This window comes from Phalacrocorax carbo, chromosome 7 (assembly GCF_963921805.1).
Source record: "Phalacrocorax carbo chromosome 7, bPhaCar2.1, whole genome shotgun sequence".
Classification (NCBI taxonomy): domain Eukaryota; kingdom Metazoa; phylum Chordata; class Aves; order Suliformes; family Phalacrocoracidae; genus Phalacrocorax; species Phalacrocorax carbo.
The window spans coordinates 16,191,280-16,335,458 of NC_087519.1; the positions used below are offsets into that span (position 1 = coordinate 16,191,280).

Below are 144,179 nucleotides of genomic sequence, written 5' to 3' on the forward strand. Positions count from 1 at the left end.
CAATGTAATTGTAAAAATACTTTAAACTTAAGTTGCTGGGAGCTTCCATTACTCCCACAAAGGCATCTACTGAAGAGGACAAATTTGAGGCTTACAGACTTGGTTAAGACAAAAGTCCTGACAATGGCAGTATCCATTTCATACAATTATATGAAACGAAAACTTCTGCCTGCGGGATTGGAAATATATTAATGCATAGCAGATTACAGATTCTTTTGACATGTAATTCCCTTCAACTTGATTTTGATGGTTTGAGATATATGGGAAATAATACGAACAGTGTAGTTGTAATGCTGTTTCTAAATCTTGTATATCTTTTCAAGTAGCATATGTCATGTAATTGTGTTTGCAGTATTAGCTTTACTATTTTGACAAAATAGAAAACAGCCTTTCCTCCAAGAAGATTTGCACTATACTGTACTGACAATCATTGTATAAACTGCTGTGATTTATTTTTTATTGTTTCATTTGCCTGTTAACTTTCAACAACTGATTCCAATCTCCAGTATGTTGTCCTAATGTTTATAGATGACTATTATTTCAAACCACTGGAAGAAAATCACTTAATATTGCATCTACCTCCAGTTATGCTAACTTGTAAAAGAAAATTTCGCTTAAAAAATCAGCTCTGTCAGTTCTACTTTTTGTGTGCACATAGCTCGATATGACAGTTGAATTTCATATGGAAGATGCTTGTGTTTAAAATATAACATGAAAATAATTATCTGAGAAATACTGATGCTGTAAGCAAGTTTCTGTACTTTCTTCTTTTTGGATAGCTACTTTCTTTGTACCTGGTAAAGCAGGTGGCAGGTGTAATATTTAGAAGACTCCTTTTATCATTTGAACTTAAAATAAGTTAGAAGGAGGGAGATGCATTGTTGGACTCCTAGTGGGAGAGATACTGCTTATTAGATCTCCCCCCCCGTCTTCATAAAAAGAGCTGGAGTTTAGTTTGTTCATTTAGACTTGGAAATGACATTTCATCTTTAGAGTTCTCAAATGATCCAGCTAAAATGAAAGAAAATCTTAAAATGTTGAAAAGGGTATTTCAACTCATCCATAAAACAGTTGGTAGCTGTTTCTCAGTCTAGATCTTGATTGCCACAAAACCCCACTGATAATAGTTTAAGGACATCTGATTTGTTCACTTCATCTCATGGCAGTTTTTGATCAAAACTCATCCTAAGGATTAGTTTAGAAAAATTTTCTGATATTTCCACGCAATCTATTTTTAAAATAATTTCAGAAGACGCTCTTGACCTGTAAAAGGAAGCAAGAGGGAGAATATGTGAGGAAACATGGTTGTGAGACATCTAGTCCCTAGAAGTTTGTATAAACATCAGAGTTTCTGGTGTATTATAGAGTCATAGCCTGAATTCTGAGCTGTAGAGGCCTTCAGTTTTCTTTGATGATACCATAATATCTCATAAACAAACAGACCCAAGCTAAATCACTTCTGATATAAGCCTAACCTCATGACTTACACTGAGAGAGAAGCATCCACTATGTAAGTAATCGATGACTTCTTGTCCTCTCTGGGATTAATGACCTTTCATATACCACTAAGTTTTTATCTGCTTTTATGTGGTGAGAGATTTTCTATAATAACAATATTTCTTTCCATTAAAATTCTATTCTGTCTAAAAATACATGTTCTTCAAACAGTTGCATAAAACTAAGATTGCCATATTAAATTCCTGACAGCTTGTGCCTTAAGAACACTTGTATGGTCATTTATAATTCCTGGTTTTGAGAATCAAATCCAAGTTGTGTTTTGAGCATTTTCACTAATATGTTACGCTCTGGTAGATTGTCTTGGTTTTCCAAGCCTAATTTTGTAGAGAATACAAATTAACTTCTACAGGAGTGTTTCGATATTTTAAATTGCTAACATTTGGCAAGTGCTCCAAAATCTTTCAATGGCAATCACTACACAATGCAAAACATATAAATGTAAAACAAACAAGTGAACAAAATCCTCCTGTTCTCCATAGTAAAGTAAAGATATTCATCATGTATAGTTGATTTTAATGCCTTTGGGTTTGGAATGCATCTCTTTTCATAAAAGCATTAAGGTCTTTAGGTCTTTCAGACATCACCTATTCAGTGCACAGAGAAAGAAAAAGGCAAAGTCATTGTCATCTTGCTGTCCCCTGTACCTGCTTCCCTGCGCTGCACTTTATTTAAGGAAAACCCTATACTATGCAAATACTTTCTTAGTTCAGCATTGTCAGTTGCTTTTTATTGTTCAATCACCAGGCAGGTTTCCCCTTCATAATGTAGTCTCTTGGTGATTAGACTAACTTGTGATTAATCTGCGTATTAATCTCATTTGTCCTCATCTCAACTCAATTCTTTCCTTTTTCCTGATTAAATAGTCTGTTCTGATTTATAACTGATTTTCTAAACTATTCCAGAAGCCATGTGCATTTCTCTCTCTCTCTCTCTCTTTTTTTTTTTTAACAGACCAGCTGTGTGCTTTGCTGAGTGAGCTACACTGTGCATTAGCTTCAACTTTTAGGCCTTTTCTGGATCACACAGCATATTTCAGTAATTAAATGTTGATGCTTTTAGCTTACTGGAGCTTCCTGTCCTGTGAGTAGAGCTACACGTTTCAGCTGCTTAATTTCTGCCATCTGCAGTTATCAAGTAACATTGCAAAATGTTCGAACACTTTGCTGAAAGAGCAACATTGTTTAGAGATTGCCAGGGTTTATAACACATTTAATTTTTCTTTTTTGCATAAGATGCTGATAGGGTCAGAAGGTTAAACATGTGACCTTACTATGTTATAGCAGGGAAAATTTAATTGTTATTGAAAATTTATTTGTGAGCACTGGGCTATTGAGGAAAAAATATAGAAATGAATAGAAAGGGGGTTTTGTATTATAGGTTTTTCTTTTAACATGTAAGGAAGAAAAGAAGAAGGGGAGTAAAGTTCAACAGACAAAGTCAAGTGCAGTAGTGAAATAGGCTCCCCTACCTCAGTAGTTATGTGACAGTCCTGGAATGGTTAGTACCAGTGAACCTCATGTGAGGTCAGCAGAGAATGTATGTTTTATGTAAGAAGGAACATTTGGTCTCTTCTTCACATTTAATAACAATTTGCTGTTTTATTCAGAACCTGAAGCTTCATGCTATTAGCAGCAGAAGAGGCAATAAGAAAATGTACTTAAATTCTGATCACAGGTGGATGATGATGAAAGTTGAAGCTCTCCGAGTTGCCGAATGGAAAACTGTAGGATCACTTCTATGTGAGTGCAGAGAAGGGACTTGATACAGGTGACTTGAGGTTTTCTGTGCTTTCTGTGTACTACTTCTTCAGCAGAATGGGCTTTCTGAATGCTTTATATATTAGGTTACAAAGCTATTTTCACTATTTTCAGGCAGTCCTTTTATTTTGGTTGCATGCAATCTGGCTAGGATGAAACCTACCAGTGGCATAATGTGAAGTAAGGGAGAAAACAATAGACTGTAAGAAAGATCAACAGAGGATCCAGTTCTGATTAATTTGATTTTGACCTTCACTTCACTCCTCTTAAAGAGCCTGACCCTGAATGTTGCTAAAGCCATCTTAAACTACAGATACCTAACTTGGGCTGGTATGGATGTATGGTTTTATTTCCAGGGAAAGACTGTAAAGGTTCAAGATCAGGATGGTAGGGAGCATGCTGAAGTAGTGGTAGGAAGTGCCCATTTCCTGTATGCATGTGCAGCAAAGATTCTCAAGAGAGTCCAGCTGAGACAGTAGTGCTGAAAAAGGAGCAGCATGTTTCTGATATTCCTATGGGCTGATTAGCTGCATACCCCTCTGCAGCACAGGTAGTTGTTTTGCAGAAATGCTTTCAGTATCTTCAAACCTTGGATACCTAAGTACCTGCCAGTATCAGAAGCATCTATTTTGTGTGACTCACTTTTTTACCTTACCCTTTTTCCAGAAAGAAACTGTGCGTGTAGTTCTGAGTTTTCCTTGAATTTGGCTTTTTGTCAAAGATGTGTTTACTTCTGTGGGTTTTTTGTGAGAAAGAAAAGCATTGCTGCCCTTGGAGTGGAGAGACAAGACTGTTTGGGACTTATCCCTGGGAAAACTCAGTCTGTGCCAGAAATGAAATTTACTCTTCTAGAAAGCAGTTCCTCTGTTCATAGGAGAGCTGAGCTGTTTGACTGAAAGTTCACCTCTCCCACCCACAATGCTGGCTACTCTCAGCCCAGCCTGGCCTTTATTTTCCTGGGAGATAAGGACTGAGACCTGGAACTTGACTTGGCTGAGGCTCCCAGCATGTGATTTCTGTACTACAGATGAGATTGAGATTGGTATACTTTTAGTTTTGTTCTTCAAGTCTTTTGGTTAAGGTACAGCAAATGCTGTTTAAGGAAAAAGGACTCATTGGATATTCATGATTAGAGTATGCAAGAGCAAACACAGGTACACACACACGTATGCAAGCTCTGAAGGCAGAGAGGGAGGGGTGTGCGTTGCTGCAAGTGCTGTATCAGCTTATTTGGTGCCTGCCTGAAAACAGAATCCCAACTGTTTAAAGTTGATACACAAATTCAGTGGCTACAGTCACACTGTGATTACTGTAAATCCTTCCCAGCGCAGACTACCTTCATCTGAGTTCTGGCATTTTCTTGGATATCTGCTCTGTAAAAGAGCTGTTTGACAGAGTCCCAAAAATCCTCTTAATTTGTCTTTACCAAAAGGAAAACAAAGGAAAATGAACCATCCAGAGAAGACAGGGTGGTCTAATAGTTGGAAGTAGAGCACTAGGAACTAGGAGGATTCTGGTTTCTAAGCCATTTGAGCTGCTGCTTCAGTCCTTGACCTCATCATACTTTTGTCAACATACCTAGAAAACGGAGCACAAAACTAGACCTTGAAAACTTGATACTGTGTCTGTGTTTAAACTTCCTGGATAAAAATGTTAGGAGGAAATGCCAAGGACCTGATTTTTCAGCGGACTTGGTTTTTCAGCATATCCGCTTTCTGTGCTATGTTTAGCCCCTTGCCCTGCAGTCTGTAATATGCTGCAATGCTTTCCAAGAGGGGAGCTGTTTTACCTGCCACACATCTGAGATTGAAGGTCTTGTGCTGGCTCTGCAGTAACCACTAGGCTCTGTTGAGTGTCTTTGCTGCAGAACAACAGACTTAAGTCTAGATTTCCTTGCTGTAGAGGGAGTTTCAAGTTTGTTTTTCTTCAAATTAGAAAATGGTTTATTGTATAACAGGTAGAATGACTATGAAAGGAGGGAAGGAAAAAATAAAGTCCAATAAAACTATGTAAAAGCTGTAACATCAGCCAACCAAAGCAAGGAAGCTTCCTGAGTCAGGCTATGTTTACTTCAAACACAGCTCACTGTGCCTTGCTATTTCAGTACATATTGTATGTGGTATCCAGCTATTTTAAAGATAAGATGAAATTCACAATTCAGATCAAGATGTCTCTCCCAGCTGTGAGCTTCTTAAGCTTTACTAAGAGTCACAATGGAAGACCATGGTCTGTGTGGTGCTGTATGTGGTACCACATAAGGATAAATATTTGTCAGGACGCCCAAGGGCAGTCTGAGCCTCCTGTAGAGCTCAAGAGAATTAATCTCTTCAGTTTGCCTGGTATCCTATTGCTAGGAAACTTTTTCAGATGCACTGAATTTAATAAGCATTGCAATAAGCAGAGAGGAGAAAAGAATGAGTTAGAAATAGGGCCACTAGAGCTGCTACCTCTATGAAGGGAAAGGTATGCACATGATAAGCCTCCTGTATGCATGTACCACACTTGTACTATTGGTATAGAGTAGGGATGGCAGAGGAAAACTGCAGTCCTCTTAACCTCCTTTCCTCTTCTGCCCTTCTAGCTGTTGCTGGCTTCTCTACTGAGAAAATAAGCTATAGTGGCATTGGGAAACCCCTACTCAGTAAGCTAGAGTCCTTCCTATTGTCTGTAGGAGAAGGGAGGCTGTAGGTTTGTACATATATAACAAACCAAATCAAAATGCTTACAAACTCAACTATTTTTAAAATGAAACAGGTCCCATTTAAAGACATGCAAACATGTATTTGTTGACATATACATTAAGTCCCATGAAAGTATTTTTTCAAAGCCAAAACTGGATTTTCATCAGACCTGTCACCCTGTGACAACTACCGTGAAGCAAGCCCCGGCACCATCCCTGTTGGGCCAGCTACTTACCAAACAGTAGCCCTGCAAAGGTGCAGGTAAGTATCTCAGGACTACCAATTTGTGCTACACTAGTGTCCTTTCTGACATGCTACTTGGCTGACAACGTCTCTTGCACTTCCCAGCTGTGGCCCACCCTTCCTCAGTGACAAGTGCAGACAGGCTGATGGAAGACCCAGTGCATGGCATTAGATGCACCAGGGCAGAGAGGAAGTGAGGAGTCCTGACCACCAGATGTTTGGAAAACACAGAGTTAATATTGGCTTGTTCACAGCAAATACAGGTTCCCAAGTGCTGACAGAAAGGTCTAGATGTTTGATAAGTGGCTGTTGGGACATTTAGCTTTTTTGGGCAAGTTTGGTGTTTCAGGGGTTTTTTTGGTTTTTTTTTTCTTTGTTAATTTTGGTCAGAGGAAAAAAAAAACCAAAACAAAAAACCAAAACTGAGCCTGGGGAGGTTTCTCATCTGGTTTTGTTCTCTAGGTGTCTTGTTCTGCTCTTAATTGGTGGTGAAATCTTGACTACATGTATGGGGTTTTATTTTACTTATATTTTTAACTTACTTTGTGTCCACAAGTAAAGTGAGAGGCAGGCAGTATCTGCCTGGTGATGACTTCACCAGGCGGGTAGTACAGGAAATGCCATGATGTGCTGTGGGCATGACATTAAACACCTATCTTTAAGCTTATTTGAGCAAAATAATGAGCTGCTTGTACTTGTGCAATTACCGCTTACCTAGGAGCCTCTTGTTGCAATGTTTCTATTCACCTGGAGGGCTTTTACTGTAAAGCTTCACAGTGCTGTTTTCAGGAAAGGTAGGTGCTTGTGACTCAAAGTGGGATGACACAAGCTTCAGGAGCCTGTGCTTAAATGGCAGCATCCATAGATGCCAATGTGCAGTCAAAGGAACAATGTTAGCAGTTGCATCTGAAGGGCGGTGCAGGTAGGAGGGAGTCAAATACCTAGAAACTCAGTGTGGTGGGGAGTCTGCCTAGATTTGTTCTAGGTAGTGTCAAGCTTTCTGCCAGTGCAGAGCATGAGTAACTCCTGGATAGAGCAGGTCTCCACACTGAATGATTAAATAGACCTGTACCTCCTATACCTGCCAAGCCTAGAGCACCAGATACCAGGTAATTGAGCTTTGCTTCCACAAACTTTTATAAGTCATGTTATTTTAGCTTTTCTTCTCAAGAACTTGAAGATACCAATCAGCCACAGAGCATACTGGTGATACCGACTGCACAAACTGCAATTACACTTTCCTGAAGCATACATGCAGTGACACGCTACTGACCACAAGCATGAGTACTGTGCATGGCTACCAGAGACCAGCTGTGGGGCCCTTTGCAGCTGAGTGCAGAGAATCAAAGCAGCGTGTTTTAACGTTGATTGGCACTTCATCTAGTCAGTGCAATTGTTCTCATCACCTTTATAATTTTAACAAATTTAGAATTAATATGAAGGGGAAAGGGAGGTTGATACCCATTAACTTTGTGCCCCTCTGAAGCTTTTCTGCACTTAGCAGAGCTTGATATTTCTGGCTTATAAGAAAAATGCAAAAAAATAAAAGAAAAAAGCCCACAAAAAGGGAAGGCTGGTGCAAGTTTTCTAGAGAGAGAGAAGGACTATTTTTTCCACGGAAAATGTTCAAAAGTCTTAAACCTGGGAACTGCAGTCATGACTGAGATGCCTCAGAGAATTCTGGGAAGCCTGGCATACAAGGATAGGCTGGGAGAGCTGGGTTTGTTCAGCCTTAAGAGGAGGCTTAGAGGGGATCTCGTTACCATGTACCAGTACTTAAGGGGTACCGACAAAGAAGATGGAGACTCCCTTTTTACACAAGTCACATGGAGAGGACAAGGGGGAATGGGCACAAGTTGTTCTTGGGGAGATTCTGATTGGACACAAGGAAAGTGGTTGACTTGGCCACTTGGCGACTCAACAGTCGTCTGGAGAGGGTGCTGGGCCATCTTGTCTAGACTGCGCTCTTACTAGAAAGGTTGGACTAGATGATCCCTGAGGTCCCTTCCAACCTGTGATGTCATCACCAAAGGCTCCCGTGGAGCGTGCCCCGCAGGTGGCAGCAGAGAGCGGGTGGTGCTGGTAGCGACAGCCGTGGGGGGTGACCCTGCCTAGTCTCAAAAATCCTCCTGCAAATGTGGGTCTTAATCCCACTTTGCAGGTGTGTTTTAATACATTGTGAATTATGTTTAATGATGCGATGCTCTGTGACTATGCATTTTGCCAAAATACAGGGGTTTGTTGCAAAGAATCCTACGTGTCCATTAATCTCTTACGTCCATGAAGCTGGTGATAAATTACTCAGTGACACTACTGCCTCATTTTGTTGCTGGTATCCTTGAATACAGTGAGGATGGCAAAATTCATCCCTCTGCACTGCTAAGCAGCCAAGCAGTCCTGCTGTAGCTGTCATTGCAGCTGAGGTATTGCACCCTCCCTGTTGACTTGTGTTAGTTTTGCCCTAATAGTGCGCCTTTTGTTTTCCTAGTGTGGAGCCAATTGTGATGCTCCCTCTGCAAAGAGGGTTCATATATAAACCAACCTAAAAGAGAGATTGACAAACTAAAGGGTATCTTGAAGCTTTGGAATCTTGAGATTGAGCTCCTGCCAGAGCACAAATTTCTTGTGAGATGGAGGAAATTATTTAATCCTCCTTGGATATCAATTCTCCAGTGATGAAATATAACACAGAACAGCCAGGTTGCCTTTCAAGAAGTAGTCTGTACAGAAAGTGACCCACTGCTCAACAAAGATCCTTTTCCGTATAGAACCACAGTCTATACTGAAGGTATATGTTAAGGTTCATGAAGTGATTAATGTGAGAGGGGGTGCTTTCTTATAAAAGTGCTGCTGCTGCTGTAAGTACTCAGATACTATTGCATGACTAAAAGAATAGAAAACTGAGTGGTCCTGAGTCTGGACAAATTAATTTATGAAGGACAGAAAGAGCTAATATTTACTCTTCACTGATTTGTAACATTATAACAAGTAGACAATCATCAGAACGGGGCAAGGAGAATCAAAGTTGGTACTTTTTTATACTGCATGATTAGACACGCTGGTGCTGATGGTGGAAATTTAGCAAGAAACAAAAGTTCGTAGCATGTAAGAATACCCATTATTCATGAAAATATGTCAGCAGGAGTTACTAAACCTATAGTTCAGGAAGTAAGCCTAAGCCAGTCTCTAATGATTAGAAATCCAGGGAGATATTTGGAGGAAGTGGGAGGATAATTAACATGTCTCCTGTGAAGTTCTTACATATCTTTCTGAAACAGGAAACCCTGCCCACTAACAGCAGGGTAGATAGACAGCACCTCAGATGCAGTCTGGGCATTTGTACTACTATGCATATTACTGAGTGATGATCCGGGAGGCAATATGAGGTAGGTAGTGACTGTGGCTAGACTATGACTTGATGGAAAGAATTTATCAGAAATCAAGTTGCCTTTTGTCTCAACATTTTAACATATTCTCAGATTATTTTCAATGCTGCTTTAGACCTGGGTTCATTTCATCTAACTTCAAGCACTGACCTAGGAAGGTGTCAGCAGTGTAAGAAAAGTATAAGCAGATATGTTCATGCTTTCATTAGGGGACTGGAGTGTTTACACTTGTTGTGTTGTTTCCCCTTCTTTCTTCTGATTTGATAAGATACTAGTATCTCTCTCTTTCACTGAAAACATGATCTGTTTGATGTTTGATTACTGGAATATGGATCACCACCAGTGGCCAACCCCATTGCAAAGATACTGTTTGTGTTGTGCATAATATGACGTCTGCAGACTAGTGAGTTTGAGCAGTCACCATTTCACAATATGGGCCCTAAGAGTTCCTCCTCCTTGCCAGAATTCACACAGCCAGAATGAACTGTGGTGAAATGTGTGCAGTTTATTTACTGGTGGCCTACACTAGCCCTGTCATCAGGAACATGTAAAATTTTATAGGTTAACAAGACCACAATTTCTACTGGAACAGTCTTCCCACTTTGTATCACCAAGCTCTGTACAAAATCATGGTGTTCTAGCCCAAGTGAAACCTCAGAATTTCTATAGAGGGAAAACCTAATCTTTTTTGAAGGTTTTACATTAAAATGGTCAGATGGTATTTACTAAAAGGCAACTAAAAGTTTAGCCAAAGCAATTGTAAGTGTCAAGGCCATATGGGGCTACAGAAACAGTGGAAATCAAATTACTTCTACATAACAGGGTAAGTCAGTGAATTATAACCTTTGTGTTACTGTTGCAAAGTAGTTGCTGGTACCCAAACATGCTAACTTAAAAGTAGCCAAGGAATCTGACCTCTATACTGCAGCTATTTCTGGTACTGTCAAACAAAGAGTAAGCTAACCACAGGCTGAAAACTTTACAGTGTGTTTGATGGGATCTGTGGAAACTATGCCAAAAACCTGCAGTATTAATAGAAAATTAATAACATCAGCCACAAAAAGTTAAAAAAAAAAGAAGAAATTGTATAGGTTCTGTAGATGGGGGAAACAAATAAAAGACATTTGAACTATGCCAGCAGTGCTGTTTTGGTAATACAGAAGCAGATTCCAAACAATATTAAAGCTATGTGGCTGACAGTGTGCGCTCAAGAAATCTATGGATGCGGGCCAATAGGAAGCATGCAAAAAAACCCCACCTTATTTTACTCATCCTTAATGCGGGTATTCTTCTGTATATGTGTTTGCATGGTTGTCCTGCATTGCAAAAATCCAACGTAGAGATGTGGAAGTTAATGTCGGGTTCCCATCAGGGTCAAAACTTCAGCCAAATATCCAAATACATTTCAACTGATTATTTTTCTAGATCATTCCATTGCCATCAGAGAACAACCTTTATACTGAAATTATTCTAAATCTGAGGGTGAGATCCTGTTTATGATTACAGCAGATTTATGCAGAAAATGCATACCATTAAACAGGAAGATTTGGCCAAGTGGGTAGGACCCAGAAAGTGTTCTAATTATATTAATCTTCCATTGAAATTTATGCCCATGCTGACCACTGTCTGTTGCATAAGCCAAGGAAAGGAAAACAATACTCTATTGAGAAATCTGCTTCAACATTGTCTCCCTAAGCACAGGGACATAAATGCTCAGAAGGAATACAATTCTGGAGGGCACTTCAGTGATTTTTGTCCCATGTTTAATTCTATAGGATCTTTTTGTCCGAGTATTTTCTCTCTTGTTAATTCATCAAAATACTAAACATGTATATCAACACAGAACTCCAAAATTCATAGAGAATTCATAACTCTGATCAAATAAGAAGCGGGAAATGTACCAAAACTCCTCCTTAAGAGCTTGCTAACCTGTCTGCTGTCAAATATTTTGGTATGCTTTTCATTCTAATGCTTTAGCAAAAGTACACTGTGTGTCATAGGACAGGGGATTGAAGATTTCTAAAGTGTTTGTTACTCCCCCAAATGTTTTACTCAAATAAAATGAGCTATAAAATTAACAACTATCAGGTGTTTTCAAGCTATCCAGTGCATGCTATTAATGTATTAATATATTATAGTCTCTGTGCAACATCTGGGAATTTCGCTATTGATTTTAGAGGGAGGAGGATTGGACCTTGTGTTATGATATTAATCGTTTCGTAAATATTTCTCTAAAATGTAGGGATATAGAAATTTCCAGGGGCAGAGCGATGCTCTAACATCCTGTTTTCAACAGTGGCCAATTCCCAGGGCCCTACAGGAAGGCAAATCCCCTCCTTTCCTTCCCCCCATGTCAGTGACAGTTGTGTCACAGGAGACTGCTGTCAGTCTCTCTCTGATCATTGTTAGCTGTGATATAAACCTGACTGATAGCCCTGGCTGATTTCTTGCTAGCTAGCTCACCATTTTGTCTGACCCAAACCTCATCATGTATACATATCTGTATGCTTCTCTTCCTTCAATGCTAGTAACTTCTTTGTTCAGTGACCTGCGGCAGCAGTGGATCTCCAGGTTAATTATAAAAAGCAGTAAAATATTTCCTTTGTACTACTTTAATTCTATTAACCCACATTAATATCCAGAGTGCCTCCATTTATTTCTCAGTTATTATCAGACAGATGCTAGTAAAAATGAGAGCAGAAGTAGGGCAATTGTCTATTAGTGATTTTTTTGTGTGTGTATCTCTTTGTTCTTGTTCTGTAGGACAGACCTCTTCCAGACAGGTCTGTTCTAAGCATTCATTACTATTCATACCCCTCTTATATCTGCTTTGTCTGCTTACGTTAGATTATTGCAGTTCTAAAATCAGCAAGACTTAGTCATACTAACTAAAAGACATTGTTAATCAACTGTCATGCATGTGACTCTGTATGTGTGCATTTAAAAAAATCTTTGGAGTTATACTTAGGCAAAGCTAATGGGAAAAGAACATCCCTTGCAGAAGCTGCATTTTGGAATAAATACAGCAGCCCTATAGCGCTTGCTTTCCATGCTGAAATACTTATGCAAAAAATAAACCTGCAACAGGGAAGAATTTAAATATGTCTCTTGAGATATGCCATTTCTGTTTCCCCCTGCCAGGTGAAGATGAGATGCTGCCCAAGCAAGCAATAGGATATGTGCCCTATTAGGCCAATTCTAGGAGGCCTAATATAATCCCATGTGTTACTCTGTCTGGTAGCTTGTCAAGCTTTCAGGTAACTTCTCTCAAAGGTTTCCACAGGTGAGAATGGTGCTCTATTAACCTATAATAAATAAGCTTCTCGAAGATGTAATTTGTGTAGGCCAGAAGTGCAGCAAAATGCCTAAGCATGATGAGGTGTGCAGGACAACCAGGCGATCAGGCCTAGCCAGTATGGGTTCATGAAAGGGAGGTCCTGCCTGACCAACCTGATCTCCTTCTATGACCACGTGACCTGCCTAGTGGATGAGGGAAAGGCTGTGGGTGTTGTCTACCTGGACTGAAGTGGCCTGAAGGATGACACACGGGAAGTCTGGGGAGTGGCCATCCAGACACACAGATACAGTGTGTGACCGAATATGTAAGTGCTTAGGTGTGTGAATCCATTTCCTTCCTAGGACTAGGTCTGTCGTTAGAGGGGCATTTCCTTAAGTGATAGTTAGTCATCATAGTTGAGCTATTAGTAAGTACTCTTAAGGGTGAAATCCCTACACTCCTTCCTAATGACTTTACTTCAGTTAGGCCAAACAATATATTCTGTATTGATTATAACTTCTTTTTCTATTATTGTGATGACTTTTGCACAGGGGAAATGAGACAATTCTTGGTGACAGGATAAGAAACAGCTCCCTGTTCCAGCTGTGTGGCAATGGGCTGGGAGAGTCATTAAGAACTGCTAAATTCCCATGTGTATCATTCTGAGATGGGGAACATGGAGGCCCTAAACCGGGTCTAAAATGGGGGGAAGCCAGAAAACCAAGAACATCCATGCAGATGTTCTAGACAAATGCCTGGTTGATTTGTTTGTTAGAAAAATGTTCCATCGTCCTCTGCCCTGAGGCAGGGCTGAAGTCCACCACTTACTGTTCCGGCCTTCCTTCATAAAATAGAGCTGGAGCAGAATAGTTTTTCCCCTTTTTCTTCTTCTGTGTTTCCTTTTCTGTGGAGAAATAAAGGTAAAATGTGTCTTGTCTTCCCCTTTGTAAGCTAAAAGAAGTCAGTCAAATACATGTAATGATTTCCTGTCCCTAATGCTCCCACTCCCGGAAATATGTCCATTTCTTACACTTAGAGAAGAACTTGCACTCCATAATTCAGTTTTCTAAAATTTCCTTTTTTCCTGCCACAATGACAATACTGAAATCAGTCTTTTGGAAGAGATCTATCCTTTGATATTACATCCAGGGAGTGGAATATGGTCTTACATGCAACTACCTAACACTGTAAATGTGGTTCTAATGCTGGGGCGTGCCTGTTTTCTCTCTCCTACCTACCCTAACCAGTTGAATTATGTGACCTGGCCAAGTCACACCCCTGTGTGAACAATGCTACTGCTCTTGTGCTGCATTATTTTTACATTACATTTATGCTGAACTGTCCTGCTTGTGTGGACTGACTAAACCAGAATCTACTGCTGAAGAATGAATGACAGGCTTCTGGCACTGCACGTGTGTATCAGGCCACATTGCTATGGGCTGTGACCCAGTTGTTAACTGAATGTGAGACCTACATGAAAGATGAAATGGTGGAGATGAATCAAGAGGTGGTGCTTTTTCTGCTGGATCAGAACTGGATTGATGCCCTATATGCTTCAGCAAAATCTGAAGTGATGCTATCTAAATCCCTAAGAATGACAGTGGTATTTTTTAATTCATATGTGGCCACATATTCATGGTAAATGAAACTGTCCTATATTTGTCTTGTTATATTTCATATCTCTCAGTTGATTTTGGTGAAGTCCAAGCTTTTATTTTTTATTTCATAAAATAAAAGCCATGACTATGACTGTGTAAATATTATGACTTATAGAGATGGTCAATCAAAAGCCCTCCCAAATAAAGCTCAAAGTATCTTTTTCCTGAAAAACATGCCCTTCTATGGCATTGCAGCCATTCTTAAACTCCTAGCAGTAATTTTTATTTCACTATACATTGCTTTTTAACAGTCTGAATCTGCAAATCATACCTACTAGGTGTAATCCACATTTTTTAACTCCTAGGTGCACAAACTGTGTGAAATACACTGAAATACATATATATGCATAAAGGTACATGGCAGAATCCTGTTACTTTTATCATTACCTGATTGGCTTTGATGAACTTGCTCTGTTTTCTTGCCCAGATACGACTTGGAGTGACTAACCCATTCTCTTCTGTCCTTTCTGTCTCTTCCAGAGGAGATGATAGCACAAATTGCCTTGTATTATTTAGTGAGCTATCCAGCATTTTGTGATTTTATTGATATATAATTAAAAAGCACTTTGAGAACCTCATCAGGAAGATGGATTTTAATTAGGAAGTAGGACAATTAAAAGCAGAAAACATCGAAAGAAACATTTGTTGCAATTATAGTCTGACTCTACCTTATTGGTAAAGATGGAATCAAGCTGTTATTGCAGGTAACTCCAGGAACTTTTTTTGTACTCAATTCAACCATAACCATAATCACGTAAAAAGGGTACTGAGGGCTTTGCAAAATAAAATCTATATTCTGCATTTCAAACTCCTGGTGTGGGAATTCCTAATTATAGCTTTGTATCTGTGAGATCAGCAAGGGAGGCTCTGAGTTTCTGTAGTAATGCTGTATTAGCTATGTACCAAGAGTGTTAAGAGACAGCAAACAGTTATATCGATAGGTTTGAGAAGCGATATGATACTTGTAGCTAAACCAAGCTGCACATTGAGATAACTGTATGTGTTATGTCGCTTCAAAAGGGTAACTCTCAACCACAGTAGCTCCAATTGCAGCAAAGATGTATTTGCCAGTGAAAGATGAAGTATTGCTCAAGACAGGAACTATACAATATTATATATCAGTACAATGTATATTGCATATAAGGGGACCTATGACTACTGAATTTTCTGATATGTGTCCCCTAACAAACTCTTTTATGACTGTTAGCAGGCTAAAGTTTTCATGCTAGCTGTAATGCCCAGAAAAGAGAGCTTGAGAGTTACATGATGCTGAGCTAAGTCTGTGTCTGTAGAATACAAGGGTGAAAGCTAGCAGAAAAAAGAAACTGCTCTGAGGAAAAATAGGTGATCAAGCCCACAGGTCTAAACTGAGTCTGGTTCTGAAATATTTTATATGCATCTGTCCATTTGATAATCTCTGCTATAAATGGGTATCATGCCTTAGGGATAATGAAGGCAGAACAGATTTTAATCCCCCCTGGAAAGTGAAGGCTATTAGAAGTTAATTATAACACCTCATTTTTGCAGCAATACAAATGGGATTTTATAACCGTAATGACCACAGGTGTGAGTTCTTTTTCAATTTGTAACTCTGCAATTATTCCCAAATCCCACAGGGTTAATATTCCAGTTGATCAAGTGTTACTGGAACTTTTCTCCTTCCTTTGGACTCTGTCAGCAGTTAGCCTGAAGATGGAGAGAAGATGTTGATAAAAAGAATCAGCCTTTTATCATGCCCATGTTCAGGCAATTTGTTAAGGTAAGACCAGGCTACCCACTCCTGCAGGAATTCTTTTATGATCTGCTCTTCTGTGAGGGCAAACCTACTTCCTATTCCATGTATCTTATGCTCTGCTGCCCATCTTGTGCCTGAGGGTTTTTCATATAAGGGCCTGTTGATTCTGTGATACCCTGTTTCATTTTTCCCACAGCATAAGGATCTTTGGACCTCCTGGCAGAAAAACATTTCAGTAATGCTGGTGGTGGGGAACAATGTAGTCTGCAAAAAAAATGAAGAAGGTGCCTACGCTTTAAATTTCTTGCCACTTCTGTGGAATTACATTAGCTGTTTCACAGGAACTATTGCTCCAGATATTCATACTATAGCGTCATCTTGTAATTAACCTGCTGTGCCTTTGGATCATTGCATTCACAAAGCGCTGGCAGGTTTTGAACTGAAAGCTCAGCATCCTAGTCAGATTATGTTCGGCCACCACACTGTATATTTTCTATGAACAGTCTGTATGACTCTCTATATCTTTTGTGTATTCTGTCCAACTGTAAAAATCAGTAGAATACTGTTGTTTTAGTCAAACTGATTCCAGAGTCATGATTTACTGTCCGTTCCTCCATCCTGTTTCTGTAAGCTAGTGCCACATTCAAACCATGGACAGCATGAGATGCTCACAACAGCATGCTATGATATGACGCTTACAGGGAAAAGGAGCTGTAAACTGTGGTAAATCTTCTTCAGATGGTCCTGGCAAACAAGGACAAGCTGAAACCAAGAAGCATTCCTCCCCAGTCTCTTAGGGAGTGGAAGAAGGAGTAACTCTATGGATTGTCACTTCTTGGCTTAAGTCTCCATTGGGGGTGAGAGAGAATAGCAAATGTGGAATAAGAGCTGAAGCCAGAAATAATGCAGTGCTTTCCCTAGGCAAGGGTAGATGCTGGGCACAAGAGATCCTTTCAGAGCTGAGGAGAACTGTTGTTTGCTAGAAGCCTGTCACTACTACTACTGGTGGGGCATCTGTCATGTCAAGGCTGAAAAGATAGTGGTCAGAGCTCCTGTTGTAGGAGAGAAGCAAACCCACAATTCAAGGACCTCCTGAGTCAGTACTTGTAGACATAATTTCATGTGTTATAGCCCTCATAGCTTGTCTTTCATGGGTTTATCCAGCTGCTTTTTGAGAGCATTTTTACTTTTCAGAATCAGTGTGTCCTCTGCCATAATTTAATTTCGCACATAAATGGTGCCTCGTTTACTTCAAATCCATTGATCCTAAGAGTAGGAAATAATGAATAGCCATTCCCCATTCACTTCTGCATAGCAGTCATGGTCTTCTATGCCTCTGCCCATTCCCCACCATTGTCTTTTGTCCAAACTGAATATCTCAAATCTGTTTATCCTGTCTTAATCCAAAAATAATTATATAACTTTGAGCTTTTTTTTTTTTTTTTTTCAGCCCTTCTGTGTACATCTCATATTGCTGCAACATCTTCTCTTGAGCTTCCTTTTTCCTACCTGGGGGTACCAGGTGTTCACTCAATACTAGTGGCTGCCTCCATAATCCCCATAGTGTATCAGAGCTTTGGGGATGGAGAAAAAGTTACTCTAAATGTTCCTTTCATGCAAAGAGAGGTATTTGTGGATTTGTTGTTGTTTGGTTGGTTGGTTTGTTTTTAGTCTCACTTCTACATATTCATCTCAGCCTTGGCAAAGCTTAGAGATTATAAGGTATTTTCAAATGTTTACTATGCACAGAGGACTACACAGCCTACACAAGGGCTGAAGAGACTGCAGGTGGATGCATGGGGTATGCAGCCAGCTAGCAAGGCAGAAAACAAATCAGACTCCTTATTACACTTGTGCAGCTTGCGGACTGGGGGGAAGGGAAGGAGATAATTCATGGAGTACCCCAAAAAAGCAGACTACTAACCGTGCATGCAGGTTATTCTTTCTTGGAGGATCTTAGTCTGAGGATGTGCCCAAAGGTAGAAGATGCTCCTGTTTAGATAGTAGTAAATCAGGTAGACATGGCCTGCTGCTATTTTCCAAGAAACAGGGAGAACTGCTAATAATGTAGACAAAACTGAGAAAACTATATTTGTGTTATCTGCCTTTGTATTATCCATGGACAAGTCTTTTCCTCATCTGCACCAATAAGATTTCCATCAAAATTACCAGAATTCTCAAAGTTGATGCAGACCTTACAAATTCTCCCAGATCCAAGTATTGTCCCTTACTCTCTCATGCTGTAGTATTTGGGAAGGGAGGTCCTTTCCTGTAGCACGGCACAAGTTTAGTCTCTGTGCCTGTTCTTAGCGAAGCAGTTCTCTTTTGCTTTGCAGCAACTAGACAGCCCTGCATACACATCTTTTCCTAGAGGGGAATGAAGTCCAGAAGGCACAAGTTCTCACTAACCAGGAGAATCTCACACGTATGTGAACTACTTCCCAGCCGAAACCACAAAGGCCACAAGCTGGCTGCTTACCAGAACTTAAATTGAGACATTTCTGCTAACCAGAGTGACCAGCAACAAGTAATGACCACTGCTAAGGGATGGCCCAGTGGGTAGGCAACATACTTGTGAAGGAACATGGTCCTGTTGTTGAAGATAAACATCATGTCCACCTGCAAACCCACTCTGAAAGCAGCATTACAACCAGGAGTTCAGACAGTGGATGATTCATATGGAAATACAATTGTTTGTAGACAAAAGACACCTATGCACAAAAGAAATTGTGTAATGTGCAGCCAGTCTTGAGAAATCCAAATACAAGTGGTTGTTCTATCCAATTGGCTTTGGGCTATATTAGCTTCTTCAGGTGGAGAAGAGAATAGTAGCTGGGAAAAGAACAGAAAGATACTGAATACTAAGTGCAGAGACCCTTCATACATTTCTCTGGGGCTGGGCAATGCTTTCTTCCCCCTCTTCCTCAGATCCTTGTCACATTGATAGCTCAGTATCTTGGCCTGAGGACAGGGAGCTGAGAGGCAGAAGAAGACAGATGCACAGAGAGTGAGGCACCAGTAGTTCAGTGCAGTTTCCTTTTTCCAATGCAAATTACTTCCCTCTCTTCAGCATTCTCCAAATCAGGAACCAGCATATAGCCATAGCAGCGTGATCATTAACTTCGTAACAGACAAGGACATTGCATAACTGTTTTTTCATTGTCTTAATTATTTCAAGGTAAGTACATGGAGGCAGAGGATAATCTATTTCTAAAATGCTGTTATAGGTATTTGTTCTGCAATTTCTTTCAAACAAAAGCATCTCCTTTGGTTGTAACTCCTGCAGCACAAGGCTGCAGTTGAAGGTGCGTGCATGCCTAGGCCTGTGTACAGCAGTGTAGGGTTACAGCATTCCCTTAGCTCAGACCCTGGAAGAGCTGAGCATCTGAAATGCCAAAGTCCACACCTGCAATATGTCTCAAGGCCAGCTAAATCCAGTGCACCAGACTCACCTCTTTGTTGGACCTTTGGCACTAAGGCTTACACCAGCACATTGAACTGCACCAACCTTTTGCCTCTCACCCAAGGCTGCCTGGGATCTGGCTGCTTTCTGATCAGTCTGGCACCCATTCCTGGAGTACAGCTACCAAACTGATGAGCCTGAGTGGCTAATGAATTGCAGCTGTGGGAAGGAGGAGAGGACAGCGTCCAGCTTTCACATGGCACTCTGGTTAGAGCATTCAGACGTGGGTACTGGACAACAGTACTGTGTGGTCTCCAGTGGCTCCTGCGATCCCCAACCCCCGTTTTCCACTCTCTGGGAGGTGGCCGAGTGACACATGGACTTATCTGGCTCTCATCGGAAAGCCCTCTCTCCATGCTGCACCTGCAACACCCAGAATTCCCGGGAGCAGAGGGAATGCCCCCCTGCATTAGGACCTCAGCGTCCCAAGGACAGATTTTTCAGGGGCGGAGTTGGTGTTGCCCAATTTCACCCCACGCGAGGAAATCGGGCACTTGTGCGGCACAGGAGCCATCGCGGGGCGGTGGGTGCCGCGGCGGGGGAAGCGGTGCCTCGCAAGCGTCCTTCGGGAGCCCCGCTCGCCCGTCCCGTCCCGTCCCGCCCCCGCCGGGGCAGCCCGGCCCCTGCGGCCGCCCGCGGCCGTGTGCGGGGGGGCGGAGCGGAGCGGGGCCGCCGGCCAAAGGGAGCCGCAGTGAGCGGCGGCCCGCGGGGATGCTGCGCTACAGCTCGGGGCTCACGGTCACCGCCACCACCCCCCGGAGGCCGCCCGGGGACGGCGGCCGCGCCCGGCGGAAGGTGCGCGGGGCAGCGAGGGAGGGCGACGGGGGGAGGGCCGGGGCGAGGGGCGAAGCGGCGGTTTGACACACACCCGCATACCCCCTTACAGTTTACTCGTAGAGCGCTTTTCTCTTGTTTTTTGTTTACTTTCGATGTTTCGGGTGAAGCGGTGTGCTAGAACATATTTTTTTGCGCGTTCGTAGTAGGTGCTGGGAAATGAAGAGCTTTTGGGGTGTCCTGCAAGGCTTTTGTTAGTGCTAGTCCCTGGCTGTTCTTTTGGAAACCTGCGAGAAAGTGGTGCTTGTGTTGGATGCGCCTTGATATTTACAACTGAGAACTTGCCTATCCAGGCACTATCAATCGTGAGGAAGCTCACCGTAATGAGTCAGATGGCAATAGTAATTTATTATAATCAGTTCCTCAAATACAGAAATGGTATTCACTGATGTACTTTTTTTTGTAATTTTCATAAATGGGATAAGTAATAATGATATATTAATCTGTTGGGAAGTGCTCCTAAAAAGTTGTTAAAACTCTGGCAGATACGACAGGAATGTCTCTACAGCCACCCTGCTTTAAATAGCCCTTTTTTGCTGCTGTAACCACACTGCTACCATTGTGAGTGCACATTCCACACGTGAAGAAATAAATTAAAACAAGTGATGAATTTGTCCTTACAAAGAAAGACAATTGTGTGATCATGATGCTTCTTGACTTAGTGATTGTTTTGACACTCCAAAAATATGAGTTCATAACTCAAACAATGAAGAAAGTCATGTTATCACGTATTACATGATAATATGAGGGTCAGGCTCTTCCAAAAAACTTAAGATGACTTGTAGGGTACGTAACTATGAATTCAATGTCTTCCATGTTCCCACTGAGTTTTCCTGTTCGGGTATTTCTTAAAGAAATTAAAGCTAAGAGAATTTTTGTTTAAGTGGTAATTTTCTTATTTTCATCCCCATTATATATTTGCCAGGGACTGTATAAAACGAACTGTATTTGATACTGTCTCTTAAGGCAACTGGTAAAAACCTAATTTGCAAATAAAACCCACTGGGAAGCTGCTGTTCCTTTTTTCAGGGAAATGTGACTTAACTTACCACCAGTTGTCAATAGAGGGGAGGAAGACAGGCTAACTGCTGAATAAATTAGTGTGTCATATTCCTGTGTGGCTGTGGTCACAGGAAAAATGCCCTTTAATTGTGTGGGGAATCTCATCACAGAGATTTTATAAATGGAGCAGGCTAATCAATAGATAAATGACCGAAGAAAGGGCGGACTTCTTTGCTTTTTAGGGTTGGCTGAAATTAAACACTCTCTCCTTTTCTGCTTTCAGCTTCAAAAGTCTAAAACTAACATTGGGTCTTAGGCGAAGGGAGCCATTTTTGGCCATTGAGATGGTAGGTCAGCAGATAGTTATTCAACAAACATGTTATCCCCAAACCATTTTATTATCAGACATTAGAAAGATCAACAATATTAAATTCTGGTGATGTTAACTCTAAAGTTGATTTGAAGCTAAATCAATGTTGAACCACATCTTCCCTGTGGAGGTACTGTAAAAATCTTAGAATGGGACTGGTTGTTAGTAGAAGAGCCTGTATTTTTCTATTGCTGTCCTAGTAACTTCAGTTATTCTATAAAGACATTCATTATTTTAATGCTAGCTCTGTAATTATTTCAGTACATAGTTAACTATGATCACTGCCTTTGAGTGCTTTGGTTTTTTTGAAGGAGGTAAGAAGAGGCTGAAGAACATTACTCAAACTGAATCTGTCATCTGTATTTGTTTTAAGTTGCACCCTAGTGATTTGAGTAGGATGGTAAACATGAATGTGGATTGTGGATCTGGGCCATGAATCCTTAACATTTTCAACTAACCTAGATGGGCATTTTTTTAAAATGCCATTTTGCAGTAGCTCTCATCTATGATGTACCAATAGGCTCTTAGAATTTTGGTGAAAGAGCATGTCTTCACCTGTTAATTTCCATTGCACCTGGCAAAATTTCACTGTCCAGTGTTATGCCATGCTGAACCTGTCAGTCTTTGTTTTCCAGTCTGCATATTTGTTTCACAAGTTACGTCAGATAAACTTTGGAAATACTGCTCCTGGGATGTTGGTGCCAAAAAGCCAGGGGCGTACAGAAAATATTGTCACAATTAAGATTACTTATATTGTTAGCTTGCTAAAGCTACAGATGCTGCAAATCAAACTAAAATTGATAGTCTAGAAAACCTGATACCTGCTGCTTCTTCTACCTACTATTTGTTTTAAAAAGTTATGCTCACAACAATCTGGTGACATTGTAGTGTCACCTACATAAAGGTAGGGTGGAAGTCATGTCTGTCCTTGGTTTTCCTAACTTGTTCTTACTGTCAGTCAGCAGCTGAAGGAAACTGAATCGCAACTTTTCCCTGCTAGGGGAGTTCTCCTCCTTGCTTTCTCTCTGCATAACCCAATTTGTTTCTGGAAGTTACTCCTTCATCCTCAGTTGCACATTATTCTGCCACTATTTGGCACTGAGTCGAGGCTCTTCCTGTTAGGATTTCACTTCCATTTTGAGGCATCACTGCAACAGTGTTTTGCCATTGGAGGATGGCTTGCTGCAATTTCCACATGAGCAGGCTCATTCATTTGGTCAAGTAAATGTGCCAACAAATGGTAGAGTGTGTTGTTTCTTGAGGAATCCCTGCATAGCAAGAACAGTATAGCTGCAGTATTCATAATTGCTTCTGGAGGTTAGAGGAAAAAGTGGTGCCTGTTGGTTTTCCCTTCCAATTTCTATAGTGTTCTTGAATTTTAACAGGTTGGCCTGTAGTTCTGTCCTTAGGTAGGGTGCATCATCTGTGGCCCAGAAGGAGCAGGCATGAATGTCTACTTTATACATTTGCTGCTGTTTCCCAAGGGATGCTGAGGAAGTCCTATTGTTGTAAACAATAGCAAGAGTAGAGCCTGCGTAAGTTTGTCCTAGCAAGGAATTGGGTGGTATGTTGCTGCTGCCATACAAGCCTCTCTGGGCATGGCTTCAAGGCTGGAATCCTTAGATGATTGCCAATGCCACCCTCTGGCATTTGCATGCAACAGGCTGCAAAGTAAAGCATTCAATCTTATTCAAACTTATTCAAAATTATTTTGTATCAGAAATACTGCCAAAAATATGATACTGATTTGAGATGTTTTAAAAGCAAGAAGCTAGCATGGAAATGAGGAAGTAGGGGGGAGGTGGGGGAAGTGATTTGGGGACTAATAGAGAAGGCAATGTGAAAAGAAAAGGGCAAGAAAAATGGTTTAAATTATAACAACCCTTTGATCGTACAGTATTTTTAGTCCCAGCAAATTATTGTTATTAATTTGTATTTCCAACCTAGTTGTTATGATTTCACTGCCATCTGTACTGGGCTTCTGTGATTTCCTTCACAGTAATTCTGTAACACATCAGTTGCTGTAACATGACAGGCAGTCATGATTCACTAACTGGTATACAGGTATAATTACTCATTTACAATCACTGCACTGTGAATCTATAAGTATGTTGGCTATAATTAGTCCCATCCTGACTAACAGGCAAGCCATTTGCCAGCTTCAGAGACTCATGCACAACTTTGGGTTGCCGGTCACTATCTGTTTCTATTTATTTGAGGTATTTTTCATGTTGTCTCCTAGCAATCCTTTCATTCCTGTTAGTCCAGTTTTCCTTCATTTGAAATCACTGTAAGAAGAAGTTGGCCTCATCTATCACTTCCTGCACAGCACAAATTCACTTCTATTTCCTATTTATGGGTCCGGTCTGTCTTTGTCTACATGGAGGAATACCAGACTTTCCCTTCGTGTTGTAAACAGGCATGTTTTAAGAGGAAAAAGCCTTGCTAAGCTAATGGGAAGAAAGAGCAGGGGGAAGTGGAATTTAAATAGGTAAGAAAAGGTGGTATTAATTACTGTAAGAATCAAAAGCACCAAAATTGAGGAGTTTATTACTGATAAATCTTGATAAATAACTTGTAAGCAGGAATCATCTCCTGCTTCTGCAGTATATGGGGAGAGTCTGATGTTCTCAGAACAAGCATAGCAGTCAATCATGTCAAAAGCCAATGTGCAAGGATTCATAATTTTTAAATGCAGTTCATTCTTTCAGAATTCTTTAGCAAATACAAATCCATAACTTGCTTTTATACTAACTTTTGGGGGTTCTGTGTCACTTTCTCTGGGGTTCTAGATTTGCTAGCAAACAGCTGAATGATGAAGTAGTGGTGAGGAGCCCACTGCACCAAAAGTAGCCTCCACAGATGTTTCTGAAGAGTAGGTTATATTTCACCTTGATCTTATTATAGGTCTGTGTGGTATTTAGTTGTTGACTGGGGCTAAAACACAACAGCCTTTTTATTTTCTTCTTCTTCTTCTTTATAATGCAGACACAGCTCACATATTTTATAGGAACTTTATCTGTATCTCAGGTCACCATTCCTTATTGGTAGAAGGCCTTGCAGAGCTAGAAGACCAAACCGAGAGAGGAAGATACAAAGTTGCATTTTTTAAATAGTTAACAGCCTACCAGTACTCTAAACATTGTTGATGTGTCCTCTCAACAGGTTGAAAGAAAGGCTAGAAGAAAAACAGTGAAGTTGCTGCAGATATTTGCAGATAGTTCTTCTGATTGCTTTTGCTTGGGAAGAAGAAAAAGTTAAAGCTTGTTTGAAAAGTTGAAAAAAAATCCATTGTTTGGAAACAGGGAAAATGGGAGTGCTTGTTGTGATGCTGCATAGTTGTGCTCTGAGGAGGTTGTGTTGTAAAGAGCCTTGAAAGTTAAGTCAAATTAGCTTAACTGATTTGAGAGACAGTTGGAAGAAGTGAATTATAAAATTGTAAAATCTGGCATCTATGAAAAGGACTTTGCTGCTGTGCTCTGAATGCCTGTGAGCAGAATATCATTGCCATTTTCAAGGCAAAAGAAAGTGCTGTAATGACCAAGCCATGAACTGCGAGCTTGGGCAAGTGTAATGGAAAGTTGTATTTCATAGAGAAGGTATGCATTCAGCATGACTGAAGGTAAGTAGTTGGGAGAAACTAGGCAGGTCTAGATCAGATGAGATGGTGGGCTGTAGAAGAACAGTCAGCGGTGATGGCCCACAGTAATCATGAAAGGGATATTTTAGACATTTTGTAAGAGCCCTGTTTGTTGTCAACAGACAGCTGGGATTTCATGGCAAGGTAGTTTGCAGCTTTGAATTTGGACAGACAAATTTCTCATTTCATCATTTATTATGCTCTGTTTAGGACTTATGAGACATTTTTATGGAAAACAACCATGAATAGGACTAAGACTGCAAGTTTTAACCAAGTTTCCTGTATGAAATATAATGCTTTAAAAATATCATTACAGCAAAGATATCTCAGCCAAAAGCAAGGCAAACTGCAATTGGGGATAGATAGGTATCAACCCTATTGGCCTGTTTCCTCAGCAAGAGAATGGCTTTTCTGAAATCAGATAGGAAAGAATACCTCTTAAATTTTCTCTGAAGCATTTTGAAGCTTAGTTTTTACAAACAAGTTGTATGTATCGGATTTCAATAATATTCCTATTCACATTCAGTGGTATCCTTGGATCAAATACTTAGATATATACTGAACAGAAAAGAGCCATTCACCCCAGAATACACTTTGTATTTCTAAATAATCCCTTTTGAAGATTAAAAAGATGCCAAATCTGCAATCAAAACTGTGAAACCAGAAAATTATGTTCGTTGTTCTGTTATCTCAGCTCTCAATGTCATTTATGGTTATGTAGAAACATGTTGATTGAAATGGATTTTTGCTATTTGCGGTGTGTAGTTATGGGGATGACCTTGAATTATTTCTTGCCAGCTAATAAACCCCTCCAACCTTTAAAAAGTAATCTTTTGTCAGCTATGTGGCAGAAGGTAGGAAATAATAAATTAAAACTTGAATGTTAGTACAGTTCATTCTGTGAAGCAAGTTATTAAAATAATTTTTGTAACACTTAAGTCTAAAAGCAAAACTTTATTTTCTTTCAGATGAATGTCTGTAGGTTACGCTTAACAGTACCACCTGATGAAGGCTCACATCCTGAACAGGGAGCAAAGGAACATGAAAGAAAGAAAAATGTAAGTTTTGAGAATCAAAGTTACATTCTGTATAAACAAGGAGTAAATATTGCCATCCAGAAGAGCTAATACTAGTTGTTTTGGGAGTCCAAAGCCCAGTCGTCTTGGAAGAGTGAAGAACATGTAGAAGCTGAGCAAGTCAGCTGTGAGCTTTAAGCCTGAACCTTGAATCTGGGGATAGCAAAACTGGATGTAAAATAGGACAGTAATAGAGGAACAGCACAGAGACTCTAGGTGATTTTTGACTGAGATACCTTTAAGATGTGATTATTTAATATTCATATATTAAAGAGCATGAAACTGCTGTCAAGAGCAGGGTCTTGCATTAAACAAGATCTTGATCCTCACCTAAAGGGGATTTTATATTTCATGTAGGCTTAAGAGTGTACAAAATTTGAGCCTTAATGTATATGGGAGCTGGCTTGCCTGGGACTTAGGTGTTTTGCTGTGTCGGCTAATTTTGGCAACAGGTGGTGTACTAATAAGAAATAAAAAATAAATGATTCAATATTATTCTGAAGTGGAAGTGATTTGAACGTCATGTTCAGAAGGTTCAGAAGGGCTTTTTTCAGTAAAGCAAGTAGCATGCACACAAAAAAAGATGTTATAGCTGCTTTGGTGGATAACTTATTCTCTGAGCTGTTGCAGAGCAATAGATGATGTTTAATTTGTCTTAAGAATGGAGACTGAAAAGGGAAACTTGTCAGGCTCCACAACTTCACCACACTTTGATAAACCAAAATTAAACAAGAAGTTGGTGAAGTTTACCAGACCTAATGTCTGAATAGTAATATGACAATAGGAAGCAAAACAATAGGATTATTTGAAATAATTTCTTAGTGGTGCTCAGAAGCAAAAGTAACTGTAAATTGACTCAAAGACAAACATTTTAAAGCAATAAAAATAAATGAAAGAAAAATGGTCAAAATAAAGATTCCCTATCAGATGTTTCTGGTGCTGGAATCTTGTATACACTCAGCTTTTCGTACGCTGCTCTGGCAGAGTAATAGGTCCTTGAGGATCTATAAATGTAACTTACAGAATGGATTAAAGAGGCCTTAATGCAAACTAAATTTGGGCCACCATTAAATAGTAATAATTCATTTTATACAGAGGCGTTTAGCTGTAGCACTTGCAGTGACTTCCCCCACAACTTACTCTGTCAGTTTGTATCTGATTCCAGAAACCCTCAGACTGGCCTAAGCGTATGGGCCCTTGCCCTAAAAGTAATAGAAGTTTGTTTTTGAAGAGGGTAGATATTGACTCCTGACTTACTTCACTGTGCTGAGTAGTATCAAAATAAGAAAGTGTAAATGATTAGGGCTTGAACAATTTGTAGTGACTTTCTTATGTGACCAATTCTTTTCTCCGTGGAACCTTGTATTTAATGAGAGCTCTATTTCCTCCATAATACAAGTAAAGGCAAGTGCATTTTATATCAGAGAATGTTAAGGAGAGGATACGAAAGGTAATAAATATGTTATTTGGCTCATCTTACATTCCATTATATTGCACGGTGATTTTTAGGAGATGGATCCTTTTTAGCTGAGGCCAAAAAAATGCTGTGTAATTTAATTATTGTATGTTCTGAGTAGGTTTCTAAAGTTCAGTCCTTTTACACAATTTAAAGACTTTTGGAAAGCATATATACAGCCTTCAGAGCTAGATGGGATCTAATTAGTCAATTTCATAGAAATTAAAAAACAGTGTGATTGTGCCATCCACACAGTCTTTGTGTAATTAAAAAATAGCCCTACAGATTGTACAGTCATAGTTTATAGAAGCAGCTATAAAAAAAATCACTCATGAACTGTTTTTTCCTCATGTCTCTAAAACAAGATAGTAATGTATTACCTGTAGATTTTTACTGTGTAATGTATTGCTTTATATATTTGAGTTAGTGCACACAGGACTCTTGACTAGTCATGCTTTTTTAATTAAAAAGTAAAAAGCATCTCCTAAAAGCAGTGATCAGGTATCTCTGCTGATCCACCCACATTCAACTGACTCAATGTTAATGAAACTCTTCAAAGCACTTCGAGAATAACAGATTTTACAAATGTTAGATAGTCCTCACACAGTCCTATGAGAATCGTGCCCGGTTCTTGGAAATAGGGAAAATAGAAATTCAGGAACTGGTGAGTTTTTTGCTGTATACTTCACAATTTAAGGTCAAAAAATACAGCTTCACCCAGAGTAAAATTTAACATCAGGTCATCTGTTGGAATTTAGAGTTCTGTGCTGTCTTTAGATGCAGAGTATTAAGAAAACAGGAACATGCAGAATGTTTTTAGTATTTAAAATATATTAGTGTGACTTATGGAAATGAACTGCAGGGTTAGTCTTTGGGATTGTACAGTTTTTGCTGGAGCACTCAGGCAGATCAGGCAGTCTGAACCTGGCTGCCAGGTGCTCTCCTGTTTGGGTAGGGCAAGTCTGGGGGGTCTGCCTGCTGCTGGTGAGGGAGGAGAGCAGAGACCTTGCTGTGTCAAAGGGAATGCCAGAAAACTATAAATATACCATGGCGTAACATTTGGTTGTAATCTCCTCTTTCAAATCTTTCATTAGCAGGAGGTGATTTTGAGCTGCCCTAATGTGACATTGTGATGGCTTACTGATTATTTGTTACTTTTTCTGTATCTTTCTGGGGCTTAATACCTTTAAGAGGTGTTTCAGCTGCAAAATCAGCTAGTGAACTGCACAGGAGCTCTTGCTAGTGCTGATCATGACAATAACTTGTTTTGGAGCTTGATATCAGGTCAGAACTGATTCTTTTATTGGTTATGTCAGTAGCTGTTAGGTTAGCCTTTTTCATTGTAGTCCAAGTTTAGCAGAAAATGTATGCTGTATTTCATTAAATCTGTATCAGTGCATTAAGTTTCTAGATTGACTTTTTTTATTGCTATACATCCATGAAATAAAAATGAACTAGTGTAAGAGATTAAAGCAAAGTGATGGAGCTGGGCAGTTTTATTGCAACAAAATTGCTGCAGGCTTTACCACATTAGGATGGCCTCTCCCTGTCTTTTGTGAAAGGCTGGCAGATGGCGCATAGTTAGAAATTGATCTCAAAACCTGAAGGAGGGGAGTGAGCTTATGCTCTAGTTTGTCAGGTTGGATTTTTATATTCATATTTAGGCTATGATACCTTGAAAGAAGCATAAGAGAACTGAAGACACAAGTAGAGGCTAGCTGGTTTGTTTGTTTGCTTTTTACAGGCTAAAAGCCTACCGCTAAATATCTCTGAATTGTTAGCACTTTAGGTACAGAGAATCTGAAACTATCCTGATTTTGTTCCATTTCTTCTGTCAATGATAGACTGTGGATGACAGTAGTGTGAGGCTGTTTACTTCACCGTGAAGTACAAAGGAATATTGTGTTTGTCAGATTATACGCAAAATCTGCATGTCCTGGAGCCTGCCTTGTCTTGTATAATAAAGGGCTACCAGACTATTGTATTGTCCCTGTTTGGGAATGGGCTTATTTTTATCCATCAATCCCTTTCTTCACTGTCATGGCTAAATTTGGAAGTGTCATTGGAAGTTGCACCTAGGCATTTGAGGGTAGAATATGGAGATATGTATAGACAGATTTTTCTTTTTCATTTGGACACATGGCCAAGAGAATGAAAATGAGATAACACCCTAGAAATTTGTGTCACTTTCCTGGCTTTGTGTCTTTGAACAGACTTTGAGCATTATTTAGTCTTAAACTCTGTTTGGTACTTCGGCTGTATATATCCTCAAACTCTTCAATTTTCTTATGTTTTTAAAGCATCCAACCAAGAGGTGAAGCTCTTTTTGCTTCCTAAGCAGGAACACAGAAGCATAGCAAACACGTTTTTTCCCAGAAAAAAAGTAGGCTGTAAAGAAGCCATAAGGGGAATTTGCTCCTGTATGTGATGGAGAGAATCAAGCAGAAACTTGTGTCAGGCCTGGATCAAAGAATATGAATGCAGTGAACATGGGGCTGTTGTGAACGTTGAATCTAGGACAGTACCTATTTTCTCTGCTGATCTGCTGCTGCCAGCCCACTCCCATCAGCACAACAGAAGTTGTGCCATAACAAATGTGGTTCACCTGCTACAGGTGGCTGATGTCATTGTTTCTTAGCCTCTTCAGCACTGATTGCTTGGTTTTTTTGGTGTGTACTAATTAAGCAACACCTTCATTAAAAACAGCACTACGTGAAAACCACAAAAAGAATTCTACTGTCTTCTGTGGTTACTGCTGTATTTTGTTGTGTTGTATTTTCTTACACCAGTATAAATACTGGTGTTATGTGTATGGATTTCATTGATTAGATATAACTTTGTATAATGCCTGTCACTTCTATTTTTTTGAGATAGGAACCTAAATTCTACATTTCAAGGAGCTTAAAAGTTGGAATGTGTTAAATGATGCTTCTTACTTAGTGTCATGAATTTAAGAGCACTCATGTCTATGTCTTGGCATATTTTCCCTATTTTAATACTATTTATATATGAAACATCCCTAAATATAACACAAGTTTCATGGGCTGTAGAAGAATGTGATAATACATTAAAACATAGTTACCTTTTGTTAGAGCACAGTAACTTTCCTTGGTGAGCTCAATGTTATAATATTGTCATTTTACTGAACAGGAAATACGTAACCTAAGTAACAATGTGAATGGTCTTGTTCCTTGTATAACTAGTGAACAAGCAAAAGATAACTGGGTATTTCAGAAACCTCTGGAATATGGCAGTTGAGTGAAAGATAAAACTTTGCTTAACTGATACAGTTCTGGTTTAAAAGAAGAGTTTTTACATAGTGTAGCTGAACAGAAGATCATGATTTAGCAAAATTTTAATGCCATATGAGTACTAACGCCCAAATTGTGCTAATCATTGCATTATATGTCCTTTTTCCTCAAAACAAGATACCTGCTTCCAATTTTGGGGCAGGGAGAAAAACAAACATAGCTGGGTGGGAGTAGCTTAAGAGAGAAGGCAAACTGGCAGAAGGTATACTTGATGCATACTTAGTGATGCAGTTCTATGGAGCAGTTTGAGTCATTCAGCAAGGCCTCCTTTAGAGGCAAAGGTGTATTAAAAATAGTCAACAAGCAAAGCAACCCATCCACCTCTCAGCCCCGCATTGAGCAAAGTTTTCTGATTGTAACCCTTCCTCTAAGAGGAGACTGCATCAGGTTCGCCCTTTTTTGTCAGGGCATACACTGAATCATGAAACAAGTGGTCACTGAGTAGAAATTAAGAGTTACCAACCAGAGAAAATGGGGACTAGAAGGTAAGCATAGCTGGCACAGAACAGAAAGGAAAAAGGCTAAAGAAATATGAGAGCAGTGATTTGTATAGCTGTTGGTTCACACAGTTTTAATTCAAGTAAGAACTGTACTGAAATTTTTAACAGGTGCTTGCCTGGTGATTGTGTTATGAAGGAGGAATAAGGAGGGGGTGAAAGCAGTATCTGCATTTTAAGTAGTACATAGAACTGGAACACTCAACAGATAATGGAGATTCTTTTAATCTTCTGAAAGAGAAGTAATAAAAGCATCTTGGGAGGCTTGTGCAAATATAGACAACAGGCAGGTTTAGCATAGTTGCAAGAGACATGTAACCAGTCTGGCTTTGCGCCTACTTAATCCTGCATGTACTGCCCATTATGATGTAAATTTAAGTCTGTTCGTTTGTGAAATATGTAAATGCCATGGGTGACTCTCTAGCTGCAAACCCATTGGTCTGAATTTGTAGGTCTTTCTTAGAGAAGAAAAAGTCCTTCAAAGCATTGCTTAGGAATGTGTTTACAATATTCCAAAAATAAGGAACTTGGTCATAATTTTCATACAGAAATCTGCAAATAGCACTTTAAACAATTCTGCTAATGTTTCAGCAGCACAAAGGATCTTGGTAGTTGCTGGTATTCAGCTGTTCACCTCATAAAAAATGAATTATCATGGGTAGAGGGTATGGATTTATGAATTCAGCGTCTGGTGCCTTAGCAACCTCTAAACAATCAAAGTGATTATTCATTTGGTTATCAGGAAGATGGAAACTTGTGTGTAATCCCTTTATCCAGATGCAGGGGAGGGGCTGTGATGAAACTATCAAAGAAACTGTACAACCCTGGAAGCAAACAAACACAAAGTTTTGAGTGCGTCCCCATATAGTTTCTGTATTTTCCCTACTCAAAAAAATCAGGCGTGGCGTTTATGTTTGTATGCATCCAAACAGCAAAACAAAAAACCCCAATAACACATAATTATGAAACTTCTGATTATCAGGCTATGAAGCTTTGTATATAATGTTTTCAAAGTGCAAAATGATATCATGTATAGGTAGGGCTGGTTGTCTGATGTTTTTCCATTAAGTGGCTTTAAGGTTTCTTTCTAAATGATTGCTTATAGCTTTATTGTTCCTTGCCTGAAACATTCTTTATCAGGTGTCCACTCAGGCATTGTTCTCCTCCCAGCCCTGCGCCCCCCCACCCCCAGGGTTTCAGCAGAATGGTTAAGCTATTAATGATACGGTAAAGGAAAATGCGTAGGATTTACAATGTTGAGAAAATCTGTCAGTACCCTGCGGGAAGGACACAATATAAAACAAATGTCTGTCTTTACCGATTCTTCTTAATGCAAGTAGATTTTCCTGTTTGTTTTTCCTTAACCCAAAGAAGTATTTATTCTTCCATTGCCACCACAGTTGTGTTAATTTGGCTGCTAAAAACTGAAAGTGCTACCTCTTTAGACTGCAGATGATATTAGCACCGTCTGTCATAGTAAGAACTGGAGCCTCTCTAGGATGCAGCTGCAGATGGATATAATATAAGATGCTGAGCTTCATGTCTTCCAGCCTCTGCTTGGTATCAAAGAGAGTATTTAGGCACTGCTTAGACTCTTAATTTAGTAAAGAATCTCAAACTTTGTTGGTTTTCATACGACGTCATTACTGAACAACAAAACCAAACCAAACATATTCTAAGGTCTGTGTAGTAAATATTCTCAAATTTTCCCATATCCTGGTATACCTAGCATAAGAAAGAAAATTCAGTAAAATTACTTATAATTGATTTGTTCCCAGTACTGGCCTTTCAAAAACATGCAAAGCTAATCAGTTACAGCTGTGTTTCCAAGAGTGTGTCTTTCTAACACAGAATCTGTCCTAGTTTGCAAATATTCAGTTGGGTAAGAATATTTTTTCCCTTCTTTTTAGAAAGCTGTAATGTGGATGTCTTTATCTAAGCTAGTTGTTTATATTCTTTGTGATCACAAAGAGAAATCAATACTTCTGGAGACTGACTCATTTCATTTGATTGCTACAGAAGGATCTTTCTCTGGGTTGATTAGAAGGGTGAGTAGCCAGGTCAGGTGGTTACATCTGTCCTTGCAGGTATTTATTTACATGCTGAGGGAAATGATTCCTACTGTTTGCATTAATATTTTTCTTACTAAGTGTACTGATAAGATGAATAAGAGAAGTCTGTTTCAAAGAGTGCCTTGAAGTAAGATATACAATTATTACAAGTATGTTTTACAAATTTATGTAGATAATTAAAATAACAAATGTAGACACTTAAAAACAGCCTTTCTATTTATCTATCAAGACCTGATTTCAAAGTTTTGTGCTTCTACAATAGTTAATAATACTGGAATACTGACATGAATGCTGTTTCATAGCTTTGCTTTGGCTTTTACAATGTCAGTTCTACAGCTTCTGTAAGAGAAATGCAGCCCTGAAGTGAATGGTTGACTGCCTTGAAGGTCCTTTGTTAGCTTTAAATGTGAACTGAAATTCTACTTTATCTCTGACATAAACAGATTATTTTTTTCCTGAGCTCTATGTAAGGAATCTTGCCTAAAATGTTTTCATTTCAGTTTCTTCTGAGAACTTTCTAAAATTTTTTATTAAACTTGTGAATTTTTATATTTCCCCAGCAGGGAGTTTGGGGAGTGAGGGGCAATTCTGTGGCTGCGAGTCTAAAGGGGACTGTGAGAGCTGACAATGCTCTGGAAGAATGCAGAAAAGTAGCACATGTTGGTGAATGAAAATAAGCTGGGATAACTCTTTCTCTCACAAGCCTCTACCTCTCCTTGTACAAATGCAATGTGTTGTCCCTAGCTGTATCACTTCCATTAAAGCCAGTGGAAATTAGACGTCTCTATCAATTACAAACTGGTCATTGATCTTCCCAAAAACATGAATGTTTACAGTTTGTCCCCCAAACATTGGGAACTAGTGTTCTTAGGTACTGCTGAACGTTCACTCTAGTTGGCTGTCGGCTGTCTCTCCTGGCCTTATGTTACTGTATTTTTGTTTTGTTGGGTTTTTATTCTAGTACTGATTTTAAAATAATTTTAAAATTTATTTTTTTTTTTTTACTTTTAAGGAGCTCTACCATGTACCAAATGGCCTGTCTCCAGGAAAGCTCTCTCATGGGATGGTGTATGGTGTCGTGCACCGAACTGACAACAACCATAAGAGAGAAATGGTGGTTTATGGTTGGTCAGCTGATCAGCTGAAAGAGGAGATGAATTACATTAAAGAAGTGAGTTATGCTTTCAGCTTCAAAATTTGTCACATATCCTTTCCATATATTCATGTAGAGCTGTGAGTGTATATGGGATGACTGATGTGTAGCCCAACACCTGAATTTGAATTGGGAACTTACTCTGAAATGAAAGGCTTGCCTGGTTAATATTCAAGTTGGGAAAAAAGCATGCTATATACCTGGGAACTGTGCAGTCCAGACTCAAGGCCTCTGTGCCAAGTGATACTTGTTAATGCTGGCTGACTGGGCTACAGCTGGGCAAGCAAACTGCCAAACAGATCTTGGAGTTCCTGTCCTGAAGCCTTCATAATTTCAGGTGTGGTACAGAAGAACCTATGTAAGCACATACCTGAAAGGATAACCTCCCTCCTCTCTTCCCCTGCTTCCCCCATCCCCAACCCCACACAGTTTTGAAAAGACTCCTAAATTAGGTGACAGTAAAATCACTTGGGTATATTTTGGGGCAGCCTTAAAATACTCAGCCTAATAAGGATGACTTTGTACTACTTCATGCGTACTTGTTTATCATAAGTGGCAGAAGCTCTCCTGAAAGAAAAAAAAAAAAAGGCATTTCTGATACTGCTGTTTTCTGTGCTTGAAACTCAGCATCTCTGCCTGTCAATCCTTGGTGCTCAGGCTCTGGCAATTTAAGTGCAAACTGAATTGATATAAAAGGGAGAAACCCTGAGTCAAGCCAGCAGTGTAAGAGACTATGAGTGCTTGGTCTCTAGCTATCAGCACTTGCTTCTTTCCTTTATTACTCAGTTCCTTAGCTCCCAGCATTCACTACTCTCAAGTTCTTGCACTCACAGTTAGCGTATGTCACTACTGCAGTGCAGGCGAGGTACACAAGCTGCCTTGGCTGCCATTTTCCTGCCTGGGTGCTGGTTTCCTGCCTATCTGCCATGCTGGGGTGGCATCCAGGGATGGGTGGATTGGTACACAGCAGGTGCAGCTCCCCGGGCTGCACTGTTTCTGGTACCTTGTGCAGATTGCTTGGCCCCGGACCATCACCCTGCCCTTTTTGTTTACAGCCAGCTTTTGGCATGGAGGGACATGTTGGACCATGTGAACACCACATCTTGCATGTGCGTTCAGGGTACTGATACTTCGGGGAAAAAGTGGGAAAGACATGGGAAGAGACATACTGGCCCTTGGTCTCTAATCCTCTGGAAGCTGTGTTCAGCTGTGCTAATTTATGAACTTTGGTCTGCCAGATAAGTTTTGTCTTTAAAAGTAGCCTTAAACAAAAGTCCTCAGGTTGTGCCACATATCTGCTGACTTAAATAGACCAAAAATGATGGGCCACATCAGAACTGCAGACAGTTCCCTCTGTATCTGAGTCAAATTTGGACCTTGCAAGAGGGGAGGTGTGTGTGCATGTGCATATGGGTGGGTTAGGTCAGGGCGAGGGGTGCCCTCCCGAGGTGAAGTGCAGGATTTGGCTTCCTTCTGTGTTTCTCATCCTAAAGGGAGCACGTAGTTTGTGCCTATTCCTCACATAGATTTAGTGGCCAATGCTCCTTTTTCTGGGATAGAGTGGGTATACTGCAGAGCTGCTAGAAAGGAAGAGTGGGCCAGCAAGAACCTTATGAAGTTCAACAAGGAAAAGTGTAAGATCATGCACCTGGGAAAACACAATCTGGGAGTGCAGTACAGACTGGGATCCACCTGGCTGGAGAGCAGCTCTGTGGAAAGGGACCTGTGGGTCCTGGTGGACAGGGAGCTCAACATGAGCAAAGAGTGTACTGCTGCGGCCAAGAAGGCTAACAGGATGCTGGGTTGCATCAAAAAGGGCATTGCCAGCAGAGAGAAAGAAGTCGTCATCCCACTCTACTCAGCGCTTGTCAGGCCACACCTGGAGTACTGTGTACAGTTCTGGTCCCTGCTATACAAAAAGGATGTGGACAGGCTGGAAGAGGTCCAGAGAAGGGCCACCAAGATGATCAGAGGACTGGGCAGCCTGCCATATGAGGATAGGCTGGGAGAACTGGGTTTGTTCAGCCTTGAGAAAAGGAGGCTTAGAGGGGATCTCATTACCATGTACCAATAAGATAGACTCCCTTTTTACACGGAGTCCCATGGAGAGGACAAGGAGGAATGGACACAAGTTGCTCTTGGGGAGATTCCGATTGGACACCAGAGGGAAATTTTTCACAGTGAGGACAGTCAACCATTGGAATAATCTCCCCAGGGAAGTGGTTGACTTGGCCACGTTGGACACCTTCAAGAGTCGTCTGGAGAGGGTGCTGGGCCATCTTGTCTAGCCTGTGCTCTTTCTAGAAAGGTTGGAGTAGATGATCCCTGAGGTCCCTTCCAATCTGTGATTCTGTGTGAAACATTCCCTCTTGTATAAGGCCCTATTAATGTTTTCCCCTTGCTTCTTCCCCAAGCCTAAGTAGAGATGATGTAAGCTCACTGCCCTAGATTATCTGCACTCAGTCTGTGTTTGATAGAGGTGAGGAAAAAAAATAAAAAAGCAATTTGAATTATGTAGCTGGAAGGTAGACTGTAGGCAAACATAACTAGTGTTTACAATGTGTGCTCTTGAGAAGATTGGTTCTGTGCACGATTGCAAAGGCATGTAAAGCCAAGGTAGCTTCCAGCATGCTTTATTTTCCCTTTTCTTTTAGAAAGGCAAGGTGTAATTTATATCCATAGCTCTTAAATAAAACCTGATTGCGTACTCTGTTCTTCAAATTTTAAAGTACATTGGTAAATTTATGCTTATATATTGTTTAGCTAGGTACGAACGTGGAAGTCTGAAATTAAAGGGTTCATCTTCAAAGGGTATGCAGGGAAAACTAATTAACCATGTTAAAAAGTATGAAGGTGTATTAAATCCATGTGTGAATGCTTTTTTTCAGAAAGAAAACATTATACGCTCAAATTAATTCTAATACCTTTAGTAATCAGGTTAAAATGAGCTATGGATAATTTAATTGAAATTCATTATTTAAATTATTAATTTACAAGTGTTTAAGTGTGTACAGAGAAGTTTAGAATTACTCGGAGATGTTTATTTGTATCACTCATATGTAGGCAAGTCTTGAGGCTTAACTTTTTGTCTTGTTCTTAAGAGTAAATTGCTGTTGATGGAAAAGTAGATTTATAATGGAAATTACTGAAAGTAACAATTACAGACACAGGGAAAAACAAATCATGTCCTAGTATAAATAGTATAATTAGTAAGTCTGATAAAGGCATTTTGATTCTTCTGACACCAGGTGAGAGCAACTCTGGAAAAAGTAAGAAAGAAAATGTACGGTGAATATGATGAAATGAAACGAAAAATACAGCAGCTTACAAATGAACTGAAAGTAAGTATACATGCATTTGTAGGGAAAGCATATGACAATAACTGTCCCAGGGTTATCTAGAAACTTTTTGGTTTTGCTTCAGCAGAACAGAAATAATTTCTCAGATCACTCCAGTTCATCGTTTTATGTGACATCTATACATTTCTTTATTTATTTTTCCCTCCAGGAAGGTAAGGTAAAGTAAGACAGGGATGCTTTTGCATATGGAATTACTAATTGCCTGCTTCTTGGAAATAAAAAAATTATCTTGATAGCATTGTCTGTGTGTATTGGTAATTAGTGGAGATGTTTGTACCAGTAAGCTGCCAGGTGAATTGAATAAATAACTTAATTAGGAGTAATGTCCAACTTAGCTGGTGTCATTTCAACAGACTTCGCTTTATTTTACTGACTCTATTGTTTAAACACTATAGTAAAATAAGTAGCAATATTCTTTAGTATTAAAGTGTGTAACAGTTTAAAAATTACTTACCTTTTGGTTCTTAAATAAGCTTTTCAATAATCATTTGATGACCCCTCTTTTTTCTGACATACTGGTTTAGCAATAAAAGTGCTGCAGTCTGTAGAAGTATCCTTCATATTAAACTGATGAGTTCTTTCATGCAAAAAAATCTCCCTGAAAACTTGCTGTGGATTTTATATTCAAGACTGATTTTCACAGCCCTGGTTCAGCTGATGCTTTGGCAATTAAAGGTCTTCTGACTTCAAGGCACTGGGACACTGACCCTTCTGCCATCCTCATTTGGAGACTGTCAGTTCCCTGCATGCTGTATTCTGTATAAAGATGAGAACTTGCTGTTAAACTGATATTTCTATTCTGTGGCAACTAGCTTCAAAAAACCAAAAAACCAACAAAAAAAACCCACCGGAATTTCTGTAAACTGTTAAATAGTCTTGATGCCAACAAAGTGAGTACCCCAGTCAGTGTGCATGTAGGCAAATCCTGATTCAGATGGAGTTTTGTCATCTTTGCTGCTGATACTTACTGAATAGCAGTGCTGATATTCTGCACTCCCAGATCTTCTGTCAGACCAGTAGAAATCTTGCATGAATCTGGATGTGTCTCCTAATTAAGGGTTTCTGACCAGGTCTGACAGAATCTGTAGTTCTGAAGCAAATTAGCAGTTTATGAAGCACTTCCTCTGACATAAGTGGCATGTTATGAGACACCTTTCCCCCGTTTTTTTAATACTTTAGAGTGCCTGAAAGAAACCACAAGTGTTGCTCTACCTAATTACATATGCTTTTTTGTTTGGTTAGTTGGATTTGGGTTTTGATTTTACATGACTGCCATCTTTCATGCTGTTTGAGGATCCTGTTTAAAATCCTTTATATACTCTTTCCTTCAGCTTTGAATCACTATGCTTTTCTCCCATTAATTTCCAGGACTACTTTTTGTTCATAAAATTTGTTTGAAGTTTGTACTTCCAATATCCTTCCCTGGGCAGTATGCTTCTTCACAAAAGGTCTTACCTTGTAACTTTCTAAATCCATCCAAAGCATTTCTGCTTTTGTTTGTTTGTTTGTTTTTACATGAGCACACATTTATATAGGGTTAACAGTAACTACTTGGCTTCTGCTCCCTATGTTGACCTAATCTGTGTATGACTTCATTACTAAACAGTAATTGTTCTCTATATGAGTCCGTAGTGTTCTTATGTTTTTATCAAGAAACAAATCTGGTCCATCTAAGAATATGAGTCGGACTGGCCTCCATTAGGAACACTTTTTTCTCTTTATTATTGGATAGTTCATAATCATTTACACTGTTTGGGTTTTGGTCTCTTAAATTATGTCATTTTGTGTTCCATCTCCCCCCGTTTCCCCCCCCTCCAACTTTTATGTGTGTATGTGTGTACATAAGAGAGGATGACAAATTTTCACACAACAAAGCTCTCTGCGGGCTTCTCCTACCTGCTTCATATTGTTTCATCCTTAAGTCTTCTTGTTGTTGCTTATTTACGTACCTGATTAGTCAGTTCCTTCTTCATTAAAGCTATTCTACAGTTCACCCAAACCTTTCTAGATTTCCTTATTTCCTGCATTCTTCTGCTTTCACGCTGTGATTTTTTATGATCTGCCCACTCTGTATATGTAAACTTTCTGAATAGACATCTGCCAAGTATCCTCTTACCCTTTCAGAAAGAACAGCTTTTACAGTGATTACAGACTATCAATAAACATAGATACTTGTGCCTTATTTCTGTTAGCATATTTGGATTCTAAATTTTGTTTGTCTGTTTCTGAGGTGCAAGAATATGTTTTGAGGCCTGTATATTTTAAGCATCCTAGTACTGTGAAAATTAACCATGGGGTCTTTCTTTTCTGTAGCTTCCTTTGAAAGATTAGGTAAACTTGATCATTATTCTATATAACACTTTTTCTTTTTTTTTCTGCTTAGGTGACAAATGCTCATCAGGAATCCTTAGAGAATCATGTGCGAGTGCAGGCTGCAGCCTTAGATAGCTTTAGTGAAATGAACAGCTCCTTGACATCAGCATCAATAGACTTGCAGGTACATTTTAATAGCTGCTTCACAGCTGACAACTGCCTTTTCTGACATGGATTTAAAAGCAAACGTAAAATGTGGATGACAAATACAGATTCTAACACTAAACAAGTCCATAAAGTACTGTCTTGGATATCTAAGTCAGCTGATTTAGGGAACTAAAGTAAAAAAAATTCCAACACCTGTGTTTTTTAAAAACCTGTTAAAAATAGTGGACAATAAAGAGATACTGATCTGTAGTAGACTAATGCCACTAGTTAGGTATCTATGAAATATCTAAGGTGAAAATGTGATTTGTTCTGTATTGTACAAAACAGTCATCTCCTGACTTATTCGTACCCTCACTGGTTAACAGAAATGGAAGTGGCATGTTTGGATGCTAAACACTTGTGAGACTTTACATACCTGTGGAATGTAGGGGGAGGGAGAAGGTGGGAATGAACGTTCTGTTTTAAAGGCTTCCAAATTCCCATGTATCTGGGCTGGAAAACTTAATGTTCCTGCTTTCTTGTATGTCACAGTTTTTCTTAGTCTAATGCATATATTATGTATAGCATGGCCCTTGGATAGCAGAAAGGAATATTGTTGGGAGTAGCATTCATGCTGAAATGTATACATGTTCCTCTTTTTTTTTTTTTTTTAATTGTGTTCCAGGACTTGATTTTACTGAGCATGTTCCTCATGGAAACAACTTCTAGAAAACTAAATGCAACAAAAGCCATAATTTTAAATGTTAAAACTTGCAAAACTGTTCATACTGCATTGATACATCAGGAAACTCTTAAATGTTCTGTCTCTTCCATAACCTCTTGACTATATTAGATCACCAAATTATTTGTGATTTTTTAATATGTGGTTTTCCTCTTTCTTCTAGAAAACTCTAGTGGATGTTACATTGGAGAACTCTGATATCAGGGAACAAATAAGGAATTTAAAACATACACATGAGCAATCTATGGAAAAGCTGAAAGAGAAGCAAAAGCAACTGGAAACAGCACAAATTGAAAATCAGTTACTGAAATTAAAGGTGCAGTATATAAACTCCCCTAAAAATACTGTTGCACAGTAAGGTCACTAGGAGTATGCTAAATGAATTCCTTGGCCTTATTTGTAAAGGGTTCTTCATTCTTCATGCCTTATCATTCCCTAGAGCTGACATATTCCTGTGAATTAATACTGTTCTAATAACAACGAATCTCAGCTGGCAGCAGTCAGTCTTTCCATAACGTGGGATTGCCACTCAGGGATGTCAGCAGGTAAACATTCAAACCATTAAATGGTTATTAGTGTCCATTGCTGTAAGTAAAGGAATATTACAGCTCTACACTGAGCTATAAGAATTTGTTGATGTTGAGTTTGTTTGTTTGATATTGCACAATTTTTACTAGGTATTCAGTTAAGTCTTATGAGCATATGGTCAGCAGATACGTGCTGTAACAGCAAGTGTCCTGGAAAGAAAATTAAGCTATTCAGAGAAATGCAAGGCAATAAAATGCAAACTGGAAGGTTTCATATGCCAGAAAGCATGACTGTTTTCTCCTTTCATCTGCCAAATGTATTCCTTGAATCTCATTAAAAAACCAGTCTAACAAACCCCAAAAAAATCCTAACAAACAAACAAAAAGATCAAACCCACCACACCAACCAAAAAAACCTTATTCTGGAAACCTTTGGCTCTCTTAAAAGTGCTCAAAATAGACTAATTTGGATATAGTACTGTATTAGAATTTGTCACTGTGAAATTAAGGTGACTGCTGGTTTATTAATATTTAATTTTGTCAGTGACAATGTTTCATTTTGGCTCTCTAGTGACTTGTGTTCATGCCTACTGATGAATGGTTAAAAGGGAAAACGTTAACATAAGTGTATTTCAGCTTACAATTCATGTTCTAGCTTTCTCTTGCAGTGAAGCTTTACAGGCTACAAAAGTAGCTGTATTTTATACCTGCTATTGTCAGCAGGAAAAAAAAAGGGAAAAAAACAATTAAAAGAAGAAAGCAAAGCTGATGCAATTAAGATTTCAGAACAGAAATTTGGACTTCACAGTAATCTTAAGGGCATGGACCAACAAGTCAGGGAAAGGTATGTCTGCTTCTAAGGGCAGAGAACCACAGGTTAAGTCCCAGTTCAACTGAATGCTTAATGATTTGTTTGTCTTCAAGCAAGTTAGGGTCTGCAGAATACATGCCCTGCCTTAACAAGGAAAAAGTTTAAATTTTGTCCTCAAAGTTGCAGTTTTATTACAAAGTTAGTGGGTAAAATCCTCATTGTTGTATTTGAAACTTAAACATAAAATTGTGTATGAAAGATGCCAGGACATCTGCAATTTTATTCCAAGGGTGAATGTAAGAGGATGGTGTGGAATCTGGGAGGTTAGCAGTTGAAAAGCAGTAACTACTATATGCCATGATTATTTTCTGGGTAGGAGAACACACCCATGTAGCTTATTAGTAGGTTTGGTTTATTCATACAATCATAACAATGGATGAGGTTGAAGACGTTTGTTAAGAGTACTATAACAGATGCCCTGATGCATCTGCCTTTTTGTGCTTGTTTTTACTTCCCTTGTTGCTCAAGCTATAAGCAAAGGAATGATGGAGACAGTTCTAGAGATCATATTTCAGTTCAGTGTATCTTAAGGACTCTGGGTTTTGATTGTTGGCTTTTTCTGAATCATAGAATCATTAAAGTTGGAAAAGACCACTAGGATCAAGTCCAATCATCAACCCAACACCTCCAGGCCTCCTAAACCATGCCCTGAAGTGTCACGTCTACAAGTTTTTTGAACACCTCCAGGGATGGTGACTCCACCACCACTCTGGGCAGCCTGTTCCAATGCCTGACCACTCTTTCAGTAAAGAAATTTTTCCTAATATCCAATCTAAACCTCCCCTGATGCAGCTTGAGGCCATTTCCTCTCATCTTAATACTAGTAACTTGGGAGAAGAGACCAACACCCATCTCACTACAATGTCCTTTCAAGTAGTTGTAGAGAGCGATAAGGTCTCCCCTCAGCCTTCTCCAGACTAAACAATCCCAGTTCCCTCAGACACTCCTCATAAGACATCTTTTCCAGACCCTTCAGCAGCTTTGCCCTTCTCTGGACACACTCCAGCAACTCAATGTCCCTCTTGTAGTGAGGGGCCCAACACTGAACCCAATATTCAAGGTGTGGCCTCACCAGTGCCAAGTACAGGAGCACAATCACTTCCCTACCCCTGCTGGCCACACTATTCCTGATACAAGCCAGGATGCTGTTGGCCTTCTTGGCCACCTGGGCACACTGCTGGCTCATATTCAGCTGGCTGTTGACCAGCACCCCCAGGTCCTTTTGTCAGGCAGCTTCCCTAAGCCTGTAGCATTGCATGGGGTTCCTGTGACTGAAGTGCAGGACCCAGCATCTGGCCTTGTTAAACTTCATATAATTGTCCTTGGCCCATTGATCCAGCCTGTTCATGTCCCTCTGCGGAGCCTTCCTACCCTTGAGCAGATCAACACTCCCACCCAATTTGATGTCATCTGCAAACTTACTAAGGGTGCACTTGATCCCCTTGCCCAGGTCACTGATAAAGATATTAAACAAGACTGGCCCCAAAACTGAGCTCTGGGGGATAGTAGTCATGTTAGCTGGATTTAGCTCCATTCACCACAGCAATCTGGGCTCGGCCATCCATCCAGTTTTTTACCCAGCAAAGAGTACACCTGTCCAAGCCATGAGCCACCAGTGGATGCTGTGGAAGACAGTATCAAAGGCTTTAATAAAGCCTTTATCATAATATATGATATATCGTAATGATATTGATTCTTTCAGGCTTCCTGAAATGTGGAAGGTTTTGTGTTGTACTGAAACTTAACTCCAGTCCCTCTCACAAAGTGCAGGTTACTACCCCTGCCCCAGTGTGGTGTAGGTGAGATGCCAAATGGGGCAACTGCAGTACAAGTGGAATTCTTCAGAGCTCAGTCCTTTTTCAGTGGATGAAATACATTGTTGTTATCCCACAGGGTAGTAAAACAGCTTGTTCCTACCATGCAAGATAAACAGAGGAGTTTAATAAACCTTTTAGTCCTTGAAATGGGGAAAAAAAAAAAACCCCAAACCCCAAAACCTTAATCATCAGAACCAGGTATTTTGGAGCTGTGTAAACTGCAGTGATCAGCAGAGAACTCTTTATTCTTCTCCCACATGACAATATATTTCTCTTTTTGGCATTTTTGTAGCCCCCACAGCATTTCACTATAACCTTGTCAAATTTATAGCATCTCTAGTAAGAGAACTAAGTGCTGGACTAGCTATTTTACTTTGCTTTTATTGCAGCTTACAGAGTAGATAGGTTTAAGCTGTGACTATCCTATCTGGTGTTTAATCACTGAGGGTCTGGTACTGTCAGTGTTTTGAGCCAATGTAAGGGGGAAATCCTGTTTCTGAATTACCATTCCTGCCCTCTTCCCTGTAGCAGTAGTAATGTTTCTTGTCCTGTGGTTAAAAATTAATGCATTCCCACCCCTGAGTATATTAACTTTAAGTCTGACTGTCCTCTGAGCTGCTTTGCTCCATGGTCACCCCAGTTCTCGTGTCTACACAAAGAGCAGTATGTGAAAAAAGCAAGAGAGAGGACAGCTGTGTCCTCCAGTTACCAACACATACTTAGGTCTGGCTTAAAGTAATTATTTCTTTGAGCGTTCATGGCCATTTAGAAACAGGAGTTGAGTCTAGACCATCCCTAATCTATGCTTCTGAAAAATGGGGGAGACAATACCTTTTAAGTGGAGAAACAAGCCCAAGCGACTTGGAGGCTGTTATGGAAGGGCTCAGTGAAGAGGCATAGCCCAGTCTTGGATAAGCAATAACTAGTTAAATTCAGACAACGTGAAACTTGATGAAACAGTAACTTCTACAAATTCAGATGACTTGTATACTGGCAGAGTGTTGTAAATGGTCTTGATGCAAATGAAAATCTGCCTCAGCAGTGTCAAGTTTATAACAGGGTGGGGCTGAAGTTTAAAGCGTTATTCTCACATTTTGTGAACTCCATTTCTCCTGCTGCCAGCAGTTATGTACTGATTAATGTGTCAGCTGTGACTTTCATCCTTTCCCTTCTCATAGGTGGAATCATCGCAGGAAGCCAATGCTGAAGTTATGAGAGAGATGACAAGAAAACTGTATAGTCAGTATGAGGAAAAAATGCGAGAAGAGGAGCAAAAACATAAAGCTGAGAAAGAAATCCTCCTAGTACGTGTAGCCAGTCTGGAAGAGTGGTGCTTAGCTTGGGTGTCATTTCTCTAATCACTTAACACTCTGGAGTTCACATACGTTCCTTCACTCCTGTCTCTGTGAATAGTCATGCCACAGTTACTAAGCCTTCCAAGCTTTTGGGGTTGCAGGGCTGAGAAAAGAATGTGTTCAAACACAGTAACAGTAATGATAAAGTAGATTTTAAAATTTGAAATTGAGTAAGTTGGGTTATCTAACTTCTGATTCTCTTAAAAAATGAAAATATAATGTCCAATTTTAGTGGCAGTATAGGAAGGGGAGGGGGAACAACTTCACTGGACACTACTGGAGCAAGAACTCTTCCTGTCATCTGGTTTCCCTCCACCCCCAAGTAAAACCTTTCTATGAGCAGTTTGTCATTGCATGTTTCTAACTGATAAAGATAGATAATGACTGAAATTGAGGGTAGATTCCCCCACCTCTTTCTATTCATATGGTTTTATATGTGAGGAAAGTATAAAGGTGAATGTGGCAAATTTTGGTGTTTAAAATGCTATCTTCTGCAACAGCATATTTTTCTTATGCTGTTACTTCACGGTATCCTCAGAAGGGAGAACAAATATCTAAGAAATGGGTAAAAGTTTTTCTCAGATTTTCATAATGATGCTTTAAAAATACCTATGCACTTCGAAGTGCCTGGAATCTTTTGTTCCATACAATTCACATTTACAGTCACAACTGTTCCAGGCTTCTGGGCAGGTATAGTGAAAACTTTTGAGGTCTGCTTGAAAGCCTTAAAAAACCAACCAAACAAACAAACAAAAACAACACAAAAAAGCCTCCTCACTAATATATTGTATGTTAATGTGGCTACACATGTTCTTATTCGAAGGAGGAAACAAATCGGCTTCTGAAGGCTATTGAAGAGGCAAATAGGAAGATGCAGATTACAGAAACAAGCATACAGGAAAAAGACCAGAGAATTGGTGACCTGGACCAGCTGATTGAACGCATGGAAGAGGTATGAGAGTTAGTTGATTGCCTCCTGTAAAGGACATGCAGAAGTGCGTGGAGGGACTTTTTTTTCATTTTTGGTCTTCTGCTCAGTATCCTGCTCAGCGACATACCATTGCTGTTTGCATCTTACCTAGATATTGTATCCATATAAGCAAATGGACATTGACTGCCATAGAGACACTGCGATTAAGTGGTTCTTCTGTATTTCTAGTAGCCTTTACAGTTAGAGCTACCTAAGGTGTCAAAATGTATTTAGTAAATTAACTATTGTAAAGAAGGAGTTTAAAAAGACCATTCAGTCTTCCTTCAGTGTGCAAGATCTCCTAAGTCTAATGAAGTAGTAATAATAAATGATCCAGAGTCTCTTAGAAATGCTGTTGGTAGGTCCATTAAAATCTGTTTTACTTACAAATAGACCTTACTATTTAGTGATTGGAATTGTATCTCCAAATTCTCCACAAGTGGATGAAATGCTAAACTGAAAGCTTCAGACGAAAATGTTTTGAGGGTGTTTTGTGGGTATGTAGCAGCCACTTAGTCTTCCATGCAGATATCTATCTTATTTTGATTATGGCTCAGAATATTTTAAGGAGAGAAGGAAAAACTCATATTTACTGCCTTTTAGTCCAAAACTTAGGTTCTTCCTTTCCTGATATCATTAAAAATCTTTTAATTATTCCTCTCCCTAGCTAAATATTCCCTACCGAAATGTAATTAAGAGTAGGTTTTTGACAATTTATGTTTAAATCTCTGAAAGCAGAAACACTTTGAGACATTTACCTCTTGTGACACCAGCAGCACTACTGGAAAACTCATTGTAGCAGTTTTTGCATTGCTTCTTTTTATTTCCTGCTTTTTCTTCTTCTCTTTTATGGACTTTGCTCCAGGGCAAAACTCAGACTAGTAGTCAAATGATTATTATTTTAACATATTGTTCAATCTAAGAGTATCGCAGTGCCTCTCCTTGCATAGTAGGCTGCATGTGAATCTCATTTGTTGAACCTTTTCAGATATCTGAAAAAGGTTTATATCTTCTCAAATGGTTATCGTGAAATTTCCTCTTTGCTTTCTGGTATCACTGGCCTAACTGAGGTGAATGATAATGTTAATGTTTAGTCCTTAGACTGAATAGCGTCACTCTAAACAGTATAAGCGCAGCCCTTCCAAACGATTCCTATGCTCTTGCATGTGCTTTGGCATTTCTCACTTCATTCAATAGCAGGCATCTCATCTTTAAAGATCTGTGCCTTGCTATCTAAAATACAGAAGCAGAGAGCATTCTAGTAAGTGGAGGGAATACTATCTTCTGTTCTTACAAGTGAAGTGTTTTTTCACCAGCTTCAGTTTATTATAGTAAATATTTGTAAAGGAAAGAAGTAAATTTTTATAAGCCAGTCTTGTTGGCTGGACTGGTTAGTCTAACGTGCATTTGTATTGAGCCCCATTTGTCTAATGTTTGCAAATCTATTAGCAGAATTAGTAATTACAGTGAGAAATCATTCAGCTTAATATACCCCCTTTAGTAGCTCCCTTAACTTCATCTGGGCTTTGGCCTACAACCTGTAAGTATTATGCAGTGAATAAAGGATTGCAATATAGTTCTTAATGAAAGATGGGTTTATTCACATTGGTTATTTAATTTGCTCTTATCTGGCTGATACTTGCAGAGTAAAAGGGAGTGCCTCTTAAATTCCCATGAAAGTGGATAGAAGACTCCTCTGTTAGTCTGTGTTGACTTAGTCCCCAAGTCCTCATAGATCTTTGTGAGCACTGTGCTGGTGGACATCTGAAAAATAAACAGGAGTATTTTGGGGAACAAAATAGGGCAATACCTTTTATCTCAACCTTGGGAGATTTTTTTTGGAGAGATAACATGGAAAATTTGACATTTATGTAGTTAAAGATTGTGATGGCTCATCTTTTTAGCCAAAAATAAAGTTTCGAGTACAACCGTACATGTTCAAATAGGAAACTGAAAACTCTGATCTTCTTTCCATGCATAGCTGGGAATTTGATTTTTATTATTATGCATTCTGCGCTCCTTGGCTATAGGAAATGCATGAATTTTGTTTAATCAGTTTCTATTTTAATTTCACAAAAGATATTTTTGAATTGCAATGAAATATGCTTTGTGAAGCCTTCATGTTTTGACATACTGAGAACTGAAGGATGACATTTCTTGTTTAGGAACGTCACCAGCTGCAAAAACAACTCGAACTAAATGAAATACAAATATCTGGAGCAAAATCTGAAAACAGCTCTGACAGTGAAAGGTGAGATATGCCTTGTCTGTGGAACTTCTAGTACTGCTAGGAAATATTAGGGGTTGGGTTTTGGTGTTTGTTTTTTTTTAAGACACCTGAATTTTACTGTTTCTAACTTTAAAAACTGCAGTCTGGTAGGGATTGTCCATCTGAATGTAAGTTTATTTACTTTTTTTTGCAACAAAAAACACTGTAATGCATCTTTCTTGAAAAGTTGTTTGCAAACATACAGAGTACATTTTAGATGGAACAAGCTGTGAAATACTTGTGGATTGAATTTTTCTTAAATCTGCATTCCCAAATTCAGCACAGTATGATCCTGACTATGAATATTTTCATTATCTCCTAGACTGCTCAACACAGTTTTAAAAGAAAAGACATTCTGTATCCTATATTAAGCTGTAGGACATCCCCTTTGAAAAGATGAACTCTTGAAGAGAGCAAGAGTTTTGCATATAACTGCCAGAGGTGTCTTTTTCATATAAAAGAGGGAAAGCAGGGAATATATTTGAGGCTTGGAGGGGTAGGTCTACACATGTGGTGCACATTAACATATGCACATGAACAAAATGTAGGTGTGGAAGGAATCTGTCATGTAGCATCACAGTGCAGAAATAAGCTATGAAGTTATTAAGGGAAAATGAGGGTGATGTTACTGGCAGTGAGACCTCTGTGAATGGTAGTTCTCAAAAGTATGAGGTTTAGAAGAAAGATCTAGTTGTGTGGTCGCATCTGGATGTGCTGTTTCTGCCCACAGGTGGCATGTGCATCCATTACTACTTTGAGGCTGACAGAGCACCATGACCAGGCAAAAGAAAGCTTCAATGAAAGCCAGAGACAAAGTTTCAAGAGAAATCTATCCAGCACTGAAATAGCATAACTGCTGTTGGAGTGAAAGTTGCATCTACCACTCAAAGGTTTATATGACACTACTTGAGTGGGTAAAGATTTATTATAAGCAGAGTTGTAAATCACATACAAATAATTGTACTTGATTACTACTTGTATTTCTGTGGCACCCAGAAATTCAGTTCTAAGGTTTTGGCGTCCCGCTGTTCTGTAGGAAGCATAAACATAAAAGGACATCCCTGCAGAGAGCATCTCACTGCCTAGTTGTATTGATCTGTGACCAGCTTATCCGGTTTCAGGGTAATAACAGCTTTTCGCAGCAGCCTGTTAACATAATAATTTAAAGTGAACAGATGTCCCATAAAACACAGAATATGGAGATGAAAGATAATTGCTTTCTTCCTTTACCTCTGAATAACAGATACTCTTCTCACTTCAGTGAACCCTGTCCTGTCCACTCAGCATGAAAAGTTATGCTGCAGTAAAAAGGATAAAGGCACTGTTCAGACAGGAATTTGTGCAATGCAAGCAAGCGCACAGCTGCAATCTGTGCAATGCAAGCAATGAATCTGTGTTCAGATGCTGAAGTCTGTTCTTAAGTTCTCTTTACCTGTCTACCTGACCAGACTCTTGAGCTCCACCTGAGGAAGGACTTCTGTTCCACTGATCCATTGCTTTCAGTGCTTAAAATTCTGAATCTTTCAGTGAAAGACCAAATATATGTTACAATTGCAATCAAAATGTAAATTGCGGTTTTGTGAGACCTTAATATGCAGGATTGAAAAACCTGCAGCAATGCCTTGATTTTTTTGAGTTCTTGTCAAAAAGCTGCAGTTACAGTTCTGTAGAGTACTTCACTGTTAATAGAGGCTCGTTCTGGGAGGAAACAGCATACAGTTCAGTCATTCATTGGAATCATGTCATACAGTTTGCCATCTGCTGCTTTGCCTTAGAATGGTTGTTCTATTTGCAGCTTCAACAGTTTCTTCTGCTGTGCACAGACCAAGATGAAAAAGCCTTTTTGTTTTTGATTCCTCTCCTCCACTTCTCAAATTCTGTCCAGTCCTGAACTTAGGAATACCAAAGTTTATTTTGTAAGCAAGATTTTGCTTTCTTTGAAGAATTTCAAGAATTGTACCTTTAGATTAAAATGGAGGCTCCCATGGACAACATGCTAAAAACTTATTAGAAAGCTTCCCTCCTGTTTCTTTGCACATTCTAAAACTACTTTTCTGGCAAGCTTTCAAACCAGCTTATGGCAGGGGTTCTGTGGGTGTTCAATTTCTGTGTTAAACAGATTTGAAGAAATGTAGAATCTATCTAAAGAGTCATATGCACAAACTTAAAACATACACAACAATTCCTGCTGACTGTTAATGAGTTAATACTACTCTAGTTAGCATTCTTCTACTGTTGTGAACTATGCCAAATCCTTGACTCAAGGCTTCCCTGCAGTAGGAGAGTTTTTAGAAGGATACCAGCAGATATGCTTCCTGGCTTTTATTTAGTATAGATTTCCAAAAAGTAATGTCAGGACGATCAGTCTTTCTGTTGATAAAGATCTAGTTGTCTAAATGCCTTTCACTTCAAGGAAGAACAGACATCTTACGGAGATGAGCTTTGTCTCGTTTAATTGTGAGCACTTCAGGCTCTGAGTAAGCATGCCAGTACGCAAGACGAAGGTGAGTAAACTTGGGTGCAGACAGCCACTCAGACTAAAAGAGTACCATTAAAATGTACTTTGGGCAAATTGATATCTGTCAGTGGAATTTGACTTGCCTACCTCTTGACCTAGTCTTCCTGGATTATGGTGGGACTGGAGAGGTTGTTCTTGTTTTGCTTATACTGCATAGCTCCCCACTTATATTCTTCCATGTTCTGCTAGGTCACAGCATTTGGAGGAGGTAGCAGCTAGCCTGAGAGAGCGAATCAAACATCTGGATGATATGGTCCACTGCCAACAGAAGAAAGTCAAGCACATGGTTGAGGAGGTGAGATCTAGTAAAACAATTCTGAGACTTTTGGGAACACAGAATCTTTCAGTACATAATCCAAAGACAGCCCTGTTCAATGTGCAATTTCCTTATGCCACCTTAGTTACAAACAAAATGGAAGATGAGTTAAGCATCTGGAGTTGGTGAAGCAGAAAGACTAGGTGAAAGGAGTTTAAACTAGCAGCTGTGGGTTATATACTGTGATCTTTGGGCTGAGACTAATTCTGGACTCTTCATGGTAGTCTAGGAAATACAACATACAACTTGCAACTTATTTTGAAGCAATCAGAGGGTAACTGCAGAAACAATGCAAACGAGTCATTGAGAATCTCCTTCCCGTACAGAAGTCGAAGGCAAAAACTGCCTTTTTTTTTTTTTTTTTTTTAAAATGTGGTTTCTCACAGAAACAGAGGAAAATTTTTACCCTGGTCTTAGGACATCATCTTAGCTGATATAATTTTCTATAAAATTTTAAGTGGCTTTCTGCTGGAAAGCTGCTTCAAGTTACAGGCTACCCATGTGCTGAGAAACTGTTTAGCAGTCAGAAGGCTGCGATTGCAAACATCTCTGTTTCTCCAAGTGTATGGAAGAATGACATGGGAAATAGGTAAATTAAGTTTAAATTAAGTTTAAATTGGAGCTTTACAAAGCAGGCTGACAGCACTATTACACTGAGCCTTGGTATTGCACAGAGGATAGGCATTCATGAAATATCTTTTATTTGTATTTGGACATCACACATTCACAAAATCAAATGTTTGGAAACCATTCTAACCTAAAAAATTCTTTCTGCTTTCACAATGTGCTATTATAAGATTTCTGATTAGACATGGGGTTTTTCCATTTTTATCAAGGTGGTATTTTTTAATATATATCTCTCTCCCCTATATTTTTTATATATCTCTCTCCTATAGTTTATATATATCTCCTATATTTATATTTTATTTATATATATATATATATATACACACACCCCTATATCTGTTTTTGGTTTATAAGATTCTGATGTAGTCCTGCTGTGTGATCAGATGTGTGATACTAAGCATCTTTTACACAGAGGGATGCATTGAAGTTCTGTCATATCTTCAGTATAGAAGACTGGTGTAAAGTCTTGAGGTTCTGTTTTTAGTTCATTTTGCCATTTTCACTATTTTCAAGCTTCACAGCAGGTGGTCTAAAACTGAGCTAACAATCTTTATACCATGGTATTCTATTAAGGAAAACTTCTCCGATCTAATAATCCAATCCATCTAATTGATGGATTATGGGAACAATTATTTAATCTGTGTTGTATCTCTGTCAGCCAACCATCATATTATGAGCTTTTTAAATTCTAACAAGAAGTTCTAAAGAACTTGTCACTTTGTGATGCATGTGGCAACCCAGATGATTCTAGTAATATATAAGAGGATGGTGGCCTAAACTTTGCCCTTTATTACTAAATATATTTTAAACTGCTCAGTGTAACCTGACCTATAGTGGGCTGCATTGGTATAACAAATACTTTCAGTTCCATGGGGTGTTTTTGCAAAAACATCTATCAAGCTTGGGCCAATGATTATTATTTCATAAATACTAGGTTTAATGGGTGAGTTTAGCTTGCTGATTCCTTGTAATGTATCTCTTCTGGTGCCTTCATATACACAGAAAGTCCTTCTAGATCTTTGGTTATCCTATTTAGCAAGTAGAATGTTAGATGATGAACTCACTACTTAGCTGTCAATTATGGCTACTTCTAACTGATGTCTGTCTACCCACTTTTCAAAATCAATTAAATCTCTGTACAAATCCTTGACTGCCATTAACCACAGGGAATATATTTTTGCTCTGTCCTATAGTCCTTGTGTGTTTTAGTTTTTCTTTCAATTCAGTTTCCTTGAGAACTTCATAACACCTGTAGCTACATCTGTATTTTCACTAGTGAGCTAACTAAAGATTTCTGTAACAGAAGATTGATCAGGTCAGATAGTACAATATAAATTAGGCACTTAAAGTTATTATTTTGTGCTATCTGTGGTTTGTATTTGTACCGTGTTTGAGGAAATGCCTGCAGTACAGTTGGCATGCACTACTTTAAACTGGACACTTCTAATGAAAAGCCTAAAAATAGCAGCTTTAATACTACAGAGAAGAGTAGCTGTCTACCATGCGGGAAGATAAAAAGCACTGCAGATGTGTATGCCCTGAGCTAGCCACACATGCAATATTTTTCATGATTTTGTGCTCTTCTCTATGTAAATATTTTTAGGCTCACTTTAAGCAACACTTGCTAACTATGCCATCGAAGCTGATAAATTGGCAACAAAAGTACTTCTTAAAAGGTAGGCTGTTGAAAAGGGATGCTATCTGAAGACTCCATTCTGGAGTTAAGTTAAACTAGAAAGCAGCAGCACTAAACATACTTCCTAGAGTAAATAGGGAAGATCTTGTAACTGCATTACTGTTTAAGTCCCAGAAAATTTGTTCATCAGGCTATATTTGAATGCACATCCTCTCTACATTAAATTTAACCAAATGCAAAATGTAATGCTAGGGACATCTAGAAAAGCGTCTTGAAAACCTGCTGTGTTACTTGTTATTGCAATACTTTCACGGCTGGTATCTGTAAAATAACGTTCCATCTTAGGGTTTATGAGGGTATTATAATGATCACTAACTTGCATTTAAATAATATAATTGATAAAGAAAGAATGATCAAAGTGGCTAGAAAGCCTGCTTTCTGAAACACTTAGCTTCTGCATTGTATGAGAATAGACTGAGAACAGGATAACCTGGGAAACTCAGAAGTGGAAAGAAAGTAAATAGTCAAAATTATCAGCAGTGCTTTTGTTAGAAGCTGAAACAAAGCTACTGTATGAACTAGGTGAGAATGATGGCTAAGCCTATGTTTGCTTGACTACAAGATGAGCTTTATTTAGTATTAATCTTGGTATATTTGGACACACATATGAAGTATAAATAAGAGGTTTATTCTTTTAGTGTAAACCAGTACGGGTTTATGCTGTTATCGTCTCCAATTTAGACGAAGTGTGGCTACAGAAATGAACATAATTTCAAAGGGGTGATGAATAAACAAGATATGTTATGGATAAATGTCAAAATTGAACAAGTACTGAGATGAATCTGTTGGCTGAAAAATCACCAAATAGATTGCTTTGCAGGCCTTTTTAGGGAAAGATGATAGATCATTTGCAAGTGACAGATGCAGGGCATTCTGTAAAATAACAACAAGCAGTCAGGAGGAAGTAAAAGAAAAGCTTCATAATGGAGTTTTGTGATGCAGTAGGCAGGCCTAACACCTCCAGTGCTGTTTTGATGGCATTTAAAAATGTGTTAGGATGCTGTGGTCAGTCCTAATCTATGCATGCATGAAAGTGGATGCTGGCAGAGAAGCACCAAATGTGTAGGAAGCCATGGAGGAAGAGAGTATTAAAGCCTCCCTTTTCAGAGGACCCATCTTATTGGTAGTGAATGCAATAGATATGTGACCTGTGGAACTGAGCCTGGACAGAGAAGGACAACCACAGTTCAGTGTGCTTGTGCTCCTTAGCAGAGAAATAATTTGTTTCTGATTTTTTTCTCTGAAAAGAAATTCTTCCATTTCAGGCATTAATAGAATCTTTGTCAACTTGACCTAGTCAAACCAGTCATAAATTAAATAGAAGCATGGGAAAAAACTTTCAGAGGAAAATAAGTGGAAGAAATAAAGTGGAATATTCCTGGAGTCGGTGACCTTCAACATATCTGTGTGTTAGATCCCATGCACACGCATTCTTCAGCCTCATAAGGATTCTCTGCTGTGAGAGTCAAGACTGCAGTACATTAAAGCACCAGCTGAGCAGAAGGTTATCCTACATAGTCTTAAAGCCTCATGTTCTTGTTAGAGAGAGAATGCATATGATTTAAGGCTGACAGATTTAACCCTATGTTGAACTTGTTTGTTAAATACATCTATTTGTTCCCAGCTTAGTGCAGTACATTTTACATGAAGTGCTGGCAGCTGAAAGTGCAGGACCTGCATTTGGCAGGTGTGTAGAAACCCAGCCCTTTTCTCATACTATTTGTACATGGCAGGCTTTCAAATAGAGAGTGAGAAGAGGCAGATGGCCAGAGTGGGTCACCCAGAGCTCACTGATGAAATCATTAATAATGGTAGACTCGATTCTCTCTCCTTTTTTTTTTTTTTTTTTTGTAGCCCTTGCCTTTGTAGCCAACTTAAAGTATGGCTGGGCAGAGAGAGACTTTCAGAGAGAATCCAAGAAGAAGCCAGTTCAATGAGAGGAAGAATTCACAGGGAGACTCACAGCATGAAATGTGGAAGCATGCAAACTTCAGGCCCTTCCACTAAGGAGTATGCAATGCAGAGATGGAATGGGGAGGCAGATGCAAGCATAAAGGTGCTATGGGAGGGCATGGGAAGCTGCTACCACATTGTTTCTTTCAGGGTTGAAATTGCTGTTGTTCTGTGAGGGGGTGAAAGCTTGTCTTTTAAGTCATCTATTGAATATGGTCAATCATATCTTGTCTATGCTACTGTAGGAGATGGGAGAGTTTAGTGTAAGATAAAGCTAAAAATCCTCAAATGAAATATAAAACATGGATTTTAAATTAAGAACAGAAGTATTTCCTGGCTTGATCTCAATTTCAAACTTGGTGAGATACAAGACAGCTTTAGTTTTGAGACTTGTGCAACTGATATTGAAATAGATTGCACTTTTCTGGCACAATAAGCTTGTTTTTTATGTAATATTGTTTAATTGTTGAGAAGCAGGAGAGGGAAGGAAATAAGCATTTAAGTTTTGTAAGCAAGGTGAGTGGGTTAATGCAGATACAGGGAGCTGTTCTGAAGGGGGTTGAGAAAAGGATATTTGATTCCATGCCAAAAAATTATCTACAGAACTCAGATTTCACATGAAATTCCCCTAACTACAGAATTGAACTGTCTTTAGGTCATGGCCCATGAGCTGTTCTCCAGCTTTAGTCTCAGATTCATTGGATAATACATGGTGACCAAACACCAGGGAGCAGCTGTATCCTGTTCTGTTGTGGAAGATACTTGCATGAAAGGACAGTGCTAATGAGCAAATGATATCCCAAATACAGAAGATACTTTGTATTGCACAAATGGTGAATAAAGAAGAAATTTTCCCACCAAAGACTTAATAACCAGCTGAAAACTTCTGTATCAAGATACTCAAACTCCAGATATATAGCAAGATATCCCAATTTTAATATGGAAGTACAGTTTCAATTTTAGGTCAAGTAAAAGAAGCCACACAGAAGCACAGAGGATGAGAAGATGGAATTACCAGCCACAGACAGATGCTAAATTTTTACTAACCAAAATCTGCATTGCATAGTACCTCCAGTAAAACCAAAGCACCACCACCAAAACACATAACAAATGTAGAAAGAGAAATCCACCTTGGGAGCTTGGAGGAAGAAGAGAAATGGCAGAACATAAATAACTCGCCACCCCCCAGTTCAAGTGTTTGGCATGCCTCAGAGGACTTGAGCAATGCAGTATATTGCTTATCTATTTGCAGAAGTAGAATCTCTGCTGGTGTTTGGTGAGAGTGTTTATACATGCATAGCATCAGCTCTTTCAGATGGCAATTACCTGGCCAAGTCATTAATCAGAAAACTTGCACATTGCTAAGGTAGCTCTTAATAAGGTGGGCTGAACTGTTAGACAATGTGCCAATGTTTATAACTCATTAGGACATCCAGGCCCTGTGGGCCTGCTTTAGCAATAGATGTACATCAAAGACTGCTGTAACGTGTTCATACAGCTCATTAGTTTAAGAAGGTGCATTAACTTAAATCAAGCAGTTGTTAGTTTTTCTTTAAATACAGTATGAGTTTTAAAATACAAAAAGTATTGACGGGTCACTCAAGTGATTTGAGGAGGATTAAAAGATGAAGGTGCTCATTCCTATTAACTGTATTATGTTCCCTGAAAAAAATTCAACACTCTTGTCTAGCCTCTGATAAATACCATCTAAGGTCCAGTGAAATACTGGAGTGAGTAGAATCTGGTTCTTCTTGTACAGCAATTACCTCTGAGAGTTCAGGCTGATGTTGCAATGTCTTGTCTGTCTTGTTTTGTATCATATAGTATGTGTTTGTCCTGTGTTTAGTCATATTTATGACTAGTTTGTTCATGTCTCTGTATCAGTGTTATGGATGCCCAATCCATTAATGGTAGATGAATAAGGAAAATACACAAGATTTGAATAATGTATAATACTTAAATATATTAATACTGTCATGTTCCAATAAATAATTTAAATTAATGGATTATAATATCAAGTGGTAAATGTTGACTGAGTTTACCTAACAGATGGATCTGTTCAATCCAATCACTGTATATTTCAAGCCTCCAGAACTGTGTCTGAGTACACAGATTAAAATAAAGTTTGCTATTTCAGACTTTACAAAGGCCCTACAATTGGACACAACTTTAGTTCTCTCTTAAGATGCTTTTTCCTTCTGCTTTAACTGCTTTGTAAGCCTGTTGACTTCCCTTCTAATATCAGTACTCGCATTTCTTTAGAGACCCTCCCTTTAGTTCTTGCCATTCTGCTCTTGACTATTCTTCTTACGTGTTCTATCCATGAGATAAATTTAATGCTGTTGACTTGTACATCTAGCTTTCCATCTTACTGAAGCAAAGTTTAGTCGCTTGATGGAGTGACAGAAATTCAGAAGGGCAGCTCTTCCCAGAAAGTATTTAGACAGTCCATTCACGTAGCATGACAATTTTGTTTGGTATTTGAGACTCTATATAGTGCAGTAGTGAGAAAGAAACAGATCTTTACTGATGGGATGGACAAGAAGAACTGAATTTTCTGGGAGTTGCTACAAGATAAAGTGACAATCTGGAGGTTGAGAGAGTTTGAGAGAAGTGACCTCAAGGTTTCAGAAGGAGGCAAAAGCATAGAGGTGGTAGATGCAATAGGACTCAATCAAGGAGGAGAGAGCTTGAAAAGAAGTGCTGTGGCCATATTAATCCTGAGCCAGCAGATAAATTCAGGATGATTGCATGTGGGGCCTTATGTGCTGATTCAGATAATTAGAAATTGCAGTGGGTATCTGGAATGCAAGCTGCACACCCAACACAATCTGCAGGGAACATCATGGATCCTGCCATGGCAGGGAGAGATTAGGTACACTTCCTATGCCTGACAGCCAAATGCCAGGGATTGATGCGGGGTGGCCGAAGGGCTGAGCTCACATAAGCCCCGTTGTATTGGCCTGTTGCCAGGTGTAAAGCTCCTGAGCAGCATGTGTGTACTGAGTGACTGAGCCAGGGAGTTCATCTCTCCTAGTTGTTATGGCACTGGGGGGAATGTGCTCTGCTCCCCAGGCCCTGGGATGGCCTAAGAGCACATGATGCCCCTCAGTTGCTGGCAGACCAGATAAATTACAAACTGTAGCCTGGACCTTGTAGCTCTTCCCTTCCCAGTTTTGGAATAGTCAGATGTCTCCCAACAGCAGAAGGGAAAGCAGGAGCAATTAATACAGTGGGGTTGGGGAGGTAAGAAAGAATGAAGTGATAGGAAAAAGGGTGATGGTGTGGCCCAGGGTTGCTAAATTCCCATTTTTACTGTTAGATGACCTATTCTGAAAGGAATGACTGGGTCATTAATGTAAAATTATATTGCTAATTAGGTTGCCAGTTTTGTTTGACTGCTTAATGTGGATGCGAAGGTTGTAGAAATACTGGTAGAAGCATGGAGGGAAAAGTACATCTAGTCAGTCTAACAATACAAGTCAGGTCAAGAAGTAAGTGTTAGGGAAGGTCTGTCTGGGCACTTCTAGAGAAGGTTGGAAGAGGTGAGGTGGAAGGATGTACCTGAACAGTGCTTGTAGAAAATGGAGAAACCTGAGAGGGTAGTTGTGCAAAAGGCAGATTTAGGAGCAAGTTGCTGAGTGGGCAGTGAGCTGAAATGCTAAAGTCTGCAGACACAGCAAGGATGAGGTAGATTATAGGCCTTGGGCATTGAGCAAAGAAAATGTAGGAACATCTTAGTGATAATTTTGTCCTGGAGTCAGTCCAGAAATTACTCAGATCCAAGAGTCAGTACGTGGAAGTTGATAGTCTTTGGCTTGCACTGATTTCTGACCCTAGACTATTCTGGCCACCACTTGGGCCCTCAGTTTGGTATTGTGTTTGACCTATCTTGCTTCTACTTACCTTATATTCAACCAAAAGTCAAAACCTATTGCCCTGTCACCTGCTAGTTGTTCTCTTGCTTTATGCAACTCCTTGAAACAAAGATACTCTCAAGACTTGGGTTTGTGCAATGCAGGTTTATGGTGCTGTAAGTGTTATCATCTTTTTAAATTTGCCATAACTAACATTTTTATGGAAAAATCAAAATGACATTAGGTAGCGAGGCATGAATTTTATTTTTTAAGTGCTTTTACCCAATAGTAGCATGTTCTTGTCACATTCCTCTCTTAAAGGAAACCATCACTTCTACTTTATGCAAAGTGACTTATATAAATGTATTGAATTAAAGTTGCATTTTATTTTATATAGTAATATATTAATATAGTCCCCTAAAGTTATTCCTGTTTTTCCTGGTTTCCTGTGACATATCACCTCACAGGTTAATCAAATCAGCTTTGCTCACTCCTGGTGCTAATGGCATAAGTTGATGTGTACCCAAGCCCTTATTCAGTAAACTTTTTTATAGCAAACTACTCTTGTCGGATATGTCATCTATGTCAGGCTTGTGGGTGGGTTTAAAGGTATGTCATATCTTTGGAAGTTGTTTCAGCCCTTGGACTGCGGTAGCTGCTGCGACAAGTAGCTCACCATGTGTCTGGGGGTGCAGCAGGTCCATATGAAGTAATATGGATGCCCTGCTACATTCTGGCCCTGCTTTCCTTCTGCAGCAGCCTCAAAGGGTAGCTCTGCTGCATCTGGGGAGCAGGGACTGCAGGACTTTTTTCCTGGTGCTGAAACAGCCTCTCTCATTTTAGCCACTGGTGAATTTATTTCTCCTGGAATGTGTTTGGTCTGTGTGGCTGTGTCTTTGAGTTAATAATGTTCTAAAGATCCACCGAACGGTTTTATATAAGTTATGCAATTCACAGCCTTATCATATCTGCAATCTGCATGTTCTAATTATTCCCTTCTATTTTACTGCTAGACTAAGACTTTGTGCATGTGATGATATAGTACCACATTGTCTCTTCTCCATACTGTAGAAAAGAAGGTGTACTTTAAAATTCTAGCATAATTCTTCAGAGGGACAAAGTAGATTGTTTTAATGGGTTCTGACTGGTACTATGTAAACATATTAAAGTGAGGCAGGGAGTGCTGTTGTGTATAGTTCAGTCTGCCAGTCCTTAGAGGATTCTCACCGAACAAAAAAAAAACCCAAAACAACCAACTAAGCAAAAAAACCCCCACCACATTCCTGCCATATTACAAAATGTCTTTTTGGAGTTCAGGCTTGTGTTTGGGAAGGGGAGGAAGCTGTTTGTCAAGGTCTTCCTCTTTGTATTCTCTGGTAGATTTTAAGGTGTCCATGCTCATTTTTGCCTTCAGACTGTTCTAGTTAAAATAACTCAAAACATCCTTAGGGACTTTGTGTCTCTGCAGTCAATGTGAAGAATAAACAAATATAAGTTTAATTTTAACTTACACTAAATTTATTAGTACATAGTACTGGTAAACATAATGGTTACTTTTACTTTCACTTCTTAGAGCCTTTGTATCACAGAGTGAATGTAACTTAAGGTAAATGGCTATGAAACATAAGAGTTTGGTCTTGCTTTTGGATAATAGATAATTCAATCACTCACTTGGAAACAAATATTTTGCAATGGAAGTAAAAAACCAGAATAGGAAGCTGATGAGCTATATTATCTTGAATAACAATAATGGATATCTGTCAGGGCAAAACCCTCCTCTGATCACGTAGCTGTGCTTGGCTTCAGTCGTCTTTGTGTCATACTGATTACTGGTATTAAAATTCCCTTGTATGCATAGTGGGAGAACAGAATATTAATAGAGAAAATCCACCTGAAAGCCCTAAAAGAACAGTTTATATTTTCTGAAGCAGAATTTATTGGCAGGACCGAAGCTATTGAACCAGTGAAGATGACACATGCACTTTAAGTAAAAGAAAAAAAAAAAAAGGAAATACCTGATTTAGAGAAAGATGGATGATGATAGCACTCATATATTCTATACTGCTCAGTTGAAAACACTCATTGTATGGAGTTTTAAATTTTAGCTTTTCCAAGTAATAACTTATCATTGTGTCAATGAGATGTGATAACTGAAGATCATGAAGATTAAATTAGAGTTGGTTTTATAACTTTTTTTTTGTTTAATTTATGCATTTGTTTTGCTTCATTTTTTTCATAGTTCTGTATATTTTGGTTGAAATGTTTTATAATGTCTAACAATAAAGTTTTGGGAGAGTGATAGTACTGCTGCTGTTTTGATTATTGTACCTTTGAATATTTTTATCATTCCCTTTTAGCAGGATGTGAATATTTCTACTAATCATTGTTTCCAGACATGCTGAAAAGTTTTGTACTGGTGGTTTTGAAGGGGTTTGTTAATGTTCTTTCACAAAAATAATTTTAAGATATAGAGTTTAAAAGTGACTGGTAAGAGTATTTAGAAATGGTCTTTCTTGCATATCAATGTAACATAATGACTGCCAGGAAAAATCACTGTATTCTGAGCTTTCCTTGATTTCAGTTTGGGTGTTCTATAACATGAATTCACTTTAGTAAAAGTCCACTAAATTTTTTGCTAACAAATACTTTATACTTTTTTCCTTAAAATTGTATCAATGAAGCCCATAGCCAATCAATAACTTGACAAAATAAAGCTGTCTCACTTAATGTGAAGTTTTATAGAAAATACCTATTTTTTATTATGCATAGGTATTTTTATAGTTTTCTTGTGATTAAAAAAAGCTATAGGCATAGATCCAGGGTTTTTTCACTGTTGGCATATTGCCTGACAATGTGAAGGAATGTGCAGGATACACACTCTCCTAGTGCTGTAATGGCAGTTAGAAAATCTTTCTTTCCTTATCTAACATAGCTTAATGGGGTGCACTTTTTTATGTATACAGTAATAGAGACTTTATTAAAAGCAGTGCATAGCAGACCCTGGCATTCCATTTGTGATGTGGGCCATCCATTTACTAGGTTGGTTTACTTCTGATTCTGCTTTAATGAATTGCCTCAGATAATGCACTGTCTGGTAAAGCAGAAGTTTTTGGGTGGGCTCTGCCTAGTTAGAGAGAGTTGGCATGGAGCAGGGAGAGGGGTTTAGCTAATGATGTTGCCGCACCTTAGTTGAGAGACACGTTCCCATGGACTTAATAGGGGGGAAAATAGGGCTTTTGACTTTCATGTCATCTGATCTGAAATGGCTTGTTCAAGAAATTTAATTGGAAAAAATTACTGACCTGATGCCATTTAACACAGAGCAAAAAGAGTATTCATAGCTGTCAGCTTTCACTGCTGTTGCTTTAGGACAAGACTTGCATAAGCACAGAACACTAAGACATTTGTCTTCTCCCAGTTCCTACCTGCTCACAGACATGATGCAGAATCCCTTTTCTCCCTCAAACTGATCTTTCAGTGCACTTCTGATGATTCTGCTTAGAAATATTTTTAACACTGCTTTCTGCTTCTGAAGTAGACTGTAACTGCAGATATAGGAAGCACCTTGTCTTCTGTGCTTGTAAAGTGGTGTGTGTCCACAGCTGCCTATGAGTAATAACCTGAACTGCCTCCCAGGGAAGCAGTAACAACTGAAGTTGTTATTTAGCTGTTGTTTTGTTCTGCTCTTTTTATTAGCCCCTATTTTAGTAGGTGTAGTCAGCATGGGTTGAGAGAGAATAACAAGTGACTTTTCCTTTGGTCGGAGGAGAAAATTCAGTTTGTTTGCACTAGATGCTGTTGTCTCCTAAATGCGGTCAACTGAAAGGAACTGACTCTGCCAGTCAACAGATCTCTTAGACTATTGCTGATAACAGTATGAACCTCACACAGCAAATCTTGCTTAAAGCAAAGGCTTCAGAAGAATGAAAAGTTTCGCTTTAGGAGCTTTGGGCCAGCAGCAAAGGACTGGTTAGGAAATCTGGGCTATACCCAGTTTCTCTGGTCATACCTGCTTGTGCTGGTAGCAGCGAAAGATTCAATACAAAAGCTCTTGTTATATGGCTCTATGACCAGTGGAAATCCCAGAATATAAGGAAGGTTGTCTTCTCTTCCATATAGAACAGTATTAAGATGCAGTGCTTCTAGTGCAGCTAACTTTGTTTTAATTTTAATGAACATTTGTATATAACTTCTTTCCATTCCCTAGGTACAAAATGAAAATGCACTTTTTTTAAGAAGTCTGGTATGCCATGAAATAACTGAATAAGTAAGACCTTCAAGAAACTAGCAAATATACAACATACTTTTAGGTGTAGTTAAAATTGACTAGAGCAAATGCCTTTGAATCAAAAATGGAGTTTTCCCTAGTTTGCTTTGTTACTTGACAAGTTTCAAGTCTCTTTCCAGAAAAATAGAAATTCTTTATGCTATATTAGTATACATATATCATCTTTATATAAATGACCTTAATTGTATGGGATGATAGCTAATCCATGATTAAAGCAGTTTGTGACTACATATAGGTATTCAATTGCTGCTGCACAATAAAATTAAACATGTTTTCTTCCTGTGGTATCTAGGTCTTTTTCCTCCTCTTCCCAACCCCATTTGACTAAATGTCTTTGGTTTATATTTCCTCATAGATTGAAAGGCTAAGGAAGAAAGTAAAAGAAAAGGAATTATTTATAATACAGCTTTTAGAAAAAATATCTTTCTTAGAATGTGAGGTAAGGCATTACCTTTTAAGTTTATATTATAGTGATTATTTTATGAAAACAAATAAAATTTGAACCAATGTCACCTGATGTTATCTGGATGCATATTTGCTATATGTGTTCTTCAGTGTGGAAATCAAACTTATGACATCAGTCACATGAGGAATGTATGTAATACACAGTCTCAATATTCATGCTAAGTTTCTTAACATACAATTTTATAACAGTATTATAATTAATTAAAACTGAAGCTTTTGAATAAAACTGTTGGTTTAATTTATATTTTTTTCCCCGAAGTAAGGATTCCTTTATTTTCTCAAGAAGTACCTTTATATTATTTCCTGTGAGGAGAAGCCAACGTGCAATTTTATTTTCTTGTTTAGTTAATATAATTTAAATAAGATAAATTTGTGATGAAAATTACTGTTTTCCAGAATAAAGAATTACAAGATAAATTGGACTACTTAATGGAAAACCAACCAAAGACCAGTATAGAAACCAGAGATGCTGGTGTAGGATGTGATCTTCCAAACAGGTATTTACTTTTTCTGCTTCTTCATTGGAAACTTCTTCATACTGTCCCTTATTGGTGCTGTATTAGTAAACAATGGTGCTAATAAACCGTTAGTGTGGATTGTGGAGTTTTGCGAAATTTTTCTAAGTTTAAAAAAAGCACATCTACTAGGTATAGTGTACTTCAATGACTTATGGAGTAGGATTTTTTTTTTTTAAAGATGCGAACATATTGCAAACCCTTGGGGAGTACTTATTACAGTAACGTGATTTAAGCAGGGAGTAAAGCTACAAGTCAAGAGATCCAAGTTTGTGAAATACAGGAAGTATTGATGAAATATATCTGCTGGCAGTGCAGCAGAAGACAATGGACAGCTCTACCCTGAGGCTAGTTAATGCTGTCCTCATGCATGCTTTATTCTTTATGTTCTGGGAGATGCATCCAGGATCATTTTAAAGGGCAGGTAACACCAACAGTAACAGTTTAGGGCTGCAACAATTTCTGGAGATATCCTAGCCCTAGGTGGAAGATTGCCAAGTAAACAGTGCAGTAACATTAGCACTTCTGCACCGGAACAGTTGTCTCTGATCTGTGGTAGCCAGCGGCTCTGTAGCCTGGCTTTGTAAAGATCCAGGTATTGTGCCTCCCCTTCTCCTCCCCTTTCTCTGCCCTGAACACTGCAACAGGGTTGCACTGAGCCCTGGGAGCAAGGCTGTGGACTTGCAGTTGAATCTTCCTCCCAGCAAGTTACCACAGGGAAGGGCAAAAGAGAAACCACAGTAGTAAGGTAAGGAGGACCACTGCAATTACTTTTACTTACCAACAAGCTAACTTATTAATCTTAAATGCCCTGCAAATTGAAACAGTTAGTTTGAGGACTATAAATTAGCATATGAAATCAGCAAGCTGTAATACAAACTAAAATTTCCTTCCCAATTTAAGAATACACTTATTTCAGTGTTGAGCCTAGAGCATATTTTGATGGCATGAGTTTTTAAACCTCAAACCCAGTGTTTTTCACTCTGGGTGCCAACAGAAAGCTATCTTTGTTGTCCTCTCTGGGGCCTCTCTGTATGTAACAACAGCCCCTATTTATCTGATATTTTTCCTATTTTTGAGATTTATCTCTCTGCAGAAATTTACATCTATGTCTTTATGGAATAACTCTTCACAATTAATAGTGTTCTTAAATGTAATATTGCTGTCTTTATTGTTGCAGGATCCTTAGTCCTAGTAGCTGTACTGCTGGACATTCCAATATGAGCTCCAGCAGAAGCCTGCATGTAAACTTGTCAGTATCTGCCATGGTTTTTATCAAATATTCTATGTGGCATTATAGAAAAGAAATATGGAACATATCAAATACACTAAAAAGTTCAAATAACAGGCACAAGTTCTTTGCAGTGGCATTTCCAGCCCAGCTGTCTGATACTCGGACATTAACTCTATAAGCTTTTTCCTGTCTTCTTAACAGTACAAGTACTGAGAACAGAAGATCTCCTGAAAGCGCAAGGCTGGTGAGGACATACACCCCATTCAAGAGAGTGTTGGAATTCAGCACAAAAACCAGTACATCTTGAGCATTCAAGTCAACGCGCTTTCTAAATATGAGCAAATTTTGTACACCTTTGCAGCTTGATTAGATAAATTTTTATCAAGTCATAGAGAAGAACAGCAGCATGGAGTCTTGCTAAATTTATCCTGAAAGCAGCTTTTCAGTAACTTCGTATCTGAAGTTACTACTGACATTAACTGTGAGGGGGATACGGAAGAAGTGGGATGAGTGAAACAGCAGTCAGTATTGCTTCTTTAGAAGCTGTCTAGTGCAATGTCTCATTTCAAATGCCTGTAAGGAGTTGTGCAGGTATTTTTCTTCAGTTGTGTTGTAATTCTGTTTGTGTAATTAAGCTGTTAGTATATTTTATTTTCAATACTACTAGAAGCAGTATCTGAAACTATGCTGGCAGAGGGCATTAGTCTGAAAACTCCCCCTTTGTCCATGTACAAAGTCTGAGGGCTGTTCATGCCTCTCATAGAGACCTGTATAGCTGAGGGCTCTGTTCACCTGGAAAAAGTTCACTTGCAACCAGCACACTCTTGCTGGGAGGGAGAGATGCAACTGGGCTGTTTCAAACAATTCCCTCAACACATGCAGATGAATGTCGTGTTTGTTGCTCAAAACAGTATGCAATAGAGCAGATTATAATGGATTTTGCTTTGTTGGACTGAGGCACTGGTTTACACTTCCTCAGTCATGGGATAGAGTGACTATTGGTGATACATTCAATAGTAATTGTGTAGGAAAATCCCTGTCACTTGTTTTTATCTACTTTTCCATTAGAGGAAAGAATTCTCATTAAACAGAATTTTGCCTACAGCAACGTGCCCCAGTCCCTGCAATTTCTACAACAATAGCAATCCTGAATTAAGATCTTGATTTTTGAGTGCTTTTAATTTTTTTCCCCAAAGCACTTAAAATCTTATCCTTGACTTCAAAGTACCATCAGGAAGGACTGCATCTAGTACTGAACTTATTTAAATATATATAGGGTATTTTTTTACATCTTGTTTTGATCTCCCAGTCTTAGTGAACTAAAATGAATTGTGAATATTTTCTTGTAGTTCTATTAACATTAATGAAGGGCATTTTTTTTTAATTACAGTAACTGCTATAGAAAACAAACAACTTACCTTTTGTATGATTAATATTGTTCTTGCATTGAACGTCAATCCCAGGAGGTTCTTGCCTTGCCACAGGGCTTCGCAAAGTGATTGTTTTTATCTCCAGTCTAATGCAAGTTCTTAAATTCAGTACTATCCGTTCAAATTAAGTATACTCAGTAGGGTTTTATTTAAAATAATAATATTGACCTCATATACCAAATCTTATTCCTGCATTATTTCATGGGTTTCTGAATTTTGTTAGAGAACTTTGTTTATTCTGTAGCTGTGCTGTTTAACTACTAAATAAAGAAGCCTGTTTTGATGTGGTACAGGTATCCTGCAGGAACATTAATTGCTTGATATAATCAAAGCATACAAAACAAAATGAGAAGATCAAACTTCTCCAGGTTTTCTGCTCAGATCATTCTCTGTTTGCACATAAGCTATTTTTTTCTTCATGATCTGTTCAATTCCTGAGAACTTAAAATGGTTATTCTTTCTAAAAAGTCAAACACCATATTAAGGATTGTATTATGCACAAAATTCAAGAATAATTGCAATCAAAGCCATTAACAAAAAGGTGAAGTACCTGTAATCCTCACTGGTATAGAAGTCACAAACATTAACAGCTGCCCAATGTTTCTTTTAAAAAGAATAATTAAAAACTACATCATTAGTTTTAATAGCTTGAAAAGCAAACTCTGTTTACTTTGCATGTGATGAGGGAGTGCAAAAGATCTCATAGATATCACATTAGTAAACAGGTATAATACCACACCTTTGCTTAGATAAGCTTCTCCCAGAGAAGAGGTGCAAAGCCTCTAGAGTGGGAAAGGGCTTGAAGAGAAGTTCCCTGAGAATAAAGTCTGTGTTCTATAAAAACAGTCCTCAGACAGAGCACACTCTCATTATGCAAAACAAAGGAAACGCCTTGTACCTGAATACGAAGCACGTGGAAACAGCTGACACATGAAGAGGCTGTCGTCTTAACCCTGCATAGGGTAGTTTTGACTGAATGAAGTTTTGATGCTTGAGTGAATTTGGGAGACTGAGTTTGCTGAACAAAGTTCCCAAATAACAGTTAATTTGATCAATAACTAAATGAATTATAGTTATGAGCAACTAAGATAATGAAGTGAAACTAAATGAGAAAACATTTAAATTGGAAGTGTATGGTCATGATCCCGAAACATAATGGGTAATGACGCAACTCAAATTTCAGGGGTAAGCTTTGTACTTGTGTAAGCATATCTCCCTCTAGTGGCTGATAGCAGCAGATACTTGGACAGTATCTGTTTTGAAGAGAAGAGCTTTCGTTCATTACATAATGCCTTTTAGCAGTTTTTGTGCCCAAATAGCCCTTTTATATTTCAGAATTTAATTCTGAACCATGGTTTGTGAAAGTTACTTAAGATGAATGGGTGAAGGCGGTATTTATAGATAAAAGGAAATGTTGCGTAAAAGACATTAAGTTTAAATGAGTAAAAATACTTTATCCCTCTCTGTTTGGCCAGAATTGAGAAAACAGAATCTGATAACTGTGAGGTGCTCAGTGAATGGTGGGAGAGGGCAGGATGAAGTATCAAAATGCTGTTTTGACACGGACTTCAAAAGGAAGTTAATTCTGTTTTTAATACACTCCTGGGGATCTCCTCTGAAAATATTGCAAGCTGTTCTAACTCTGAGACTTGCAAAATTATGATCACCTGCTCAAGACTTCCAAGACTGCAGCAAGGTGTTGATTTTTTTCTTGTAAAAGTTTTCTGTGTAAATTCTGTCTTGACTATTTGATGCAATATTTTTTTTTCTAAGCCAAATAAGGATTGAAGTCTATGCTATATTGTAAGATCATTTTGACAGACAATGAGCTGGATGACCATCATTTGATTGGACTACTGGTCTAAGTTTGGTAACTGTGAAGAACAGGAGAGGAACAGTATTTATATAATAGTGTTACATGAAAAAGTAGAGCTTTCTAATCAAATCAGCAGCAATGTAAAGTAGCATAGATAGTTACAAATCTGACTGAAAAGATTGTACCAATTCAGTATAAATTTTGCAAGTTGAGATTTGGTTAATTAGTACTATAACATTAGAAACTAGTAAAATTTCTGTAAACATCAATAAAAGCCATATAGATAGGTCCCAGAAAGTGCATTAAATACAAGTCAATTGTATGACTGCATTTGTACCATGATAAGTATTCTTCTCTGATTTATTCCAGATACTCTGGAAAGTATTTTGGGATACAGTTTTCATATATGCTGTATAAATAATGCCGTTACATTGTATGCTTTTAATACTCCTGTATGTAGGACTTGAAAAGGATAAATTGCAATAAATATTGTATTTAAACTTCCTATTCTGTTGTGTCAACATTCATTTAGAAACAAACTTACCTTTAAACCTTGCAAACTCTTACTCTACACTCAGCATTTTGTTCAAAACATGTATGAATGCAAAAGTGGTTCCTCTGGAGCTTTGATGTTCCTGTCAGTGTTTCCTTTGGCAACAGGCTCTTGAGAACAGGAAGACACTCCCTTGCTAAAGACTAAAGACTGTTCTCAAATCCAAGTAACAAAAGTAGATCAACTCTTCTATGAAATAAAGAACTATTGAATTGCACAGGATAAACAAGAACTGGGCAGCGCAGCTCTTGCAAAAAAACCCAACAACTTCAGATCCCTCAGATAACATCTGAATACATCTGGGATGATGCTCTCCAGTCTTCAGCATGATGAGATTGGGATGACCGTGGCCCATCTTTTTTTTCAGTTTATATCCACTCACCAATAATACCGATTTATTTTTATGCCTGTCCCAATGAAACAATCTACATGTCAACTAAATCAGAGGTCATGCAAACATGACAATCATAATGTTACTGGTTTGCAATGCTCAGTGGAAGAATGTGAAGTTTTTTACTTGAGTAATGCTTCCCTGTGTACGTGTATTCAGTACAGATTGCAAAAGGACCTCATAAAATCTCGTTGAGATCAGCAATGCTCAGTGCTGAGCCTACAACATGGGATTCTGGGAGTTGGATGCTAATGCTTTTTGGAGAAGCTTTAAATCCTTGGTTTGACCTCTGAAGACTTTCAGAGATGGACAGATGAGCAAATAGGTAAGGACTAAGTTGTCTCCACATTGTTAAGCCTGTAATTCTCTACAGGAAATTCCCACTCCACTGAATGGATACGTACATGCTGAGAGTTTCATTCCACTTACATTTTATTTCAGTCCCATTCAGCACATATAAAAGAAGAAATGTGCTTAAGAGACCTGATGAGTTAAGGCCCTTCCAGCCCTACCTCAAGCACAAGAATGTGGAAGAAACACAAGAAAACAAGGTGATAGCAGCCATTTACAACTTAAGGTATGTGAAGACTTTCAAAAGAAAAAGGGACATGGTGGATTAAAGAGAAAATACATAGAAGTGAACATCTATGAGGTTACAATATTCTGTAAAGGTGTGTGTGGTGTGTAGGCATATTACAATAATCTGATGGTTGCTTCCTGTATGTAAAGCAGTGTGTTCATAGGTATAAGCATATATAGGATTCCTTTTGAAGTGTTTGGGACTTTTTTAGAGAAACAAGCTTAAGGGAAGAGTTATTTTCTTTAAGGAAATTAAAATGAATTATTACAAAGGTGCATCATGCTGATTAAAAAAGTTTGTGTTTTTTTTTTTAATGAAATAGATTCTTTTTAATTCCAAATGTTCATAACACTTTTTCTGTTATTTTGGGGTGGTTTATTTTGTATATGTGGCTTAATATCTCTCCTCCTGCCCCTCAATATTTCCACCAGGAGCACAGAAACTGTAAAAGTAGGTGTGTGTGTGTCCCAAAAAACCCCTACTTTCTAAAGTCTCTTTTACTCCTTTTCCTAGTGAAGAGTGAAATTTATGTATTTATAAAGCTGAAGAAATGAGAAAAGGACAATGGTAATGATACCTTTAACAGAAAAGAAGCAAGAGTGTTAGTTTTACTTTTAGTACCACTTTGGGCAGACTCAGGTACTTCTGACAGTTTTTCCACCTGAAAAAATTCAGCCAGTTGTACTTCATGGGTATCTCCCACAAAATGTCATATGACTAGAATACATCAGCTTAGTTGTATGTGGCATTGATAAAACAGAAATACTAAAAATTCAGACACAAATGTTGCAGTGTTCCTTGTAACTGGTGTAATCTATTAGAAAAAATCTAAGCTAGAATAAGTTACTTAGCTATTTGAATACCTTTCTTTTTAGCTATGCTGTATACGAAGATGAATACTCCTGTGTCACACCTTGCTTTGCATTGGTTTTTTTTTCATGTGGTTTATTTTTTTGTTAGTATACCTGATTTTCTTCTTCATTGTCATTCTAACAATTTAATTTTCTTGTAGAAATAATACTAAATTGCATAGTAATTCCAGCCATGCTATTGCAGAATTAATTATATTTACCTCTAGATAGCTAGTGACAGAAAACAGACTGACTGAAAATTGTATCTAATAATAGTTCTTGAGATAATGTCCTAAGTGAGAAACATAGGAAAGCACATTATGTAAGAAACAATAAAAAAACCTAGTTTTGTTATATACTTAGCGCACATGAATGCTGACCAAAATATTCAAGAAAGTGACACAAAATAAAGCCTCTAATAAAAAAGGCTAAGCATGCTCTGAGGAAAATAATGAAAATATTGCAGTGCACTGCAAATAATGAGAGTGTATCAGTCTCCCAAGAGAAGCAAGAGCAAAGACCTAAGACTAAACTTGCAGCAGGCATTGCTGGATGGTGATTATTCACGTTCGGAGTGTGGCTAGTGAGGATTTTCCTACATACTTGTATTTCGCTCCAAGGCAAGCAATGCCTAAGTATATAATTTTCCTCAGTCCTACAAGTGCTCCATATTTCTGCTCCTTGACTGAGAAACTTAAATCTATTTTTCCTTCTTCACATTTGTATCTAAATTGACACTATCTAGATTGCATTGTATCTAGGCGCTGCCCATCTCTCCATAAACAAGAACATATTTGTTCTGTCTCCTTCCAAATTTCAGCTATTTGTTCATCATTCTGGAACTGTGTGTTACCTACAAACAGAGCATGGTATTGTAAAACTAACCACTCCCAAACTGCAAAGATGAACAATAAGCCTTCCCAATGACCTTGGACAAATACAGACTGGTGACTTCCAAGTAGGGCCACTGAATGAGCTGTCGTGATTCCCAGCAGTCACATTACTTGGACCTTATTATCTTCATTTTTTGCTCTGTTTTCTTGTGTTTATGCAGTTTAGCACGAGCTGAAACCTGCTGTGAATACCGGCATTACTTTTCTTTACGTGTAATAACAGCAGTTGAACTGAGATGAACCATCACCATTGCAGAGTTTAACCCCAGCCACACCCACCCACCCACCCACAGGTGCTCACTCACCCACCACGGTGGGACAGGGGAGAGAATCAGAAAGGTAAAAGAGAGAAAACTTGTGGGTTGAGATAAAGACAGTTTAATAGGTAAAGCAAAAGCTGTGCAAGCAAGCAGAGCAAAACAAGGAATTCATCTACCACTTCCCATCGGCAGCCAGGTGTTCAGCCATCTCCATGAAGCAGGGCTCCACCGTGCATAATGGTTACTTGGGAAGACAAAACATCCCCCCTTCATTCCTCTTCCCCCAGCTTTATATGCTGAGCATGACATCATATGGTGTGGGATATCCCTTTGGTCAGCTGGGGTCAGCTGTCCTGCCTGCGTTCCCCCGCCGACTCCTTGTGCACCCCCAGCCTGCTTGCTGGTGGGGTGAGGAGCAGAAAAGGCCTTGACTCTGTGGAAGCAGTAACTAAAACATCCCTGTGTTATCAACACTGTCTCCAGCACAAATCCAAAACACAGCCCCATAGGCTACTAGGAAGAAAATCCCCAGCACAATCATGTAAGTGCAGAGCTGTGGTCTGATGAGGTTGTTCCTTCTAGACTCTCACTTCCATGCAGGCAGAATCAGTGCTCTATTTCCATGCCCAGCCTTCCCACTTTCTCCAATCTGTACAGGAGAAATAGGCTAAAAAGCAAGATAAAGTATTCCTTCTTGCAGAATTCAGAAATGTTATATAGATAGCAAAACTTAAGCATGCATTACAGAGGCAGCAATTCAGAGAACTTGTGTCCTGTAACAGTGGGTGATCTCCTGGTGAGAAAAACTCACAGTGATTTCCCTCAACTCTTAGGGAAAACTCCCTGAGGGATTTTCCACAGGAGATGATCCAGGTTGCGCATGACAGACAGTGAAGTGGTCTCTTCAAGTAGTTGCTTAACTTGGCTTTTCGCACCTGATTGTGGTATTTTTTTCCATGGGTAGCTGCCTACTTGATTAATCTCATTTCCCCTGGCCCTCAGCCTTTCCATTCACCTTCCAGCTGAGCAAACAAAGGGTGGGCAGCCATTTTCAAATGCTTCCTCCTCCAGTCCCTCTGGATTTGGCCCTCCGTTCATCCTGTTCAAAGAACAACTGTTTTAACAATCTCTGAGAAATGTGCCTCTTTACTATTACTTGGATCAAGAAACCTCCACTGGGATCAACTTAAAAAGGCTGACACCTGCCACCTGGGAACTACCATTCAGCTAATGACCTTATTACTACTAGATGGAGTGGACTCACTAAAGCTCGTGGCACTTATATCAGTTAGGAAAGACTGCAGTAAGCAGGCCAACGTTATATGACAGAGTTTCTATATTCAGTCTCTGTGTCACAAACACATTAAAAATAAATGTAATGTAAAGAAAACTTCAACACATCTCTGAAAATTAAACCTCGAGTCCTAAATAGGAATTGATACTCTGCTAAAAGGTACTGAAACACGTGGAAATGGCATGGCTTTTGGCAATGAAAACACGAAATCATTAATGCAAGACTTGTTTAAGCTTCTGCAGCTTTTCAAGCATACTAACAGTGCGGGGTTCAGCAAGAGCAGTCTGCCTCTGCTCTGCACAACTCACACCCAGGCTCCTGTCCAGCATGTCTGTCCAACACGAAGTCTGCTCCTGTCGGGAGGAGGCTGTAACCGGGCGGGACGCTGCAGGGGCCGCCGCCTGCTCCCCCCTCCCTGCGCCACAACCGCTGGGGCCGCCAGAGAACTACTACTGCCTGGTGTTACTTTGGGCGTATGTGAATGTATCAAAGCGCGTCCCCAGCGCTCGGGGTGCGCCCCCCGCCGGCCTCTGCACCCCGGGCCCTTCCCGTGGTGGTTCCTCCCGTGCTCCGTTGCCCTCCCGGGGAGGGGCCGCCCGCCTGCCTCACGTAGTAGCCGTGTCGGCTTCGCGTTCCGACTAAGGTGGGCCCTGCCGCTTTGCCGTCGCTTCCGGTAAGATGGCGGCCTCCGGACGGCTACGGAAGCGGGGCCGGCGGCGCTGTGCCCGAGCGGCTACCCCGCTGACGGGCGGCGCGGGGTGGTATGGCGGCGGCGGGTGGCGGGGGCGGCCTGCGGGGCCGGAGCCTCCCCGAGCTGCGGGAGATGCTGAGGCGGCAGGAGCGACTGCTGGCGGACCGGTGAGGAGAGAGCGCGGCGCCCAGGAGCGGTACGGGCCTCCCGCCGGCGTCACCCGTCCCCGCCCAGGCGGCAGCGACCGAGTCTCGTCCTCTCGCTTAACCCCCTTGGGGCTGGTGAAGCTGCCTGTGACCTCGTAGGGGTTCCCAGCTTTGGTGCAGCGGCGGCGCCCCCCGGAGGTGCTGGGCTGTTGTCCCGTAGCGCTCCGCCTCGGCCCCATCCCTTCCTGCCGGGGCTGTCACCGTCACAGCCGGGGATCTCGGTCAAATCGCACACGTCTGCGCGATCATGCAGCCTGCGGGCGTTCACGGAAATCACCGTGGTTGTTCCTGGGAACGTGGCCAGAAAAGTCTGCGTTCTCCGCTCGATGAAAATTTCAAACGATATTTGCACACTGCGCTTCTCAGCAGCGGTTATGCCTTTGAACAGAAAAAAAGAGTAATATTTGCTTTATCACGGTATACATCTGAGGCTACAAGTGGTTTGCATCTTACCACGCTTCAGAAATCTAGTGTGTAAACGAGGAACTTAATGGTACAGTGGCAAACTCGCCACGTTAACTATTCTAATAAAAGAGTTCTGTTGAAATAGGATTGTTTATATCCTGGTAAATAATATTTTTTTGTTGTTTTGCCATAGGAAATTCATTGCTAGGCTTCCAGATAAGGGTAAGAAGATCTCCGATTTTGCTGAAAAGCTGATGCTTGCCATTTTACAAGAGGAAGAATTAGCAAGGACAGCTGAGCTGTTATCTGTTGTCAGGTTGGAGTTTCAGGGGAAACAGGAGGAAGTTAATACAAGCAAGCAGCAAGTTATCCTAAAGAAGGACACACCAAACCATGAAGATTCCTCAGCCTTTAATGAAAACTCTAATATTAAAGAAGTTTCTGAGATTTCTTCTGAGAGGCAGGAGTTAGAATGTATTGAGGAAGATGGTACAAGTACAGCTTTAGAAAATAAAAGGACCCAGAGGAAAAATGATAAAGTAAAAGCTGTTACGAAGGATCAGAATCTTTTTTGTGAAGTTGTCTCCAAGTCAGCCACGAGCAGTCATCAGAAAAATGATCAGCAGGTATCTCAGAGCAATTCTGAGGAAGGTACAGAAGGTAGAGCTGCTTTGGACAACAGTAAAGACGCGCTGGTTGATGCCTTTCAAAGAGTTGCAATTGCAGATGGGGATAATAGTGAAAAAGTATTGGAAAAAGAGCAGAATGTGGCTAAACATAAGGGCAATATCTTTGGAAGCCTGCACCCCAAGACACCACACTATATTGAAGTTCTAGAGTCTAGAGCCAAGAACCCAGTCATTAAAAAAGGCAAATTTAAAACAAATGCGTAAGTATTATGAAATAGAAAAACCTTTTGTGAAATAGTTGACTTATATAAAATTGTAAATGGTACAGAACGAGCATCGTGGGTTTATTTTCTTGTAATGATTAAGGAGATTTAAAGTCATATGACATGCGAGGTTAATATATTGGCTCTTTACCGTTAAGTGTCACAGACGCTCAATACCGAATGGTGAAACAATTGTCATGAATCTTCATAAAGTTTCATAGCTTAAGCTACAAAACTATTAAAGAATTAGCAAAACTTCCTTGTGGATCAATTCTAGAACCTGAAGCACTTTAACAGCAGGTAGCCTTTTGCTTTTCCTGCACCTTGAGAGAAATGACAATTCATGTGTCTGTACCACTAGCAGTTTATATTTCATGTGACTCCCAAAGCATTGCTATTTCATGCTTGCTAGTTAACTGGCATCCCTTTTTTGTTCACAGTCAGGAGTAACTTGTGATATTGTCTCTCTGCAGGGAAAACTCTTCAGTTTTTCTGAAAGCTACTTACTTTTTATTTGTCATATCACTTCAGATTTCTTTCAGCTCTTACATATTGACAATAACAAGTTTTGGAACTGAAGTTATTCAATCTTGTGCTACACATTTGGGTCACAACTTTTATGTTTTGTCTCTTGCAGATTATCGGGAGAGCAAAGCGGATCATCGCATGGTTCCTCTCCCAGTCAGTCACCTGGGGGTTTTGGCTCTCCAATTACTGCAGAAGAAAGACGACTTAGAGATAAGAAACATTTGAATGACATCACAGCAGCTCGGCTGCCACTGCTTCACTATTCCCCTGCTAAGCTATTATCCATAGAGGAATCCATATCAATTCAGATTCAGCAAAAGGAAGCTTATGAGGTACAAGTTTAAGATCTGGTCTGAAAAGTAATTATATAATTGGGCTAATTCCTAAAAAAAGAATGCCTAAAGGGATCTTTTCATACTGATGAATTTGATGATGAAATTGAAATGGGCAGACTTTGAGGAAAGGCACGTTTTCTTGATTTTATTCTTTTAATGATATAAATACATAATGTATTAATCCCTTCTGAAACTGTTACTCCTGTATTAAACAAAATCTAGTGTTATTCTTTGTGTGTTGATTTGCTAACCTTACTGCACTCACTTCACCTCTGACTAGAAATTTAAATGTATACCTTGCCTATTAGTCTTTAAAGAGTTTTTGGCCCTTGCATAAATAAAGGCCTAGCAGTATTTGTTATTCTTAAAATATGCAGGTATCTGTGTTTGCCTTAATTTATGCTGTCCCTGAAAAATTCGAGTTCCGAGGTTTTTCATATTCTGTTGTAATAGATTTTGATTTTGACTTGCCAGGTAGTGCCAAGTTAATGTTTCAATTAGATACTACTGTAAAATTGTTTGTTGCTGCTTAGTGTTTTAAAAGCACTTGATAATTTAGTCATCTTGGTGCTTTAAGGGAGGTAATTTATTTGGAAAATGGAGACAGATTTTTTGCTAAGGTTGCTGAATGACAACCTTTGTGATTGCTATATGGTTACTGTGCACAGCTGTTCTCTTACATGGACTGATTTTGTTCTATTAAAGGTGACACTAGTGTATCACAGGTGAGGACTGTCACATGGGGAATTTAAACTCATAGAAAAAGGTTCTTCAGGTATTAATAGCACAGTTATATCTAGGTGTGAAAAGAAGCCTGAAATTCTTTGCTAGTTACTAAAACTTTTAATTAAGCCCACTCTGGAATTACTACTATTATTATGTCAAGTTTATACTTCAATATATTAGTTTTTTCACAGCCAGGACAAACATGACTAATGAACACTTTCTCTAACTTGTGTCCTTTTGTCCTTTTGTCCTTTGTTTTTTTTCTTTTATATAGGAAATGCAAGCCAAGCTTGCAGCACAGAAGCTTGCAGAGAGACTGAATATAAAAATGCTCAGGTTTGAACCAGACCAGGAGGCCTCAATGCAATACAGAGAAGTGAGAGATGAAGATTATTTTTCAGCAGAGGACTGAGTGCAGGAAGGGATGTCTGAGGATGAGCCACGTAACTGATCTTTATGTAGTGCTTCTTAAAACCCAAACCTGGATATTGACAATGCTTGAACTAGTCTTTTTTTCTTAGAAAATTTAACATTACAGCCATGGGAAGGGTTCAACATAAACCTTGTAAGTGTCATTAAGTGGTAACCCCATTGTTATTTGGGGACTGTTTTGAGCACTTGGGGCAGTTAATCCTTGTGGAATGCCCCAGAGTTTTCACCTATAGCAAAGGGAGCTTTTTAATACACTTTTGCAGGCTGTGATGAGTCATCTACAAGAAGTTACTTCTGCACAGAAATGTGATTGCAAAGGACATTGGCACACATGTCCATAAAGTAGGCTAGGGTGCCTGTGAAACATGTGCATGTATGAAAGCTCTTGTCTTGTATAAATGTGAGATACTTCATACATGCCTGGACAGCTACAATAAATATCTGATAGTTAGGCTGTAAGTTAGCTTCTTATCACATAAGAATTTGTTTCTGTGCCTGCACCTTAAAATAACACTTTCTGCCCTTAAGTTGTAATAAATAGTTTAAGAATTGCAAGTTACTTTGTAACTCAAATTCTGTTTGGGCTTTAAGGGACTTCACTGTTTCATTTTTTGGTGATTATTGCAAAGCACATCAAGAGATCAAGTTAATCCGAACACTTCAATATTTTTATTAAAGGTCTTGACATTTTTCCATGTTTTTGCACACTGCTTTCATACTTCGGAATACTATTTTTTCATAGTCTGATACTGTAAATTAAGAGATCCACCCTCTGTTTTCTTGGAGAATATGTTCTGTGTATTTTGCAGTTTTAGCTGTTCTTAGAAGATAAAAAAATCTCCTTACAATAACATTTTCTGCCTTTTAATATTAATTTTGAAGGAGACAGAACACACCTGAGAATTATTTCACAATGGTATTCCACTGTTGACTAGGATATTCCAGCAGTACTATGAGTTCACTTCTAAAAACTGTATAGATTCCTCATATAGCCTGGCAGCACCTGTTTTCCAAGACACTGCAGCAGCAGTGTGTGCAGGGGAGCTGTGTGTGCAAGGCTTTCCCTGGATGTGTACATATTCCTGCAGGAATAGTGTCTTTGGAAAAGAAGGGTGCTCCAGATGTGAGTCATCCAAAAAGCTGCACCATGTGATCTAGAAATAGGGGATTAAAGTTTCTGCCACTTCTTGAGTGCATATAGCACTTTGCTGGCAGGCAAAATCTCTCCCAAAGGCTCTCCCATGCATTCCCTGTGGCACATGCAGTTTGACAGGTGGAACTGCTGCTAAGCTAATATGTGGTATTTTTGGACTATGTCATCTGTGGATCATCTGTGATGCCTCTTTCCTCTACCCTTTCCTCTCACAGGTTTCTTGTTCTCATTGTTCATTGACTTCTCATCAGCTGTCTGCTCTTCCCTTTTCCTCATAAGATTTATCTCCTCTCACTAAAGCAAACTTACATTCTGCATCCCTGTACCACCCATTCCCTTTCAAATGACATATCGCCCCCTGCATTTAACTTCTGTTGCGTGTCACACATCCTCCTGCTGTTGCTATCTTGTGCTTTCTAAAACTCCATCTGAACACCAGCTGTGCACCTGGGCATCTTCTACATACCTCAGGCACTTGAATATCTTAGAGACCTGAATGCTTTTGTGGTTTTGCCCCAGCTGCCCTCCTACTGAGGCTTTCCTTTCTTATTTCCTATTTTGGTTTCAGATTGTGCAGGTGTTTGCCACTTTCAGGCCTTATAGCTTCCTTTTTACCACTTTAACCTGTTTTTTCCTTATTTTTTAATTTTTTGTGCTCCTGCTTCATTCTCCCAGCTTCTCACCATCACTTGTCTTTGTCAGCACTATTTTTGGCACGCTTTGTCATTCACATTCATCTGTCAGTGTGCATGTTGATGACCCATCTGATCCCCTCAGTTTTATGTATTTATGCCCTCAGTGTCTTCCTTCAGCATGTGGCTCTGATCCCACAGGCTAGTGGAGTGCTCTTCTCTTGTGGGTGAAGTTCATCTCTCAGATCACCATTGTCCATGCCACCACCTGCTCATCCAGCTGCATCTTGTCATCAGTCCTCCCATTATTTCAGTTGAATGGCTTAAGGACAAGAGGCCTCAGAAGTGTATTCGCTTTCCCTTTGTTGTTGCATTAAGCACAAGTTACCACTTCCAGGCCTTTTTACATCTCTTCCCACTCATTGAGATCATCACCCTTGTCCCTGTACTGACTGTGCTGTCATACCTTTGAAGTTACTGTGTGCGGTTTTTTCCATACTGGCTTTTCTGTGCTAAAGGAAGATACACAAAGCTACACAGTTAAGGGTTTGTTTTCTAGATCACTGAAATCTAGCTGAATGTATGCTTCTGCTGACCACTGCCATCTGCTAACTAAAATTATGCTCTTTCCTTGTGCTTTATTTTTGCGCCTAAACTTTGTGAAGCGAAGGCAGTTTTCTTGATCTGTATTTTGATAGCATTTGTCATGCTGGGGCTTTGCCACAGTGGATCCCCTGAATAGACAAACTTCACCTTTAAGGAAAAAAAATCAGTGTAGTAACAGGTGAAGTGAGTTATATATATTTGTTATAGAATTAGCAGCTGTTCAGCACAATATTGGGGGAGTCCTTGTGGAAGAGAGTGCTCTGTGACTACAAACTTAAGGTATGAATTTTAAGTTATTGCTAAAGGGTTTGTATTACTGCAAAACCTGGAAGCTTTCATGGACGGCTGTTGGTCCTAGGTTCTGAGCACAGGTATGTACTTTGAATTAAGATTTTGTGAGTGATAAGAAAGCAGAGAGTCAGGTATAAAGAGAGTCCTGTGTTAAGGCAGATGTGCAGTCCTGAAGTTTCTGAAAGGTTAGAAAAGAGCATGAATTGTGGAACGGTTTAGTCATAATGAACTAAGTTTCTGATCCAGTATGGTATTGTTGTGTGTTTCACCATCCTCCAGTTCCAGAACATTTCAAACCATACACTGAGAATTGAGGGACTTGCTCTCTTTTTTGGGGGTGGGACATTTTATTGGAGTGAGCTGTTAACCCAGTAGGAAATAAAGTATTGAAAATGTGTTTCTGAAGTTCCTCATGTGAATAATGTTTTGTTTTGACCGTGTTTGCAGTCAAATTTGGGGGAAAAGTGGAACCTTTAGCTTCAGTGCTCCGCAAGGAAAGCACTGGAGATGGAGTTAGGAAGCAATTGATATATAGGGAAAGAAAATTTTGGGAAATGCAATAGATAAGAAAAGATCTGTGAGATCTAAAGCTGGGCAATTGTGTGGGTCTGAAAGATGGCGTAGCGAGCTTAAATGGTGTGCTGCAAGTCTGAGAGCTATAGCATGTGAGGCAGGTATCTCTGCAGCAGCAGCTGTAGTCCCTTGATTTTTGCATTGCTAAGAGTACCTGATACCCAAACTGCACAGAACTTTTGGCTCTAACAGAGTTACTGTTTACAGCTATAACCTTTCTGGAGGGAGAAAACATGCAATCTGGTTTGCTACCTGTGGTGGTAACATGATCTAGAGGATTTAGCAGCCTAAAAATTTGTGTCAAGTATTTGGGAAATAACATTTGAAAGAAGAAAGACCTAAATGCTGCTGTACTTAATTGTTTTGGGGGATTTTAAGAGTAACTAAGGGTAGAAAAAGATGCAGAAGTTTTTCCTGGTTTTTAGTTAGACCTAGCTGACAGGTCAGCAGTTCTGTTAGTAGTTTTCCATCTGATGACTTGTGGAGTGCTTCCAAGGGCCATGCAATCAAAAACAAAAAGTCAGTGGCAGCAAGTCCAAGTTCCTGTGTGGAGGAAATGAGGCCTGCAAATTGAGAATCTGAAAACCATAGCTGTGTGCCGGGCAATTTCTGAACCTGTCACAGGGATGCAGTATCAGGAATCAGGGAAAAGAATATCCAGACACTACAGATTGATGACCTGAAACTTGAGCGAAAAGCCACGGCAAAAGCTTGCAATGCTCCATGAGCAGCCCCTGGGCAGTAGTTTGGGGGTTTCTGTATGGAAATTGCACACAATTCCCATATCGCAGGCACACCACAAGCTGGCAGCCTTTAGCAGTCTCAGGGAGGAGGTAGGACCTGACCAGACTGAATTGTAGGTGGAGATTTGGCTGGCTGGGTGTTTTGTGCAGCTCTGTTGCAGAGTCAGTTCCCTGGATACAGGAGGCTGACTGTAATCTCAGTTGTATACCATGCTGGGTTTTGCCAGTGAAAATGATCTGTACTGAGACCCTGTTCAGAACATTTTTGGCCTAATTTGGGTGGCATCTGGCTCATCAACTGCAAGTTAGTGCCTGCAAGGAGTATCCTTGGGCCAGGGGAATGGCAATGAATTCTTGACTTACATATGAATGGTATAAAGGGGACAGGGCATGGGAGTCCTGTGTTGGAAGATGCTGTACCCTGCCCTGTAGACTTTGCTGTATGAAAAGGTGGCTTTTCTCTGCTTTGCCAGCCTTGCTTCTTTTTCAGAGCAGTATAAGAAGGAAGCATAGTTTCTCCAAAGTGTCTTGTAAGGACAAATTTTTCAGGGAGTAGGTCTTGCATGGTGTGGTCTTCTTTCAGGGAGGTGCTAACTGAACTGTATTTTTCCTGAGTTTATGGTTCATGTTTTGTTGCAAGTCCACTGCTCGTAGGGTGGTATGTGTGGAGATCACCACTGAGATTTCCTGGTTTCCTAATGTTTGTTTTTAGGTTGTGAACTCCCACGTTCTGGGAGGGAAAGGGAAGTAGAAAAGGCAACTGTGTGAAAATGAGATTTATTTTGCTGTGGTATATCTTTTTTCTTTTTCAGTAAGCTAATGATTGTGTTTGATTCTCATACTTCTGTAATGCTGTGTCACTGTTGACACTGTGGCGGGCAAATGTTAGCTGACTGTAGTCCAAACATTTTACACTCACATTGACTTTCCGTGGGATGAGAGTTTTAAACTCCAGTTGACTCCTTTGTAAATACTGTGATTATTACTCCATATGTATTCAAAGCTTTAAAAGCATTTAGTCATCTCTTGTTTAAAGCAACTGTTTTGATAATTTGGTTATTAAGATTTTATTAAATTGGCCCTTGATTTGGTGAAGCATGAAAGCACATACTGAAGTCAAAGCTTGATTCCTCTAGGAACATTTATGTGCAAGTGCTCTGTTGAACTGGGATATTGGCTCTGTGTTTTGTTTAATGTCTCTCTGCAGAGGAATTTGTGAAAAAGAGTTGTGAACCACTTACTGAATGCGAGGAGATGACACAAATGAGCAGAATGAAATGTGTGTGGGAAGCAAATTGATTTTCAACTTGCTAGAATCATTAAACTAAGTATTTTACTTTTAATCATCCAAATATGAGTTAATGTGTCCTCCAGCAGAAAATATAAGAGAAATTTCTCGACAGGCAAATTTGTAAGAATTTGAACTAAGTGACACCCTCATTGCTTTTCTTTCAGGTTTAATATTGGGGACTATAATTGCATCATGTACGAATTGGCACATCTCCACTGAAGTCATGAGGGAGATAAGTGGGGCCATAATGCTTAATAAACGTATTCATATTTCCTCCCTCTATCCACACAGCTGGTATTAATGTAGTTGCTTATTAGATCAAGGCAGTGATATAATGTGGCAAGTAGTTGCAGTCCAAGGTTTTGCTGTCTCTGAAGCTGAGCACTTGATAGGAGAAACTTTGTATGCTTCTCCTGAATAGAAATTTCAGTTGCAAATTTTCTGTCCGTGTTTTTTTTCCGTTGTTTGGTTGGTGTTTTTTTTCTGAAAAACGTTCTCTCAATTGTTACTAGATGCTGGTAACACATACATTTAATTTGCTCAGCAATTAGTCTGACAGTGGTGGGAGTACTGTAGCTCTGGTTATAACAGCATGTGCTGTTCTCATCCATCTCTGAATTGAAGCTGTCATCTGCACTGCCCTCCCAGTGCATGCAGGCTGCATGCAACCTGTGCTGCAACGAGCAGAAATTCTGTGACAAAACTTGCGACTCTGCAAGAAGCTATGGGATATTTTTACTGCACGCACAGAATCACAGCTGAATCTCGAGGTGCAATGACACCATTTCTAGATGATCTCAGTGAGGAAGAATGACTCTCAGCAAGGTTGAATGCTTAGCTCTTAGGGCTTTGCCTGGTAGGTAGATACACCTTCCCAGACTGACTGTCTAGGGAGAGAGGTAAATTACATAATCAATGAGATTTATGTTTCCAAGTCATTTAGACCGTTATCCATTGAAGTCACAAGTTTGTTCATCTCTTACTGATTGGTTAGAAGTAAACTGGGTAACATTCCTCACCAAGAGAGTAACCTGGTGTTAGTACCCGGGTACTTCCATTTATATTGAGTTAACATTGATTTTCTTCTGTTTTCTTAAAAATCTTTAAATCTTCCAGAATTTGCCTACAAACGAAATGAACCAACTGGTTCTGAGCAACAGATATATATATGTTTTATATATGTGTGTGTGTATGTATATATAAAAACAAGCTGTGTAGCCAACTATTTGCATCTGAATGTAGGAAATCTTCAGTGACTGTGTAATAAGCTCTTTCTGTTTAAGTCACTATTACGAGTGCCCTGTGTTGTCTCTTGGTTACTATAAAAGTCTTGATGTAATTGTGGTTTCCAGAGTTACAGATCCATCAATTCCATTTCTAATTATGTGTGAAATTACTTGTCATTGGCTTTCGCCCTGCTTTTCCTGGGGGAATAAATGGGGGGGGGAACCCCCAAAGCAGATTCACAAAATCTTCATTATATGCAATGATATTTTCTTTACTGACCCAAGTTATTTCATATAGGTTAGAAGTTCTTATTCCCTGGTTTCACATGTATTTCTTTGTGCTGCTTTAAATTGACATTGTACTGATTATAGTACTGCTTAAATGATAGCTGATGATAAATATCCTTGCACAGAGGTTGGGCATTATCATGTGTCATGTCTGCAGACCAGTTTTTTGCCTGCACAGCAGATTTTTGTGGCTGTGAGCCAGGAATTTTAATGAAAGAAAACATCAAAGATGTAGAAGAAATGAAAATATTAGTCAAGGAAGATACACAGTGATGCTCTCTGATAACCCCTGGTAATTGACATTAGAACTATGTGGGAGCAACTTAAATAAACATCTGGACAAGGAGTTTAGACATTTCCAGTGACAAAACCCAGACAGATCTTCTGGGCTTGCAATAATAAATATTTCAGTGCAGTCCACATGAATCAACTTAGAATTCTGTTTTCAATTATTCTAGTTTTATAAATATATCATAGTTAATTATTCAGGGGTAGAATTTCTTTTGAAGATTGAGGAATTTGATGTTTGCTTCATTCACATAAAGTTCCATTTTTATTTATATCAAATTTACTTCTGTTTGTACAGAAACAATAGTGCAAGCTTGCCAAAAGCCATTAAAGCAGAATGCAACTGAACTTTTCCTGGGGTGGAGGGGTCTTTTCTGAAAATCCTGGCAGTGTTCTGTAATACATTCCAGCTTATGGTAACTACTTAAATTGTGCTGAAAAGAAAATTATAAATAATAATTTTTAGAAGTTATTATCAATATTTTTAAATATTCTTTCCTTATCTTTTTTACTTTTGGTAATGTGGTAGTGCTAAGAACATGGTATCCCTTACAGACAGTGAAAAAATGTTTATACGTACCAAAGTATTTAAAGGAGGTAGCAATGAAGCTACAACACTGAACGAAACACTGGCTGCAGTCCAGATCTGATCCTGATATTACAGCTGTGATGGCTAGTAAGAGCATGCTCAGTTTTTGTGCAACTCTGATATTCCTTAGAAAAGCCTCTAGTGTGGGCTATAATTGCAAAGTCACTTATTTTGGAAGGAATGAATCATGCCTCTGAGGCTGAAGGTATTAACACTTTATATTAAAATTACTATATTCATGTGCTTTTTTAAAAATTACTATTGTTTTGAGGTGATCTGTATCTTTGCTGCCAGGGGCCCTGGACAAGCTGAGGGATTCTTCTGAAGAGTATTCAGGATTTGGTAATCTTTATTGCCACTCTCAGTTTAATTTATGCTTCCCCACAGCCCAGGCTGTCAACATCAGTGCATGTTCCTGCAGTTTCCTACCTTGGCTGTCACTAGCAGGAGCACTAGTGTAAGCTGGCTGCCAATGTTGTTGAGCCACTGGTTGAGTTATGCTATACCAACAGGTTAGGAAAGTTTTAAGGAACTGCTGTGTTAGCCTGACCTACAGGTCATCGTCCATTTCAGAGGTGGAAGAGGCAGAATTGTGTCTGAGTACAATTCAGAAAGTCTGTTCTATGCTAGCTGTCAAAATTGTTGTGTCCTGCGTCAGGCTTGGGTTCATAGAGCATATCAGGTTAGAAGGGACCTCAGGAGCACGCTTGGCCAACATCCTGCACAAAGCAGAGTCAGCTATGAGGCCAGATGAGGTTGCTCAGGGCTTTAATGCAGTCTGGTTTTGAAAACTTCCAAGGATGGAGACTATACAACCTCTCAGGGTAACTTGTTCCTTTGCATGGCTGTCCTCCTGGGGTGTGAAGGGGAAGTTTTTCTTTAAACCCTGTCTGAACCTGTCTTCATTCAGTTTATGCCTGACTCTGTCTTTTGGTGACCTCCTCGTAGGTACTGGAGGGCTGCTGTTCAGTCCCCTTGAAGTCTCCCCTTCTCCAGGCTGAACAGGTACAGTGCTGGCTCACGCAGCTTGCTCTTTACCAAGACCCTCAGGGCTTTTTCAGCAGGGCTGCTCCCCAGCTTGTAGTCATTTCTGGGCAAATCATAGGCAAGCATATTAGGAAGTTGCAGGCCTGACAAGTGTTTTGCATTATTCAGTTCTGTCACAGCTCTCCCAGATCAATAAAATATGTTTTCTGCTTTCATGTTTTGGAAAGAAAAAACAAAGTAGCATCACCTGGTTATTCTGATCTGAGCATATCTAAAACTTTGATGTTAATTTAAAAAAAGCCAATTTGTGTTTTGTAACCCTTTCTACGTACTATAAAAATGATGGATAAAGAAGCACAGTGAAAGCTGTAAGTCAGCCTTGAGTCTGATAATCTAATAAGAGCATCTCTGGCAGTTTCACCTCTTGTTCATTGATCTATAGCTTGGTAATTAATTTCCCCTAGTTTTAACCTTGTATTTATTAGAATACCTAATTCCTTATTGCTAAAACTATGCACAGGAAATCTGTAGTGTTGTAGTTCAGACAGTGTAATCTATTCATTGTTACAGGAACACAGAGGAGGAAGATGAATTGTTTAGAGGTTTATTGCTCAGAGAGGTGTATTTGAGGAAAGACAGGGAATAAAGCTGAATGGATAAAGCTAAGAGGAGAATGTAGACTGTGACTACTAAGCAAAAGCTCTTGTAACAGAGGAATTATCTGTTGAATGATCCCCTGCAGGAAAGTGATAGGTGCTCATCTGCAGCTGCTTAAAACCCCACTGGACAAAGTACTGACTGCAGAGATCAGCAGGTAAACAGGTAATCAGGATGTGCTGCTGCTGTTCTGTGTGCTGCCCCATGCCGTAATTGCGGCATACCCTTCTCTTACAGGACAGCCACTGTTTTCAGTTCTATTTGTGATTAAAACCTGAGGGTCTGGTTTGGCTACCTCTACTCCTGTGGAATTTAATGGAAGCTGCTCATCAGATCTGGAATCTGAAATACATTGACAGTTCTGGTTTCTTCCTCCAGTTTTGTTTTCTGATCTTGCTGAAAGGAAGGAGCAGTCTGGGTAACTGCCTTACCAGATGTGCCCTGTTCCAACATTGGTTACTTTTTCCCAAGAATGAAAAATGCTGATAGAACACAGTAGTAAAATTACCTTAAAATTATTTGTAGCAGATGTAAAATCTCTTTATGCATTCTTTTTGTGCTTTGTGTAAAGGCAAAAGAGCTCAAGCTGTACGTCTTGACCACCCCTCCTTTGACTCAAACTGCCATGCAGTAGGGAGGAAGTTAACTTTATATGTTTGTACTTAGTGGCTGTTGAGACACTTGACATATGTACATTTAAAATGTTAATTCCTTCCTCTGTTTGGGTATTTTTATTTGCTAAATTATTCTAAATTTTTGTAGAGATCCAAAGATAACAATCTAACTTTTGTACTCATGTGCCACATACTTACATTATATGCAGAGAAAGTTTAAAAAAGAAAAAGCAAGATGTAGAAAAAAATGTTACTCGAGTAAATATTTCATTAGATGGTAAAGCTACAATTTGCTACTTTGTAAATAGCACTTTGTTTAAAAAAAACACGTGCACACCCCCCAAAAAGAACCCCACAACCAAAAAAACAACTAGTGAACAGCATATATTGTTATTAGGATATCAGAATCCTCCCGCAACATAGTACAGGTTGGGTATATTAGCCAGATGTTCAGAGGAGCTCTGTTCTCTATCTTACAAGTGGTTGCTCAGGGTTATCAATTTGTTTGGCTTTTAGCATAAAGGGAATTGACAAAGCATCATTTCAGATTTCACTCATAATGCCTGTCTTATGAGGTATTGTACCTCTTCCACAGAAGAGGGGCTTTGCCTCTTGTTTTGTGCTAGAGAGATCAGACTGTGCTTTTACTGGTGGATTGAGGATCTGTGGGAGACTGTCACCTGAACTGAACATTTCCTACCTTTAAAAAACAGGGAGATGAGAGATGACATTTCATGGGTCTGGAGGGAGCAGCAGTTTGTGTTTCAGCCTGTGTCACATCTGCCACACCTGTGTATGTGGTCCATAATTCTCTGCCACAGTTTAGGAGGCAAGCGCTCCAGAGAATTTGGTGTGCAACAACAACTTCGAGTGTTGGTGCGTAAGAAAGGATAGCTCCGAAATATTTGGAGGCTCTAAGATTCAATGATGTAGAGACCAGGATGAAAGCCTAGGATGCCTTTTCCAGCTGTGTGACAGGAACGGGAGCATGACACTCATCCTTAAACCTAGCCTATACTTAATACTTACATGTTCCCTGCTAAACTGATGTCTAAATAAATAGCTTTACTGGTGGGAGTAGAGGAGATATAAGAGTCAGATTACACTTTATTGTGAAACTTGATATGAAATCCATACTTTGTTGCCTGGATGCTGCAGTGAGATGGATGTCTGTGGTAGTAATATAAGAGGATGTTTATAGGAGTGCTACATGTCACAGGGCTGCCCTGGATCAGATCACATTTAAATATGTTGTACGTGGGCTTTGATCAAGGACCACCTGGCTGTGTCTAGCCAGTAGAGAACCAGGAGACTTACTGAAGGACAAACTCTCTGCTTTAGGGGCTGCCACTGCAGCAGGAAATGTTCTTCCAGGTTATGATTTTACTATTAGTAATGCTGGTACTGTCTGATACAGGCTCACCCAACAGTACTAATTCAACCAGGATACTGTTGTCTATTTAGCTGGAGCAGTTAGTGTGCTGGTTATGCTGCCTTCATGATTTTATGCCAGCTGTGTAAGGACAGGTAATACTCAATCTGACACACAGCCTGCCAGGAGAAAGGTGTTTTTCAGAACAGCTGGAACCAATGTGAAACTCATGGGGTCGGTCTGAACCACTGTAGACATTTGTTTCACCTGCCCAGTAGTGTTTTGTTTGTGGTCAAGACTAGGTGCTTAAACCCAGGCTTGCTGTCTGATTTGTGCTTCTGGCTGGAGGGTCAATGTCCTCCCTGTGATCACCCTGTTCCTCCCTGCAGAGCTGAGCTGTACCACACAAGGCATTTTGTGGTTTTTCTCATTGTGCCAATGGTTCGAGGCTGCTGTTGTAATTTCAAACCCTAAGGTAGAGAGAAAACAAATTTTTTTCTCACAGAAATGGCATTGTTGGAATTTGCTTTAGGGTTTGAAAATTGTAACTAGTTTCTTGTATAATTAGCTAGTGCATTCCTGGTGTAACACCATTAGAGACATTGACGTGGCACCAGGCAGCACCCCAGAAAGCTGTCTGGTTTGTCAGGGCACTGGAGGCAATATAGCATTATTAGCACTGAGCTCTGCCTGGGTTAATGAAGCCCTGCTAACGACTGACATTGTGCTAGGTAGCGTACCCTTGTGTCAGTAGAATAACCAACCAAGATAAATTTTGAGGATTGTTTAAGGGGGTTTTCAAATGTCTTTTGATATTTTTACTGAAAAATACCGGTATATGTGACCCTGCCTGATACTACTGTTTCCATTGCTTGAAGAATATAGCTGGCCTGTTTGCAATTCCTGGGTAACAGCTTAACACCAACATTAAAACCTTTTTCTGTGGATTTATGGTGTTCTTTCAAGCTAGGCTATCTGACATAGTCATGTAATTAAATATCCAGTTCTTTCATGATGCTTTAATTAAATATCAGACCTCCTTAGGGAGCCTAAGAAGAACAGAAATGCAGAAGGCAGGAATAACTTCCTACAAGTCACCCCCAAGCCAGGGCTAGGGCTCTGGGGAGAATCCCGGCCTCAAGTACTGGCCCAGGAATTTTGTTTGTGAGGGGGTGGAAAAGCCCGGGGTGAGAGATAAGAATGTTGGCTGAGCTGCACCGTGGGTCTTGAGTTGCTCAGGCAGGGAGGAGCTGGCCTCAGTCCAGTGTGTGCCAGCAGGCTCAGGTGTGTGACTGCTCGGCTCTGTAGGTGCATGGGAGGCAGGCCCTGGGAGGCATCCAGGGGACCAGGTGGCCATGGCGGTTGCATGGTGAGGAGGGATGGTGTGGTCTCCCCTGAGCTGCAGGAAAAGCTCAGGGAGAGCTGAGGAAAAACTTTAAATGGGCCATAGCCTGAAGATATTATACTCTCCCTGTCTGACAGCCTTGGTCTGGAGACCAGCCAGGGAGGATGAGAATGGGGCCCTTGGGGTCCAAAGATATTAACAAAATAAATAACTCCGACCGCAGCGCCCCCTTCCACTCCCCTCAGCACATTCTGCGGAGGAGCCAGCAGCACCCTTCCTCTCCCACTGCCTTCTGAGGTAAATCAGACACACCGTGTCTGCTTCATATTATTAAAAGAGGGAAATGAAAAAAAAACAATGTAAACACTCTTAAAATCGCTGCAGAAACTGGATATAACCAGGTTATTCAAAGGGAAAAAATTAAGCCATCCATATATGCCAAGTTTGCCTTCACATCTGTTAATTGTAAGGGAATGATTGTAAAAAAAGAAAATTCATGATTTAGGGTCTGGTTCAGCAAAGCCTGTAAATGTGCATTTCACAAAAACAGGCTTAAATCTATCCTTTTTCAATGAAGCCCTCATGCATGCGGGTACTTATGGAAATAAAACAGTTTTGGGGATATGCTGCGGGAGAGCCAACCTCCAGTGTCGGGGCTGGAGCTCAGCAGACAGTGTGCTGTGAAGCTGTGAGGGCACCCCAGTCTGCCCTTAGCCAAGTAATTATTTTTGCTGTAGTTGTCAGCATTGTGTTGCTATTATCCTGTCAGCATTATATGGTAAGAAGAAATAGGCGGTGTTTTTAAAGAACAAAAAATGTCACTGTTGTTGCTATGATTACATTATGATTGTATTGTTTTATTATTACGTTACTACATTACTCATATATCATTCACAACATCATGTTTCTGAGTTCAGCACAGTCATTTTAACATCAAATAGTTTGTCTTTTACCTCAGAAAAATTTTATGTTAGTTTAGCATGCACATAGGTTTGAACTTAAAGACAAGTCTTGTTCAGCTCTCCTTACTCAAGTGAATGCAAGTTGGTGGTGTATTTTATAGAGCCATGGCCCACTTCTTACTGAAATGCTGATTTCAGTAAGAAAATGAAAAAATAAAAAAAATTTCCTGGAACTGCTACATTCAGGGTTCTTGGTTGTTGACTTCAAAATATCATCCCATAAGAAACACAGCATTGTCATTGCCTGTTATTTTATTGAGAGCTTTGAAATATTCAGTAGGGGTTTTGTGGAGGGGTGTGTGTTGGTTTTGTTTCTTAGCACTCCATCACCTGAATCTGTTATATACAAAAATTTTGGCTTAATTTGTGTAAGATGATTTTCTGTACCTGAAATCTGGAAACAAGCTCTAGAGGTAAAATCTTTTCTTAATTCTGTCAATTAAAAAGAACCCAATGCTTCCTGTGTTTACAAATAAGTAAATTGACCAATCCCTGTGGTTTTCTGTTTGCAGTTGTCAGTACTGAAAATACTTAGAGCAGAGGATGACAGCATATGCTGTGCCTGCTCAAATAAACTCTCAAGATATTTAGGTTTTCTAAGTGGTCTTTTAATTTTAGACAATAAGCTATTATATAAAGATTACTTTCATTAAGTTTTGTACATGTTTTTCTAACAGGAGTTTTTGTAAACTTCCTTTGTCAGTAGAATAATAATTAAAATGTAAATAAATGAATACTCAATAACTGGAAAACCTTGCACTTTCTCTGAAACAGAACAAAATGGTTTAAATAACAGACTATAAAAAGTAGTCTTTAATATGCTATTGAACTGTTAAAGCTCTAAATTTTAAGATACAAGGCCATTATCAAATTATGACACAATCTTCCTTTCTAACATCTTTAAATGTACATATTTTATAAGTAAGTTTGCATACATATGTGGCATTTGGAAGTGTTTGGATAAAATACATTAATTTCATCTTTCATGAGCTTTTGTACATCTTGCCTTGCAGAGTACCTAGGGAGCATAAGTATTTTCAGATATCTGTGACATCTGCTCTTAATATTCCAACATCTTTCTTCCATGTACATTTGATAGACAACACACTTTTGGCAGTCCTTGTTATTAGAATTGCCAAAATGTTGATATTAATTTGAGTGCCTTGGTTTTCAGTGAGTGCAAGCCAGAATGAGCCTTTTCAGAGACTCATCTTTGGAACGAAGTTATTTCTAGAAAAAGCCAAATGTTTCAAGATTCTTTTTAGGTAATCAGATATAGGTTTGTAATAGAATAAGGAAACAATTTCTGTTCAGGAACAGTTGTTCAAATGTCTGGTCCCTCATCTTTGTTTCTGATCTGTGTATTTTTAAATTTAACGTTGTGTTAGAACTCCGTCCAAGTACCAGGCCATGGGATTTTGCTTCACTAGATACTTAAGCCTCCTAAATGCCCATGAAAAGTGTGTTGATATGAGTGTACAAATGGCATTTCATTAAGAGTTTTTCTGAGACTTGGATGTTACAGTGCTGAGCACTGTGCTGTGCAGTTTTTAGAAGTCTGACCACAGAGTGAAAGGCGCAGCCATGAGTTAAGTGTCAGGGCTTCTTATACAACATGAGAAGCCCCTTCTGAAATTGCCATGCAAAGTCCAGATCACACCAGAAAGTAAATAGAGAGCTAGTACCTCCAGGTACTCTGGATTTGCAGTCTGGTTCGTGACAGGAGGAAAGGTTTCTAGGTATTTCTTTTCAGAAGTTACGTGACTGTCATTTCTCTGAAATCGCACCATCCAATGATTAGGTTAGGTGACTGTAGAATCCAGCTGGAATTAAATCCTTTATTGCAGAGAGCCTATTCCCTTCAAGTCGTAGTCTTGTATGTCTCTGAAGAATACATTAGCCACAGGCCTGGAGACTGTTCTGTACTGGTGTAAGTTTATCTCCTCTGGGGAAGCTGTTATCCAGATTAGCAAGCCTCGGAGAGTGGGAGAACATGGCCTGGGTTATTAATCTGACATGTGGAAGGGAAAGATTAGATTCCAGTTGCTCTTCGAAGGATTATTATGGTGGACAAGCTATATGACCCATCTTTTCCTGCTCCAGAAGGAAAGACAAGGCTGCAAGTACTTTTTCTAAGGAGGCTAGTGTGAGCAATGAGAATGTATACTGGGTCAGGCAGAAGTCATGACTGCTTGAATCCTGATGGACCCTGGTGTGAGAATTGCTGGCTTGTATAGTCCTCACAAGATTGTGGCATGTCAGAATGCATGTACAAGCCAAGCTTTGGGTACCAAGAAAACTTCAAGGTGATAACTGGAGCATAGATGGAAATGAGGTACCTTCAGTTAGAGAACAATTGGGAGAAACTGCAGTTTTTAATTAAAAACTGCAGTTTTTAATCTCTCTGGGATTCTCAAAGCAGAATTTAAGTGGGAGCTGAGTGTGCTCAGCTTTATCCATTGAACCTGCTCGCATAAAAAAGCTGGGGTTTGGCCCTGCGTGACCAAGAATGACTACTGGGGATATTTTATACATCAGATACGTGAGCCAAAGATCTTATTCTGAAATGGATATAAACATAAGATATGTAGAAACAAATGTGAAAAGCCCATGCACACACTGAAATCCTGTCCATGTCAAGCTAAGAGGGGCATTTCATAACAACTTCATCACAGATCAAATCTTGTAATGCAATATTTAATTTTGACTGTGGATGTTTCTATTATTACAAAAATCAAATTAATTAAGCTGCTTTATTTATAGTGTTGCCCTATGTTACAAGTATTTATTGGCCAAATTAGTTTTTAGTTATAATCCTGTGAATTCAGTGTAACTTCAGTGATGAGAAAGTTGCCAGAAGTGGGAAAACACAAATCCACTCATAGTCATTATCACCCTGACTCGTTCCAACTCTATTAGAATTTTACATGTTTTTTCTTCTCTACCCCCCCGCTTAGTTTTGCTGTTACCCAAACTGAGATACACAGACCTTTCCTGTTAACTTTGTAGAATGAAATCTCTAGATGTGACATTTGTAGTAATGGTTGTTGTTCTGAGGCTGTAAGGGTGGCTATAGATTCTTCTCTGTTCAGCATGGGGAAAGAATATGCTTTTTAATGTATGAGATACTGGCAAGAATTTTTCTTGGACTGCCTGAATGGTGTAACTGCCATATATCATCATGACAAGAGACACACTGATCAGAAAGTACTTCTGAATTGTTATTTGGAGTACCATTCTCTTAGTGGTGATATTTTTATTCCTGCCATAGTTTAGCTAAATTATCCATTTCCAACAGGAAACAAATTTTATGTGAATTTTCAGTACTACTCTTGCAGCATCGTTTCCTAAATCCAGTATTTTGTACTATGTGGATTTTGGCTTCAGCTACTACAATTTGAGGGCTTTATGTGCAGTCAGTATGAACTAGGTATGTGTCCTAATATACGTGATGCTGTGTGTCCATCTGGGCATTCAGACTTTTGGAACTGTAAGAACAGGTCTCCAGCATTTATATAAGGGATACAACTGTCTCCTGAATGTCCCATATACTTCCTCTTAAAAGTTCACTATAATGGCTCTATAAGGATTCACTGACCTTAAATGAAGCAAGTGAATATTGATACAAGATAAGTAATAAGTATGCAAGCATGTGTAAAATGTGGCTGAAAACTAAAATCTCAAACAACAAATAAGGGCCAAGTCTCCCCTTGGCCCTTTGCTAAGATGTGCGATTTTGCTTTCTCTCAGTAGATGTCAGCAACACTACAAACTTGCCCAGTTTACTGCTTTGAGAGCCCTGCTTACGATTTTAATTAGTTTTCCTATTTCAGTTTTACAAAGGAATAGCCCACCTAATCCGGTGGAATCTACTGGCCTCTGAGACAGGATTAGACACTGCTATTCAGGATTTTAGAATAATAGTGTATTCTCAGTAACGCAGAACTTATACAGAACTTAGTAGAAGGGGCTTATTGCTACATTTTTAGAATTTTCTGAACATTTAACTCACATCTGCCCTCCAGGCAAATGAAGTAATATAAGATGTCTAATATTTTGCTTCTTTCTATGAAGTAAATCAAAACCGTGGGAATGTTTTTATATAATTTGATTTACTTCTGTCTCCTACAATACATCTTCAACTCTGTTCAATTAACTCTCTGCCTGCTACGAGAAAGGGGCACCATCATAATCTGCCTGAAAGTAATGGCAAATGTTCTGATGGCTCTGCTGGGAGTTGTGTCAGCCCCAGAACAGTTTACAACCACAAAGGAAGGATGTGGAAGGAAGTTTCTTACTAGAATTTTGTGTGTGTGTATGGCGGGGAGAAAAGGGTTTATATTTATATATTTATATATATATTTATATAATTATATATTATTTCTGGGTTTATAAGGAGTATTCATTTTACTGCATATTATAAAATAAACACAAATATTTCAAAATCATCATGTACATGAAATGGGGAACAGGCAATAAATATTCCAGTGTTGATTTGGTTAGAAATGAAGAAATTTCATTATCTTCTGATTCTCACAGGAAGGTCTTTTCCTTCCTCTGATCTCCAGCAGGAATCTTTAAATTTTTGTGATATATTTGGTACTTGTGAAGTGTGGCAGATTTGCACTTTTGGAAATTCCTCTAACCAGAGATGCAGCCACAAAATAAAAAGTTAGAGGGAAATCAGGTAGAGTAATTTTGACTTCTAGCTAAGGGAGACAAAGAGCTGTGTTCCCCAACCTGTGTTGGCTTATTGTCAGCAACACTGAACAAGTATCACACTGCTGGCAACATCATACTTTGTTTTCAATGTCCTCCTCAGAACATTGTCATTTCCTGTGTCACAGGCAACGTTACAATGTGTTGCCTGCAAGCCATAGGTTGGGAGCTACTGTGTCATAGCATTCCCTTTATGTTCTTGTTCCCCAAATTCTCTGTCCCTTCTCATGATCTGTCCCTTTTGGTGTCCTCGCCTTTGGTGCCCCTTCCTGCCTCACTGTTCTCTGCTCCTGTGCTTATGAGGTGGTCTTTGATCCTTTTGTGCTTGTCAGTTCACCCATTCTATATCAGCCCTTTTCTCAGCTGCACTTTTCTCTTAACCCCACAGGGGTGGGCTGGGAGATACTGTCTGCTAGGCAAGTGCTGCCAAAAATTGCCAATCCTAGGGATGGCTCCAAAACACGGGGGACCCAGTGGAATTTGGGCCCCCACATGGGCCCATCTGTGTCTGGGTCTCAGCCTGGGTAGATGGAGCAGACAAGGAGATGCAGTTTGACAAACTGAACAGGGGGTATGTGGCTCCAGGTTGACAAGGCAGCAGTGGCACGGAGCAAATTTTACTTAGAGGCATCTGTTAGCAGCCATTTGGGAACTAAACCAAATGACCCCAGTGTAATCCTGTTCTGCTGCCTCCATTGTTCTGGGCTCCTTTCTTACTTGCATAACCAGCAGGAGGGAGCTGGTGGCTTTGTCTCTGTCTCCTTCTTTGGCTCTGCTTGCTGAACAGATCTGTTTCTGCCTCTGTTGTTCAGCTGTTGAGCAAGGCTGTTTCTTAAGTTTTGGCTTGCTCTGCAGGGTATGAAGTAGAGAACGCTGAATCTGCCGCTGCTTTGCAGGACATTAGATTTGGAGGGGCAGTCTCTGCCGCTTCACCTCAGACTGAAACTGGAAGGAAATGGAAGGATTGTGACTAGTGTCTGCCTGAACGTGTTGGGGAAAATGTTTTCCTAGCCCTTTCTGGGGTTATGTGTATTGCTAATAACGTTCTGAATTTACATCTGAGAATATCAGCTAATATAAGCTAAATGCACTTATTTACGAAGTTAGGCAAAAGTTGCCTCTATGTTACAGGAGTTGAAATCAAGGTGTAAAAATAATATGAGTGAGCCCAGAGTTTACGAGAAGACTCAAGCAATTTGGTGGCAGTGATAGAAATCTCCCCATCTTCAGGGTTATGCATCATGACAGAGCCGGAAGCACTAAAAAGTGTAGTGCTGAATACTGCAATAGGTTTCATTGTCTTCATGTAGGTCTCCTCAGAAGCTTCTGAAAGATGAACTTTTGCAGTGAGATTGGTTATACAGCCATACTGCTGGGTAATTAATTTACCATGGTAAGTAGTTGGTGCTTAAGTCACAGTAAGAGTAAAAGTTGAATGTTCCCAACTTCATATATACTACAGCAAAAAGAAGAGATTTCTAATTTAGTTCAACTTTGTGACAACTTTCTCAAGTCATGATTACTGCACTGGTGGATTGTTTTATTTGAAAAGGGAGGTGGTGGCAGGTCTGAGTTTTGCTTTAAATATGACTTCAGAAGAGTTGGCGTTTTTATTAATACTAACAATATTGAGCATAACATCAAAGCAAAGTTAAACTATTATATGTTGCATAGCTAAATATGAAAAATAAGGCCATGAGTCTTTCTGCATGTGCACTATTTCCTGAAACTGATTTTTAGGCCTTATGTGCATCAAAAATAATGGACTGATCCACCCAAAATTTGCTTCCACAGCTGCCGGCTTTAGGAAGTTCCCTGGGCCTCCTGTGTTCTGCAGCTGTGGAGGCTATTCCCTGCTCTAAATGAAAGAATCTCCCCTCTCCTGTGACTACAAATGCTGAATGAGACATCCTGTAACACCCTGTTCAGAGGGGCAGAGCTGACAGCTGAAGGCCATCCTTGGCATTTTAGTCTTTGTAGTTAATGCCAGATGGTGCATAACCCTTTAGGTCCTAAACAGGAGAGGAGATTTCTGGGGAATTATTATGAAAGTTCATTGCCCAAAGTTCTTGGTGCTGATTCTGCTCCGGAGAGAGTAAGGAGGAGAGAGATTAAGCAGAGGTTTAAAGAAAAAATAATCTGGCATTCTAGAGTATTGCAACATCTTGGGCGAGTGCAGGGAGTACATTTCTCCACATACACCAAGAGTAAGGCCAGGAGAACTGCTGCAAGAAATGTTCCTTACAGAACCACACAAAACTTGCCTACTCTCAAGTTTTGCTCCGCATTTAGATAAAAAACTCTTGTAAGTTTCACTTAAATTCCTTAATTTACACCTTTCAAACGACTTGAAGCCTACTTATGGCTTTGTGGATGAAACCTGATGGTTTCAAGTGTGTTTCAATTTGAGCTTTTAAGATTTTTGTTCAAACCTGAAACTCAAAAGTGAAATTCAGGGCATGCAAAAAACACATATATGGAAAAGTTAAACGAAAAAAATCACAAGAACCCGAGCAAACCAAACTTGGAAGATTTCCTACAGCTCAGGGTCTATCCGTTTACACAGACCATCTTAGTCTCTTCCTCTTTTCTACGTGGCTGTGGAGGCCAGAGGGTCTGATGGTGGTAGCTGTCAGGAGCAGCACTGCCAAAGAACTGCTATGTTTTCCATGGTCAACTGCTGTCCTTACAGGGACAGCAATTCATCCAAAACTAGATTTGTCTTCAGATTCCATACATGCATCAGTAAGGCAGAAACAGTTTAAGGTCTGTTGATAATTTGTAACTGAAGCTGAAGAAACAAGGTTTGAAGCTTATTTAGGGCAGGGAAAAGTTTTAGTAACCAAGCTGCCACAAATGGGTAATTACAAAGAGAGCTAGGTGGGGGGGGGTTGAAACCATATGAATTATGACATTTTATCTAATTTCCACCCTGCAGCCCTTTTGGTTGGAAAATAGAAACTAAGTGTGCCTTGTTATTGCAGGAAATAAATAAAACAAAACCAGAATGCTGTGGTGGCTTCTCAATCTGTAAAGCACGCAAAGCTAAAACCACCACATGCAAAAACGATCACAAGAAGAGTGAGTGCAAGCTGAAGGGTTGGTGATACTCACTCTTTGCGATGCACACAGCTCACAATTCCCAGCACAGCTGACCTCTTGGGACCTGATAGGAAGTCCTGGCTCTGCTTGAATCAATGGAAATTTTGCTGTGGACTTCAGGGGACCTGGAACTTTATAGCATAAACAGTTTTTTGCAATATATTGTTCTTGGCTCTTAAAACCTTACAAAATCTTGTAGGTGGACAAATATGCATTTGTAGTGCTCTGGATCTTCTGCTTGGCAAGAATGGGAGATTAAAGACAACACATTTTCACTACAGCTAGCTAGGCTACTGGTAGTGATGCACTATCTCACCCATGAAAATTAAATACATAAATGTAGAACTGACGTGACTGCAAGTGCTCTCATATTGCTCATTCTGCTTGTTTATATGTGCCGTCCCCTGCCTTTGTCTATGCTGTCATCTTAAACTCCTTCAGTGCATGTGGGCTTTGGTAATACTTAAGAGGAAGAGATCCCAGTCCTGTTTGGCCTTTAGGCACTATGGTCCATATCCTCACTCTCATTCATAATGTGGGCCTCAAACAGTAGTTGTCATAGTTAATATTCAGTCATGTTACTAAGATAATTTGAAGTACTTTCTGTTAAGTAAACTGCACCTCTGATTGTAATATTAGCAACAGAGAAATGCCATGTTCAGCAAGTGAATAGGGATTAATTTTTGGGCCTTGTTCATGGATAACCTTAGATGTGCCACCATCCCTTGGGGAGACATGAGAGTGTTTTTTTTCTTTGAATGTGGAGTCCTGTAAGACTACCAAGTTTTTATCCTGTTTGCTCCATTTGTTGAGTTCTTCCTGCTAAGTCAGCTGTAGCTGTACGCTTCTACGGGAGAACTTATCTTGGGCCACATATCTCCGGGACACAGGGCTCTACCCACCCTGGGGACAGTGATGCACAGACATCAATATGATGGATACAAAATGTCCGTTTATTTAGCTGCGTCACACGCTTATATAGCTCTTGCGCTTCCTGTTCCTGCCACTCCTATGGGGAGGAGTCTATCTTTCCGTCACAGCCCGTGATCTTCCGGTCGCCGATCCCTGTCTATTCCCCTACAGTCAGCCAAAACTTTTTTCACTGTATATGAAAGATCTGGCTGTTTACAGTAGTTCATGTTTGGGGGCAGGGCAAAATCAATTCATCGATCACTTAAAAGCTGTGCATTCCTAACTGAAATGGCTGGTATTCCTTGTGTCTCCTTCCTTGTCTCTCATCTCTGCAAGGTTTAAGTACAAGGATGAGATCCAGGGTCCTTAGAGGACTTAAAAATGGAAAAGCAACATACTGTGTCTTTTTCATTTAAGAAAGTCTACCTAAATCAATGTACAGACAAAATGGCAAAAAGCTGGCAATAAAATGGTGTGAAGCCTGAGGTATGTATTTCTTGTATAGCATGTTGGTAGAGGTCCCAAAGCAGGTCCCTATGTCCTCCTTTATGCCAAGGCTGTAGATGAGTGGGAAATTAGGACTGAAACAGTGCCACTAGTAGCTTGCAGTAATCTGTTCTTGTGGTGGGAAAGGCATTATTTTAATGAGGGTTTGAAAATCACTTCAGCAAATCACAGTATTCATAAGGTGACGTGCCAGGGTGAATTGACCTTCTAAGGTCCACTGCAGGAAATATCATGGTATTATTTCCTAATATTTTGAACCTTGGCCTTTTCTTATAGAAGCTCCAAGAAGTTTAACATCTGTAGAGGAAGCAGCTGGGATCTTAGAGGTAGAGACAGCTTGCTACACCAGTCAATAGATATCCAAATTAAGATGCCACAAGAACTTTTCCTTTCAGGAAATACAAAACAAAAAATATTAGGCTTATTTCTGTGGTGGCTCATCTGGAGAAGCGCTTGAATGATTGTATTGTGTTCATAAGTATGACACAGAATCAGCAGGCTGTAGCTAGTGGTGTAGGATTTGGAACATTAATTTAAGACAGAAAAATAAGCAGGAAGAGAACGACTTGCCAAGGGTGTGTGAGAACCATTTCGGGTAGGATTTGCTTTGTCAGTGTTGTAACCAACCTATGAGTGCTCCTTCTGAAGTCTGCAAAGTGGGCACATAATATAGCTGCCCACACACTATGGGTTTAATGCCAGCTGTGGTTGGTTCAGGGTTTGTTTTGTTTTGCTTTTTTTTTTAAGTATAGATGAATAAGGGAAACTATACTTAAGCTTGTTTTAGTTGGGCATGTGACACATCAAAAAAACTACCAGCTTATTTTCACAGCCTTGCTTTCTGCAGGAGCCCAAATAGCTTCAGTTGCCTCATAAATCCACAGTGATTACAATATATTTCTTTATTATTAGACACAAAATTACCTTAGCAAAGAAGAAGCCAAAACAATTCCTTTATTTTGGGAGAAAAATTATTCGGCCCCCATCTCTCTTCCACTCACAGCCTCCTTCTGGGGGCTGTGACTTTGTCTTATGCTTCAGCAGGAAACATATTTTTGGCTGTTTGAAATCTCTAGAGTGTGTTGGATCTTACAGGTATACTGTCAAATAGGGTTTGTATTGGCCACAAGATGCTTCACTTGAGTACATCAAAGTACTAAGATTTCCTGTAAAACTGATCTTCATGGTTTTCAATACATGACTAGTTATTTATGTTTTGTTATTACACAATTTCAAATAATGTAAAAGTTAAAGGGAAGAAATACTTTGTGCTGTGTAAGAGGGATGTGGGACCAAGTTCACATCAGCAGAGAACTGAGTAAATTGTTGAGAAGCATGATAAAATAGGATTGTACAGTCTTCTGGAATTTTGTGTGGGTGGATGAATATAGTATGGAAATATGTTCCATTAATTGCTAAGGGATATTTCCTATGTATTGATGAAGGGGCCTGAGTTCTGTTCAGTGCCATAGATGATATAATTGGAGATCATTAAATGAAGTAGCTGTATTAGGTGTTCCACCCAATCATTTTTTACAGTGAAAATCACAGTGTCAGACCAGATACTCATTTAATGAAGAAGCAACAGTGGCATTTTCTTATAAGATCTGGTAGAGACCCTCTCAAATTTTGGAAATTTGCCACTTAATAACCCAGCACTATCTTGTGCTGGGTTATTGTGTTTAACAGACATGGGCATATCTATCTTTCATGAACTGATCAAATCCCTTTCATAAGACATTCTTACTTTTGAATTCCACATATCCTATGGCAACAAATTTTTTCTTTTGTTTGTTTTATGTCATTTTACGTGGTACTCCTACTCTATTATGTTATTGTGAAAAATGACTAGTCATTCCCATGTTCCCATTTTTCCTTCAAGTTACCTCTTTTCAACTAAAATGTTATTTTATTTTGTTTCCCACTGTATGGAAGCTTTTTCGTACCTGTCGTCTCTTTCTAGTAAAGGTCTTAATCAAACAAATGATCTAGAATTAGAAACTACCGAACAATCTCTGTATAATACTCTGTCCTCCAACCCACTGGCAGAAAAGCAATGAGGAAGAAAAATTATGTGAAAATATTCTTCAAGACTTAGATACAATTCAGTATCTGAATCTGTGTGCCATTCCATGCTCCCTCCTGTAGCGGATATAATGTGCTTTCAAGGCTTGAGAACAAGTATTAAAGACAAAATATAATTAAAGGTGGAGATTAAAAAAAAGGGAGGGCAACGTGAGATGTGCTTGCCAAAGGTAGATCATAGCCCATTAAACAGATATTTAAAACAGTAGCTTGCCTAGAAAAAGTATGTCTGTTTTGGATGTTTTGCAGCAAAACATTTGCTAGAGAGTAACAGGGGGACTCCTAGCGTTAGACTGTAGGAAGTAGGGTTTTGTACAGGCACCGCAGGTAAGGAACTGCCTAAAGGAGGGAGGAGAGTGGGTTCTGTTGAGAGGGGAAGTACTGGACAGGAAGAAAGGTTACAAATGAAGCTCCTTGGTGATCAGTCAGGGGACTGGGTATATTTTATACTTTTATTAATGGCTTTGGCATACAAAGAGAACGTTGAGGAAATTTGATGATATACAGTTAGGACTCATTGCTAATGCAGAAAGGGCAGGAATATCTTACAGAAAGAAATGGATGACCTCTAGGTTTGGAGTAAATAGGAACAGGCTGAAAGTTAATAGAATGAAGTGCAAGGCCAGTCACTTTGGGATCACTGACAATTTCTGGTATAAACTGGAAGCTCATCATTTGGAAACAGCAGAGGAAGGGACAGACCTGAGTGTATCGCGTGATCATAGGGTAGCTGGTAGCCAGCAATCAGCAATATGTTCCAGGCACAAAAAGGCAAACAGAATTTGAGACTGACCACTTCTTCCCACTTGAAATAAGGAAGTATTTGTGCCCAACAAGGCATGATAAAGCTGTATCTGAATACCTTGTACAACTCCAATTTTCCATATTGAAAAAAGTGGAACTCAAGCCACAATAAATCCACAGAAGAGTTACTAGCATCACAGGAATGATAAGCTTATCTGTAAAGAGAAACTAGATTGGCAAGGATTTATTTAGCCTAGCAAAATTAAATCTGAGATGCAACTTATAAATATATCCATGGGAGAAAATACCAGAAAAGCAGTATTTAAAAATAATAATTAAACACAAACAAATCTATATAAACTGGCCTTGAGGAAATTTGAGCTGCAGTTTAGATCTCTAGCTAACGAAAGAGCCAGGTTCAGGAACAAGCATAGTGGGACGAATAAGAAGGACTAACTAGTTTTATTACAGAGCTGTATCAGCTTATTAGAGGAATAGTACAGTACGCTTTTCTGTGGATGAAGCTGATGGCATGACCCAAAAGTCTTATGGAGGATCTTCATAATTTCATGCTTGATCCTAATTTAGTTCCCTTTGGCTAGTGCTTGGAAGGCACTTGTTTTAAGGAGTGTGTAGAAATTGCATGTGATTTTATTTTTGATCCAGTGGTTAAACTTGAAAGACAGCAATGCCTTAAGATTTTCACTGTAGTAGATGAAACCTTGATTCTGTAGGGAAGACTACTCTTTCTAGAAGGCCATAAGACTTAACAAATCCTTGTGGGCTTGGAAGTGGAGGCATTAAACCTGCACTAAAGGTCATTTGTCATTACCCCTCTGAAAGACTGGCAAATCAGTGTACAGTGCTAGAAGCTGCTCCACAGTGCCAATATTTATTCAAAATTTCATGGGTTTCCAGATTTTCACATGCTCTGTCATCATTTATTTTTATAGCATTCATTTTTTACCAATTAGTAGTACAAATGGCATACTTATTCCACTTCATGCATTTAGATGGACCAGGCATATTACTTCCCAATAAAGAAAATATTTCACATGCCCAGTTTAACTTGTGTTTATAACTTGATCAAAAACACCTTTTCTAAACTCCATTCTTATCTGCTTCCATCTCTGAGCACCCAAGAAAGGAAGGCATCATGAAACCAGAACAATTTTTTTCTCATTAAAAGGACTCTCTTCACTTATACACAGCCAAAATCTTGTTGATGAAATTGTCAACATATTTGTGGTTAATCAGAATGACATGGTATTCAAAGAAGAATCTTTCATAAGTATTTCCCATTCATAACAGAATGCAGAAATGTATGAAAATAAATATGCTGTGTGGCTATTTATATAGATGTCAGTGTTTTATGTTCTCTGGTCAAGATAAGTTGTACCTTTGAAATCCTCTAAAAGCTGCTGTAGAACTTCTATTTCAGAAGAAAAACAATTGTCCTGCTGGCAGGATTAATCCCCTGACAGCTTTTCTCCTTAATTTTTCTCCCTTTTGATGTGCATGTCACTGCAGGTTCATATATGTAAGATTTTTAAAGCCCAGCAATGCCAAAAGTCCTCCTCTTCTTTTAGCCAGATGTTTAATTTTAGAAACATATTTTTCAATGAAAATAAAGTAGATTAAAAATTCTGAAAAGTGGATTGCCATAAAATAAATATCCCAGAATAGTTGCAATTGAAATTAAAGTTCTACTGACTGAAACAAAAAATGATACCAAAGGGGCTTTTAAATGATGATTTGTGTACTAATTGGCTAAAATTCTTTTTTTCATATGGTAACGTTTTTGCAGCTGTGTTTGTAATATATCCTGAAAAATTTAAGATGCATTACTTAAGATATATTTCTATGTTCCTTGTGGTTTTAGGAGACCTACTCTTGAAAGAAGGGCTTTTGTTAGGGAACTTGCTATGCTCAATACTCATGGGAAGGATGGTGATGTTTTTCTCAATGTTATGTCTCAAAAAAAATATTGTAGAATCCACAATCTTAAAGTTTGCGTACTGGTTTGACAGTAACAGTTTTCTATGTGAAGCTTTTATTTTGGATGACTTCTGCAGTTGGGACAATTACTGAACTGTGAAAAACTCTTCGTGTACATACCAGTGCACTATATTCCAGATAAATGCAAGTAACACTGCTGATCAGATCTTCCAAATTAAATACAGAAATACCATTCTTTTCTTTATGCATTCCTAATCTATATACAATGCAGGCTAGTGCATTCTGACATTTCCATACAGCTCTCCTCTAGCATCCTAATTTGCTAATCTGACCTGTGTGCGACTATCTTGAAGTTTTTGGTATATAGACAGGTAACGTTTCCTTAGTGAATAGTTAAATAAAGTGACTGTTTCCTTAAGGTCATCTAAAAAAAAAGATAAGAAATGCCTTACTGGATCAGAGAAGCTCTGTGGCTCCAACCGGTGTGACAGGAGACACTCTGTAGGGAGTGCACATAAGCCTAACCACTTGCTGTGATCCTTTCTTCTTAGACTCCCCAGCATCTGCAGTTGTTATATAGGCATATCAGTGTGTACAGCCAACCAACAATCATTGTATATTATCCACTTACGGACCTATTGTCCATGAACTTGTATAATCCCTTTCTGAACCTGCTGGTATGCTCTGTCCTTGCCACCTCCTGTGGCAGCAAGGTCAGGAAGTATATTGTCCATTATGTAAAGAAGTACTTTATCAGTTTTGTATTATGCTTTCATTCAGTGCCTCCTAATAGCCTGAAAATTGCAGGATCTTTGTGAATAAAATTTCTACATTGTTTTCACAATTCTGTCATAATTTTGGGAATCCTGATTGTATCCTCCCTTGACATTCTCTCCAGATTCATAAATCCTAGACTTTTTGGTCTCTCCTTGTAAGTCAACTGCTGCAAACTGTTGATCACTTTAGCTGTTCTCTCTATATATTCTCTAATTCTGCTACTGCTTTTTCAAGATGCAAAGACCAGAACCCATATAATTTTTGATGCTGAGTTAACATCTGATATTGCTTATCTCCCTAAGGCTGTATTTCATCCTCTGATGGGCTTAATAGTATCTTACTTTTGGTGCTTAAAGGTCATGAGAAAACACTGAATTTCAATTATCTAGAAAATGGACATAGCAGTAGGATTAAAAGTAGGTAGCATAGCTGTTAACAACGTAAACCCAGAGAGCTAAATAGACAGTTGTTTAGGCTTCCTGGGAGGAATAAAGTTTTACTGGACATGGGACTAAATTATCTGAACCTGACAAAATAGGTGAGTGGAATCTATACATGTGCAAATAGAGTCAGAGCTTGCTAAAGCTGACTATAACCTGAAAACTTCTTTTTAAATTAGTGTAAGTTGATTGTATCTTAATAAGAAAGATGTAGCTATCTGTATTAAACATGGAAATAACTAGATTATTTTAAATGGCTTGATAAAGCAGTTGCAGACTAGCTCATAAAAATCCTTTTCTAGTGCCATAGTCCTATGACATGAAGAGGCCGTAAAGAATTTAGCAGTTTTGAATGTGACCTCATCACTAACTATGTCTTCTTTGCTGATGGTTTAAAACAAAGCGTGGCCGTGGTGCTGTTAGTTTATACCGATGTGGAGTAATCAGCCCTTCCTTCTACTGACTTAAAGTGCAATTTAAAAAAAATGAGAACAGCTCCATCTTCTCGTCTTGATTGATACCAAAGTCTGCAATTATCAATTTCGTGAATGGAAATTTCCTTCTAAGCTAAGAAGCTGACTCTGCTCTTAACTCCAATCAAACTTTTAATCCAAAAGCTCTAAATCTAACCCATAGTGTTTTGGAAGGGTTACCTTACTAAGCCCAAAAGATACACTTACTTGAGTCTTTCCTTTTTTTTTTCTTTTTTCTCCCTACCTCATTTTTGGTCTTGTCAAATATTGTTGCTAAACTACTCTTCCTTTCCTAAGCTGCTTCTTCTCTATCTCTCCCACTGTCTCCCTCTCTCTTTCATCAGACCCAATTTCTTGATATCTACAGATTATAACAGTTCATGTTTTTCCCTTTTCCCTCATTTTCTCATATTTACTTGCTTCTTTCTTTCCCCAGCTTTTTTCCTTGACACAAGTGGTGTTCTATCTTATTTTGGAATGGTCCTACAAAACAATATTAGGAAACGTAGGTTTAACTTGGGTTTGGCAGCTGCTGGTGTACTTCACATGTTTAGGGACAGGCAGGTACAAAAGTAATTTACTACGAGGTACAAATGAAAGGGAAACCACAGTCCATAAAGTATGCTGTGTTAATTGCCTTTGGCACTGCTCTGGTTCTGCCATAAGGGGAACTTCATGATGCAGCTACAGGTAGAGGAGAGAAGGTCAAGTTAACTCATGACAGTTAGTGGTGTGTAAGAGCACACACAGAAGTAGTTACCATGGAATGACAGACATTTGAGGTATATATAACCTAGCTTTCAGGTAATCTCCTGGTAGTCTGTGAGGCATGCGGATAACTTTCTGTTTGACTGACATTATAATCCACCTTACCAAACTGATTGCAGCAATATAGAGGGTGCCCTCACCAGGTGAGTGCTGAAGCATCTGCCTGCGGCTAGCTTGGGCTTGTCATTCTGGAAGGAATTCTGGAGCTGGAAGGAAGCAGAGGCACTGTGGCTGTGTAGCAGGGACCGTTGACAAAGCAAGCTTACTGTTCCACTGGAAGGAAGAAAGAAGCATAACTGTGATTTTTGGTTTTGCTTTAAAAAAATAAAAGTAGTCTTGGGCATATATAGGAAGTAATAGAGGCCGAATGGAAAAGGCTACCTATAGTGTTTTGACTTGTTTGCTTTCATCATTTTAAAGACAGTGCAATGTTTGGTCTACAGATGTGTCTTGCACCGATGGAGCCATGCGGGCAGCCTCACTGCCCTGTCTCCTTTAAGTTTCATGTATCATGTCCTCTGCTGATGTATGCTTCATTCCTTCCTTCTCCCATGACTTGTTTGTCTTCTAACCTCATGTAAACTGACTGTATTCTCTAACCAAGCCTGGAAAGTGGAAAAGAAATGAGCATGTTCTGCCTCTATAGAGAAAGAATGAAGGGAAATAAACAAGGACAATAATAAATGAGGAACAAATATGTAGCCTCTATTTTCTCCTGTCCTGGTTTTGGCTGGGATAGAGTTAAATTTCCTATTCATTCCTTGGAGTGTAGAAATAACTCGGTTCTCATTTCCACCACTAAAAAATGCTTTAAAACTAAGAATGACTTTAAAGTCAAGAGCACATATCCCATGGTTCTCCAGGGCATTTCCCAGGAGTACAAAGAAGGAGCTCAGAGGTTTTGAGAAGGCCATGTCTCTAGGGCATGTTTAGCAGGGGTAGGACTGTTTTCAGTCTTGTATCTTTGTTCTGTGATAAGTATAAGATAATGCCCTTCACTGAAGTTGATAAAATTGAGGTAAACTGAGTTAATCTGTCAAAAATCTCTGCTACCTTTCCACCTCGCTTACTCTATAGCAATGTATGTGTTTCACTCCAAATTATTGTTAGTCTTTACTGTGCTCCTATCTTACAACATGAGGCTGGAGGGACAACTCCTTATAGTAAGAGACTAATTTCTGATTCTATGTTCTAGGTACTGAAATACACAACCGCTCATGTATCTACTGGTTGAAACCTCGATACTCTGGTGGTAGGTGAGTGCATGAAAACACACTTTTGCGATGCTTTGTCTGGTGATAGGAGTAGTGCTATGCATCAGATGGAAGTAACTTCTAATTTACTTGTAGGCTGTGTGATCTGATACAGTTATTATCTGCATAAATACATAGATTATTAATGGTAATAAACTTATCTAGTTCTGTTTCTGTTACTGCCAAAACATTATTTATTTCAGTAACTCTAGGTGGCAGTGGGTTTCACAGGTTGTATGAGGAAATGTTTCCTTATCTTAGTTGTAAACTTAACTAAATGAAAATGGGTTCTAAACGTGTATATATAACTCTTGACCTTGCGTTCTGAGAAGTGGAGCAGGTTGTCTTTTTTCTTCAGAAGATCTTCACTTGATTAAAAAATTTTCATTGCCTAAGTTCTGCTAGTCACATCACATGTAGCAAAAATAAACACACCAGCTGATGAATGGAGGACTAGTTACAAGTCTAGGAGGTGGGGGTTGTCACCTACATCTGCACAGGAAAATTAAGATTTATTCTTGCTTTGTTTCTGTACACAGTATGTTTCTTGCAGCCAAGCTGAATTTCTGCATTTAAACACATAAATTGTGTATATGCTTTATTTTAAATACAAGGATAATCCCATCATTTACATTGAGTTCATTTGTAAGACTTTGCTGAGTTAAAGCTTTAATCGCACACTTTTTTAAAATCCTGCAACACTTCAGACAATGATCCAGGCATAGGATCCTTGCATTGACCTTCTAACATAACAGAAACATTTGAGAATATTATTTTACTTCACAGATTTGAAAATTAATTAAATAGAAAAAAAAATCCCAAACCTATTAAATGTTTTCATTGACAGATGTCTAAGTACATTTCAAATTAGGGTAAGCGTCATTATTGTCCCTTTACACCTAAGGAAACTGAAACATGTAGAATTTAAGTGCTTGCAAGAGTATTAGAAGCAGAGAAACTTATGAAAGTGGTCTTAGTTCATCCTCTGAATCCAGGCTACAGCCTTAGCCACAGGCCCAGACTGCTTCAAAATTCTGGCTAAATATACTTTCATATATTTTCATATTTCTCACTCCTCAATCAAATTAGATACAAGAATTAGAGGCCCAGTCATGTATGTCTTGAAGATTATGAAAGTCTTGTTCTCGAGTTCTCTGGGGTGAAGCATGAGCCTTCAATTCCCAGACATTGTCTATCTTTTATTGTTTTCTTCATTTCAGGTGTGTTCTATTTCCCAAGCCTTTTTCTATGGACCTATAAAAGAGAAATAATTCTACTATCTAACAGTTTGATTAGAGGAAGGTTAACCTGGAGGGGGTGTGGGTGTGTATTCATTTATTCAGTACTGCCTCTTTTTAGTCCAAGTTGTTGATCCTTTGTGTGATAATCTGGAAACATCACTATTTCTTAATTTATGGCTAGTTTACATATCTGGGGGAAAAAATGGACTAGCACTGTAAACAAAAATATTGGGTTTTTAACAACATGGCTAATTTAGCAAAAACAGGCTATTAATGGAAACACAAATATTCGAATGTTTGTTGGACCTACATGTATTTGAATCATTCAGCTGAAAGGATTTGAAGGCCAGTCTTGTATTCCACTTGAGGCACAGCAGTGACAGAAAAAGATTGCACTTCATTTAGGTATTTCTTCAAGTTACCCAAAGGCATAATATTTGCAACCCCTACTCAAATACCCAATGAAATTAATTTAATTGTGAGGAGGCTATTTCATATTGTTACGGCACTGTATGTCTTCACATTTGACAAGTACCAGCATTTATCTTTTTAACTGAAAATTATTTTGGGGATCCTGCCAGAAACTGAAAACACTAACTCCCATTACTGAGCCATGTAATACAATAGGTACAAAGTCAGATGTCCTTGATGGGCATGCTCTGGGGCTGTGTGGGTAGGAAATTCTGTGTCCTTCCAGAATTAACTACCTCTTGCAACAAAGGCTGATCATACAGTTAAGGATTGTTTAATTATTTCTATATACAGGTATCTGTAAGAAGATAAATTGATTATTCCCCCTTACAGAAGTGTTTTTACTTGATATTGTTTAAGGCAGGAGCAATGCTTCAAGGAGAAGAGAAGTTTTATTATTTTTTTTATGTCAGGATTTTTGGAATATGTGGATTTTTATACAGGGTGGGGGTGGGGAGGGAGGAGAGAGAGAGGGGGAGGAGAAGTATTCCCTTACATCTTCCAAAAGAATTGGAGTTGGAAGCTGCAATGAGGTATGGGATTAATGAAGATCTCCAGTAGTAATGGCTGTGCACAGCTCAGGTCATGCAGCCAAGCAGTTCCTAAGAGGATGAGTGCAGTTCCAGACCACACCACAAGGACTGTGTAAAGGTTTCATGGAGCTCCGTGGAAGATTCTTAGTTAAAAGTTGTTCGGTGTTCCTATTTTTTTCTGTAACTATGTTTCAGAAGTACTTTCTGAACATGGGCTTAAATTGATTATGATCCTTGACAGTTCCAATGGTGTTGTCCAGAGTTTGGGACCTGGAAGCTGAGGCAAACGGGATGTGTTTTCAGACCCTCAGAGTGCTTTGGCTGTTCTGAACACTGCAGCTGTAGGAAAGTGTCCACAAAGCAGGAATTTTCACTCTAATTCATGGAGAGGTATGAGGATTACCCACTACCGGTTAAAAGCTTTTCATCGTTGCACTCAAAACTAGATTTTACTGCCTTGAGGAGTAGGAGGACAGGACCTGGGCCATGTCTGAGCTAGGAATAGGAAGTTAAGGTTGATCTGGGGAAGAGAGACCTGATGAAACAGATTTGCTGTTCTCTGGTGCTTTGAAGAAGGTGACTGCTCTTGCTTCTATGAAGCTTCTACCTGCCTTTGGTGGAAGTGAAAGGAGAAGGAACAAGGCTGGCTTCTTAAGGGTTTGCCATAACAAAACAGGTCTCAGAGTTATAGCTGTTTTGCCTTCATTGCACTGAGTTGAAATGAGTGAATGGGTTCAAAATTTAATGACAGATGGAAAGAAGGATAGAGGATTGTGTAAGCTTCCTCCCCCTAGGAGACCAGGCTGAACTGAAGAAAAGTTTGTTTTAACCCAGTGTATCTAAAATTTAGATTGTGCAGCTTAAAAACCTGTGTTATTTTGAGCTCTTTTGAATAGAGGTCAATTTCATGAGACAGCATGCATGAGTGCTGAAAAAGCTTTTGTGTAAAAATGTGAGCCATGGTTTGGTCAAAGTAGCATGTGTATAAACTGATCTCATGCAAATTCTCTGGACAAAGCATGCAGTGGTATAAAACCTTTCCAGACGGGAGACTCAAGTGAAGTGAGGAGTTGTAGCACATTGTTCTGCAGCCTGGTAGGGGAGCATGCTGCAGCTTTAAGTGACTTGCATTGGTAACTCCTCTTTTCATGGTTAAGTTTCATGGAGTCCCACAGCCACTGGCTGGATATATAAAAAGCTTGGAATTTTGGTGTCTAAATACACTCAAATCCAGTGCAGTATTTAACTGGAAATACAAAAAGTTTGTTAAAAAAAAAATCTTGTCAAGTAAGTATCTTGTCAGTCTGTCAATAAACTGAATGTGTGCAAATGCCCTGTAATGGGGGATTGTGTAAAAGCAGGGGTTAAGCTGTGATTATAGGAATAGGAAGGAATACACAAACCTTGGCTCTGTGAGTGTGTGCTGTGGAAATACCTGTGCCAGACTAAAGGAACATAGAGCATCTGGAATTAGATCTGGAAATATGCTGTAGTTAGTTACTGTGACTTGCATAGGCCTGATTTGTGCATGTCACATGCAGGTAAATTTTCTGAAAGGATCTACATATATAAACAGTCTGATCAGTCATGCGAAGTAGCAGAATTAGGCCACAAGCTAGTGCTGGTCAGCTTCTCTTTTCAAATATGGGTGTTTTAGTCTTGTGGCCAAAATGAAAATGGAGTGCTTCCCACCACCCTAGCTTTACTAACAATTTTGATTTTGTGAAAGGTCAGCACATGAATGTGTCTTGTAACATTACACATTGTCTTTATTCAAAAATTCACATGCACAGGGAAACTGAAAAAACAGTTTATTTTGGAAAATTAGTAAATCCAAATGATGGATACCATGTGTCAAAATAATCCTTGGTGCACATGGTTGCATTTTCACAGGGATGTTTTGAAAATTATACTGTGGAAACTAAATAGAGAATCAGTTTGCCAGGGAGCAGGCTTAAGTCACTTTTCTGTACAGACTGCAAGATGTGGTCTCTTTTACTAAACATGGAAGCTAAAGCAGCTCTCTCTTTACTTTAGTCCTTTGCTATTGTTCTCCAGAGGTGCCAAACAAGAGCTAAAGGATCAGTCAGTGGAATTAGGCAGAGGAGAGGATTTAGGCTGAAATTTCAGAACTATAGATGTGAGAATAGCTAAATGGTCTCTAGGATTCATTTCACATCCCCTGAGTACTATAAAAACTTGGCGCTTAGTTGAAGCTGGTTCAATTCTAAAGCCAATGGCGAGAGACAGTATCTCTAGGAAGAGTCATTTTGATGTTCATCCCATATATTCTAAAAGGGAAGAGCTGATAGAGGGTGTTGCAGAAAAAGTTCTTGGCCTCTAAATGTTGACAAATATAGCACTGTTCAAACAAGTGAATAGTCTTTCTCTTACCTGCTTGCTTTAAAACCTTGGGTAAATCTCATGGGAAGCAGTTAATAACTCACTTTGGTCAAATGTGAATGCAGCATCATTTGGGGGATATTGAGACTGTGCTGCTGTGTTTGATTACATTTCATTGATGCTTTAAGGCCAGGCTTGCATTTTCTTTTATTTTCAATAGCCCAAATACAAAAGTGCATGTAACCTCTTTGCTGAACCTGTCCAGGGTGACACATAGCAAATCTTGAACTGGAAGAAGAGTGCAGAGTTCCTGAGTTCCAGGACAATAAGGTCACTACCTGGGAAAAGAACAATTTGGACTCGTTTTGGTTATTTTCTTAGGTGTTTTGAATATAGTTAGTGGGACATTTCTGCAAATACATTAAAAAGTATTTTGAAGTAGAGCAGTCTGCTTCACCCGCAGTGTTCTATATGTGGGAATATATATGGAATAGAGGTTGAGGTCTCTTTGGTAACAAGGCCTTAGCCTGCTTTTATTTTGATTCTGGTTAATGGTTGCTCAGTGAGCTGGGAATGGGAAATCCGCCTTTAAAAGCATCATGTTAGTATCATGCTGACAACCAAAATCTTTTCTGTGGAGACTTAAATTTGCTCAAACATTTAAAAGGTTTGGTAGAGCTGGGTTTTCAAGAAACAGGCTTACTACTGTCAGTCTACATTGTTGTCATGAGAACAGGGCATTACCTGCCATTTTCCTTCTTATATATGCCTTAAAAAAGATGTTGGGACTGTAAAAAAAAATTACTGTTTTGTAATTTAGCTTTAAGCAAAAGGAATATTTCAATGGTGACAGTTCTGGAAATGCTTTAACTTTTAAATGCTGACACCAAATAATATGTAAAAACTTGTGATTAATGTTTCCAGAAGGGGCTATTAACATTATCCTACATCTGTTTGTGATATAATCTCCAAATGAAAAACACTCACTTTAAAAAAAAAAAGAAAAAAAACAAGGAAGAAAAGAAACCCTAAAGAAGTATATGTTTATGCAGCATTTCAGTGCAGACTTAACTCTAATGTGTGGACATCCTTGGTAAGACTTAACCAAATGATTTTTCATCTGATCATTATTTAGTCAAACCTCCATGGCACTCCTGAGGTTGCTTAAATTTTATTGACAACATGTCGTTTCATTTGCTAAAAAATGAGGTCATTTTAAATTACACTACATGAGAGAGTTTTTTATTACTTAGAGTAAAATTAGCCATCATATTTGATTAAAATACTTAATGGTAGATCAGGCATGAAGTTCTGTGAAACATCATTTCATAATTAGTTCGTGCTGATTTAAATATTTGAGATTGCATAGGAGGATTGTTTTTTATGACTAGTAAGAATTTGCAGGAGTCCCCTCATCTTTGAGGAAACATTTAATAGTACTAAAGCAGAATTTGTAGAACATACAGCACCAACTCATTCAGACAATAATTATTATGAAAATAATTACCTGTATTGATTGGGAATAATTTGCCCATTTAAGACAAAAACTTAAATTGATGTATTTCACTGAGATAGCTGGATGTAGGGGAATAGACAGGGATCGGCGACCGGAAGACTACGGGATGTGACGGAAAGATAGACTCCTCCCCATAGGAGTGGCAGGAACAGGAACCGCAAGAGCTATATAAGCGTGTGACGCAGCCAAATAAACGGACATTTTGTATCCATCATATTGATGTCTGTGCATCACTGTCCCCAGGGCGGGTAGGGCCCTGTGTCCCGGAGGTATGCGGCCCAAGATAAGTTCTCCCGCAGAAGCGTACAGCTACAGCTGTATTAATTTCAGTCTGTATGTCTTGATCTCAAATTTGTTTTACTTAATGAATAAAAGTTTATGGAATTCATGTGCTCTATGAAAAGGTATGCTGAAAAATCATCCTTTTTTAATGCACTGTGGTGTTTTTGTTAGTATTAAGCTACAGTTTGTACCATGCCAAATACTTCTAAGAAGTATAAATTGGCATTTCTGGTTGCTTTTTTTAAAAATTCCTGTTGAATAGTCATTTTGATCTCTGTTGAGTGCTATTTGCCATGGGCAACTGATTCCCAGTTTTCCAGTTTTCTTGATTTAGCTGGCATAAGAAATCAGTGAGAACCTAACAGTTACAGGCAGTATCACTTATAAGCAACCATTTGATTTTTTTTTTTTGTTGATGATCTATCTTTTAATTGATGTTGTTTCCTGCCAGCATACTTTAGTTTCAGCAAACTCTGTTATGGTTTGGATACAAAAGTGAGATGCAAATTGTGTGGCATGGAACACAGGGTGCATATTGCTAGGTGTCTTAGGCAGATTTAACATCTGGATGTGGTAGAGCTAAAATACTGTCACAGGTGGTGTTGAATATCATCCATGAAAAAAAAGAATGTATGTTCAATAGGAATGGTAGAACAGGAGCAACAGGTTAATTAGGAATCTCAAAAGCCCCATTCAAGTGTTTAAAGTTAAATTAATGCCTTTATGCTTTGCTTGTGGTGGCCGTGCTTCAGGCTAATCTTCTTTCTGTCTGCTAGAAACCAAGCAAGTCTCCTTTAATATGAGTTGAAGGTTGTTCCATAATTTATCCTGGAATACCGTTGTTATAGCCTCTATGGATAGATCAAGATTTATTCCAAGTAATTTTTGATAAACAAAATCTAGGCAACTCTGAACACAAGACTGTCCATTATACTTAAGCTGCCTGAAATGACTTTAATTGCATTGACAGTATTGTAATGATGAAGTTTAAACTTCAAATCAGCAAATGATTTGTTTAACCAACTGTTTATATTAGATGTGCGGGGATTTTTTTATTACTCTCTGTTCACACATATACACACACAACTTGCATATATTATATGCATGCAGTTCAGTAAGAACAGCTCAGATAGCTTGTCTTTCCAGGAAATAGTAAGTAATACGCTTAATATATGTCAATATGAAAACAAAGTTAAAACACCAATTAAAATAAAATTTACTAATATTTTTTCACATAGTTTCTATCCTCAGTTATTGAATTAGTACAGAATGAAGAAACTGCCATTTGGGGAAATATATTTCTTCATGTATTGGCATAGAACTGTACTGAAGAAAAGCTTCAGGTTATTTTACTCTGATTACAAAGTAATGTCTTACATATATCACTTCAGCTTTGTGTGCAGCTTTGTGTGAATGAATGAAAATATATTGTATCTGATCATAGAAGACGACATTCAAGTTATTTGGTTGTTCGTACCTACAGAAGACATATAAAGAGAAAGCTTCTGTTTTCTTTATGTTCTGACCAGACTGTTTGTCATGCAGTGTGGCTCAGGTTGTTGTCTTGTAAGCTGTAGCTTGGGAAGTTTGCACCGTTTTCCTCGCTTCACTCACCTGCCATGTTTAGAAAAAACTTGAAGATCTCAGATGAGCTAATATGGATCTTTTTCTTCTTTTTTAAAAACATTTTTCTAAAACAAAGAAAATGAGCCAGAGCAAGAAAGAGTTTTAGCGAAATATCTTTTACGACTGCCTCTCCCAGTGGAAAGGTGTATTCTGTCATTTTGCGTTCAGTCCTTCAGTCTAGTGTATTTATTTCTACACGTTTCTGTGTATTAGAGGCTTGTCTACTGTGTCAGACTGTAATGTCATATTTTGCACAGTTAGTTTTTTCCTTTGCATGGGATTGTATAATACATCTTTCCTGTTAGCATATGTGATTGGCATAAGTGACTCTTTTCTGTTGTCTAATTATTCTGTTTTGACATATTTGCAGAAGTGGCCCTTTTCATTGCTATTGATGTTGTCATGTTAAACCTGTTTCTGAAACCAGTTTGTCACTTGAAGTACAGACAAAACATTGTTCAACATGTGCAATACGTGCAAACTGCCAAACTTCAAACTTGTATGATCATGTCAGACTTCTTAGCCAGAAATACTGAAACAGCTGTGTAGGCTAGGCTTCTTTATACCCATGATTACTGAATGAACTTGGAAAGAGGGAGTAGGGGGACAGTAAATATATACAGCAAGATTTTTGGCTTGGTGGTTATAAAACTGATTCTAATAACAGTCTCTTCACCTGCTGAGGGGCTTCATAAGTTCATTATCAACAGAATTTACTCAAAGGTCCTTCATGGAAAAGAGGAACATTCCTGATGAGTAAACAGAGAAATTATAATTGTCATGTTTTCCTACAAAACATTTCTGCAACCAAGGTGGAAAAAATACTGTTAACGTATTTGTAGGCTTACGCTACATGCATTGTTTAAAGTTAAGTTTCAGAGGGACTTAAAAAGTAATGATTGCAGAGGAAATTCAGATGTTCCCTCCCCCCCCCCCCCCCCCCCCCCCAATCAGCTTAAGCAAAGCTATTTAGAGATTTTAAAAAATTTTTAAAAATAGTAATTTATAGCTCTGTCTGCCACTCTGGAGACAATGAAGCTGTAAAGTGTGAAGAGGTTTTTTTTTTTAACAGACAGAATTTGGTGGTTAAATTTGTTTGGGAGGGAAACTGCAACCAGGTGCACTGAGAAGAAAGTGCCATTTCATATATAAATGCAACAGTGAATATGAGCTACTGTGGCAGTTATGCTCGTCATAAAAATAAAGCAAATAAGACAAATGGAAAGATAAACTTCCGCCTAAGATGACCTTGTGTTTTAAATCAAGCAAGAAAAAGCTATATGTCTTTAAAGGAATGTCACATCCTACAAGAAGTTATGTCTGTCCTTAGGAAGCTTGCTAACAAAAAATTGTTAGTCTGCAACAAATACTGTCTATACTAGCAGGAAGTAACAGGCATACTGTTGCCAGAGAGGATGATCAATATTCAAGATTACTTTGTCAAGGACTGAATTTATACACAGGACCAGTGGGTTTTGTACATAGCCTCACCTGCATCAGCTTGTACCATCAGCTTGGAACTAAGCTCAGTACCGTACCTTTTTCTAGTAGGTACATCCGTGCAATAAAGGTTCATTTGGCCTTGATGTAGGGTACAGATTCGTCAGCCTAAAGGCTAAGTGTGGTTGCTTTAGGTGACACATCTGATAGCATAGAGGATGTGAGAGTGAAAACTCTGTATGAGACCTATGAATGCAGACTGGCTTTCCATTGCATGTAAGGCTAAAGTTATCATCATCCTTAGAGGATGCTGCAAGAGAAGTGGCTCTATTAGATAATAAGTACTGTGTAATTCACCCGCTTTTGTGGTACATCCTATACAGTGCAAATCTTTGAAACATAGATCTTACACATAATAAGAATTGGCATAAAAGTTCACAGGGTTAATTATAACCTTGGATTTGTAGTTGGTAGGTCTATAAAGGAAAGGTTTCATGTAAATTATTTGATTCATTGAGGAGAATGAAAATTGGGAGAGAGAATGAATGCATGGGGAAGAATATTCTTGAAAGTGAGAGGAACTGGGCTGCAGAAGTAATGAGTATTTTGTTGCTTGGAAATTCTGAAATGAGATTAAGAAAAACACTAGGAAATATGACTATATAGGAACAACCCCATAGAAGCCCTAAAAATGACAGATCTAGATAATCCAATAGGTCCCCTGAGCAATCTTTCAATGTTTTAAGAACTCATTTCTTCAATGGACGGATGCTGGATTACCACTGTGTCAGGATAGTCTCTGTGCAAATAGATACTTTTTAGGGTTTTTTGGGGGAGTTGTTTGTTTTCTTTGTAATGCTCTACACTTTCAGGAAACAGGATTATCTTGGTGTGTTTGAAATTGCCTGTCACATCTTGACCTCTAGTTCTATCTAGAACAGCATTAGTAAAAGCCAAATGTATGCACACATTTTTAGAAGGTGTACTTACACAGCATTTGTGCATGACAAGAAAAACAGAGAGCATGGCATTTTCCAAGCAGGCTCTGAGCAAATACTCTGGACCTGAAAATCTGCTTTCCAGTCTGGGTAGGTGTCTTGTTCTCTCATGTGTTGTACTTAGTTTCTCTGGGTGGTTTCTGTGAATACTGGTCCAGGTCTAGGTTTTCATTGCTATAAACAAGAACAGAATTTGACTTTTCATTCAGCAAGTCGAATTTAAATCAGTGGAAACTCAGAACTGTGTTATTAGTGTTTAGATGAATTACTTCAGGTTGACTTCAGAATAGTAAAAGTAAGTAGAGTTTTATCCAAAGTTTGATAACCGGTTTGTACTTTTGTGATGTGGACTGAAGGCCAATAAGGGTTAAGAAGATAGAAATCCCAAATTCTCCTTCATTTTACCTTAGATAAATCTGAGCCCAGGCCTCCAGAGGTGAAAGGCTAGCACATTAACTAGGACCTTAAATGTGTTCTTCAGCACACAAACCTGCAGTATCTTTTGAAATCTATGCAGGTTTCTCCTGCCTGCTGTGTGTAATTTCAGAATACGCTGTCACCATTAAAGAAAAAAAACAAGTTTGCTCTTTCATCTGTGCACCCCATGGCACCGATCGGGGGAATCAGTCCCCAGGCTCCCCTAAAATTTGTGATCTTTGGCTCCTGCTGTAAATTGATTCCGTGCTGTGCCTCCTGACATGTGAACTGGGTAAAATCCATTTTGAAGTCTTTTAAAACCTGGCATTAACCCTGTGGCATCCTCTTAAGTGCTAATGTTTTCTCATTATATTATTTACTATGAAGAACTTGCCATTAAAACTCTAGCAGTGTTGCAAGCTAACTTGTTAAAATCTTAGTATTAAAGATAGATGCTACAGTGTGCTTTAAATTTCTCCTAAGACGTGATATTGGGAAAAGTGAGTTCAATTAGTCATGAGTGAGGTGAGTACCTCACTACTGTGCAAATTGCTTTGGGACCATTTGGCCCATGTCTACTCGTGATCCTCCCCCCTCATAAATTCAGATGTGTAAAGTAGTCAATATTTTGTTTAAGCTTATCTTGGACTGATTATCTGAAACACTCAAATTTTTTTTTTTGCTTCAGTGCCATTTAATAAAAAGACTGTTAAATTTTTCAGATTTTTCCCTTTGTTTTTTTATAGGGAAAGTAGTAATGTCTTTTGTACACATATGTGTCTCTCTCTACATCTATTCCGTATGACTTGGTTCACTGCCCATTAAAGTGAAATGGCCTTTGGGATTACAACATAGTAATGTTTTACTCAAGAGTTTGGGACAGGAAGTCAAAATGAATAACTATTTGAAAACTTTAGGGATTTTTAAGTAGCCAGAACTTAATTCCGGAGAGAATATGGCTTTGGACAAAATAGCAAAAACATTAGAAATTCTTTAATGATAGAAATGAGTTGCAACCCTGGTGTTACATCTTAAGACAACAGTACTGGCAGTGGAGTACCCTTGCACTATAAAATCATAGTAAAAGGCATTTGAATTTGAACTGATGATCTTGCAGATGCTGCTTGCTTTTGTGCAAAGGGCTAATTGTGAAAATGGCCTCTCTGTTCTTTAAGCACTTACTCACTTTGGTTCTGTTTTTAAAAGACAAGCTGAACTTCCTTTCAAAGAAACCATGTTCTAACAAACTGGACATTCACTACAGCAAGATTTTGAGAACTTGCCAAAGTTACATCTTTTCTCCTCCATCTTCATGCTTTATGTAGATGTCTGGCATACAGTTTAGTTGGTAGCAAATGATAAGGGCATAATACTGCTTGTTGTTGTATACTAGAAGTGAGGTAAAACTATATTTCACTTTTCCTTTGAGAAAAAGGCTGCTAATACAGAACTTGTCAAGACCCTTTCCTGTGTTTGATAGCTTTATCACAGCCCCAGCTCGAAAGGTTAAATGTTTTGGATTACACAGAATGTACATTATATGGAGGGCTTACTATAAATCACCAAGGCAGGTATGTTAAACACAGAAAAATATCTACAGCTGTTCTCTTACTCATCCTGCTTGTTATTTAACTCCGTCTCTACCCAAAGGAATATTTTTAGTTGTACTGTCAACAGTTTCAAAACAAAGAAGCAACTACAACTGGCAAATGAGGAACCCAGCTGGTGCTATGTTTAGGCTCCCAATGAATATATTCTAATCCCGACACCTGCAAGCTATTTAATCAGGATTTACAATTGAACATGAAGGATGAGAGGTCCAGAGGGCTGTGTTCTTGGTGTTTTGATTGCAAATGATGGAGAAAAACTTTGTTATCGGATGTTGTAGTTATTTGAAGTTTGATGCCCTCTAACCCATGGGGGACCAAGAATCATTTATCACTTCACAGCAAAAGCCAAAAAAAGCCGCTGTGGCTTACACACTAGCATTCTCCTTTAGCTTTTCCTGTATTCCAGTGTAAACACGCCTTGGATTTATGAACAATGAAAAACAATTTCCAGCAAGCACATGGAAAGGAGAGCTTGTAAGTAAAATAGGAAAATATGCATTATCAGTTCTGTGTCAGACTGAAAAGATCACTTGAAATTCCACCGCACCAGTAATATACATAATGATGAAATGTACCTTGAAGATGAGCAGAAAGTAAGTGAAGGAAATTGAATAAAACAAAATTTTGGGGGGTTTTTAGTTTGGGGTTTTTGTGTGTTTTTTGCTTGTTTTAGGAAAAAACCTTTTCCATAATGCAGTTCTCAAATCTCAAAGTGGCATTGCCAACAGTGAATGGCTCCATTCCTAAAGGTCTTCATAGCTCCTCCTAAACCCCTCTGTTTCGCTGAACAAGAGACATAAAATGAAGAAACTTGGAATTTCACTCTACCATCCCATAACAAGCCCAGATGTGCCATTATGTTGCTGTGCTTGTTTATTTCATGTATTTACTGAAGGTTTCTAAGTACTTCTAGCTGAGTTCATGGCAAATTAAACACATCATTCTGGCAGTAGCATGAGTGTGTTCACATGGGCTGTGTATGTGGGGGGTAGTATGCTTTTCTCTTGCTGTGTTGTGCTGTCAACAATATAGTTATGAACAAGCAGGGTGTGTTGTAATTGACACCCTACAAAAAGTGGTTAATCAGCTGTCTGAAGATGTTAGGTAACAATGCTGTTGCCTCTGGGTCTGATTGGATGATTTAATGCCCGTAAGTTTTGTTTGGTTTTGCTCTTTTTTTTTTTGTTGGTTCAGGCTATTGTGTAACTTAGTATCCTGCAGAGGCTTTATATGGCTAGGGTTGCAGAGTAAGTCAGAATTTATTTCTAACTTGATTATGCTGTTTTATTTTGTTCTTAATTTAAAAGGAAAAAGATTATTTGTTACTTTTCAAGGCAAATAACTAGCAGGGACAGCAAAAAAGGGCTCAAAGCAGTTGTCTTCATGGATTCTGTAATCAGCTGGAGGCAGAGATGTTTCCTCCAGAGCATGTTGTATTCTGGGCTGCTACAGATTGTGCTGGCCAGGATGATCCCATAAAGGCTCTTGTGCTATATGACCCTACTCCTGTGCTCCTCCAGCAGGCCTATTCTGCACTGCCCAGCAGGCAATCTTTGGGGCTTTAAAGTTTTACTTCACAGCATTGACTGCACAGAGGGACTTAATCTAGGCTCTCTTCAAACTTCTAGTTATAACTGCAGAAACAAATATTTTGGCGGAATGATAGCACTGCCCCTTTCTAGATCAGATGCTGTCATCCCTTGGCATGTGGATGGATGACATCACTTATGCAGTACTTCAGTGCTTGTTGAACTATTGCACTGAAAAGAAATTAAAACTGCTCCTGAATTCTTCCTCAGCTCTATTTACTTGTTCAGGCTTTGCAGCTTCTTTATTGCCACATCTCTTTAAACAAGAGACTGTACTTTCTACAAGTATTCTTTCTTCTCTCTCAACGTCCTCCCTCTAGTTCAGGCATTCAGATGTCGGTGGTGTTGACCAAACATTTTTTGTGGTGAATGCTCTGATTACATGAAGTCCATCTCTCCTGAGGACCTACCAGCTTTGCAGTCTTGCACATTGTTCTTCTCTTAGGGAATTATCAACTGTTCTCAGTCTCATGCCAGCTCGGTTCCCTCTGGAAAATCTCCATTACAATCCCCTTGACGTCCTTTGGTACCTAGTACAACTTGACCTTCCCTCAGCTTGTCATATCCACTTCCTTCATCATGTACATTGCATGCACTCATTGTGCTTTGCTGTTGATTCCACAATTTAATTGCTACACCCAACTCTGTCAGATTAATACAATACTGTCCAGTAACTTCTGCAAATAACTTTTTCATGTGGAATTATACATGCCATTGTTTCTATGGACAAAGGAAACAAGGCTCAGTACTGTCTAGGGAACCATAATGTGAAGATACAATAAAGTCATACATTCTGTTCTGATTGCAGCTTTGCAGGGTGAACAGGTTACTGCCCAGGGGCTCCCTTCTGTTTCTTTTCCCACTCCCTAGAGATCTGCCACGATAACTTTGTGTATAAATATTCTCTAGACTATCTGAGAAAAAAAGTTATGTATATATTTTTAAAGTGTTTAAGTTAACCTAGTCATTTTAATTGAACTAGATTAGGAAGCAAGTAGTGGGGCAGTGATCTTGGATATGCTGGGAAGCAGCTGGGACCAGTAACCTCTTTGTTTAAATCAGCTATAGCCGGAACAAGGCTGCTGACTTCTGTATCTCTTGGCACTGGAGTAAGAGCACTCAGGTTGTCTTTTTGCACCTTTGAACTGTTCATCATGTCTGTGAGATCAGATATAAAACATATTTCAAGTCCATTTGAATAAAGAACTAGCATTCTCAATCCTAAAACTGCATTTCTACAGTTGCATTGCCTCTCTGAAAGCAGCAAGCAATGTTATTGCCTAGAGTTCTGCTTCTTTAAGGGCTCCACGAGGAATGCCATTCATGCTAATGAGATGCAAAAATAGCCTCTTTGGAACACAAAAGTCACTTAAGATATGTGGAAAAAAATGAATGGAGAAATGAGAGAAAGAAGGGTTAATCAAATGGAAAGTGTGGTGAAATACCAGAACTGCAGCTCATCTGAAAGATAAGGAGTCTAAATGACACACACTCTCTACCAAGAAGTGAAAGCTTTCTTACTTCAAAGATTTTCCTTAGACACACCTATCTGGTAAAATAGCAAATATCTCGAGTCATCCTTTTTGTAGCTAAAAAGGGATGTTTAGTTCCACTGGGACTTTGCTGAAAAATATTAGTGAGGCAGTCAGATATCACATCAATAGATTGACGTACATGCTTGAAATCTTGTGTGTCCTTCCCTCTCTCATTTCATCTCATAAAGGCTATCACTTCATTCCAGGGGTGTTGCCTTGCTCACCATAGTTAATAGCAACATTACTGCTGCAGCTTGAAATGTATCTGCTTTGGCAGGATTGTAAGACCTCCAATGCTAGCTGGAGCATTCCAGTAGGTACTACACCTCAGAAAATGTACTTTGGGAATATTTTGTGTTAATTCTTGGGCAAACACATCAGAGAAATGGTGATTGCTTACAAAGCAAAGCATTTATAAATTATCCTAATTCCCAGTAGTCTGCCATTAGGATGATTGTTAGGACATGCTTGATACACGTGTTGTTACCTTTGGGCTCAAACTTGAAGACACAAGAATGTTATACTGTTGCTTTTGCAACACCTGGTAAGGAGGGGAAATCTTTGCTGTTTGATTTAGTAAATGTGCTACAGCACTGCATAAAATGATAAAATTTATTAAAAGCTCAGCAGAATGCTGAATTTATCAACTGTGTTCTCAATTGTAATAACTTAACTGCTTTGGTATGTAGGTGTACCTTTCCCTTTTTTAATAACATTTTGGAAAATACTAATAGGGATGGTGAAATCTCTTGCACACCACATTCCATTTAAAGGCATAAATTCTATTTTAATGTGGAGTTTCAGATTTAGTATTATGGACAGACACATCGGTTCAATTATTTAGTTGCTCAAATATATTGACAAGTAAACTGACAAGTCAGGAATAAGCCCCTTTCAGTTTAACTAAGGGTTGTTAATTACTGCCTGTTTCAGCATATGAAAATGAACTTGGTTTTTTCTTTTGAACTCTGCCTTTAGAAGTTCAGGATGGGGAAGTACAGTGTTTATTCAAGAAGGCTGTGAATCTATGTATTTCAGCTAGATTATCACTTTGCAACATTGACAGGTAGTTGTTAAAACAAATGGCTTAGACAGTAATGCATGAGCTGGGTTCTGAAGTTTCTTCTCAACAAGCAGACATGTACAATGACGGAACCCGTTAGCATTGTGAAAGAGAAGCCTCTGTCCTTCAGATTTTTTTTAAAAAATATGAAATATGGAGGAAATTCAAATACATGGTACTTGTGGTATATAGTGTTGAACTGGATGACTTTAATAAAGGATTTGAGATCCTTTATTCACAAGTATTCACACTGGCAAGTGTCTCTCTGGACAGAATGTGTTCTGTTTTGTATGTACTTGAGGAAGATTTTGGAAGATTAGGTCCAACTTACTGATGGGGAAGAAGCAGCTTAAAATTATTTTCTCATGGCATGTGAGAAAATATATTGCAGAATTGCTCCTAAACAAAAAAATTCATGACAGACAAAGCAGTGCTGCTGGGACAATTCAAATGCTTGAGGTCTTATGAGGAGCATTTCTATTAAGGGTTTATAATGTCTAAGTATTACTCAACATACACTTTCTCTTGGCAGTGACATAGCAATGTTCATGATTGTGAGTTGTATAGAGCCACAATTGGCTTTACTTTCTAATCCTAACAGGAAGTGAGATATCAGTATGAGTTACTTTGGGAATAAAAATTTCTCAACCAATATTAAAATTGCATGTGGGTATCATGTGGTTTCATGTTTTGAAAGGTAAATTTCATGAAGTAGCAGAAAGGACCAGGTTGTCCGGGTCTAGGATTAGTCTGTTCTGAAAGCTGACCCTCCTAACCCAGATGAAAATGAGTACCTCCTCACATGGACTGTGCGAGTCAAGGCAGCAGGATATGATGCTAGCCAAACTGTAAATTGGTGCCTTCACAAAGTATCATACCCTAATTGCATTGTTAATGAAATCAAATAAACCCAGGCAGAGCTTTGATTTTTTGCTAGTTAGGTACAAGGTTATCATTCAGTCTACAGACAAATAGAAAAATTAATTACATGGGATAATTATTTGCATAGCCAATGTAAATCCCAAAGGTTTAAAGAAGTACAAGTGTTTTGGCTAGAGATTTTCCATCCTCAAACAACTGTACATACAAAGTGTAACTGTTGGGACAGGTTTTGCATACAAATATATATCTCTTATAGGTATTTTCTCTTCTATAGAACAATACCAACAGACAAAGCATTTTCCACATTTTGTCCTGCCCTTTTCTCTTCCTTTTTTTCAAAAGCAAGAAGAGAAAGGAAAGAGAGAAATAGGAGTATAAAACCCAAACATCAGAATAAGTTTTAATACAAATTTAGATGAATGATTAAATGTAAGTGAAAAACTATTTGCTTTGACATCAAAATAGTTTTGAAAATTTTAAAATCCATTTGAAGTATCTCTTATGGTTTTCAATCCATTCTTAAACTGATCTTTATATATGTCCTTTAAAACCTTTCCGAGCTCCAAGTGACTAGAATGAGTGTCAAGTTACTCTGTGTTCTCTTACCACTTCACATGGGGTGGGATAACTCATGATCAGGGTTTCCAGAAATTATTATGGCTTTCTGTGCTTCAGTTCTTGGGTGACTATTTCAAAATATCTTCCAGGGTCCTGACTTTTCGGAAAATGTACAATGCATTCTTCCTAAGAATCCAATTTGTTTCAGTGGTCATGGTTGAAAAGTTGACCCAAAAATATTGGAGGAGTTTTACTGATACTACTTCTCAGTGTATTTGAAATGCCTGAAGATAATCCATACAATCCATTACAAGCCATGAAAATTGCAAAGGAAAACAATAATTCGATTTGCAGGCCTTTTTCCTCTTGTGGTATTTTTCATTAAAGGTTATTGTGGTTTAGTGGAACGCTGGCAGATCCAAAGGCAACATACTTTCCACAAGTATTGATGCCTGTAAAACCTGCTCATAGTACAAAGATGCCAATACAGCCATAGATAGATCTGAGTTGGATCATACAGAGAATTCAAAAGAAAAACAAAAGTTTCATAAAAAGCACATAGTATATATAGGGATAGAATTCCTGCAGGTGCAGATATAGAAGCAAAATTCAAATACAGGGTAGGTGGACGCTGCTCCTTTGGCTGTAACAGGTTGGATTGCATACGCCAGCTGCAGTTTATGTGTGTTTCTTTTTTCTTTAAAAAGTGCAATAGTAATACATAACTTCTGCTACATCAGGGAGCTAGTATTTTGATGGGCAAATGAGGAAGAATCTCTAGTAAATTACATCTCTCCACTACAAAAATGCTTAATTTTGTATGAATATGAAGTAGTAAACAATTGTACATCACTATGTTTCAGTGGTTAACTTGGATTAAATTATTAGACTACCACAAAAAGACCCATTTGGTTTTAACTTTTTTTTAATGTCTGATGTGATGATGTTGGATGACGTTTTGTGTGTTTGCTCATATGTCACTTGACCACATTCTGGACTGTCAGTATGGAGCCAATTTTTAAAGAATTTTCATTATGACACCAGATGTAAAAAGCTGAAGAAAAAAAGTGGGCTAGTTTCCAAAATGGCTGTTCTTGGGCATATATCTTTTAAGAAACTATACTCAATACAACATGTCCTGTTTTGATAAGATGCCTCTCATACTAGTAATCTCCGATTACTGGGATTCAACAGATTTCTATAAGAGTTTGGGGTATTTTTTTTTAACCTTTGCAAAGGATTATTTATTACCTGAGCTAGTAGGACATGGGAAAAAAACCAGGGTGAATAAGCTATTTGTTAATCATCTCCAATGCATGGGAATTCAAACAACTGTTACATGTGCTTGCAAGCAAATGGTCAGCTTCTGAACCATGTGTTTAGTTAGTAAACTTCTGGTTCTCTGGTGATATTCTTTCATGTGCTTGCTAGGGACATGACTATGCCTGTGTTTCTTCTAAAGATGTTGACTTAAAAGCAGCATGACACTGAAGAGTAGTTGTCAACCCTGAGATTACAACTATTCTTCATTATTCCAATGACGTTAAAAACCCCACTTCTTTCATGAGAAGAAATGAAGGTGTTAGACCATATGGATCTGCATCACATATTTCATGGCCTTGTTCCCATGGTACCAGAATTTGACAGAAAGTGGCTGCTCAACTGCATCCTAGCTTTTAAAGAGAACAGTTTTTGCTTCTGGTTTTGCATCCTCTTATGAAACAAACACCAAGCTTTGAATTGGGGGAGGCAACTTGGGTTTGCTTTGTTACTTTACTTCTTATAATCCAATTAGAATGTGTACTGCCATATCTCAGTGTGTCAGGGAAGGACTGGAGGGTTGGGTTCTGAACCACTCTGCTTCATTCCTAACGGTGAGGAATACTCCTGCCAGCAGGAGACCTTTCACAATGTAGTGATCTGTACCAGCTTCTGTAATTTGTTTTCTGGTATGTTCTCCCCTGTCGTTGCAGTCTTCCCCCAGCAAGATACAGTATGTCATAGCCAATAGCATGAACTGAAGCTCCACGAAAATTTTGGCTAAGCCTGATAGAGACTGCATAATGGTCTGAGCCCCCATCTAGCATCAAGCTGATGGTCTGTCTTCTCATGGTTTCACTGCTGTTGTGTCAGACTAGTTTGATGAGAGCTGGTCTTGGCCAGTTACCACAGACTGCAGTCCCACGTTGCTGTTGCAGGGCAGACACATCACAGTTGGGTCAGAATGGAAAGTGCCCCAGAGGCATCTTGAAATCCAGCAGTGGCTGTATGAATACTTATGTGCTCTTTGACATCAAACAGTATGTGGCTAATAAATAACACTACAAAACTTTTCCAAAGATTCACGTGAGTAGCAAGGTAGAGACTTTTTCCTCAGAGAAAAGTAATTTTTCAAGTTTTTTTTTTGAAAATGCTTGAAAAATGCTGAAAATGTTTGATGCATGAAATGCTGCGAGTTCCTATTCATAAGGCAGTTAAGTTGCCTAATCTTCCAAAAACTCTTGGGGAGTGGGTTACCAGAACTGTAACCATGTAAAGATTAGAAAACAGGACCATGCCTATCACCAAAACAAGAAATGAAACTAGAAATTGTTATTCCTGAATGATATTTTGAATCATTTTGAATCCTTGAGTTCCCATTCCTGTCTGAAGAGCCTTCAGGGTAGGGTGGGACTAAAATTTATACACTTCTCTCAAATGGACTCTTGATACATACTAGAGAATGACAAGTTGAACCTCATTTCTCCTTGTAGGTTTTGTATGTTTTTGGTAAATAGTCTAGGTGGAATACTATCAGTATCAAGTCTACAGTACAGCTGAAGAACAATTAACTAATAGGATAATAATTTCTACTGCGTTGTATAGAACTTTTCCCATAAGCTTTTTCTTTCTCATGTTTATCCCACTAAAAGTAAATAACATACCTGGAGGGCAGTGCTGAGATGACATATGCTTGGGTTGCTGGCTACACCCAAGCACAGCTGTCAGTGTTTGCAGACAACTTGGCCCCACACCTCTATTCAGCATGTAGTCTGGAGGTGATGAGAAACTGCTGAGATCCCTGCTGAGGAACAGAAGAAAGAAGCATCTTCTCCTTCACAGCTTTTATCTAAAAACAAGTTAATCAATATGCTAAACACTGAAAGCAAAATACACTCACTTAGACTGATGTTCTGAGGAGGTCTGGAAGGCACCATTTGTCTACAGCAAAGCTTTGTCAAGGGAAAAATTGTCTGTGGAAAGGATGGGAGGAGTAAGAAGCTGAAAATATATTTATATCTTTGCTTTAGGGGTAGGAGATAAGAAATAGTGATGACTGCAGAAAGGCTTTCAAATGTCACTACCACAGTTCAGTAAAGCAAACAGAAAAGAATGGCTAGAGAAATTGTTCTTCACTTTTGCACTGAAATGGTGATTGAAAATATCCTGTTTCGGAACACAATAAAATTAATCTTGTACTCCTACCAAGTAATTTTTTAAATAATAATTTATTGCTCTGAATGGCTTAATAAACCTACACATTTATGCAGTAGCTCTCACTTGGGGTGAAAGTGATATAGAATCACAATGCTGAGACTGTTTCCCACAAATTACAGTGTCGTGCCTGAAAGGACAAAGTCAGAAGAGTCAAAGGTATTATTTTGTAAGCACGGATAATTTCCATTATTACAGACCAATTATTTCTTTCTCCATCTCCATCATAATATGTTACCTTCATAAGCATAAATTACTGCATGTTTGTACCATAATCTTTGTAATTAATTAACAGATAACTGGCTTGTTCTCAACATTGTCCATTTAAGCTGCACATGTAATACTTTCTGAGGTATGATGATCCTTTTTTTTGTTGTCACTTTTGTTCCTGATGACTATTACCAATCAACTTTCTTTAATTCTTATTGAGCATTGGGTTGATGTGAACAGATTTTGAAAAACATTGACTCAGAGATCTCTTAACTGAGAGGTAATAGCTAATATAGATCCTATCAATTAACACGTATAATTAAGGTTGGTTTTAACTTTTCTGCATTTTCTTGCGCTTACCAGCACTGATTTTCTTCTGTTATTTTATTTGCTCCATCATTTAGTGTCATGTCAGAAACACTTTTTTCAGCTCTTCAAAGTTATTTTTAATTTTGTTTATCCTGAATTCTGTGCCATCAGTAGTCTGTGCCTTCTTATCATTCTCTCAATTTTCTGTGTAATTTGGAATAGGTTGAGCAGTACTGGTCCCAGCTGTTTGGGACCAACTTCTGCTGCATCTTCTGGTGCAAAATGAACATTTGATCTCTACTTCCTGTTTTCTTTTTTTTAAAGGAAAGGATCTTTTCTCTTTTTACATGATGGCTGAGAATCCTGAAGAGTCTTCTCTAGTGTCTTGTGGAAAGTTCTTTGTTTGAGTTCTATTTACAAGAGTCAGCTTGTTCTTTCTTCTATCATGTCTATCCATGCATATCATTCTGTTCTCTCTTACAGTGGCAAATCACTTGCCCATAATGGAAGAAAGGCTTGCTAATCTGTAGCTATTCAGATTTATCCTCTACCTGTTTTAAAAGCCAACCAGCAATACCACTTGAATCCTTGATGAGATGTTTCTCCGTCATGCCTCCTTTCCTGAAGAGAATCTATGCAAGAGTGACTTTTAAGAGAGGCAAGCAAGGACAGGATGGCGATAGTAAAATGTGAAGCAGTGTGCCTGATCCTATGGAAAGCTGATCTCTGGGGATCCCTTTGAGTGTGGGACCTAGCATGTTCAGCTGAGTTCCATATCTTCAAAGCCAGCCTAAATGCATTATTGATGGTAGTACCCTTTGAGGAGATTGTAACCTAATTAGCTACTATGTTCATTAGTTTGAGTCCACTTATTCATACTTCGAGTTGCATCTATGCCTATCTGTATTAAATATATTTGTATATAATCTGTGCACCATCTGTGTTATGAATATTTCTATCATCAAATGAGGGTGTCTGAATGGGAGTAATTAGAGAAAGAGAAGTTAAGCAATTGTCAGAAGTTCATACTTCAGGTCCCCTTAAGTGGGGCAAGAAACAGCCATTGCTTTTTGATTCTGTTCCTGAGGCAACCCTTGAGATTATGAATTGGGTAGAAAATTACTTAATTTGCAGGACAAAGCTGTCAACCATCCTTTTTCATGTGCCAGTATTACAGGGCTACTTTTCACATAGAAACTTAAACTGTGACCTGATGGGTTTTTTAAGATGGGAAGCTGGTTTATGTGTCTTGCCAGCTCTGCATTTCCCTCCCTGCCTCCCCCTGCAGCAAGCTGCCTTCTCAGTCCTGCATGCATTTGTTATGGGTATGTTAAGCAAAAGCTGAAGTTAGTCTCATGTGGGTCCCCATCATTCTTCCTCAGGAGAAAGAGGTTCTTTCTGCAGATTCCTGAGACTCATTCGTTAGTAACAAATTCCAGTTTTCTACATAACAGAGGCAGTGAAGAGATGATGACGTCTGAGAAGAACACTGTATGAATTCCTGTTCTGTAAGTCAGTTTCAGGCTTAATCGGGAGATTTGTAGCATAGGCCCAGCACTGCACTCACATGGCTTCGGGAACATGGGTATAAACCCTAAAAGTTTCATATGTATATAGGAAGTTATTACAGCCTTTAGTGTGTTGCTACTGCTTCTGTGCATTCATTTAAGATCCTCTAAACAATTAAAAATTACAAAATCAAGTATCTATAAAGTTGAAGAATGCTTAAACCCCCCCCCCCCCAAAACCCAACACTGAAACAAGCAGCATCCTTATTAGAAATTTCAGCCAGAATATAAAATGGAAATCAGGGGTTACTGACACTCCCTCTATCTAAAGATGCATTAACGGTTTTGTGGGTTTGTGCTCTACATGTTGTCTATTGCATTGCCTAAGGAATCGCTTGCTTTGTGCTCTTGACTGCAGCAGTCTGACAGCAGACTCTTTTCTCCTGCATGTTTGTGTTTCAAGTAAAGATGGAATATGGAAGCAGTCAGGTTTTGCAGTACACTTGTGTCACAGTGTCAATACAGGAGAGGAATGTCCCTCCCCAGCTGTTTTATCACCTAAACTGTGCATCTGGCTGGCCAGCTACATATTTTAAAGACTCTTGAGTTCCCACCTATGGAGCGTACAGTTCACCCTTCCTTCACAGCTTCCTGGAACACCCACTGTGTTAATACATTTTTTTTGACCAGGGCATTCATACACTCTCAGATCTGGATAGGCCCAGATGCGAAGTGGGTGAGTCAACACAACAACTGATCCTGCTCTGGCACCAGCAGCTGCTAAGGAGTAAGTGATGGAATAAAAACATGCACAACATAAGAGCACACAATCGCTGGCTGTTTCACAGAAAGGGAAGAGTTTAAGAAAGGCAAGACTTTAACCAGTAGTATCAGGGAGGTATCACAGAGATTTTTTAAATGGTGAAGTAGTCTCCCTAGAGAGTTAGTGGAGGATTTATTTGATCTATGTCTTAGGTGATTAAAGCTAGATTGCCCAGACAACTAGAAGGTTTGCTACTGGAGGCAAATGTGCAATGGCAAACAGATAGATGCTATGACCAAATAGATGTTTTTCCTCTTTGTTCCTTGACCTCCAGCTTCTAAAAGGAGCTATGTTTGTAAATATTTGAATAGAAGTTAGGCTTTTCCTCATCATCATAAACCTCCAGGTCTTTGTTTAATACCTCCCTCTATTGAATAAGATTCCTGTGTGCAGACAGCTGAAATATAGTTCAGAACTCACTGAAGATCTTAAAGTATATTATTTGACTGGACACTTTAAAGAAGTTCTTCTGTGATAATATTATTATAGAATGCTTATCAGAGAATAGAGGAAAGCAGCTGAGGGGTTTAGTTTGTCCTATTACTATGGATATGCCATCTGTATGACACAGACCCACTTTAGTGGCGAATACTTACTCTTAGTAAGAAAAGACTGCTGAGAAACCCTGATTAAAAGACCACCACAGTCTAATCTGTCTCCTTTCCCTAAATTTGTGGTTAAAATCTGTTGGCATATGGCCCACAACATATTGCCTCTCTTACAGCAGAGCAAAAGTATGCAGAAATATTTCCTCTAACAATCAAAGCTCCAGTGCAAAAGTAGTGACCCAAATTAACTGTTTGGAAGAAGAAGGTTAAAGGTGTTTTAAAAAAGCATTCCTGACCAAACTGAAATAAATCAGAAAACTTCACCCACACATCCTCCAAACCTGCAATCAGCAATAATTTCATAGAAATAAAACAAATGGATTGCCACATTCCTTCATGTCTATTACACTTCTGTCTTAGTTGCAGAAATTACTTAGAAATGAAAAGTTGGAAGGAAACTTGGCTGTTGGTAATAGCTTTATCGCTTGTGCTACAGCAACCATACTCCCTACAGAATTTTCTAGGATGCACTGTTTCTGGTTCTAAGTATTTCCAAACTCTTCATATAAAAGATTTAATGCCGTTTTTGTACATAATAGTAAAGATTTTAGTAATGATTTGGATAAGAAAAGTGATTAGAGCTATGGTTCAGTTACACCTAATGAATTTTAGCCCCCATCCAAGAAAGGAGCTTGGTGTTTAATAGAAGCACCTTAGCATGGATGTAAACTGTATTTTATATAAGGTTAAGGTGCTCTCTGGAAATAGGGCTTACCTTTAAAAGATATTTTTATATGCCCTATTTAGATGAAAATATCAGTAAAATGGATCTTTTATGAAATTCTGTGTTTAGCTACAAAACAAACAAATGGAAAACAACACCACCACATTTAGTGCTTAGTGTTGTAAGACATGAGATGAGTGATAAGTGGAGGGTATTTTGAATTATAGCAGTATTAGAAAGGTATGCCAACTCTCACTTTTATTTACTTCTAATTTATATGAAAGGGATGAAGTCAGCAACTTCTAATTAAAGCTACAAAGAATTCAGTGCTTTTCCTTCACAAGTATTAGCAAGGTAAAAGTACAACTTAAGACTTGTCCAGAAGTAGGGATGTGACGTAGAAGTCAGTCTGATTATGCTAGGTTTTTTGTTTTAATAAGACAGATGTGAACGGGAGATTATCTGTGAAGCATTTTGCAAAAGATTTCATTGTACTTTTACCTTTCTGCTAGGAGTGATACCTTTGGCTCCAAGAAAAGTGGATTTGAAGATCTCTAGCCTGAAGCAATGGCTTCTCAGCTTTAACAGTGGACAGTAGGAGAGGTAGTTGGTGTTGCATATGGTAAAAAAAAAGGGAGAAAAGAGAAGCTGAGGCTTTCTAAGAGGAGAGGTGGCATTTATTAGGAAGAAACCAAGTGGCGTGCAGTCAGTTCTGTCGTAGTATAAGGGGAGTTCCTGAACAAGGTCCAGTTACAGGGAATACTGGTATAGGAAATACTGAGACCAAGAAATAGAAGGAGCTTGGAAAGCATTGCTGAAGATGTTATTGTGCTCTGAGAACTGGAAAGCATAGGCAAAAGCCTTCTCCCAAGCAAGACCCTTCAAGAAACTATTTGTCTCCCTTAACACTGTGGTATAAAATATGGAATGCTTTAAACTATTGAATAGACTACATGAGAGTACATTTTTATGTATGAAAAAGCAGGTATTCATTTGGGAGAGACACTGTGACAAATTATTTTCATGCACAAAATACACAAACTTCATTATACTGCTTGAAAACACAGAAAATGACAATCTAAGTACACTAGAAATGCAACATTTCAGCTTGACACCTCTCCCACTTAGCTTTGTGCTCCATGCCAGTACTACCTTCCTGTAAATAATTTATCTGAGCAGTAAATTATTGGCATTGTCTTTTGGCTATTAGCACAGAAATAACAGCTGAAATGGACCAATAAGATAATTTAGTGTTTCCTAATAGAAGCAGAACCAAAGAAAAATCTGTTACTAGTTGCTGATTTTGTGATATTTGTTTTGTGTCCAGCCAGGTGCCAATCTGTGTGTGGCACCCAGAATAGTCCTGCCTAGCAAAGTGAAGCCCCATTGTGTCTCTGCTGCCTCTCTGCCCAACCTTTAATGGCTGCCACGCTCTGGCAGTGGGAAGATGGTAGAAGTGGGACGTGGACTCTGTCCCCTTTCCCTCCTGGTTCTGCTGCTACTGTGCATCCTTCTCCCTACCAAAGGCTCAGGGTGGGATAAGGTGCTGATCACAAGAGGCCAGCTGATGGCAGGAAGGGAGAGCAATAATCTGCAGTTCGTGCCCCACAGAAGAGCATGAGGGAAGGCAACGTGAGCAGGCCAGCATCTCTGGGGGCACTAGTGGGAGAAGGCCCCTGGGGAAGGTCCAGTCTTTTAGTTAGGCATGATTGGCTGGGAGAAGAGGCATTTCTGACAGAATACAAACCTGGCTGTCTTTGACACCCACTGATGTTTCTCTATATGGTTTCATAGCACTGAGATTCTTAATAACATCACGATCCTTTCTTTTATGAAAACTGTAGATGCATCAAATGGTACAAGCATCAAATGGCAGAACAGGGTCCATACAAAAACATTCACTTCTTCCTTAAATTGAAACCCTATTTTGTTGCAGTAAGGAACAAATTTGATTATTAATGATTTGACTACTTTAGTATCTGTGTTCTCCTGAGAGAAGCTCAAATCTCAATTACATTTCAGTTTGATTTAAAGTAATTATAAAGTAAAAGTATAGGTTATTATTTCAAAAGTTGCTCTAGGGAGCCCTCAGAACTGATGCTAATTCACTTTTGACGAAGCATAACCCTGGTGTAAATTGCCTAAATAACGATATACTTACAAATATTGCCCTGTATGTCAGCCATACTTACAATATCGAGGAATGTGGTAATGTGGTGTTATTTGACCCTGTGACCTTTGCTCAGTAATAACTGCATACGGCACAATGGATATGAGCTCTTGCACACCATGACTAAGACCATTTTAATTGTTTCCCTAGATTATTCTGTGTGTAAAAACTAAACAGTAAATTAGGGTGGTTCCCCCTCCCTCATCTCCTAGCCATGTATAATCCAGAACATAGAGCTTAAAACTCCAGCTGTTTATGTTCTGCAAAATGCACATCAGTCAGAAGAGAGGAGGGATTTGGCATTTCCATTTTATTGATGTACCTCCCCATAAAGGGGAGGAACGGCAGGTGTAACTAGAAAAAGTCCATGTGAAAGCTAAATGATAAGGCGAGGGATAGGTGGCAACACTAAAGAGCCAGAGGTGGAACAATTGGAGGAAGCGCATACATCCAAAGAGCATCCCTTTAGGTATTCTCCACTTTCACCACAGTCATCTTCTTAGTGTCTTCCCTACATTTCCCCAAGATTTCATTGGGTATCGTTGACATGGAGCCAACTGTTAAAAACAATACAATCCCTTGCTGCCAAACAATAAAACCAAAATTCACAACAGGTGGAATGACACAAATGCATCATCCTCAATAGAAGGCAGTAGACAGTACCTGAAGCTTTGGCTATAAAGTATAAACATAACCAAAATAATCCTGGGATACAGATGTGAACTGAGGCAATACTTAATCTCATTAAATTCCTGCAAGATTCATATCCTTAAGGTAATTTTTATCCATTTGGATAGAAAGAACAGAGTCAGTGTGTATGTGCTCTGCTTTTAGTGCTTATTTTAGTCAGGCAGTCAATGTCAATGCAGTAACAAGGGTAAGAAATGTAATTTTCTGTTGGCATCAGCATGCAGGTCAAGTTGCTTTATCATTGTTGTATCAATTTCCCTCATATTGTATATGTTCACATTCACACTGAGCTGAAACTCAGCCTCAAAAAATTAGCGCAATAGGTGTTCACATCGGCATAGACCTTCCTCTTGTGAGGCTGATTCTGCTGGTGGTAGGAAAAGTTTGAAACTGTAGGAATGTTTTATGATCAGTACCCTCAGACTAAGGTGTTTAGTTCTGTCTCTCAATATGCTAACTTGACGTATGGAAATGTGTAAGAACTTATATTCCATGGAATGTGCTTTGCGCTCATGGTAAAGGTGACTACAGTGGAAAAATGTAAAAATGGTGGTCTTTCAAACTTCAAGATATAAAAAGATTTTTTCCACCTGTCCTTGGATGAGATGTGATGTCAGGATTTTGCCCCCTTTGCAGAATTACTTTGTCCTTTGTCCAAACTGTTAGGGGAGTTATTTCTATTCAAGTTTATAATCAGCCCAGTTCATGCAACAGGCTATTTCAAATATACACAGTACTCATCGTTCTCTCTTCTGCTCAGTTTTGCTCTGCAGCAGTCAATGATAACTGTGCTTCTGCCCTGGGTGGTTTCCTTCATCTGTGAGTGGGATGAATCTTAATGTATGGCCCAAGTCTGGAAGTTTTAAAGCAGTTAGACCAGTAGTTGGTACTCCTGTTAGGTAATTTAAAGCTAACTCAGATAGGGCCACAGTGCACTGCTGCCATTGTAGATACCTTGCAGCTGTCAAGCTATTAGGTCCTATCAATGTGAAACAACTATGCAACTGGCGTCTGGAAGGACACCACTGTCCTGTGATTGTCCCCCAAAGTACTTGTTTGGAGATAGTTTAATGAGGTATCGTGTTGTCTCACTGTTAATTTTTTCAGCATACCATCATAAAGTGTCTCATTCATACAGGGAATTAGTATCACAATTTGGCTATGTGGTATCTTTATCTCTTTGATCCAGATGTATCATAGCCATAACATTTTCCTTACATAGCACTATTCTTAGACTGCGTAAGTCTGCTGCTATCAGGATAACCACCTTGTATGGTTAAAGAGAAGATAAAGAATGACTGTTGCTAAATAAAGAAGAGTAGAAAAAATGGGACCAACAATAGAGCTGGTATAGAAATTGTTACCATAGCAATCTCTTCAGAGGAGCTAGAGAATGTTTAATTGCTAAGGTCATCATAGTATGGTTTATAACTTGATTACACAACTCACAGAGGGGAAGTAGTCATGGGGCATGCCTCAGAAATCTTATTCTCATCTGGGCTGCAAATGTGAACAGCCAGATTCAGCTTGATATGATTAGAAATAGCAGAGATGTTTTTGTCTAGACTGCAAGCTCTCTGGGATGGGAACTAGGCTCTTTATTATTTGTCTATAAAGCACCTATTTTGGGTGCTGAGCATCTAGTGTAAATAATGACTTGGAGATAATGAAAACTAATCCAACATAAATCTGTGTATTGGTGACCAAACTATTGCAATTTATTGAGAGGCTTTTGCAAGCCAAGGTCACCATACTGGCATACGATGTTAATTACTGTGCAATGCTTTCTTGCCCGTTTCTGACACCTATAGTCTTGCACCATTCAGATCCACTCAGAGTGTGGCTGTGGGGCTCCTTTCTTATCCTCCAGGTAAGATAGGACATCCCTCAAATGATTCCTGCTCTCTAACTATCTCAGATTTCATTTTCACAGTCACTCACAGCCTAGCCTTTCTGTGTTCAGATGACAAATTCTGTCTCCAGTATCTAGATCCCTAATAACGTTATCATCTGTTGAATATATTCTGATGCTGCCTCCTACACTTGGCAGTCACCCCACAAACATCCACAACACTCCTATCCTTCTACACCCTCTCTAATGCTTTCTTTTGCTTATATGGCTACAGAAAACATGCCAGTGAGTAGCCCATAGGGTGATGTCAAGGTGATGATTGTATTCTCAGTTTCCAAGTGCATCTTGTCTCTCCATATCCAACTGACTACGTTTCAGTGTACATACTTTTGGGGCATGGATTAGCCTTGCTTAGGCTGGTATAGATTAGTTCAACAGCTAGCACAGGCAGGGCCTAATTGGTGCATGTATGCTGGGAGTATGTATTACAGAAAGACAGAAAAATACAACTAGTGTTCAGCATTTATGTAAAATTTCAGAAGGAGTCTGGTCTACATGGCAGTGAAGACTTGTTAGATTTATTTAGATGCAACCTGAAAAGTTAATAGGAATCAGGCTGGTTGGCCCAGCTTGCTGACAAAGCCAAATCAGTCTTCCCTAATCTACCGCAATAGAACAGTAAAGAAGAGCATAATTCTCAAGTGTCAGTTAGGTAATTAATATACAGTCAAAACATGGTAGTAGTGGTGGCATGTGGTGGCATGAGGCAGCAACAGTCTCTGCACCTGATGCACATTACACACATCCCACAAAGTATGAAGTACTACACCCTCCAGGGTTTCTGTGCCTGAGCATGCTCAGTTGCTCCTAGCTTTTCATGAGTTACCTGGCCTCTTCGGATTTTTGTAGTTTCAGTTTAAAAAAGCCCCGTTTGTTTTGCATGCTAGATTTTCTAAAATCCCAACAATGAAGGTGTGCCACCAAAATTGAAACAGTGTTCTACATCTTTACATCACTTTTTTGCAACACTTTTATATCTTCTGGACTTTTCTTTTGTTATGTCAGTGAGTGCAAAATTCACTGTAGCATTGGGAGCAAGTCCCACCTGTGCTGAGAGCACATCTGCTCCATACTGGTTTACTGCTTTCACCACCTGCATCCATGTTACAGAGGAACATCTGGATACTATTACAATTACAAAAGATGCAAGTTTTATTCTCAGTTAAGGATTGGACTCTGATTTCACAACCTTCCTCGAAGAGTGAAGCTCAAGTGAATACATCCTGTCCCATTTAAAATAAACATACACTTAACATGTATAAAACATAATGGATCTTTATGTTAATTATATCTTCATCATCATCAAGCATAATTGAGGTAATATTAACAATCACTGTTGCTAAAGAGTAAAGGTTATTAATTGAGCCCTCATCATCCAGGAGACAATTGTGCTTTTTATGTCCTCTTCTTTTTTCAAGTAGCAAATCAGTTGTGGATTTCTTTATCTCACAGAGGGAGGAGAGATGGAAGGCATAAGGCTAACTGGTTCTTGCTGACTTGAGTTCTGTCACACAGAACAGAAGCAGACACTATTTATAATCCTTCTGAATTGTTTATCGAATCTACTCCTACTCTCTGCACCCAACAAACAGTAGGGAAATGTCCACTGTCCTTGATTTGCATATGAGATTGTTTCCATGTGCAGCAAGGTACAAATCTGTTCCACAACCATGGCCAGATAAGGGAACAGACTGTAACAGACTGTGAAAGGGGACATGGAATGGAAAATGGAAAAGGCAAAAGTGATTTAACAAATTCCAACTGGGAAGGAGTATGAAGCTATACCTGCTGCATATGCTTCCTGCCTCTTTATGGCAGTATTTTAGAAATGTGAGAGACTGTTACTTTGCCAGAGTGGACAAGGAAACATAAATGTAACCACAATGTGAAATTCTTCAGGCATTTTAGCTCGTTTAGATATGTGTTCACACCATTTTATCAGTCAGGCATTGCTAAACAGGTGTGACCATTTCCTCCTGACATGCTTTCTCTGTTTCCTATTCGTATGAGGAAACTCAGATGACTTTTTACTTCTGGCTATGGGTATTTAAATATACAGGAGAGAAACAAGCAGTTTGTGCAACACAACTGTGCACTTGCTGAGTAATGGATTAGTAAAACCAGCATATTATATGTAGGCAGACGCCAGGTTTTATATTACTTCTTGAACGACTGTATTTCCAAAATAGTTTATCACCGCGCCAAATGATCAAGTGACCAATAACCTATCTGTGATATTGTGTCACTGCAGAGAGAGGACATGCTTTGGAAATAACATTTTCTGGATATAAAGATCAAATCTTGAGCTACCAGAGATGTCTATACTCAGGCCGGAGAGATACCTTATAGTTTGGCACCAATCTTCTTTTTATCCTCCATAATTTTCAATTAAGGGTTTTGTTATATGGAAGATAATGATAGTGCATATGTTCTGCTTTCAAATATATTCATCCTTCTGAACTGTTTCAGCTGTCCTCCTCCTTCCAAGGTTTTATGTACATCATCCAGACAGCTGTCTCCTGTTTCTCTTCTGTATGCAGTGATAATGTGCTCTGCTGTGTACCTTTATACTGTCTAAGCCTCTGTCTCTTCCACTATTTTCTGTCTCTTGGACATCTTATCTTTACTCTTATTCCAAAACATGAGCTGTGTTGTATTTGTATGGGATGTGAAGGGGGAATTCTCTATTTCAAAGGCTTTATTCTTCAATTACATCAATGAGGTCTGCACCAGTTATATATAATAAAAGATGCTACCCTTGCCTATGAATTGCACCTTAGATTGTCGTGGCTTTAGTGATACTTTTCATCCTAATCAGGTTCAACTGTAAATCTGTTCAGAGCCTTCAATAAATATATTTTGGCTAATTTCTTCAGCTAAATATCTCTCAAAAGCAGAGCAACTTTCTCAACATGACTCCGTATCGTTTGCCTCCCTTCCCTGCTCAGGTGTTCTGATTACTTACATACCTACAAATTTGGCCTTCTGTTTGTACACTGAATTCCTCCTCTCAGAATCTGTCATACCTCTGCCACACCAAACATGTATGCCAGTGTTCAGATTTGCTTTAGCCATAATCCCATCTCTGGCTGGTTTTGTC

General features: G+C 39.0%; 1 protein-coding gene across 2 annotated transcripts; it reads left to right on the forward strand.

Moving 5' to 3' along the window:
* The first annotated feature begins 20,197 nt into the window (after positions 1 to 20,197).
* Positions 20,198 to 84,601, forward strand: MYZAP (myocardial zonula adherens protein). 2 transcript variants are annotated; one of them, XM_064456507.1, is made up of 15 exons: positions 20,412 to 20,513; positions 26,533 to 26,622; positions 34,989 to 35,147; positions 38,378 to 38,470; positions 40,872 to 40,985; positions 41,854 to 42,006; positions 46,084 to 46,209; positions 47,084 to 47,212; positions 49,396 to 49,481; positions 52,207 to 52,312; positions 65,110 to 65,193; positions 65,616 to 65,716; positions 76,532 to 77,227; positions 77,868 to 78,090; positions 79,094 to 84,601. In XM_064456507.1, exons 1-15 carry the CDS (start codon positions 20,430 to 20,432, stop codon positions 79,229 to 79,231), a joined length of 2,382 nt encoding a protein of 793 aa, XP_064312577.1. In that variant the 5' UTR covers positions 20,412 to 20,429; the 3' UTR covers positions 79,232 to 84,601. The 2 variants fall into 2 exon arrangements, with proteins under 2 accessions (XP_064312576.1, XP_064312577.1); XM_064456506.1 differs by lacking the exons at positions 76,532 to 77,227; positions 77,868 to 78,090; positions 79,094 to 84,601 and adding an exon at positions 67,170 to 70,696 and having other exon boundaries at positions 20,198 to 20,513.
* The last annotated feature ends 59,578 nt before the right edge of the window (positions 84,602 to 144,179 follow it).

Coding starts and splice junctions, on each gene's coding strand:
- MYZAP (XM_064456507.1), top strand. CDS start 20,430: ATGCTGCGCTACAGCTCGGGGCTCACGGTCACCGCCACCACCCCCCGG. Junction 46,210..47,083: donor CTGAGAAAGAAATCCTCCTA/GTACGTGTAGCC, acceptor TCTTATTCGAAG/GAGGAAACAAATCGGCTTCT. Junction 49,482..52,206: donor AACAGCTCTGACAGTGAAAG/GTGAGATATGCC, acceptor ATGTTCTGCTAG/GTCACAGCATTTGGAGGAGG.